Consider the following 144,179-nt stretch of genomic DNA (forward strand, 5'->3'; position numbering starts at 1 on the left):
ATATGCCCCAAATCAAAAAAATAATAGGATAAGACAAATAAAATAAATATATATATATATAGTGATATTTCAGTTTTGTAGTGTTAGGTGCATTTCCCTTTTTGTATTTTAAGGTTAGTATTTTAAACTTAAAGTCACCTGCAGATTGAAAGTGAGGGGCTGGAGAACAATCTACCATGCTAATTGTTGTCAAAAGTAAGCTGGCGTAGCCATATTTATATCAGACAAACTAGATTTTAAAAAAAGACTCTAACAAGAAATGAAGAAGGGCATAATATCAAAACTATGGCATCTATCCATCAAGAAGAATCTAACAATTATAAACATTTATGCCCCCAAATTGGACACACCCAAATATATAAATCAATTTATAACAAACATAAAGAGACTCATTGAGATAATACAATACTAGTAGGGGGACTTTACTACCCCACTTACAACAATGGAAAAATCATCTAGGCAGAAAATTAACAAGGAAACAATGGCTTTGAATGACACACTGGACCAGATGGACTTAACAGATATATTCAGAACATTTCATCCTAAAGCATCAGAAAAAACATTCTTCTTGAGTGCACATAGAACATTCTCCAGAATAGATCACATACTGGGTCAAAAATCAGTCAACAGTTACAAAAAGATTGAGATCCTATCATGCATATTTTTAGATCACAACGTTATGAAACTTGAAGTCAATCACAAGAAAAATTTTGGAGACACCTCAAATACATGGAGGTTAAAGAACATCCTACTAAAGAATGAATGGGTTAATCAGGAAATTAAAGAAGAAATTTAAAAAAATAGAAGCAAAAGAAATGAAAACACAACAGTCTAAACCCTTTGGGATGCAACAAAGACAGTTCTAAGAGGAAAGTGTATTTTAATTCAGGAGTATTTCAAGAAACAAGAAAGGTCCCAAATACACAATCTAACCTTACCCCTAAAAGAGCTAGAAACAGAACAACAAATTAAGCATAAAGCCAGCAGAAGGGGAATAATAAAGATTAGAGCAGAAATAAATGATATAGAAACAACAACAATGACAAAACAAAACAAAACAAAACAACAACAAAACAGTAGAACAGATAAATGAAACCAGGAACTGGTTCTTTGAAAGAATAAACAAAATTGATAAACAGCCAGATTTATGAAAAAGAAGAGAGAAAGGACCGAAGTAACTAAAATCAAGATTGAAAAACGAGGGATCACAACCAACACGACAGAATTACAAACAAATATAAGAGAATACTATGGGGGCACCTGAGCGGCTCAGTTCATTGAGTGCTGAACTTCGGCTCAGTCATGATCTCGCAGTTTGTGAGTTCAAGCCCCGCGTCGGGCTCTGTGCTGACAACTTGGACCTGGAGCCTGCTTTGGATTCTTTGTCTCCCTCTCTCTCTCCCTGCACCCCCCCCCCCCACTCACACTCTGTGTCTCTCTATCTGTCAAAAATAAACATTAAAGAAATTTAAAAAAAGAGAATACCATGAAAAATTATATGCCAACAAACTGGGCAATCTGGAAGAAATGGACAAATTCCTAGAAACTCAGAAACTACCAAAACTGAAACAGAAAGAAATAGAAAATTTGAACAGACTCATAACCAAAAAAGAATTGAATCAGTTACCAAAAATCTCCCAAGAAACAAGAGTCCTAGACCAGATGGCTTCCCAAGGGAATTCTACCAGATATTTAAAGAAGAGTTAATACCTATTCTTCCTAAATGGTTCCACAAAAATAGAAATGGAAGGAAAGTTTCCAAAAGCATTCTATGAAGCCAGCATTACCTTGATTCCCAAACCAGACAAAGACCCCACTAAAAAGGAGAATTATAGGCAATATCCCTGATGAACCTGGTTACAAAAATTCTGAACAAGATACTAGTAAATCAAATTCAACAGTACATTAGAAGAATTATTCACTACGATCAAGTGGAATTTATTCCTGGGGTTCAGGATTGTTATTCACAAATCAATCAAGGTGGTATACTCCACCAAAAAATTGCTAGAACTAATATATGAATTCAGCAAATTCACAGAATAAAAAATCAACATACAGAAATCTGTTGCATTTCTATACACCAATAATGAAGCAGCAGAAAAAGAAATCAAGGAATCGATCCTGTTTACAATTGCACCAAAAACAATGAGATACCTAGGAATAAAGTTAGTGAAAGAGATAAAAGATCTGTACTCTAAAAACTATAGAAGATTTGCAAAAGATATTGAAGAAGACACAAAAAAATGGAAAAACATTCCAAGATCATAGATTGGAAGAAAAAAAAAAAACATTGTTAAAATGTCTATGCTACCCAAAGCAATCTACACATTTAATGCAATCCCTATCAAAATACCACCAGCATTCTTCACAGAGCTGTATCAAACAATCTGAAAATTGTATGGAAACACCAAAGACCCTGAATAGCCAAAGCAATCCTGAAAAAGAAAAACAAAACTGGAGGCATCACAATTCCAGATTTCAAGCTATATTATAAAACTGTATACATCAAGACAATATGGTACTGGCACGCACACACACACACACACACACACACACACACAAAGACACAGAGATCAGTGGAACAGAATAGAAAACCAAGAAACGGACCCACAACTATATGGTCAACTAATCTTCAACAAAACAGGAAAGAATATCCAATGGAAAAAAGTCTCTTTAACAAATGGTTTCGGGAAACTGGACAAGTTTCTTATACCATACACAAAAACAAATTCAAAATGGATGAAAGACCTAAATGTGAGAAACCACCAAAATCCTAGAGGACAACACAGGCAGCCCCCTCTTCATTGTCAGTGGTAGCAACTTCTAACTTGACATGTCTCTGAAGGCAAGGGCAATGAAAGAAAACATGAAATATTGGGACTTCACCAAGATAAAAAGGTTCTGCACAGCAAAGGGAAAAAAAATCAACAAAACTAAAAGGCAGCCTAGGGAATGGGAGATTTGCAAATGACATATCTGCTAAAGCGTTACTATCCAAAAATAAAAAGAACTTATCAAACTCAACACCCAAAAAACAATCCAATTAAGAAATGGGCAGAAAACACAAATAGACATTTTCCAAAGAAGACATCCAGGTGGCTAACAGACACATGAAAATATGCTCAAAATCACTAATTATTAGGGAAATATAAATCAAAACCACCATGAGATACCACCTCACACCTGTCAGAATGGCTAATATTAACCTAGCACAGGAAACAGCAGGTGTTGGTGAGGATGCGAAGAAAGGGGAACCCTCTTGCACTGCTGGTGGGAATGCAGACTGGTGCAGCCACTCTGGAGAACAGTATGGACTTTACTCAAAATCTAAAAATAGAACTACTCCATGATCCAGCAATTGCTCTATTAAGTATTTACCAAAAAGATACAAAAATATAGATTCATAAGGGTATGTGAACCCCAAGGTTTATAGCAGCATTATCCACAATAGCCAAACTATGGAGAGAGCCCACATGTCTATCTACTGATGAATGGATAAAAAGATATTGTATAAATATTCAATGGAATATTACTCAGCCATCAAAACAAATGAAATCTTGCCATTTACAATGCTATGGATTGAGCTAGAACGTATTATGCTAAGCAGAATAAGTCAATCAGAGAAAGGCAAATATCATAGGATATTGTGGATATGTGGAATTTAAGAAACAAAACATATGAACATATGGGAAGGGGGGAAGAGAAGAAAGGGAAACAAACCACAAGAGACTCTTAATGATAGAGAACAGGGCTGATTGATGGAGGTGAGTGGGAGATGGGCTAGATGGGTATTAAGGAAAGCACATGTGATGTGTACTAGGTGTTGTATGTAAGTAATAAATCACTGAAGTTACTTCTGAAACCAATATTGTACTAAATATATAACCAATATAACTAAATATATAAGCAATACAAACTAAAATATATAAAAAATAAATTTAAAAAATAAAGTTATTATTAAGTCAGTAGATATATACTCTGACTTCCACATACTATGTTCCACGTACTAAATTGATTAAGTTTTGTTTCTTGCCCTCATTTGTTCATAACTTCAGGGAGAACAATCATGACACAGAGGATAATGCAGGTTTTATATGAATTATGTAGGTCAAAAAACAATTAAGGGTTCTACTCCTTGATGTGAAGAAAGGGTCACATACCAAATTACGTTTAATGAAGGCTTGAGGGAGAAGAGGACTCTTTAGGTAGGAGGGCCACATAGGTCATTTGAAGAAGTGCTGGAAGGAAGTTGTTACAGTGTAACCCACACACAATGGATAAGAAGTAAAAGTAAAAGAAAGCACAAACATCTTTTCTAATTTTTATCTAAACCCTCCCCTAGGAACATGTTTGAAGTGATATTTAAGTCTACTAGGGACAACATTATTTTTAATTTAGAAAGTCAGAAATTATAGTTGACTAAAGGATTTGTTATTATCTTTGATACCACATGCCATTTGCTGAGAAAATTGCCTTTCTCCTCAAAGCCATGGATTCTAAGGTATACTTTCCAGGCATTAGGGGAAGGATTCCAGTCTCAACCAAAACATCAGGGTGCTCCTTTCAGTGAAGATCCTAAGAATAGCATGAAGGGAAGTGCAGCTCTAGAAAGTGTGGGCACAGCAGGATTGCAATGCAGGAGCAGAAGTAGTACTGGGGTTAGCAGCACAGGAAGAAAGCACGGTGTAAAGGGGATTCAACAAGAGGCCTTAGAGGAAATAACAAGGCAGCAGGAAAAAGCAAACAGCAGGGCAGCAAAGAGAATATGCTCCCACACATAAAAGAGAACAGTATACATAAGAAAGAATGCAGGAAAACAACTGAAAGAGTTGGAGAGACTTTTTAGAGGGGGTGTGCAAGGTCAAAATATATTGTGATTGCTGAAGACTGAGAAACTGAAAAATAATAATAGAAGATAGGACACAGAACATGAGATCATGAGTTCTTGTCGGAGTTGAATTTTGTGCTATCCTGACTATGGGATTTGTTCTAAGAAGACAATACACCAAAACTTCATGGAAATCAAATATATATAATGTCTGCCCACACTAAATTTTCCTCATCTACTTTATATATTCAGAAAATAATGCAGTAATACTTAAGTAAACCTTTTCTTTAAAATAAACTTTAGTTAAAAACAAAATCCTGACAACCAGATAGATCAATATTACTTAGCCATTTTGGCTTCTTGAGCACTTTTGAGAATATATTGAAAGGTGCAAACCCTTTCTCCAGAGAAAAAAGAAAAAAAATTCACATGTACAAATATTTTGTTTTACTTCAATGTCTTGGGATTTATGTATTTCAGAGAGAAAGACTATAAAAATGATTGTATGTCTTTAATTCTAGTTTTATGTAAAAACCAATGGCTACACTTCTGAAAAGAAGGCAATATGAATCCAAATGTTGCAATTGGTGTTTGTTTTTAATATGAAATTTACTGTCAAATTGGTGTCCATACAACACCCAGTGCTCATCCCAACAGGTGACCTCCTCAATACCCATCAACCACCTTCCCCTCCCTCCCACCCCACATCAACCCTCAGTTTATTCTCAGTTTTTAAGAGTCTCTTATGCTTTGGCTGTCTCCCTCTCTAACTTTTTTTTTCTTCCCCTCCCCCATGGTCTTCTGTTAAGTTTCTTAGCATCCACATAAGAGTAAAAACATATGGTGTCTGTCTTTCCCTGCATGACTTTTTTCAATTAGCATAACACTTTCCAGTTCCATCCACGTTGCTACAAAAGGCCATATTTCATTCTCTCTCATTGCCAAGTAGTATTCCATCGTGCATATAAACCACAATTTCTTTATCCATTCGTCAGTTGATGGACATTTAGGCTCTTTCCATAATTTGGCTATTGTTGAGGGTGCTGCTATAAACATTGAGGTACAAGTGCCCCTATGCATCAGTACTCCTGTATCCCTTGGGTAAATTCCTAGCAGTGCTATTGCTGGGTCATAGGGTAGATCTATTTTTAATTTTTTGAGGAACCTCCACACTGTTTTCCAGAGTGGCTGCACCAGTTTGCATTTCCACCAACAGTGCAAGAGGGTTCCCGTTTCTCCACATCCTCACGAGCATCTATAGTCTCCTGACTTGTTCATTTTAGCCACACTGACTGGCATGAGGTGGTATCTCAGTGTGGTTTTGATTTGTATTTCCCTGATGAGGAGTGATGTTGAGCACCTTTTCATGTGCCTGTTGGTGGTGTTTTCCTTTTTTAAGATGTTGTAAGTTTACTCAAAATTTCAACATCAAAACTGTGATTGGTTTTGATAATAACTTGAAATTTGAAGTGATTTTTGGCTTAGTACCTTACTTGTAATCTGGGCTCTTAATCAATTTTTATAATTTATTTTGATGATAGAAAACGTCCACATCTTGGAATGGATGTATAGTGCTGTACAAAATTGGATATTGCATGATCAATACATTGTATCAAGCAAAAGGAGTCTTGTGTCAACCAAGGCTGGACTTCACCAAGATCCTTTACATTTTCCTCAGGACATTTAAACCACCTGCCAAGTTGAGCACCATCAGTTTGCCAGCGTGAAAATGACTGTGCATGAACATTCAAATTTTAAGATTACCCAAGCATGTTATTTGCTACATTTCATCTGTATTCTGTTATTTATTATTAGCCTTTTTTTACTCTTTTCAAAATACTTTAAAAGCACTGTGAATTATTTCTAGAGGTCTGCAGATGTTTGCTTAGTACAAATATGGCCAAGCTTTCTAATACTCTTTTTGAAATCTATGTAAAATCCATCTCTGACAATAAAAAGTTTTCTTAGTATTCTTCAGTTCTATTCTATCCTTAGAAATTGCCTACCACATTGTAATTTCTCTTCTTCCTGGATAGAATTAGTATTTCCCAGGCTTTGTTGTTGTTAAATAAAGCCATGAAGCTCAGTGCCAGTCAGTGGGTTATGAGGATTGAAATAATGTGAATTCTTCTCAGTTTTGGCTCATAACAACTCCCACACACCCTCCATCATGTTATTCTTCCATCAGATGCAGATTATTTTAGGGATAACATGGAAGCCATGTGTTGAACCCAGTGGCACAGCCTTGGTCAGCCTCTAATCCTGAATGATTCAGCAGAGAAAGGCTGTTCCCCCCACCCCCCACCACACACACACCCTCTTTACCTGCCCAGTGTTGTTGCAGGAGAAAGAATCCATTTTTATTATATAGAGAGCCTGTAATTATCTCAACACTTTCTTATTTAGAATTAGACAATCTATATGATGTAAAAATATGTACCTTGAAATGGCCTTAAGAGAATTTAAAATATGTGTCAGTGACCTTGTAGACTGTGAGAAAAATGTGATGAGAAGATGGAAAATGGATGTTGGAAAGCTAGTTATCCACTGACAAACATTTGGCAATATTAACACATGTGGCAAGTGAAAAGTGGAGTAGGTTTCTACAGAACCCCTTAGCTTCAGGTATTGTTTGTGATGATCCAAATTAGTAATGTGTAACATAAGATATAAGCTTGTGGGAAGTAGGAGCAGGGGAGGGAGTCTTGTTTATAATCAGGAATGAAAGGCAGTAAAAGAAGCCCAGTAATGGGACTTTGTAGAGATAGCACTGGTTTTAGATGCCATATCATAAGAAACAAGACTATAAAGTGTGTTATGCAACAATGCCCTTAAGACTTCTGAGTTTCACTTGGCTTCTGTGTGGCTGCCACTAATTTGAGAGAATATTGCATGGGTGCAGGAAACAAAGTAAAGGACTTATAAGACTTCTGTCTAGTAAATTAGTGTATTTACTCTAGTAAAATTGAGTATAATTAGTGGCACATGAAACTAAATGGAAGAAAATTGGTCAAATACCTTCTAATATTTTGAAGGACATGTAGTTACAAAGAAAATCAGAGCCTGTATGAAGAAAGATTGGATTCTAGGGTTGCCTGGGTGGCTCAATCGGTTAAGCGTCTGACTTTGGCTCAGGTCATGATCTCACGGTTCGTGGGTTCGAGCCCCTCATGGGGCTCTGTGCTGACAGCTCAGAGCCTGGAGCCTGCTTCTGATTCTGTCTCTGTCTCTCTCTCTTTGCCCCTCCCTTGCTCATGCTCTGTCTCTCAAAAATAAATAAATGTAAAAAAAAAAAAAAAGAATAGAAATATTGGATTCTAATACAACCCTGAGTGGTCTGAATTTGTAGCAGCTAAAAGTATGCTGTGAAATGTATATAATACACTGTGGAGCTGTTCTTAAATTTTGTGACCACAAAGAATCATATCTAGATTGATGGAGAAAATGATTTATCCTTTGAATTTTATGGCTTCACAGTCCTATGGGCACAAAGATTATGATCCATAACAAAAAACTAAAATTAAAATTAAACAGATAAGTTTTCAAAACGGAAAAGGAAAATAAATAATTTTATTTACTGTGAAATATCTAATGTAAAGTAAGGTCATAATGAGGATTAATAGTTAAGTTTTATTTAATCACTATCAATATTAATAATCCTTGATGTTAAAGAATTTTCACAGATGTACATTTATCATCATGCAGGATAATATACCTAATAATTTTCAGACATAATTATTCAAAAAATTTGAAGACGATTATTAAAGCATAATTAAGGAGGGGCGCCTGGGTGGCGCAGTCGGTTAAGCGTCCGACTTCAGCCAGGTCACGATCTCACGGTCCGTGAGCTCGAGCCCCGCGTCAGGCTCTGGGCTGATGGCTCAGAGCCTGGAGCCTGTTTCCGATTCTGTGTCTCCCTCTCTCTCTGCCCCTCCCCCGTTCATGCTCTGTCTCTCTCTGTCCCAAAAATAAATAAACGTTGATAAAGCATAATTAAGGAAACAGATAAATATATTAACATAAAACTTGTAAAATTTATAATAAGTGTCAAAATTGGGAGGAAATAAAAATGTATTTATGCAGATACACATTCATATTAACAATATAGATTTGTATCTCTAACATTTATCAGGATATGTAATATTAAATGTATCACATATTCTCTAATATATAATATACTTTATACAAACATGCGTATCTATATAACAATATCTGTTTGCCCTTACATTTGTATCCTCTTCCTCCAAAAATTTATTTGAAACTTCTTATAAATTATGCTAATACATTGTTTTATTTTGCATTAATTTTTGTTCTGATTTATAAATTTTTTAATAGTATCCATGGACTTTTAGTGCAGTTGTATGCAATTGAAATTTTAATTAATAATAACTTAGAAAGCATAATTATTCATTATAAAGTGAAGAACAAGACAAAAATTTTCACACTTTTCACTTCCCACTACACTGTATTAGAATTCCATTTCTCTGTGTAATTCATAATTCAAAGTGTTTGTATTGCCAGTTGTAGTTGTTTTCATTTTAATAGTAATAGAGGTAAAATTATGTCTTATTGTGGTTTTAACTTGCTTTCCCTGATGACTAATAACCTAGAATCTTTGATAATTTTGTTTGCTATCCACATATATGTTTATAGTATAGTACGTAAACATGTGTGATATATGTGTGTAATGTTTTTAACTATCTGTTTAGATCTTTGAGAAATAGAAAAACTGAGAGTTATGATCATTGTTTTAAAACACAAAAAGGAAACATAAAGCTATTTCAGTGTTTGAAAGGTGATACAGACATACTCATAAAGTTAGTCAAGTGTTTTTTGTGAAGAAATTCCTTCATATACTTCTGATACTTATGTAACTGAAAATTACATTTTTTAAAATTACTACTCATAAAATGGAGCAAAACATGAAATAGTTTATTGTCTATTAAATATACATTTTTTGAAAGTGATTAAAAAACAAAACTCAGTGAAATCAAAATGTCAGGTTATATTATTAAAAGTGACCTTATTTCACTTAGCATAATACTCTCTAACTCCATCCATGTCATTGCAAATGGCAAAGATTTCATTCTTTTAATGGCTGAGTAATATTCCAATATGACATATATGTATATGTGTGTATATATATATACACACACATACATATACACATATATACACATATATACACACATATATATACACATACATACACACACACACATATATATATATATATATATATATATGCATATATATATATGACATCTTCTTTATCCATTCATCAGTCAGAGGACATTTGGGCTGTTTCCACCATTTGGCTGTTGGAGATAATGTTGCTGTAAGCATTGGGGTGCATGTATCCCTTTGAATTAGTAGTTTTGTTTTCTTTGGATTCTTTGGGTAAACACCTAGTAGTGCAATTGCTGGGGCATAGGGTAGTTCTATTTTAACAAGTCTATTGAAAAAAAGTATATTTAAGGGGAGGGTGGGTGATGGGTATTGAGGAGGGCACCTTTTGGGATGAGAACTGGGTGTTGTATGGAAACCAATTTGACAATAAATTTCATATATTGAAAAAAAAAAGAAAAAAGTATATTTAGTTCAAAATAGACTAATTCATAGTCAAATTATGAATTACAAACTAAGCTTGTAAATGTATTGTTTAATTTTATTTAATACATCTTAAACTACATATTTTAACAAGGGAGTACTACTAAGGCATTTATAAATATCATTATTTTATGCAATTTAGTGCATAATTTATTGCTGTGCAACAATTTATTGCAAATTTAATAATAGTTTAAAACAACACAAACGTATTATCGCCTAGTGTCCATAGGTCACCAGTCTGGGTACCGTTACCTGGATCCTGCTCAGTGTCTCACCAGGCTGAAATCAAAGGCATACCTGGGGCTGCCATATTATCTAAAGTTCAGAGTCTTCATACAAGTTCAGTGATCACTGAAAGGATTCAGTTCCTTGCAGTTCTCAGACTGAGGTGCCCACTTTCTTGCTTGCTATCATCCGGGGGCCATTTTTAATTCCTAGAAGCCACCTACAATTACCTGCCATATGGCATTCTCTAAAACATGGCAGTTTGCTTCTTCATGGCCAGAGGGAGATAGTTGCTTCAGGTTCCCATTTCTATGAGGCCACTTGTTTCTCTGGCCTCTGGGCATACTTACTTATTTAGGCTAGAGCCACCTAGGAAATCTTTAACTTAAAAGTCAACTAATTTGAGACTTTTTCATCTTCAAAATTCATTCACAGCAACACCTTGATTAGTGTTTAATTGAATAACTGGGAAAAGATGTGGATACCAGGGCTGAAGAATCTTAAGGGAGTATCTAAGAGTTTTGTCTACTATACATACATTGAGAAACAAAATGATTGTTTTATTGAGCATCCCCTGAACTAATTAGATACAGGGATATATCCTGGCTCTCAAAAAGTACCTCAACATTTTATGAATAACTATACTCTGAATAAAAAAAACTTACCTATCTTGAAAATAAGTTGGGGTATTTTGTAGGATACAAAAATATATCTTACACTCTAAAATTATGTTCACAAATTTTAATTCTGTATTTTAAGAAGGGAAGTTTGATTTTAGCGTCTTTATTACTTATTTTTTTCTTTTTCTTTGCCTCTTTATTACTTATAATACTAAAAGATATTTAACAATATATTTAACTATTTGAAATCATGTTACCAATTAGGCTGCTCATTTCAGGAATTCCCATCATATATTGTAATAAAACAAATGTTCAAGATGTGCATTTTAAAAAATAACCAATGAATTTTAAGTGTATTTTGGGCTATTTATTCCTGAATTATATTTTCAGGATTAATAAATAGCTTATGCTATTGTCACATACATGTGACATGATATATGGATGATCCCACTGCAGAGTATAGAGTTTTGTTTTAGACGTCTGCAAGTCTGAACATGAACTTTACAGATTGGGCCCTGGTATGTAGTGATCAACCTATAGATATTAGAAGCTCAGTTTCTATACTTTATAAATTATATACTTTATACTAATTCTATACTTGATAAATTTGTATATAGTTCTGGCATTTTTAGAAATTTATATTAAAGCTTCCTCACTGCTAGTCTAATTTCAAGTCAAATTAATATCAAATTTCAGAGTTTATAAGAGTATAACATTAAAACTTTTTATTTACATGTAATTGTACTTTTACCACAAACTGCATAAAATTATTTATTCTTACCCATTTTTACTAATGCAGAGAAAATAATTATCATATTTTTGGAAATAAGGTCAAAGACAGATTCTAGATGGTCATGTTACAGCACTTAGAAGTTTATGAACATCCTAGTGCATATGCCACTTCCAAAAAAAAAGTCCAATCATTAGTTGTGTGACATTGGGCAAAAAAAAATGAATGTATTGTTTTTTTTTTAATAGTTTCATCATCTATAAAATAAGTTCTCTCTTTGCAGTCTTCAAATTCCTTGCAATCTATGACATGCAGGAATGACCAGAGATTTTCTCCAGAATCACTTCTCTGTCCTGTTACTCTTAGCATTAGCTATGGAGGATATAAGACCATCTTTCTCTCTCCCTCTCCCTCTCTCTGCCCCTCGCTCACTTGAGCCCACTCTGTCTCAAAAAAAAAAAAAAGTTCATGCCTGAAACATCGTATATAGGGTTTTGGCCAGGGTCCAGACTCTTCAAGGTAATGTATCATTTTCATTGCATCATATCAAATGTGCATTCTATCAACATGACTTACGACATTGATATTGATGGTGATCACCTGCCAGAGGTAATGTTTGTCAAGTTTCTGCACTGCAAAGTTACCCTTCCTTGCCCCACTGCTTCTATGCTGTCCTCTTTGGAAGGAAGTCACTATGGGTTCCCCATACGTAAGGAGTGAGAAGTAATCTTTTACTTCCTTGAGGGAAGACCATCTACTTAATTTATTTGGGATTTTTTACTTTTAGTTTATTTATTTATTTTGAGAGAGAGGGAGAGAGAGATCAAGTGCACATGGGAAAAGGGCAGAGTCAGAAGGAGAGAGAGAATCCCAAACAGGTTTGTGTACCATCAGCGTGGGGCCAGATGTGGGTCTTGAATTCATGAGCCATGAGATCATGACCTGAGCTGAAGTCAGTCGCTTAACCGATGAGCCACGCAGGCACCCCTTTCTTTCAGATTCTTTTGCACAGGAGATTTATCCCTTCATTCTCATTTATTTATTCAATCATGCATTCATATAAATGAGTATTTACTTTATATTCTGTGTTATATTCTAATACTACTTTATTTAGTTTGTTGCTCAAATTCTTCCAGCTATGGCCATTGATCAAGGAATTTAAGTACAATTTTAGAAATGAGAAGGGTATATATTTGGACCACTGAGCCAATGCTGGGAACTGCTATATAGCCAGTCACCACATATTTGAGTAGTGGTATAGTGCACAACTTTGAGAACACTATTAACCTTGTCATGTATCTAAATGGGACCCCACAGAGTTCACAGTACAAAGCTTTTGAAGTCAAACTGAGCATCCTAGTATATAGTCATGCATCTTAGGAACTGGACAACAATTCAGATACTTCACAATTCAATGCAGCTTTTAACTTGGATATCTTATCATCCCTGGCAATATATGTGTTCTTTCAAATTGATTGCTGTGTTCCATATTAGGTTTATTCTGCTTCTTTTTATATCTTCTTTCACTGACTCTGCCCTTTTGAACTAACTGCTTCCTGCTTCACTGTTCTCTGCAAGTCAGAGGTAAATCTGGGGCTAAAAGTAACATGTAATGTATAAATGAACTTCTTAGGATGTAAAAACAAAATTGATTTTTATATTTTGGAATTTTGTTACATTTGTATTTTTATACAAGTTTAATTCTCAGATTTCAAACATTTTCATTATGATTCAGGTTAATCATTTTTAGCTTTCTCTGTGGTTCAATGACTCCTATGGTTCCTAAACATCACAGTCAAAACACTAAGTAGATACATACTTTCTACTGATGTAACTAAAGGAGAAAGATATTTTTAGCTAGCTTTTCCAATACAGAATCATACTCAGGAAAATGCTGATAGTAAGTGACTAACTTTTCTTTATGATAACAGCCCAAGACTCATCTCAGCTACTCGTGTATCTGAAGTTTGATTGTCAGAGGTGATGCAGGTTATACCAGCTCTCAAAGAGAAGGTATGTGCCCAGTTTTGTGAAGTAAACTTAATATTTTTATTCTCATCATGCTGCTGTTTCTTCCTTAAAAATATTTTACTTGTTTGTTAAATGAGTTGGCAAATATTGCTTCTTAAAACTTAGATCTAGAAATCTGGCAATTGGTGATGTACTTGGCTTTAAAGTGAGGAAAATCTTTTGCTCAATTTCCACTTGCTTTATATTTTTTTCTGCGTATAATTCTAGCATCTTCCCTAGAGTAGAATGACTGTAAACCTTTGCGATTGACATCATGTAAGAAATCCTTGTGTTGTCAAGGTACCTCGGTTTGGTTAACTTATGTAGCAGATTCCAGGAAAAGAACTATTTTCCCTGCAAGCGACCATCAGTAAGTGCTCCCATGTTAGTATTGTCTGAAAAATACGAGTATTCTCTGCAGAGTAAAAGAGTAAAAAAGTATTCTTCTACAGACTTTAAAATATGTCATTGTGGGCTATTCTATCATGTAACTGCAGTTACATCTTAAATGCTTACCAGCATTTGAAAGTGAATATATTTATGTTTAAAATAAATCCAAATAAAATATCTTGTTTGTACCATTCTTATATGATAATTATATGTGATCATAAATGACTTGATTACAGAAATATTTTAGGCTACTGAAAATGATATCAAAGTAGAAATTTTGTTAATTATTTATTCTTCTAAAAAATAAGGCTGAAATTGAAGAAGAGGCTGAAGACTAAATTTTGGCTGAATACTGAGGTCAAAGCTTCCTTATTTAATACAATTCCTTTTTACTTTTAATCTCATGTTTTTCTTTCCTTAATACTTTCTTTATTATTTTTTCCTTACCTATTTTCATTATTATTTTTTAATAAATCTCTTTTGGTTTTTGCATATTTTACCATGTAACTGATGAGTTATAAATAATATTTTTTTGGATAGGCCACTCCATATGTACCTCTAGTCAGCATGAAATAATGTGGCATATATACATGGACAGATTTTTACTGTTAAACTGGTGGGCATGGCAAGTAGTTTTTTTTTGTTTTTGTTTTTTTTGTACTTTTCAATGAAAGAACATAATGAATGAAACCATAAATATAAGTCAATTCACCATATAGACATTTATTAGAAAGTTTAAAGTTTCTTATAAGTTTTGTGGGTTTGTTTGTTTGTTTTTCAATTTGCTTGTGCTTTTAATTATCTTCTTGAAAATTGCGTGGTATAGTTAAGGTAGTGCATTTGTTGAATGAGGAAACCTTTTCCTTTCCGTGATGTGTGCAATGCGACGTATTTCTAGTTGGTCATACCTGGAATGTTTATAAAAACCCACCTCAGTGAAAAGGAATATGAATATTATTACTAAATAGAGAATATATAATCATAAAGGAAATTAAAAATAGCATTATGAAATTAGAAACTGCAACAGAGTACTCATCATGTGGGATCTAAACAGGAAAAGAAGTTGTGTCAAAAGTGGGATTGGGATAGAGGAAGGACAAAATTACCTTTATTGTGAACTTCCTGTGTGTCTGGCATTAGGTTTTTCACATATGTTACTTTTACCAGCTGCTCATTTTTTAACTAATCCTCAGAGTTCTTTGCATACATTTGCCCATTAATAGCCAAGTAAAGATAGCTGTTCAGAGTGAAAGAGATGTTAAAGGAATAAGAAGCTTCTTCGTAGGACTTTTCCACAAATTAATATAAATCAAGTAAAAAATATGGAAATACTATATTATCAAACAATATACTTTCATTTGCTTGAGTAAAAAGGTAAATGCTTTTGTCTTGCACATTAACATTATGACTTAACTTCCCTTCCCTGTGTTCCCTTCCTAAATTTCCCAGTTCTTCATTTTGTTTTATTTATCTGTATAATAATATCGAATCCAGAAATTTATTCTCTCATCAGTCTATTCCCTATGTAATATTTTTTAAGATATGAAATTATTTTACTTTCAACATTTTGACATTGCTCATTATTTATTTGCTCATTATTTATTATTCATACCTCATACATTACCTAAACATGACTGACTTTCAACAAAAATATATTAAATAAATCAGTGTAATGCCATCAAATATTTACAACTAAACATAATGAAGCAGTATTCTAAAATAATACCCCAAGAACAGAGTTGTGTATAAATCAAGAAACTTACTGTTTTTAAACATTTTTAAGTTTATTCAAGAATTAGCTAAGATAATTTTATTATTTGAATGGAAATTTGCTCTTTAACACCAAATAATTCATAGCAAGATGATACTTCACCCTGTAGATTCTAAACTTCTATATTAAAAAAAAAATAAAGCCAGAATCATATTTCATGACAGTAGAAACCTAACCAAATAGAAGCAGTGCGTTAAATGAATCAATATCATGGAAGGGGAGGAGAAAGAGGAAACATTATTTTTCATCCCAAAAGATGTAGACATGTCATTTTACATCAAAAGCACTCCATCAGGTATATGAGTATCTTACAAAAAAATGTTAAACAGAAAGAAAATACATATGGGGCACCTGGGTGGCTCAGTGGGTTAAGCATCTGACTCCTGGTTTCGACTCAGGTCACAATCTCACAGTTGTTGAGTTAAAGCCCCACGTCGGGCTCTGCGCTCACAGCATGGAGCCTGCTTGATATTCTGTCTCCCTCTCTCTGTTTTCCTCCCCTGTTTGTTCATTCTCCCTCCCTCCCCCCTCCTCTCAAAAATAAATAAATAAACATTAAAACAAAAATACAGAAATGCATATTTAGTTACTTAATAACTCAAATAGGGAAACCTACAGGAAGTAAAGGAGGTGGTCAAGCAATGAGGGTATTTAAATCTGAACAGCTGGGAAGACCCGAGAAAGTTCTAATCTTTATATCCTGCTTGTGGCTAAATTGCAGTGTGAAACAGATTTATTTGGAATGTCTTAAACTATAAAGTTGGGCAACCTTTGTTAAACTCTGGAGAGGACAATATTTTATTTTGAGCCTAACAAATTAAAGATCAACCTGGGCCATCTGGGTCTGTAATAAGAACAAATAGCAAAAGCATGGTTAGCAAATATCATAGCATGGTTAAAGGGACGTTGCAAACATAGCTGTCTATAGATGCTGTAATTTACAGACATTTTCTATTTCCTCTGATAATAAATTTAATTTATTCCTTTGGCCCTTCATTTTGAATAAATTTTCTGTCACTTTATCAATACATTCCCAAGGATTTCAGAATGGTTCAAGTTGCATAGAATAAAATTCATGGGCCTGACACATTATAAATAGCACAAATTCTTATAAATTTGCTACATATAATTTTCTCTCCTAGATTTATCATTTAACAAATAAAAGGTATTCAGGTGAATTATAAATTTGATATTTCTAGTTTATTCATGGTCTATTAGAGTAGCTTGGAAGAATTTTTCAAAAATGATCACAGGCATTTTCATTAGATAAAACTAACCATTTGAAATATTTCCAGAAAAACTACCTATTTTAAATAGCACCTTGGAGTCACATTGTTTAACTGTCTCTTTTTACACTAGCAATATTTTATTTTTCACCTTTATGTCAAATATTTCTTTGTCATTGGCCATTCAATCAAATATGTATGTGTAAAGATGAAAATAAGATGCAAAGGAAATGTATTTTAACAAAAGCAAGATGATAATGAGTAGCTAAACGATTTATGGAAAACTATCTCTGAATTCTAATTTTTGCATTTGGTTCCTACTCACTTTAATCATTCCATATTGCTTTAGAAAATAAAATTATTTTATATTTTTCATTTTTATCTAAGAATCACAGCTACTAATTGACCATAATGAAATGAAAATATTTTAAAGCGTTAATAAACTAATTTTAAAGTTGTTACTACAATGATTGATTATAATAGATGAACTGAAATAAAAGTTTATGATTTAAGGGCACCTGCATGGCCCAATTGGTGAAACAGCAGAATCGGACTCTTTTTTTTTAAGTTTATTTATTAATTTTCAGAGAGAGAGAAAGCATGAGCAGGGAAGAGGTAGAGAGAGAATTCAAAGAAGGCTCTGCATAGTCAGCACAGAGCCCAGTGCAGGACTCTAACTCACCAACTGTGAGATCATGACCTGAGCCAAAGTCAGACTCTTAACCCACTGAGCCACTCAGGCACCCCAAGCATCAGACTCTAAATTTCAGGCCAGGTCATGATCTCATGGTCATGAGATCAAACAGCGCACTGAAGGCAGGGAGACTGATTGGGATTTTCTTTCTTCCTTTTCTCTCTGCCTTTCCCCCCATTCACGTGCTCACTCTCTCTTTCTCTCAAAATAAATAAATAAAAACTTAAAAAGAAATTTATAATTTAATCATGGGGAGGGTTTTTTAAAAGCTGGACACACATGTCTTCATGTAAAAATTTATTAACATCATTTATAGAACTCTAGTAAATTCGTAATCATTCAAATTACCCTATATTTAAGACTTCTCATGTTTGAATTATCTTATTGGCCACATACTTCTCTCCACCTACTTTTTCATACATTTACTGCACATAAACATACCTTTATTCCTTCTCAGTAGCTGAGAAATTTCTTTCTCACCTAAAAGTATTCCTATACTAAATTTTGTCTTTTTCTTTTACTTCCCAATTCTTTCCCTTACTTGAACTTTATTAAAAAACAAAACAAAACAAAACAAAACACTTCAACCTGTCCTTTATTTACTACACTAAGCCCTAATGAATTATTTCCTTTGTTCTTCTTATTCACCTTACCAGTTATTATCCTTACCTTTGCCTCTGTATTTCCAAATGGAAATGATTTGCCACAACTTCTACCCATTTGTGACATAATTTTATATGGGTCTTAAAAAAAATCTCTCTCTTGATATAGGTTATCTAACAATATATATGATAAGAAACACTAGTATGATTGAAAGAAAACTCTAGTAAAATGACTTTGAACTATATGATGCTTATATAGCAAAAAAGGAAGGTGTAATCAATGAAGGCTGCTGCTGATATTCACAGTTATAAATCAGGGGACCAGATTCTTCCTGTCTTTATATTTCTTATGTCCAGCAGGTTAGTGTTATGCGTATGATCCCATCAGATGGCTGCTGTACTTTGACTTTTTTATAACCATGCCAGGTAGCTGAAAATATCCTTTGCCTTATGAGGTTTGTTTGTTTGTCTGTCTGTTTGTTTGTTTGTTTAATGGAAGAAAGTCCCCAGCACACCTGCATATTTCCTTTTGGTAGAATTGGGTCACATGATCACCCTTAACTGAAAGTAAATTTCAATATGTTTGGATTCCTTTCCTTTATAATCAAGAAAGTAAAGGATACAGTGGTCTAGTAATGAGCCCTGGGTCTACAACGTCAACCACAGTATTTAGCTACATATGACGTCATAATCCAACTTCCAACCTATTTTGTCATCTTCTGTCTCAGATATTTTCAACTGGGGCTGGTATCACCTCCTTTAATGCTATTTGGAAATTGGTCGGATGTTTTCTGATTGTTATGGACTGAAAATTGATACCAGCATGGAGCATATGAATGTCAGAGATGTTAAAATCTTGTATTGTGTGGAGTAATGTCTAATGTCAAGCAATGATATCCCTATCAAAATTGTCGGTGGTATCCACTTTGTTAAAAAAAAAAAAGAATATTTTGTTTAACCTTACCAGACAAATCAACTTAATATTTCTTTTGCTGTCAAATCCTTATTATATATTTATTTTTGTCAAATACATAAAAATATAATATATAATATATAATATATATATTATTATAAATGTAGCTATGGAGAGAGAGAGAGAGAGGGAGAGAGGGACACACACACACACACACACACACACACACACCACAGGGGAAGACACATTACACAAATGTATCCAGATATAGTGCATGTTAGAAAATGAGTCACTGACATTGTGGGACTGGTAACAAAGATACTGCATATGAAAAACTGCACCATTGCTTTACTTCTTATTGTCTAGTTTTCAGCTTTAGTTTCTACTTGGCTTAACTACTAATCACATTTTCTAAGGAAATCAGCATCCATTGAACTTCATTTTGTAAGCACTGTAATTGAAGCATTAGTATTCTAAACTTTATAAAATTTTAGGGAGGTAGAGGTTATAAATGATACATTCGAGAAACATTCCTTCAGTACTCAGTGCCTACCATCTAATAAGCCATTATTAAATGTTGCATCTTCTTTGTACAATACCTCCAAAGTTCCCTTGATGTTATATGATGCATATCTGTTACTTCCACAATGTGAGAACTTGAATATTATCCTCTTTGCACCAAAGTTTCCTCATTTTTAAAACAATAACATCCTCATGTATTTGTTATAAAGAAAAATATATATTTGTTATCAGTAATTTACTTAAAGTACTTAGTACAGTGCCTAGCAGGGGGTGGCATTCAATGTTAACTATAACTTTAAATATATTATTAGAGGCTAAACATATTATTAGTTTAGGTCTAAGAATATGAAAACAAACTTAAATATTCCTTAGGAATATTATTATAGGATAATAATTATATGTCAATATATTATGTTTTAATAAGGCCAAAGAGATATAATTAAAAAAAAAAACTAGGTATGCTCTCTGTATTCCAAAAATATTAATGACTAATCCTTGTGGGTGTTATATTAGTTTCCTCAGGGCTGTTCTGACAAAGTAACATAAACCATGTGGCCTAAAGCTACAGAAATATATTCTCTTCCAGTTTTGGAAGCCAGAAGTGTGCAATCAAGGGACCTATAGCGCTATGTGCTCTGAAGATCTGGAGAGGGTGTGGAGTCCTTCCTTGACTCTTCGTAGCTTCTAGTCATTGCCAACAATCTCTGGGGTCCTTTGCTTGCACATTCATCATTTTGCATCCATTGTCACATGGCCTTCTCTGTCTCTTCATATAGCATTCTCTTCTTGTGAGTCTCTGCATTTCTGTGTCCAAATTTCCTCTTCTAACAAGAACACTAGTCATTAGATTAAGACCCAGCCTAACTCATAGTGACATCATCTTAACTTGATATATCTGCAAAGACTCTACTTCCAAATAAGATCACATTCCCACTTCCTGTGGATTAGGACTTCAAATTGTCTTTTTGGGGGACACAATTCACCAAAACAGTTACTTGCTATTGCTATTTGAAAGCAGTGATTTGAGTCCTTCACATGTACTTTTTGAATTTTCTCACTTCTATTGCTATGTGTTAGAATCCTTTTTATAATTATGCTATTACACATAGGTAAAATGAGGCACAGATTAATTAAGTGGATTACCAAAATTCACACAGAAGGTAGGCATTGGAGCCATGTTGTAAACATAGGTAATCTGACTTCAGATATATGTAAAAGTAGACCTTAAAGGACTTAGGCTGGAAACTCATGTAGTATGAAACTGTAGACAAATAATTTATTGACACAGGTGAACTAACTCATTGTTAGTGACTCCCAGCTCTGGCAAGGGTACTAGAAACAGTCCTAAAAGTTTGCTGAGGTGGTTTATTAAAACTTGGACAGGGTAATAGCCTTCAGTACTTGAAATGGCAATGAAAGGACATTCTGTTACAACACTAAGGAAAGGTTAAAAGCTTAAGGAAGTAAGATGTTAGAATTAATTTAATTTGCAAGATGTAAATATGCACCACTTAATTGTCTTCCCCAGCAGGTCCTCAAGGACATTTCCTTCACTTAGTCAATTACTAATGCCCTGATGGAGACCACACTGGCATCTCAGTGGCTCAGTGGTGGCTGACCTCTATAAACTACACTTAATGGGAAAAATGCTTCTATGGAGCCAGGCTCTTTAATATGAATGGCATCAATGAAATTCTAGGATAGCAGAAGCTAGGTGGAAGCACTTAAATATCAGACATATAATGAACAAAATCAACATCAAGTGCAGCAATGGGAGACTGAAATTCAGGATATCCCGATCTAAGGGGATCTGCAGCAATGTCTACTGTATCATAATTATTTTAGGACTTAGATAGTGGGACAGACACTAGAATGTTGCTGAACTTTGTATGATCACAAAAATAAAGATAAGAGCTAGTGAGCAGTAAAATGATGCTAGTTACCACCCTTTCTGAATGTAAGCCATTCAAAATCCAATAGTCTACTGATTGAAGAGGCCACTACTTTCCTTACAGGAAGGACCCTGTAATGCCACTGTAAAAGTATACAACAGGCATCATTTTGACTCTTTCTAAAAGGGCTCTGTGACTATATAGGTTTACAGTATATGGGAGAAAGAAGAGTATATAACATTTTGAAGAATTTTAAACCTAGGCGCTAAGTTGACCCTAGTACCAAGAAACCCAAAAGGTTCTTCAGTTACAGTGGTGCTTATGGACATTAGATTGTAATTAAAACTTTGCTCTAAGTACAGTTCACAGTGGGTCCTGTGCTTATTTTTCCAGTCTTCAAATGTGTAATTAGGATAAACACTGTTAGCACCTGACCTGTGGAATAGAACCGCTAAAACTACTGATCTCTATTCCTTATCCTCTAGGGGTAAATAAAGCAACAGGTATTTCATTGTATATCATACTTTTGTGGTTCAGGAAATTGTGCTGAACTTGGCTGAGAGAGTCTTCTGCTCAGTGTGCTATCATTGGGGTCACAGGTTCACACCTGACATCTGGTCAAGTGTGAAAATAAATGGTTTCCATTTACATCCATGATGTTGTTGTGGAGATAGCTGAGAGGTTGCACACACATAAGCCCCTTTCTCTATGTAATCGCAGCATTTTTTCAGATAGTCTCTTACGTAATATGGTAGAATATTTTACAAAGTGCTATGGACCTCCATGAGACTTAAGTTGGAATTTGTAGTCTTTTTAAAGACTCGGCCTGGAACAGGCATAGTGACACATCTGTTGTACTCTGTTGGCCCAAGCAATCACAGACCAGCCAGGATTCAAGGAAAGTAAACGTGGGCGCCATCTATCAACTGAAAGGTGCCAAAAGTATGCAGCCAAAAAATGTGATCTCTTAGTTTATCATTACTATGAGAAAAATCTACTGCTAGTTCACAGTCCAAGAAGCATAGGAAGACAAATTAGACCCAATCTGCAACTTGAACTCAAAGTTAAACCCCATGTAGATCTTCTGACCTTCAACTACTCACAGATTCATGGGTAACAATAAGTGGTTGTTCTTTTAAATCGCCAAGTTTTGGGGGTAATTAGGCGATAACTGATGAATCATGATAGAGGTAGATCCAAGAACAGGTTTAAGAGTGTCCAGAAGACACAAGTAAATCACATGACCTGATGATCTCACAGTTTTGTGAGTTTGAGCCCCACATCAGGCTCCACACTGGTAGTGTGGAGCCCACTTAGGATTCTCTGTCTCCCTCTGTCTCTGCCCCTGCCCCATTCGTGCTGTTTCTGTCTCTGTCAAAATAAATAAATAAACCTTAAAAAAATCATATGTCCTGATGATGCAGGATCCCTTTGCATCTACCTCTTTTATAGACCAATGCCTCTTCTTCAGGTCATACCAGTGGCTTCAAAGAGGCTTTTCTGTGAACAACTAAAAAAGATTTGGGTCAGTTTCCCAGATGACTGGAAATAGACTACTGTACATTATATCTGGTATATTCTCACTTTCAGATGACTCTGAAGGATAGTTATGAAAAAAAGTCTCCCTAGTAACAGAGCTAAAAGGAAATACTTAAATAACCAACTTGCATATATGGGAAAGTAATAGGAGGTATGGGTATATGGTGACTCTTGATCAATGAGAAACATTTTGGGTAGTTTTGTAGAACTTGGCATGAACAAGACTGAAAAAAATTGAATGTAGAATTTTGAGGGAGATGTATGTGAAGGAGCCTATGGGATGGAGGGTATATGTATCTTTGTGTCTCGTGTTCGTGAGCTGAAATGAGTAGCTGATGATTCTAAATAATCCAGTAGACAGAATGACTGATTTTATGGCTATAAACCAGACTCTCCCCTTAGCTAGGCAATGATTTTGTTTTTATTATGTATAAAGTGTCCTTGAACACAATGGGCATGACAGAAACCCTCTATTGATGTTAACACCAACATATTTTAATTTGTATAAATTGGCATCTGCATGAAATTGGAAAACATGCTCTCCCTTGACAAAATTTTCAGTACACTCCAGTATGATGGACAAAGCAAGAATTCATCACAGTAACACCATCTTCTACAACTTCTTGACAGCTAGTTGGTTTCTCATATAAGGAACATGATTTTATAATTCTGAAGTTTCATAGGTAATTGTTCAGTATATTTTCCTGATTTTTATCCTTTCTTAAATATAAATTGGAGAAAGAAAATATGTCATTTATGGTTTTTTTAATAGTAAGTAATTTGTCTGGATGACCTTGCTATTTTATATCTATCCTTTAACATTTTTATTGAGCAAAATATTTGGTTGAAGAAGCATAACATTAATGATGAATTAAAATTGCAAGAATTTTCACTGACAAATAAAAATTTTCCCTGCTTCTTCTTATTCTACTATACCAGTAAATAATTTGTCATTTCATTATAAAAATAATTTTTGACATAAATACTTGCATTTAATGCCTGTGTGGAAACATGAGAATAGAATAGATTATTGTGCCCGAGTGACCTAGAAATCCAGAAAGATCATTTTGTTTGTACTTCTTGTATCTAGTTCTATCAAATACCAGATGGTCTGGAAAGGTAAGATAATGCTAATGAGTCTCAAGATATTGCACAGCAATTAGTGCAGCCACCAAGGTCAAACTGCTGTTGTTTGACTCAATGAACTCCTTAATTTATAAATAAGTTTATTTCCCAGAAAAAGAGAAAAGGAAATATCACTAAGAAAATATTTTAGTTTTTAAATTTTAACTGTTAGACTCTCTTACACTTTCTGAATACCAGTTCATACTATTTTGGGTTTTCTGTTGTGCACAGATTAATCAGCAGGTTTGGGTTGTCTCCACTCTTCACCTTCCAAAGAAAGATTTGGTCTTTGCTCAACACCTAGAATATAATCTTTAAGCCTTTGATTCCTGCCTATTAACAGCCTTTGTTTACCTAAGGCCATAGGCTATACCAGATACTTTGTGCTAACAAATGTGATTTTGGAGGGAGTTCTTTGGCTATATGAGATAGTTTAGCTAGCAGTTGGTCTGTGTTTGGGGCCTTGGGTCACGTGGTATCAGTCTGACCTTGAGAGAGACTGTAGGCTGAAAGTTACATGGGTAGACAAGTGAAATAGCCTATGCTTCTAATGACCTTTTTGCATTGCCTTGTCAAATGCCTTGTGTATAATTTTCAGTAGTTATGTTGCTCATTTTGTTACTCATGTTTATTATGTAAAATAAAAAAGAGGACGTACAATGCAGCTTCAAAAATTATGGACACTGTTCAATAGACATATGGATAAAAAGATGTGATGGAATTACATGTAATGGAACATTACACAGCCATAAAAAGGGTGTCTTCCTATTTGTAACAACATGGATAGACCAGAGGGTGTTATGCTAAGTGAAGTAAGGCAGAATGAGAAAGCCAAATGCCATATTATTTCATTCATATGTGGAATCAAACAACAAAACGAATGAATAAGCAAACAGCAGAGTCAGAACCATAAATACAGAGGACAAATTGATGGTTGGCAGAAGGAAGAGGGGTGGGGGAATGGACAAAATGGGTGAAGGGCAGTGGCTTCCAGTTTAACATACAGGTTTCCAGTCATGGAATGAATAAGTCACAGGAATAAAGGGCACTATATAGGGAGTATAGTCAACAATAGTGCAATAGCAGTACATGGTGACAGGTGGTAGCTACACTTGTGGTGAGCAGAGCATAACATAAAAAAAATTGAATAACCAAGTTATGTACCTGAAACTAATATGACATTATATGTCAACTATACTCAAATAAAAAATAAATAAAAATTCATTTGCAAATTCTCATTCATCCCCCCCAAAACCAATTATGGACATTTTAAAAATTAATATATACCATTTACTTTACTCAATCTCAATATGATTTTACGAGTTGCATAATAAATTGTGGATTTAAGCATTTGCTTATTAAAATACAAGCTTTAATGTTAACATCACAAGCCACCGTTGAATGATCAATTTTTAAATCATCCATATACTTACTAACAGTAAGTGGTTAAAAAAAGCAAATACACTTTCATGTTACAATCTATATACAAATTTGAAATCATGTTATTTAACAGTATTTGAGAAAAAATAATCAAAACTTTTTTCTGGGGTGCCTGGGTGGCTCAGTTGTTCGAGCATCTGACTCTTAATTTTGGATCAGGTCATGATCCCAGAGACATGGGATTGAGCCCCGTGATGGGTTCTGCATTGACTGATCATAGTGCCTGCTTAAGATTCTCTCTCCTTTTGCCCCTCTCCCCCACTGTGCGCTCTCTCTCTCTCTCTCTCTAAAAAAAAAAAAAAAAAAAAAAAACAAATAAAAAATTCAAGCAAAACAAAATAACTTTTTTTCTAACCAGTTGAAGACATTAAATGTTTTAGTTTTATCTTTCTGTTGTCTCTGATTTACCAGCAAAATGCAACTATGCAATTGTTTTCAAGTCCCAATCTATTGAGATGTAAATTAACATCCTTTGGTAATTCACTTATTTGACAATGAAAATAATCAAATGATAATAACATTTGATTGAATAGTATTTTAATTTTACTTTAAAGAAATTATATCTTTGCCTCTAATGGCTGAAGTGAAATTTCCTTTTTACATAATTTGACATTATGAATTATTTGTGGTCACCTGAGATTTAAATTCTCATAGTTTATTTTTTTCAATATGTTAATACTGTATCCATGCAGTTCAATTGCATTCTTGACTCATAATAATCTTCAGACATTCAATAAATGAAAATAAGTGTTATACAAGATATTTGATAATGTGCCCAGAGTACAATTTCATTAACATTTGCTTTGTAATATATACATTTCCACTTTTGTAAAAAGAGTTGCAATGAATATAAAGAAATTTCCAGGGGGCACCTGGGTGGCTTAATCAGTTGAACCTCTGACTTCTGTTCAGGTCATGATCTCATGGTTCCTGAGTTCAAGCCCCATATTGGCTTGCTGCTGTCAGCAGGGAGCCTACTTTGGTCCTCTGCACCCTCACTTTCTGTCCCTCCCTTGCTTGTACTCTCTTTCTCAAAAATAAATAAACTTTTAAAAAAAGAAGAAAAAGAAATTTCCAGCAATATTTTGAGTGAGCATTTTATTATCAATTAGAATGCACTAAATGATTTTTCATAAATATTTTTAGAAATCAGGTTTGTAGTTTTTTAGATTTATGGCAAAAGGTAATAGATTAAGTTGAATGTGTAAATGTTACCTGCAATTTGTATTTGATCTATAAATAAGACCATGATTTTTTTAATCTCCTCATTGGTGCATGTACAACTTTGTTTCATCTATTTTTTTTCCTTTAATATTACCCCAAAGAAAGTGGATGAGGAAAATGAGAACTAATGCTTATTGTTTATTGAACCGTGCACCAATGTTTCTGCTAGCCACAGAAGTAAATTAATTTGTCTAAGTTCACAGAACTAGTAGTTAATATGATTGACCAGAAGCACAGGTGTATGAACTAAGTTCTGTTTCACTGTAATAATTCTTTTCTTTAAAAAAAATTAATAAGTTTATTTGTCTTGAGAGAGAGAGACAGAGTGTGAGTGGGAGAAGAGGCAGAGAGGGAGGGAGACCCAGAATACGAAGCAGGTTCCAGGCTCTGGGCTGTCAGCGCTGACATGGGGCTCGAATTTACAAGCCGTGAGATCATGACCTGAGTCGAAGTCAGATGCTTAAACAACTGAGCCACCCAGGCTCCCCAATTATGTTCTTTTTATGATCTCAGGTCATTAGCAACTTGATTAAATCCAAACTGTACTGTTTGAAGATTCTTTTGAAAATAATGACAGCTTAATCCAAATTTGTTTTTCGTAACTCATGTAGAGCTCAGTAATTTTGTTAAGACTTTTCTAGTCACTCTTTCATAAACATTTGAATAATGCTAATTTGTCACTTAATCTTTCACCTTTGTCTTTCACAACTTAGATAATTTCTTACCACTATCCACCCAAATATTCTTACTTCAAGTTCCAATTCAGCATCAACTGTTTGTATTAATTTTTCCTTGAATATTCTATCCATTGTTGATTTACATATTTATGAACTCTGCTATTTTAAATTGCATTTTGTTTTAATGCTTACTATTTAATCTTGGCTTTATTACATTGCTAAGTTTTATAAGTGTTCTCTGACAGTTCATTTTCTGATGTCCATTGATTACCAATATTATATTAAAAAGAGCAAATATATGATGACATTTGTATAAATAATAATAGTTAAGATGGCTTCTGTTTAAGTTAAACATTAATAGATTAGTTTATATATTAATGCATTTTTAATAATTAAAAAAATCACAGATATTTGAAGCTTAGTAAAATCTTACTCTGAATCACTGGTGTGTAAATGAGCTTCATCCAAGAGAAATAAAAATATAGTAAGTGCTCCCTTCTGGTTAGAAGCATTTTATATGCTAACTAAGGGTTAGTATCCAAAATAAATAAAGAACTTCTAAAACTGAACACCCCAAAAAACAAATAATCCAGGTAAAAAATGGGCAGAAGACATGAAGAGACATTTGTCCAAAAAAGACAGATGGCTAACAGACAAAATATGTGCAATGTTATTCCTTTTGAGGGAAGTACAAACCAAAACTACACTGAGATATCACCTCACACCAGCCAGAGTGGCCAAAATTAATAATACAGGAAACAACTGGTGTTGGTGAGGATGTAGAGAAAGGGGATTCCCCTTACACTGTTGGTGGAAATACAAATTAGTGCAGCCACTCTGGAAAACAGTATGGAGGTTCCTCAAAAAGTTAAAAATAGAATTATCCTATGATCCATTAATTGCACTACTGGGTATTTATCCAAAGGATACAAAATACTGATCCAAAGGCATACTTGCACCCCAATGTATATAGCAGCATTATCAATAATAGCAAAATTGTGTAAAGGGCCCAAATGTCCATCAACTGATGAATGGATAAAGAAAATGTGGTACACACACACACACACACACACACACACACACACTGGGATATTACTCAGCCATAAAAAAGAATGAAATCTTGCCTTTTGCAATGACATGGATGGAACTAGACTGTATTATGCCAAGTGAAATAAATCAGGGAAAGACAAATACTATATGATTTTATTCATATGTGGAATTTAAGAATCAAAACAAATAAACATGGTGGGGGGAAGAGAGGTAAACCAAGGAACAGACTCTTTAACTATAGAGAACAAACTGAGAGTTACTAGATGGGAGGTGGGTGGGGGGAAGGGTTAAATAGGTGATGGATACTAAGGAGGGCACTTATTGTAAGCACCAGGTATTATATGTAAATGATGAGTCGCTGAATTCTACACATGGAACTAATATTGTACTGTATGTTAACTAGTTGGAACTCAAATAAAAACTTGGAAGAAAAAGTATTTTATATGAAAATATATCATTAAGATTTTATATACATCTGTTAACTATATTATTGGCACATAAGGACTACATATTAATTAGAAAAATTATATGCTGTCGTTTATACGGAGAAATGATTCTCATACGTAAAAAGACGTAGTAGTACAGTAATAATTACAAAAGTCACAATGGGTAAACCATACAGAGAAATTAGAATTAAAAAATGCATGAGAAAGAAATGAGTATACATTTGTTGTATCCCCTGGTCAAAATTTCAAACAGAAGATAGACCCTCGTTTTAGAGGCCACAGAAGGGGCCTGGAGCTTTTGCCAATAATGCAGGATACATCATGTCAGCCTTCTTCATAATTCATGTTTTGATGAATCCCTCATAAATATGTTAAGTCTTGTAGGAGCAGATACAATTTTAGAGAGTTCATAATTTGAGCTAACCATTTTCTTCTGAGAACATTTTTTTCTACAGTTTTCACTGAAAGCAAGTTAATGCTTTCTAATGATTTCTAATTATAGAAAGATTAAAGAGTCTCATGTTATTATCTATGTATGTATCCATATATGTATATACATAGATAAACACCAATTAATTATATTATGTGAAATCTTTTTCATGTCCTTCAGATATGCAGGTTTTAGAAGACCAGCCTTGTTTTACATTTTAGGAATTCCTGTGGTTTCCCTAACATGTAACAACTATCTTCATTCAAGTACTCCCTTTACATTTTCTTTCTAAACAGAACAGTCAATATTAAACTACTCTGTGTATCATTTTTGGAGCATATTTGTCTTAGGATAATGTAAAGCCTAGAGTAACAGGTAGCATTCATTGAATTTAGAAAATGTGGACAATACTAGACTAATTTCAGTGGGTTTAGAATTAGGCCACTTACATTTTTATTTACTAAGAAAATTATTTCATTGTATTAAAGTTATTCAATTTTATCTTTATAAAACTTCTTCCAGACTGAGAGCCTAAAATGGTCTTAAATTATCCAAAATCTAATACAGAACCTGGCACAGAAAAAAACTTAATTTTTTTTTGAGCAAGTTAATGATATACTTTTTCTAATATCAAATTATTACAAAGGTCTTGTCTGAACTTCTAGGCATAAGGCATTTATCAATAGATTTGGACAAGGAGGACATTTGACCGAGAACTGGCCAACTAGACTAATTTAAACCCAGGAGGCAGAGATTGGCTCAGAGGTGGCCAGCATAGAGATAGAAGAAATAACCTTGCAGAATATATATATATACATATATATATATATATATACACACACACACACACACACACACACACACACACACACATATATGTTTTATACAAAGGACAATAATTGTTCATTCTTTTGTGTTAATCACATTTTAAAGGAAAAATCATCCTGTAATTGGCAGTAAGCCATTTATAACAATTATTTTCATTTTAAATAACTTCAAAATGAGTAATCAATATGGAGTTGCATGTTGATAGTAGAATAAGACCAGGAGAGTGTATATAAGAGTTTCAAATACAATGGCATTTAACTACTAGAGTCTGATATATCTGCATCAATTATAGAAATAAGGCAATTAAAGAATAAACCTAAACTGTATTCAAAAACCCAGAAGCATTCACAATTGTTTGGGGTCTTTTCTTATTTTGTAAACATATTATATGCATAATATCTATTGTATCAATCAGTGTTCAAGAGAAACTGAACAGGTGAGATGATATACCGAAGGATATATGGTAGGGAGTTGGCTTACACAGTGGTAGAGACTAGCTAAGCAATTCAAATTCTGAAAAAATAGACTATCAGGAAGGAAAGATCACAAGTAAACTGGAACCTAACAGGGTGGTAGAAGCTGGTTTCCACAGGCGGTAAAGAAGGGAAGATCCAGCACAGGCTGGAACTACATGAACGGGGCCAAAGCTGTTGTCCACAGGTGGCATCTTCAGATCTGCTTTAAAAGCCTTCCAACAGGGGTGCCTGAGTGCCTCAGTTAGTTAAGCATCCGAGTCTTGATTTTGGCTCAGGTCATGATCCCAGGGTCCTGGGATCCAGTCCCTGTTGAGCCCCACGTTGGGTGCCACGTTAAGCCCCACATCCAGCGAGGAGCCTGCTTGGTATTCTCTATCTCCCGCTGCCCCTCTCCCCTGCTCATGCTCTCTTTCTGTGCCTCAAATAAAAAATAAATAAGTAAATGTTAGACATACAATACACATACTGATTATGTTAGACATACAGTAATATCCCTAAAACTCCAGTAAGTAGGGAATCAAATTGCAGCTATAAAATTCCTTCACAGGAGCACCTAGATTAGTGTTATTAAATAACTGGGGACAGTAATGTAGCCAGTGACATATCAAAAAGCCATCACATCTATTACTTTCTTTATATTATTGCATTCCTAAAATATAAAACCCTGCTTTATTTAGCTTATCAATGCAAGTATTTTTTAAAGTAAAATCATTTATAATGCTGCAATAATACATATGGATACACCATTATTTTCCTAAGCATTTTAATATTGGACATAAGAGTTTTCAATTTCTTATTAGCATAATTAATACTATTCTGAATATATTTGCATGTAAAACTTTAACTCTCTTATTCTTTAATAAAATATGTATCTAGAACAATATTTTTATACATGGATTATAGGCATTCAGGTTTAGTATTCAGTTTTGTTTTTACTAGCTTTAAATTGTATACTAAATGTTCTGTGAAAATCCAAGACTTTATCTTCCCCACCTCTCTCTGTACTTAATCGAGACCTACAGTCAAGGTCACAGTTATTTGCTCTGTTGGTCTATGGTATCAATAAGTACAATATTCTCTGAGAAGATCTAAATGAATAAAATTCTCTCCTGTATGTAGACAATGCACTTTTAGTGGATTTGTTCTTCTTCTGTGGTCTCTATAATTTAAGGGCTCTTACTGCTTTATTTTTCCCTTTTTTTCTTTGCAACTACCTACAACCAAGGTAACTATTATAGAAATAGAGGGAGGCACGATTTGGGAGAACATCTGGGCCGATAGCTATGCTCTCACAAGTTCCTTAGAAAGCCAAGAAGGGTCAGCATGATTTCCATGGTACAAATGGTTAAGATAGTTCTGCTTTTCAGAGAAACTATTTTTCTCCTAGTTAACCCTCACATATTTTCTCCTAAACATCAGAATGTAAAGAACTCAAGGGCCAAGATTTAACCAAGTTCTCTAAATTTAAAAGGGCAAGAGAGCCACGTACAGTAGAGGACTAGTCCTCATGATTCATACAACACCCACACATCTTCCAAGTATGGAGTCTACACAAAAACAAGAGCTAAAGCATTTGGATAAAACATTTGTATAACAACAGTATGCTGTGCACACATCTAATATGATTCTAAGGACTCATGGTAGTCAAATGTCTGAATGCTCAGGAATATAGAATCTTGACTGCACTTATCATGAGAAATATCAGTGTGGTTTGGATTCTTGACTGTTTATATGCACTGAAGTCCTAACAGGATCACTCAGAACTTCAGATTAAAGGAAATGTTAAAATGTTTTAAAATAAAACCTCATATAAAGGTTTATGTACATCAGAAGAGAGCTCCAAGAAAAGTATCCATTCTGTGGAAAACTTCAAGTGTATTCATCTTATTTATAGTTCAATTAGTTTATTTATAATTATTAGGAAAATAATTAATATATTAATATATATTACTGCATGAACACCATATTGGTACATATGTGTGGATGAATATTTTGATGGCTAATAGGTGGATGGATACAAATTTGGAGATATAGAGGCATATAGCTATAGAAAATACATTCTATAACTATTTATTGTATGCTTTGTGTTTTCCACTATTCTGTATTATTGCACAATATACACTGTTGTGTACATACAATTACATACAGTAACATCATTCCTGTCCTCATGGGTCTAATGTTCTCAAGAGGAAGAAATAGTTTAAAAACAAATGCAATTATTTATAATATCACATGTGATCCTGACTTCTTTCTTTTTTTAAGTTTATTTATTTATTTTGCGCGCACGCGCACGAGAGAGAGAGAGAGAGAGAGAGAGAGAGAGAGAGAGAGGGAGAGAGGGAGAGAGGGAGAGGGAGTGGGCAGGGCAGGAGCAGAGAGAGAAAGGGAGAACATGCTCAGCACAGAGCCCTACCTCTGGGATCGTGACTGGAGCTGAAATCAGGAGTCGGATGCTTAAACGACTGAGACACCCAGGCATGCCCTGATTTCTGATTAATATCTCTTTAATAGGGAAAAATATCACTAGCCATTATTAAACAACAGATAAAAATGATCTTATTAAATAACTCACTGTTGATGAGTAAATAGTATTAGGAAAAACAAATAGGCAAGCCAAAAATGAGAAGGGTGTATTAACAAAATGTACAACCAGCAAAGAACTTAGGCTGAAAATATGTAACAAATCACCATGTAAATAAATTAAAGACAGACGACTAGAAGAGTGGCAAGATAATCAAATAGCTGATTTATTAAAAAGGAAACCTAAATGGTAAATAAGCATGTAAAAGTGTTTGACTTCATTAGTAATGAGAGAAATTTAAAAATATAAGACACAAAAACACCCTTACTGGTGTGACTAAAATTTTAAGATTGACAATGTAGCATATGAGAGCTTAGGGTCATGAAAGTTATGTACATTGCCAGTGAGAGTTAACATTGATACAACCATTGCAGAAAATGTTTAACATCACTAATACCAACTACATATCTGTGATCCATAATTTCATTCGTAGGTGTATATGCAGTTGAAATCTATGCGTATATACATGCATACTTACATACAGAGGACACATACAAGAATATACATAACCCCATTTTTAAAAAGAGCTATGGATGGAAAAACTACATAACAAAGGAATAAATAAATTGGATTGATTCATACAGTGATATGCAACACATCCTTGAAGATAAATGAACTATACCTGTACACCGTAACCTGTGTGAAACACAATCATAATGCAAAGTTTAAGAGATACAATACAAAAGTAACATGTGCTGCCTAATTCCATTTATACTAAGTATAAAAACAGGTGAAGCTAAACTTTAATATTTAGGGATGTATGTTTGAGTGACTAAACTCTAAAATTAAAAATGTACGGGGGCGCCTGGGTGGCGCAGTCGGTTAAGCGTCCGACTGCAGCCAGGTCACGATCTCGCTGTCCGTGAGTTCGAGCCCCGCGTCAGGCTCTGGGCTGATGGCTCAGAGCCTGGAGCCTGTTTCCGATTCTGTGTCTCCCTCTCTCTCTCTCTGCCCCTCCCCCGTTCATGCTCTGTCTCTCTCTGTCCCAAAAATAAATAAACGTTGAAAAAAAATTTTAAATTAAAAATGTACAAACATAGTCAATGTAAATTAGAATAGTGGTTAGTGAGGGGAGAATTTGCTAACAAACATAGAGGGAATCATTGAGTACTGACTGACCGCGTTTTATGTATTAGGGTCAGAGTTTTATCAGTGTTCACATTATAAAAATTATAAGTGTACAATTATTTTTACATACTTTTCTGTGTGTTATATTTCATAATTAAAAAGTTGTGTAAGAGTTGAAGTTCCATATATATTTTAAAATTTACCTGTGTTAAGTATGTTATCCAATTCACTCAACTCTCATTTACTTTCCACGCAATTATTGGTTGTGAAGGGTTGCCTTGTGACAGAAAATTTGTTCAGCATCCCTTTACTCAATAAGTATTTTTGAGGATTTGCTATATTTGCCAAGTACTGTTTTAGATAATCAAATTTCCTGGGTGAAGTAGATAGAGTCTCTTTCCTCAGAGAGTTTATAAATATCCTTTCAAAGTGTGTGTTCTTTGAATATATTCTTATGAAATGACATTTTACTCAGGAGGCCATTGCTAATTTAACTTAATTGAAATTGTACAGATAAACGTAATGCAATGATTCTTCTTGACCAATTAATCGTGATTTTCCTGCATTCAACACTGTGTAAGCAAAAAGGGTATCACTATAATCTATATATTAATTTATCCATCTCTAATCCAGTGATTTGAAGAAGTTCCTTTTCCCCACAAAGGGTCTGAAGAATCCTGTATCTATTTTCCTTATGAAATGCTTATTTCCTCTGAAATCAAAGGGATCTGTATATAGGAAATGATCTTTTCTATATGTTACACTTTTCTAAAGTGTTATTATTTACAAAATGTTTCTGAATGTTATATAAATTAGGACAGTGTGAGGTACAGTAGGAAATAAAGTTGCTTATAAAATATATTTCAAGTGCTTTACTGCCATTTTTACCTTATTTCCTTTATTCTTGCAAAAACAGTGTGGATATTTAAGAATGACATTTTCTGTTAGATGTGAGTGATGTATGTTTTCTGGCAATATAGACAGTTTGCTGTATTCTTTTGAAGAAATTCCAAAAAGTTGAATTATTTTTGAGCTCCAATATAGAGAATGGAATCTTGATCTCTAAATTGTAGTAATGACATGATTTTTAAATAAAAATATTTTCTTCATATAAATTCATTGAAAAGGACCATTTGTTTAAACAAGTTTAATAAGTTGTTGATTCTCTTTCACTTTTCTACTTAAAAGCAGACATCAGAAAATATAAGCTTGGTTCCTAACTCAATTCACAATAGGTTTGTTATTAAAATTGTCTTATTCATTTTTGATTAGCAATAAAACTCACAAAGACAAACCAAACACCTAAGGATTTCTTTTTTTAAATATTTATTTATTTATTTTGAGAGACAGAGAGAGAGAGAGACCGAGTGGGGGAGGAGCAAAGAGAGAGAGAAAGAATGTCAAGTGGGCTCCACAGCAGTGTCAGTGCGGAGCCCAATGAGACTCAAACCCAGGAACCTTGAGATCACAAGCTGAGGCAAAATCAAGAGTAGAACGCTTAAGCTTAACCGGTTGAGCCACCCAGGCGCCCCTGAACATGTTAGGATTCCTAAGTGAGACAGCTCAAGTACTCCTTTTTAAATATTTCTTTCCATAATTTCTGGTGAAATATGCTCGGAGGTGATGGAAAGGATTCTAATGTTGCCAAAAATTATTCAAGGAGTTAACTACAAGCCAAAAACCTCAAGATAATACATTTTAGATAAAACAGATAAGACCATTTAATAGAGTACATTTTCAGGATTAAATTTATAGACAACTTCATTCTCATACAAGCCACTGTGGAGTCACACACTAACATTCACAAACTAATGTTCCACCTTGCTGGACTCAGGTCTGGAGAAGACAAAGCATCGGCTATGTCCTGTGTACTGAGATGAGCCCGTGATTTGGAAGCCTTCCTTCTCAGTGAATATGTGGTCCAATTATACCCACAGAGACTTGGGATGGGTCTCCTGGGGACATTAAAGAAGAATGTTGCTTATCCCTAAGAAAAACATAACATACCCAAGGGTCCTTTCTCTGCCTCTGGATATTGTGTTTCAATATGTAGATACAACATGCGGGACTATCTTGAAATTGTAAGAGAGAATTATCTTTCAGTGAAAACCTGTCAGTAGCGTGAGATCATCTTCACCAAGTTTGTTCAATTATCTTAACTCTTTAAACCTATACGTTCTGTATTACAAGTGCCACTTATATTCTCTTTAGTGTGCCATTGAATGTCAATTGTTTCATCTGAAATACTAATTTATTTTGTAAGTTCTACAAGAGGAGTGGAGGCTCGTTCATTAATTTTCTACTCACTTTTTAAATGTATTTATTGAATGCTAGCAGCTCTTCTAGAAATAAAGAAAATAGAAAAGAACAAAATATACATAAATGCCAGTGAGTGACTCAATCCAGGCAACAAAATATAATACATTTTGTGCACAAGGTGTGAGAATCTCAAGTTCCTAAATGATAAAGTTTTGTCATTTAAAACATTATACTTCAGAGTGAAGCACCATGGCAATAAAGGAACATTTATACTTCTAATATACATTAATTTCTCTCTCTTGTGGGTCAAGTAAAATTATTGAACAAAATATGTTACATGATGATTCCAGCTGAAATTCAATTTAGGAATTAGAATACAGATTTTGAAATTTAAATTAATATTAAGTTGAAATATTTCAATAGGAAACAAAGTACAGTATTTTAAAATCACTGAACCAAAACTAGAACATCTGAGTTTTACTCTTGACTTACTAGATAGATTTTATTTCAGCAAGTTGCTTAATATCTTCATGATTTAATTACATACTATAAACTATTCTAGTATATTAGGAGAAGCAAATAAGAGTACAGAATATGTGGAATTGTGTGAGTATACTCTATCATCAAGAAAAGCATCAGGAGGACAAGAATAACTGTGTAATCCAGAGTTAGCTATAAGTGAATAAATAAGAAAAGATTGTAAATACGTTCATCTTTAAAGGTGACAATTTTCAAGCCTCATTAAAATCACTTATATCCTGTGAGGGAAATATGCCATCTGTGCTGCTGTTTTCCATTGTCTAAGATTTGTGTGCTCCAGTCATGGAGTCAAAGAGAAGCTTCTGTCAGCTGCTGGTCGTCTTGCTGATGAAACACGTGTTCCTCGTTTCATCTATGAGGTGTGTGTGTGTGAAAATATAGTCACAATTATATAATTTTTTCCCACTGTAAATAAGTTCATTTATACATTTCCAAGCTATCTCTCATCTCATTTGTTTCTGATATTATTTTTCTCACAGTGGTGCAAAATGTAATAACATAATCAAGCAAACCAAAAATCTTTCAAATGATATCAGTAATGGAATTAGAGGTGGAAACATGATATATAGTACCAGTGACAAAGGCTAGAATAGAGGGAAGAAAGCCAAGGTCAGTTATAAGGAATCCGAATGAAATTACCATAAGGTAAATAAGAAAGCCCAAGTGACAGGCAGAAGAGGCAGCAGGACAGAGGAGTTGAGTGGGGAATAAGAAAATATTGTCCTAGCCTAATTAATTTTAGGAAAGTGAATTTGTTCAGGCTTGGGACTAATTTTAAATGTTCTGGAATGCATTTTGCATTCTTGGTAGTTCATATTTTGTATGTTTCTCTAAATGTATACATCCCATGTAGACACACATCTGTAAATATACAAAATCTTGACACTACAGTTCTTTTTTTTTTAAATTTTTTAAAAATTTTTTTAAATTTATTTTTGAGACAGGGAGAGACATAGCATGAACAGGGGAGGGTCAGAGAGAGGGAGACACAGAATCCGAAACAGGCTCCAGGCTCTGAGCTGTCAGCACAGAGCCCGATGCGGGGCTCGAACTCACGGACAATGAGATCATGACCTGAGCCGAAGTCGGCCACTTAACCGACTGAGCCACCCAGGCGCCCCTGACACTACAGTTCTTATAGTATATTTATATAGTCAGTAAAATATCATTTTTCATATTCATTTAATGTTAAATGTTTATAAAACAACACTAAGCATGATGGCAATATATTAGAAAAAAAGGTACTGAATTATCTAAATTCAATTATTATATGGCTCAAAATCCAGTCTGTGTATTCTCAAATCAATTAAAATATTTTGAACACCCTTAATATGTCAAGATATATTTGGAAGTTATACAAAATAAAGCCTGAACATACAATATTTAGAGCTAAGGTAAAGAAAAAAATAGACAGTAGGATGATAGATACATTATTTACTTTAAAGAAAGAATTGAAAGAAAAGTATAAGTAATTGATTATAGGAATGGAAGAAAATGATATACCAACCATTTATTTAAAATTAAAGCCATTTCACTGAAGAATCTTGTCATTAGCACAATCCAAAAAAAGTATGCTACATGGTGACATGGAGAAAATGAGTCTGGATTAGAAGAATGATGATTGATGCATAAAATGCCCAGAACTACTGACAAAAAGGCTTCGGGCTAAATACATATTTGGAAGTTATTTGGTCCATAAGTGTTGATTTCATAGTTCTTTCTCACTTTGCATTTGTGTATTAATGTGAGATGATAGGAGAGAAATAACAGGGGAAACAGATATAATTAAGTTGAAGACATGGAAATCTAAAATGGTATGTCAGGATTTTCTGTGAATTTATTTTACAATATTCTCTCTAGCTTTAATTTCCGTGGATTAAAAACGTTGACTGGGCTATCTGTATACAGGTTTTCATTTCCTCTTGTTTGCTCTAATGAGTCGCAAGGGCATCCTGGGTTATTAGTTTTCCCAGCTATTAGGGACTTGATTACTTCCTTTTCCATTTATTTTATTTTCCTCCCTAGTCCTACTAGAATACAGCTTTCTAAATAATCTTCCATTTACGTGATGCCTGTTCCCTCTGGATTTGATTATTTTTAGACTAGTCAGAAATATGTCTGGCAAATGTGTGTTACCTGAATTTTTATTTATTATTTATTTTTTCATTTTGATTTTTTTGTTTTGTCATAAATATGTGTTAACTACAAAATCTCAGAGGTCTGGCCTCATGGTAATTTACTGAATTACTTTATGGTGTATAGTTAATGCTGCTATTTAGAAAGTTTTAAAATAAATTCAATACTATCTATAATGTCTGCATCACTTATGCTATTCAAATCTACTATTTCTACCTCCCATATCTACAAACTGATTTTAAGGAGTTTTGTTAGTTTTCAACTATTCTTTGCTTGCTAAATATATATCTATATATGTGTCATATCTATTCCAATTTCAAGTATTAAAAACAAAGACATGAATTTTAATACTCAATATAAAGAGTCCATAAAGACAGAACACTAGAACTAGAAACAAAATATCTAGGAGCTCTGATTATTCTGAGCTTACTTCTTTGGCTTGTTTTTAGGATGACTGAGTTACAGAATTTTAAAATCCTTTGCAATCTCACACTATTTGTATGTCACATACTATTTAATAAGAAATTTAATGCATTACCCTAAAAAAAAAACCTGTGTTTCCCTGCAGCAAAATTAATGCAGTCTTTATTTTGGGCCCTAATTTAGTTTTGAATACATATGATATCTTCAGGAGAGCATTTATGAATTACATCCATAAGCATTCTGATAGGCACAAATAAAAATGAGAAACAGAGCAAAAGTATCTGGGAAAAAAGGCATATGTTTTTTTTTTTCTTACATGGAAGTGGCCATGTAGGACTTAAACACATTGAAAAAAAAATTAATAATCTAACAGTTTTCTCTAGGTATTTTGAGATATCTGTTTAGTTTATTTTTCTCTTTCTTCCATTCTAAAGCTAGAATTCCAAAGTCTTTGGATTTCTAGAATTATTTTTATCAAATCTAAATGGTGTAGTAATAATCAGCAGAAGTTATAGCCTCTAGGATCCTTCTTCACATAATAACAATACAAACAAAAACATATACAAGGACTCATCTTCAACACTAAGCATGATGTTAGGAATTGTTTGCTACTTATTTCATACCCATAAATTTCTTTGAGAAAGGGTTTGTTCTTTGTATAGCATAATTTCCAATATTGTATGGGATAATGTATATATACTGTCAAATAAATAATGCTAAAACAATAACTCTAAATGGTGTTGCTTAAACGAACAGTCTATAAATGAATCTGTGAATGTATATGTATAGGAATTGCAAAGGGATGGTAAACAAGATTATTTCCTTGGACTCTAGCACACTGCCCATTTTTCCTGAAATATAACCAAGACTTTACTGAAGGTAAGTCGTGTTGTAATTATTTTTTTATTGTCTGTATAGATCCTGTCCATATTCCTATTATAGGATTCTTCAGACTAAGAGCACTTCAAGGTCAGGACCATGATCTATTTGTCTTTGTGCCAGCAGCAAACAGAATGTCATGCACACCTCAAACATTTATTCCATATATGTCCATGTAATTGAAACTTTTAGTTATTTGTTTATTTTTTTACTTACAAGACAGATTGCATTTGTTGTTACAGAATCCAGAGGAAGCTTTAGTTTAATGAAGTCAACCATCAACTGTGTTAATAACTTAGGAACTTAACAATCAATTACTTTGTCTCTGTTGGGCATTCACAGTTGAATCAGAGCAGCACTGTGAAATGCTTTGGATCTGACTTCACTTATAATCTGTGAACTTACAAAAGGAGGTGAAAAGAGGACAAATGACAAAACCAATGGGAAAAATCTGTGGGGCAACAGATTGGAAAAAGATGTGCCAGCAATAGTGAAATTAACACCCAAAGATACCAGCTGAGGGCTCCTCCCGATGGCTTTAATCAACAATCATTAACCACAGGAAAACTCCTAAGGCAGAATGAATTGTGTTAACTGTTTCCTTGGAGGAACTGTAAAGTCAACTCACCTGCTTTTTAAAATTAGGAGGAGGAAACTACAATATAGTTTACTTACACATTCAAGAAAGGTAAAGGATTTTTTTAAGGAGCAAAGATGTGATACAGTCACCTGTAGAAAAAGCAAAAAAAAAAAAAAAGATATGCTGGCTTAACAGGATTTCAAAAAAGTAGAAATAAAGAAATTAGAAAGAAAGAAAGAGAGGAAGGAAGGAAGAAGGAAAGAAAGAAAAGGAAGGACGGAAGGAAGGAGGAAAGGAAGGAAGAAATAAGAAAACAAAAAAGAAAGAAAAAGAGAAGAGGAGGTACAGAAAGAGGAGGAAAGGAAGGAGTGACAGACTGAAGAAAATAAGAGAAGAAATAAGAGTTTGGGGTGGGGATGATGGAGGAGAAGGTAATGAGAAATAGAAAAAGAGACTTACCTCTCCAACACTTTCACGAAAACCATTAACACCACGGCATTGCCAAGCATAGCAGACAGCAGATAAACAGCCCAAAAGGCTGCACTCGTGCATGTCAGCTGCCTACCAGCCTGCATGAATCACAGACTTACATCTTAACACAATTCCACCTCTAACTCCAAGTCTATATATTTAACTGCCTAGTTGACACTGTCTCTTGCATTCCATGTAGGTACCTTAAAAGTAGAATGTCCAAACTCGTCCTCACCACCTAGTTTTCTTATCTGGAGAGTTGACATCAACATCATCCATGCTGGCTAACCATCTTTCTTTTCACATTATGTATTTTAATAGTTCCTTTTGGTATGTAGATGAGAGATAAATATAAATACAAGCAAGAGATACAAATATAAAATAAAACTTTTGTGTGACTTAACACAAATATATAAATGTGCATATACGTATTATCTATGTATGATATATGCAAGATGATCCAGTGTTAATGCAAGCGGAGGCAAGCAAGGATTTGTTCTTGAATATTAGAGCAAGATAAAACTAGACATGTTTCTTCTTTTTTTTATTGTTGTCATTTTATTGTTTTCAACTGAATGCATTTCTTAGCCGCGAGGAGTTCAAGTGGCAGAAGTTAAAGCTTTCTAGGCTTGATGCATCAGAGGAAAGAATATTTGAGGCTCATAAAGCAGCTGTCAATTGGGGCGGAATCTACAGATTTAGGAAAATCACAGAGTGAGCCACGTCGCTTAAAAAATCCTTGTCTGAAAGCCAAATTATGCATAAACATTGGAGAACCCCTGGAGTCCTAGATAAAAGACAGCAGTAGGAAATAATATTGATAGGAAAGAGACATCAGCTGCTGCATACCAAGGAGACAGCATTTGCAGTTTGAGTCCATGTGAGTTTACTGCCTGCCGCTGCAACAACAAAATATTCTTAAAAGAACACAACAGTATATAGAACAACTGCAATCTAATCTCAGCACTATTTCCTAACCAGCTAAACATGCAAAGAAAACGTAAAAAGGCACATAAACATACAAAACAAAATGATGACCTAGTCAATAAAAAAATAAATCTAAGTGTGCATAGACAGTGATAAGCAAAAGTCTTAAAGCATCTGTTTTATACACACACACACACACACACACACACAACTTTAAACAAAAATGTGTTATCAGTGAATGCACAACTAGACCCCTATCTTACAAATTACTCAAATATCAACTGAAGTGGATTAAACAATTGACCATAAGACCTAAAACCATGAAGTTCCTAGAAGAAAACATACGAGTAACCTCCTTGATGTCAGTCTTGGCAATGGTTTTTGGGATTTGACACCGGAAATAAAGGCAACACAAACAAAAACAAACAAGTGAGACTCTATCAAACTAAAAAGCTTCTGCCAGCAAAGGAAGTTAACAAAATGAAAAGTTAACCTATGAAATGGGAGAGAATATTAGCAAATCTTATACCTGAGAAGGGGTTAATAACCAAAATATATTAAAAGGATTATACAATTCAAGAAATCTGGTTAAAAAATGGGCAGAGTAACTAAATAGAAATTTTTCCAAAGAGCATATATAGATGGCCAACAGAAACTTGAAAAGGTGGTCAACATCACTAATCACCAGGGAAAAGCAAATCAACAAAACAAAACAAAACAAAAGTGTCAGATATTACCTCACACTTGATAGAATGGCTGTCATCCAAAAGGCAAGAAGTAACAAGTGTTGGCAAAGATGTTCAGAGAGCATTTGTGCACTGTTATGGGGATGCAAATTGGTACAACCACTACAGAGAACAATATGAAGTTTCCTCAAAAATTTGGAAATAGAACTTTCATATGATCTAGCAATCCCACTTCTGGGTAAATATCCAATGGAAATGTAAACAGGATTTCAAAGAGATATCTACATGTCCTTGTTTACTGCAACATTATTCACAATAGCTAAAATATGGAAACATACAAGTTTCCTTCAATAAATGAAGGGATAAAGAATATCTGATACACACACACACACACACACACACACACACACACACACAGTGGTGTATTACTCAGCCATGAGAAAGAAGGAAATCCTGTGATTGCAACAGTTGAATGGAACTTGAAGGCATTATGCTAAGATAAATAATCTAGGCAGAGAAAGACAAATACCATATGATATCACTTATATGTGAAAACAATTTTAAAAAATGTAAAAGTTATAAAAACTAGAATACTGGTTGCCAGGGGTTGTGAAGTGGGGAAAATAGAGGGAGGTTGGTAAATGTACAAATTTTCAGCTATAAGATAAATAAGATCTGAGGACCTAATGTTAATCATAGTGACTATAGTTGTTCATGCTCTCTTATATAATTGAAATTTGCTAATAATATTCTCACATGCACAAGATAAATAAGTGACAGGTGTTAATTAGATAGTGGGGCTCCTTTCATTGTGTATATAGTTATTTTAAAAATGTATGTGACGTGCACTTTATTTTTTTAATTTTTTAAAGTTTATTTATTTTTGAGAGAGAGAGACAAAGCATGAGTGGGGGTGGGGCAAGAGGGAGGGAGACACAGAATCCAAAGCAGGCTCCAGGCTCTGTGCTGATAGCTCAGAGTCCGACATGGGGCTCGAACCCACAAATTGTGAGATCATGACCTGAGCCGATGTTGGACACTTAACTGACTGAGCCACCCAGGCGCCCATGACATTCACTTTATATATTTTACAATTTTGTCAATTCTACCTCAAAGCTAAAAAAAATTACTAGATTCAAATTCCTCAAAACATCTAGAATTTTCTGTAGAAACTGAAATTTTGTTCTCTACTATGCTGGAACAAGCCAGCATATTCCCTTAGGGCAAAACTGTTCCTGTTTTCTGGAAAAAAAATCACATCCGTTTAGCAAACAGACCAGCAAAGTTCACTCCGAATGGCCACACATAATTTTGTACATTATTAAAGAGGCAAGAATCAACATATTTAATGCCATGATTTAAAATTATAGAAGAATCACTGAATTTAAAGATAGATCACTATAAATTAAATAAATCTAAACAGAGGGAAAAAAAGCAAAGTAATTGGACATAAGGCCTAATGCCAACAGAAGAAGGGAATAATAAAGATTAGAACAGAAATAAATGATACAGAAACAAACAAAACAGTAGAATAGATTAATGAAACCAGGAGCTGATTCTTTGAAAGAATTAATAAAATTGGTAAACCCCTAGCCAGACTTATCAAAAAGAAAAGAAAAAAGACCCAAAAATGAAATAACAAATGAGGAGAGATCACAACCAACACCACAGAAATACAAATAATTATGACAATATTGTGAAAAATTATATGCCAACAAACTGGACAGTCTGGAAGAAATGATAAATTCGTAGAAATATATAAACTACCAAAACTGAAACAGGAAGAAATAGGAAATTTTAACAGGCCCATAACCAGGAAAGAAACTGCAACAGTAATCAAAAATCTACCAACGAACAAAAGTCCAGGGCAAGATGGCTTCCCAGGGGAATTCTACCAAACAGTTGAAGAAGAGGTAATACCTACTTTTCTCAAACTCTTCCAAAAAATATAAATGGAAAGAGAACATCCAAATTCATTCTCCAAAGCCATCATTACCCTAATTCCAAAACCTAACATAGAATCCCACTAAAAAAGAAAATTACAGGCCAATATCCCTGATGAACACAGATGCAAAAATTCTTAACAAGATACTGGCAAATCAAATCCAACAGTGCATTAAAATTATTCACCATGATCAGGTAGGATTTATTCCTGGGCTGCTGATTTGTATTTACAAATCAATCAGTGTGATGCACCACATTAATAAAAGAAGGGATAGGAACAAAAGAAAGGATAGGAACAATAGACACAGATAAAGCATTTGACAAAATATAGCCTCTGTTCTTGATAAAATTCTTCAACAAAGCTGGGATAGAGGGAACATACTGCAACATCATAGTGGCCATATATGAAAGACTCATAACTTCAATGGGGGAAAAACAAAGCTTTTCCTCTATTGTCAGGAACAGACAGATATGTCCATTCTCACCATTGCTATATAACATAGTACTGGAAGTCCTGGACTCAGCAATCAGACAACAAAAAGAAATAAAAGGCATCCAAGCTGGCAAGGAAGAAGTCAAACTTTAATTATTTGCAGGGGACATGCTACTCTATGTAGAAAACCTAAAAGATTCCACCAAAAAATTGCTAGAACTGATACACGAATTCAGTAAATTTGCAGTATACAAAATCAATGTATGGAAATCTGTTGCATTTATATGCACTAATAATGAAGCAGTGGAAAGAGAAAGCAAGGAATTGATCTCATTTGTAATTGCACCAAAAACCATAAGATACTTAAGAATAAATACCTAACCAAGGAGGTGAAAGATATATACTCTGAAAACTGTAGAACACTGGTGAAAGAAATTGAAGATGACACAAAGAAATGGAAAAAACATTCAATTGATCATGGATTGGAAGAACAAACACTGTTCAAATGTCTATACTACCCAAAGTAATCTACACATTGAATCAAGCCCTATCAAAATACCACCAGCATTCACAGAACTAGAACAAACAGTCCTAAAATTTGTATGGAAACACAAAAGGCCACAAATAGCCAAAGCAACCTTGAAAAAGACAAAGCAAAGCTGGAGGCATCACAATCCTGAACTTCAAGTTATATTACAAAGCTGTCATCATCAACAGTATGGTATTTGCACAAAAACAGACACATAGATCAATGGTATCAGATGGAAAGCCCATAAATGGACCCACAAACTATATCATCAACCAATCTTTTACAAAGCAGGAAAGACATCCGATTGAAAAAAGTCTCTTTAACAAATGGTGTTGGGAAAACTGGACAGCAACATGCAGAAGAATGAATCTGGACCACTTTCTTGCACCATATACAAAAATAAATTCAAAATGGATGAATGACCTAAGTGTGAGAAAATCCTAAGGGGTTACACAGGCAGCAACCTCTTTGACTTTGGCCATAGCAATTTCTTACTAGATATGTCTCCTAAGGCAAGGGAAACAAAAGCAAAAATGAACTACTGGGAGTTCATCAAGATAAAATGTTTCTACACAGTGAAAGAAACAATCAACAAAACTAAAAGGCAACTTTTGGAATAGGAGATGATACTTGCAAATGACATATCTGATAAAGGGTTAGTATACAAAATCTATAAAGAACTTACCAAATCAACACCCAAAATACAAATAATCCAGTTTTAAAATGGGCAGAATACATGAATAGACACTTCTCCAAAGAAGATATACAGATGGCTAACAAACACATGAACAGATGTTCAATATCATTCATCATTATGGAAATACAAATCAAAACCATGATGAGATATCACCCCACACTTTCCAGAATGGCTACAATTAACAACACAGGATTCAACATGTGTTGGTGAAGATGTGGAGAAAGAGGAACACTCTTACACTGTTGATTGGAATGCAAACTGGTGCAGCCACTCTGGATAACAGTCTGGAGTTTCCTCAAAAAGTTAAAAATAGGCTACCTTATAATCTAGCAATTGCACTAGTAGGTACTTACTCAAAGGATACAAAAATATTGATTCAAAGAGGCAGATGGACCCCAATGTTTATAGCAGCATTATCAACAATAGCCAGATTATGGAAAGAACCCAAATGTCCATCGACTAATGAATGGACAAAGAAGAGTTGGTATATAAATACCATGAAATATTACTCAGCCATGAAAAAGAATGAAAACTTTCCATTTGCAATGATGTGGGTTCAGCTAGGGTGTATTATGCTAAGTGAAATAAGTCAAAGAAAGACAAATATCATATGATGTCACCAATATGTGGTATAAGAAATAAAACAGATGAACATAAGGGGGAAAAAGAGAGGAGCAAACCATAAAACAGTGTGAACAATAGAGTACAAACTCTGAGGGTTGCTGGTAGGCAGGTGGGTAGGGGATAGGTTAAGTGGGTGATGAGTTTTAAGGAGGGCATTTGTTGTGATAAGCAGTGGGTGTTATATGTAAGTGATGAGTTACTAAATTCTACTCCTGAAACTAATATTACACTGTATGTTAACTAACTAGAATTTAAATAAAAGCTTGAAACAAAAAAGTTAAAAAAAGATAAAACAAAGTGGCTAATAAACATATGACAAGTTACTCTATGTCTATAATCACTGGGAAAATGGAAAATAAATAAAACCACTGTGATGTAACTGCATCTTCTCTAAGACATCTGTAATCAAGGCTGATAATACTAGTATAAGTGAAGATATCTGGGGTTGAGATGCCCCAAACACTGTCAGTGAGAATATAAAATGTTATAACCACTTCAGCATTTTTCAAATAAAGTTCTACATATACCTACCTCTCAATTCAGTTATTCCAATCCTGGGTATTAGCCCTAAGAGGTGAAATCTATTTTCCTACAAAGATCTGTATATAAAAGTTCATAGGAACTGTATTCATAAAAACAAAACACTTTATACAAAACAAATACCTGTCAGCAGGTAAATGGTCACGCTAAAAATTGTATATCCGGTCAATGGACTACTATTAGCAATCAGTAATGAACGACCATGGGGGACAAATCTTAAAATCATTATTTAGAGTAAAAGATGTTATATGCAAAAGGAAATACATGATCCATTAATATTAATTTCTAGAGGAAGAAAACTAAGCTATAGTGATATAAAACAGATTAGTGTTTGTGTGGTACCAAGAAAAAGGGAAGAAAGAATTAACAGAAGACTGAGGACATTTTTAGACATTGATTGTGGTGGTTGTTTCATGGTTGTATACATCTTTCAAAAGTCATTGCATTGCTCACTCCACATGGATGCAGCTTAATTGTTTGTGTTGTAAATTACACTTCACCAAGATTGCTAAACACTGCATCAAGAGAAAGAAGACTCTATAGTAGCCTATTGCCAGTTAACAAATATCTAGGAACATCTATCAAGGTATTATTCATTTATAAGTTAGACCTTTAATTTGGTATACTAGACTCATTATTTATTATTTGATGAAGTTGAAAATTATATAATATTTTGGTTTAAAACTATAATTCAGGGTGCCTGGGTGGATCATTTGGTTAAGCGGCCAACTTCAGCTCAGGTCATGATCTCGCGATCTGTGGGTTTGAGCTCCGCGTCAGGCTCTGTGCTGACAGATCAGAGCCTGGAGCCTTCTTCCAATTCTGTCTCTCTCTCTCTCTGCCCTTCCTCTGCTTGCTGTCTCCCAAAAATAATAAACATTTAAAAAAGCTATAATTCAAAAATTTTCACCAGTTATACCAACCCTATTTTCAGTAAAGTTCCAGTCTTGCTGAAATAAAGAGATTTTTATTAGAAAGCTACTTAAGAAAGCTACATATTAGAAAGAAGAAAGCAAATACTATAATTTACAAATATGCATATATGCTATATATATGTTAGATGATATATAGACATAAATATATAGATGATATATGCCTCAGAGCATCAGTAGTCTTTGCTTCTTATGATCCTGGCATACACTAATAAACATTTGTTGATTAATGTTTTATAAGACTTAATAATTCTTTTGATAGTGTGACATAAAACACTGACCCTTGGGTAAATAAAAGGCAGAATACTTTGTTACAGCTGGAAAGGAGTTAAGTCTGACAACAGAGACACAGGAGGTATGGCCTTAGGACACAGGGTAACAATAAGTTGGAGCTGTTGGGGGGGCGCAGTATGTGTATGGCAAGCAGGGATGGGTTAAGTAGATTTTGCTCCCTGTCAATTGGCTAATTTGACTAGTTTAGGGACACAGGGGTTGTCCTAGGTGCCTGGTTCCTGGCCCTGGTACAATTAGGATGGCACATAATGGCCCAGAATATGGAAGCTCTATAAGGGAAATGGTTGGTGCATGACCTTAATCACTTGCTCAAAAAGGAGAACTGACTCACTAGCCTCTAGTCAGGGACTAAAAAACTGGGTCATGGTAACTTTAAAAAAAAAAAAAAAAGCTGTATTATAAGTAATTACACGTCAATTTTAAGAAGTCTAAATTTTGAGGGTGATGTTTAAGAAGCAGAAAATTTTAATAATCTGAACCAATATAAACAAAATTTAAGCTAAAATTCTATTTAGTAAAGAAAGACATTTCTACAAACTACCATCCAATGTAGATTCATAAAGCTGAAACATCACTTAATATTTACATACACCTCTAAAAGAATTATTTATAGCATTGTTTTCAGAGAGTACAGCAAATAATGCTAAAACGTTTTGCAGGTCGTTTTCATGACCATTTAGTAGCATTCTGAAATGCAAACCCAGCAGTTGTCTGCATCACCTGTGGCTAAGCTATTCAGTTCCAACTGTCCCAACACAGATCACATCAGAGTCCACTGCATTTATCTCTGCTCTAAAGAGATGCTTCCTATTCAAAAATTTTTGACTATTTCATTGGATCTTTTATCTTGGATTCCTATTTTGAAAAAAAAAAAAGTATCAATCACCATTTCAACCAAGTCTAAAAAAGAAAATCAACATCTTCCACTTTGGAAAAAAAAAAGCATATAACTCTAAAATGTGTATTTCCAATTTTGAAAACAATCTAATGTACCTAACTCTAAATTCCTGGTGTCATAATACCTTAATAGATAAAATGTATACTCTGACCCTTGCCAGCACAAAATCCCTATCTCCCTTAACACATTATATTTTGCTTTTTATTTCAGTGATTCTAACATAATGAGCATTTTTTTGTTATTTTAACCTGAAATCTTACAATGCACTACCCTAAGAAAATAGCAAAAGCTTTTGAGTAAATCATAAACTTTAATTGTAATTAATGAAAGCCTCCTCCCAACAGTGATCTTCAAATATGTTTATTTTCCCAAAAGTAATTTTGAAAAATTATGTGCCATAGGAAGTTTAAAGGTACAAAGGATGTAATGTTTTATATATATATAATGTACATAATGTATGTAATGTTACATATATTGTTATATATGTTATGTTATATATATGTAATGTTTTATATACATATATATATATAGCATATAATGACATTTGAAAATGAATCTGGTATTATCCATTTTTAAGATGCATTCAATGGAATACAAATCTCATATGGATTTATAACCTGTATTTATTTAAAATCAATATTTATTTAAAAGGTTACATAAAACTTTTTCACATTTAGAAATTTACATTGTTTCTTTATCTTAATGATTTTTGTTCTTTTTTTTTTAATGGCTTCTGATTTCTGATACTTTATCTCTTTATTTTTTTTTCAATATATGAAGTTTATTGTCAAATTGGTTTCCATACAACACCCAGTGCTCATCCCAAAAGGTGCCCTCCTCAATACCCATCACCCACCCTCCCCTCCCTCCCACCCCCACATCAACCCTCAGTTTGTTCTCAGTTTTTAAGAGTCTCTTATGCTTTGGCTCTCTCCCACTCTAATCTCCTTTTTTTCTTTTTTTTCCCTTCCCCTCCCCCATGGGTTTCTGTTAAGTTTCTCAGGATCCACATAAGAGTGAAAACATATGGTATCTGTCTTTCTCTGTATGGCTTATTTCACTTAGCATCACGCTCTCCAGTTCCATCCACGTTGCTACAAAGGGCCATATTTCATTCTTTCTCATTGCCACGTAGTAATCCATTGTGTATATAAACCACAATCACTTCATCCATTCATCAGTTGATGGACATTTAGGCTCTTTCCATAGCTTGGCTATTGTTGAAAGTGCTGCTATAAACATTGGGGTACAAGTGCCCCTATGCATCAGTACTCCTGTATTCCTTGGGTAAATTCCTAGCAGTGCTATTGCTGGGTCATAGGGTAGGTCTATTTTTAATTTTCTGAGGACCCTCCACACTGTTTTCCAGAGCGGCTGCACCAGTTTGCATTCCCACCAACAGTGCAAGAGGGTTCCCGTTTCTCCACATCCTCTCCAGCATCTATAGTCTCCTGATTTGTTCATTTTGGCCACTCTGACTGGTGTGAGGTGATATCTTAGTGTGGTTTTGATTTGTATTTCCCTGATGAGGAGCGACGTTGAGCATCTTTTCATGTGCCTGTTGGCCATCTGGATGTCTTCTTTAGAGAAGTGTCTATTCATGTTTTCTGCCCATTTCTTCACTGGGTTATTTGTTTTTCGGGTGTAGAGTTTGGTGAGCTCTTTATAGATTTTGGATACTAGCCCTTTGTCCGATATGTCATTTGCAAATATCTTTTCCCATTCTGTTGGTTGCCTTTTAGTTTTGTTAATTGTTTTCTTTGCTGTGCAGAAGCTTTTTATCTTCATGAGGTCACAGTAGTTCATTTTTGCTTTTAATTCCCTTGCCTTTGGGGATGTGTCAAGTAAGAAATTGCTACGGCTGAGGTCAGAGAGGTCTTTTCCTGCTTTCTCCTCTAAGGTTTTGATGGTTTCCTGTCTCACATTTAGGTCCTTTATCCATTTTGAGTTTATTTTTGTGAATGGTGTGATAAAGTGGTCTAGTTTCAACCTTCTGCATGTTGCTGTCCAGTTCTCCCAGCACCATTTGTTAAAGAGGCTGTCTTTTTTCCATTGGATGTTCTTTCCTGCTTTGTCAAAGATGAGTTGGCCATACGTTTGTGGGTCTAGTTCTGGGGTTTCTATTCTATTCCATTGGTCTATGTGTCTGTTTTTGTGCCATATCTTAATGATTTTTGAATTTCCATTCCACTTCTTGCAAATAATTTTATGCAGATGCACACATATAAGACATATGAAAGATATCTTTACCCCCAGCTTTTGATCTTTATAATACATATTTATGCTATAAAAGATATGTATTAGCATAATTATTTTAATTTCCTGAGACAATTAAGATGAGTATTAAGCTATTTATAAGCTGCTTATAAACTATTGACATATATTAGTATTAGTTGTAGTAGTATACAATCATCAAAATAAAAATAAATACTAATAATTTGGTAAGTAGTTTTTAAGTGTAAAAATATTTATATAAAAAAGACATGTCTTAATGGAATAGGTGAGATTAATTATCCTGAATTAGTTCATATACCTGCAAATGACCATTACTTATTGGTAAAATGAGATTATTATCAATTTTAGCCTTATTTCCTTATTAATTTAGTTGATGTAAATGATGTATATTATATGTAAATATAAATATAGTTTTATTATATTATAGAATGCCAGTTCTTTGCATATTTTCTGAGTTTGCCAAAGTTTGCATAATTTTTATTCATCATAATTAGCAATGAGCTGAGAGCACAAGTTGATTTCCTCTTTAGTTTTTTTGATATCGTAAAATTCAGTGACAACCTATATCAAGGTTCCTTACCATTCTCCATTTTTCTCACTCCTTATATCTGTGGCATCAACAAATCCTGATAGTCATTGTCTTCAAAGTATCTACAGAAGCCAAATGTTTCCCTTTTAATCTGCTGCTAAAACTCAGATTCAGTCAGGATAACTTTTCTTTTAATTTATTTTTTTTTTCAACGTTTATTTATTTTTGGGACAGAGAGAGACAGAGCATGAACGGGCGAGGGGCAGAGAGAGAGGGAGACACAGAATCGGAAACAGGCTCCAGGCTCTGAGCCATCAGCCCAGAGCCTGACGCGGGGCTCGAACTCACAGACCGCGAGATAGTGACCTGGCTGAAGTCGGACGCTTAACCGACTGCGCCACCCAGGCGCCCCAGGATAACTTTTCATCTAGTTCACAACAAAGGTAAACTAACTAGTCCTTCCGCTTCTGTCTTTGTACCTCTTTGTTTTATGAAGAACACAGGAGTCGGAATTAATACTGCTTAATTCAAAACAAGTCACTCCTCTGCTTGATGTCCTCCAATGATTACCTTTCTCATTTAGAGCAAAATCTCAATCACGTGTCACTCTGGACCCTTGTCTTACTTCTCTTCCCCATTCTCTTTTCAGTGACTCTTTTCAGTGACTCTTTTCAGTGATTCTGATCTCTGTCTCAAACACTAACATACACTCCAATATCATGAAGTGAGATGTTGTGGAATTTTTATTGTTTGGTGAAATATTTATTTCAGATATTGGTATCAGATATAATGTAATTATTTACTACTGTAATGTTGTTCTTTGTCCCTTGGATATTCCTTGAAAATGAATACTTTCTTTTTCTTTCTCTGCATTTTGACAGTTTAGTGCTGATATGCCTAGATCAGATTATCTTTGCGTTTACCTTTTTTTGGAGTTTTTAGAAATTCTTAAATATCTCTTTTGATGTCTTTCATCCGTGCTGGGAAATTCTTACTCATTATTTCTTCAACATTTCTACTTTCATTTTCCCTTTGTGTTATTCCATTGGGACTCCAATTACATTTACGGTAGATCTCATCACAGTATCCCATAAATGTCTTATACTCTTTTCTACATTTTCCACTATTTTCTCTCTTTGTGTTTCATTCTGTATATTTTTACTTACCTCACTCCTCATTTGCTGTTCTCAGTTCTTCTATACTTACCCTTTTCACTTATATTTTGAACAATTATAGTTAAAAATATATTAGCTCTAATATTTGTTTCATTCTTTTATATCCACTTGTTCCTCAGAAATTCTCCATCTTTTTTTTCAGTACTTTCTTATACATCTTAATCTTATGTATTCTATAGTACATGCCTGTGGATGTCTTTCTATTGTCTGTTTTATTCTTGTCTTTGACAGTTTGGTTCTAATTTTAGCAGTTAAAATTTTTTTGACTGGATGCCAGATACTTTTCTTTGAAATTTATAGATTTTTTTTACAGCATAAAGGAAAAATTATTCACAGAATATGGGCTCACTTACTGAGATTTCCTCTCTTCTGGGACTTTGGTTCTCAAGTCCCTCCTGCTTTATCAGTAAAGCATAAATTCTGCCCCTCAGTGTTCATCTATGTCCTCTAAGGCGAGCCAGTAATGAATAAAGTGCTTCCAGTATCTCAGCCTCTCATAGATCATAGCTGCTCAAATGTTGCTTACTATAGTTGCTCTTCATGCTGTCTGTCATAGGTTTGTTTTTTTTGTGTTTGTGTGTTTTCATACATATCTCACTTTTATAGGGTTTTTTATTATTTGGTTGCTGTTTGTTTTGTTTTCCTTTTTGGTGGAAAGTTAAGATAAAACATCTTGGCCAGAACGTGAAAACTCCCTATTTTTATTTATAAGGAATTGAAGAAAAAATATTGAGGAATATACAGAAGTAGAAATTTTTATAGAATTTCCTTGGAACAAGACTTCCTGAAAAGGGACAGTTGGGAAGCATTGAGCCCTCGCACACTGGTTTAAAAAAATGTGTACATGCACTTAAAAAATTACTTTTAGAAGGTCCATAACTTTCATAGTTCAATAGGGTGAACTCTGGTCTTGATTTTCACATTTCAGCAAAATTAGGTTTTAGATGCTGAATATTTAATGCTTTGCTTATATAGCACTGAATAATATCTGTAAGAGTTGGGTATAAAGGGATTAGACAAAACACATCAATACAAATAGAATAAATATATTGTAGATAGGCAAAAAGAATGCTGACATATCAGATAGACAAAGTCTACTTTAAAATGTATTTAACACTCTTTTTCAAGCTTGAGGAAGAGCGGTAAAAACATTTCTACATCAGAATTGTTCTGTGAAAGTATATATTATTATGGGGATAGATCATTTAAAAATAAAGATGTAATAAATCAGTTATAGAGAGTGCTATTTAGTTACTTAAACCATAGAACTTATTATTATTTTCTGATCTAGAGGATACATGTTATAATTTAACATCTTATGGCATCTATATAACACCCAAGGACTATATTGCACTGAAAATTAATAATAATGTCTTCTATTTTGAGGCCAATTCAGTTACATTTACAATTATTTTAACTTTCATTAAAGTGAAGAGAGTAAAAAAAGAAAAAAATATTTCTGTAGTAACTTTGGAAAAAGCTTGCAAAAAGCAAGAAAATTATATTCCTATTTACTAACTTTTTCCAAAGGAGTCTAGGAAGTTACATAATTGTGATTTTATTTTAAAGAGGCATATACCTCATCCTACCTAGCCTGTGTTTGCTCAGAAGCTATAATAATAGAGCCTCAATTAAATATCGTTCCTCAAAAAAAAAAAAAAAATATCGTTCCTCAGTTTCTCTGATTAAATTATCTTAGTCTTCTCACGTGTTATTAATATTTTGTATTTTCTAACAATACTCTATTTGGAAACGTTTACAGTTTAGAATTCACTGTGTTAAACATTTTGAATGTTTATGCAGATAGGCCAAAAATTGCAGTGAATATTTATAGTAAACTGAAGTTTTATTGTGTTGGTTAACAATATGATTATAATTAAAATAAGTGTTCATTAGAGAAAAGAGCTCCATGCATGGTGTAACATATAGAGTTGTTGAATTACTTTGCTGTACCCTTGGAACTAATGTTACATCTGTGTCAATTATATTCAAATACAAAATTAAATTAAAAAAAGCTTCAGAGACTGTCCCTGGCCACGGGTCTCTCTTCTACCTCAAATCCTGTAATATAGAAAAAATTCATGAACAGTTATGAGATATCAGAAGAATGTCTAAATTAAGAGAAATCACAGGAAGACAAAAGACAGATTTAATTGGAATTAAGAAGGAATTCATAGCCCAAGGTTAGGTAAGCAATGACAGCTACAAATGTCCATGGAACAGGAGGATTCCTGGGATCTCTTTTAGGTGAATGTTTATTCCATAGGGATTATTCCATAGGGAAAAATAGGTGGATTTGTCATTTACTGATCCTCTTATGAGAAAACCTAGTCAACAGAGACGATTGTTCTCAATCGAGACCTGAGTATAGGTATGCCTGTGTTAGGAAGACAGGACAGTGAGGTGAATGGCTGGTTGAAGCCCAGAAGAATAGAGACAGTCCACAAATCTAGCTACTGGTAAAATCTTGTCAGCAACACATTCCCAAAGTGGCCCCACAATAACTAGGAGCAAGTGTGAGTAATGGGACAAGATATTTATTCCATAGAATGGCTAACAGGAATTCACAAATTCTTAAAAAAGACTCCATTCCCCTTCACGGGTATAATTTATATAGCAATTTTTGGAATTGAATAAATTGTAGTTGGAAAAATAGTGAAGATAAAAATATCAGAATAACAACTTTAAAATTGATAATTTTAGACTTTTATATTATAATTCAAGTTGCTAGCTACTCGGTTGCTAGTTTGAACATATATCTAGGTATCATGCCCCTTATTGGTGCAAAAAATATGCTAAACACAATTTCAGACCAAACTGAACTCACTAAATGCTTTTATCATTTTTTGTTTTTTCTTTCCTGATTCTCACTTTCTCAATACTCTGTGTTCTGATTTGGTTTTGTGAATACTGCAGTAATGGCCTATGATATAATAACATAATTTCAGTTTTGTTGGATAACTGAACATTTATGCAATGACAGCAATCCATGAACATATTTATATTTTTTAATTAACCAATATTGCAGCTTTTGTTCAAAAACTGCAATCAATTAATTCAAAAAAATCAATCAATTAAGTTGATGGAGAAATGTCACAAATCTTCAGTCACACAGGCAGGTGAAATCTGGAGTATTTATCATAGTATACAGCTTCAACCTCAGGCTTTCAAGGCAAAAATGAAAGAAGAATCAAGTAAAAGACAAGAAACTGATATCATGCACTGAGCAATATTAGCTTCAATATTGATGAGATGTCAGGGAAATGGACATGGTCACAGAGACTTGGATAATACTACTTTATTGTTTGATTCTGTACTGGAAGTGTTCTGAGACTCACATAGGGATTGTTCTGTCAATCTTTTAGCAATTTCCATTATTGCGATGATAGAAGAGCCTCACTCTAGTGGCAGAGGAAATAAAATAGTGAGCTACTGTGTCTCAGTGCAATCTAATAATCATACACAACACTCTGTGCATCTCACTCAAAATTAGTAACAAGTTCTGCTGATGCTGCCTCCATATGTGCTGAACAAAATGTTTCTTCAAACTCCAAAGGGAAAATAAGTTTTCTACTTAAATGCATTTTATGTTCTTTTCTCATATTATGCATGGATAAATTAGAGGGAAAGGGAATGAGCAGGGGGAAAATGTGTGTATGTAACTTTAAATAAATAAATATAGACATAAAATGTATATGTGCATGGCACACATGCATATGTATGTTTATTTAATGTACAGATACATATTACACATACATACAATGCATGTATGTATAATATGTATGTATATGTATATGTGTGTGTATGTATCTCACAAAACTTGTTACTGGGACATCAGTACACATTTAATGAATGTCTTCTCTGAGCTAGAGCATAACGTGAATCCTAGCAAGGACTGTGGTCTCAAGCACTTTATGTGCTAATGAAGGGAATCATCAATAAACACATGTGAAGTCCAGATGTCACTGGGTGTTTGGAAGAAAATAATGTAAAATGTAGTAGGACTGTGTGAAGAGGTAGGGTTCAAGCAGATACCTAGACTCTGAGGCTCTGTCCCTGAGTCAATGTTTTCCACAGTCAACAAGGACCTGATTTTGGTTTTGGCTATCCTCTGAAAAGGATAGAATGGCTTAACGATAAATACAGCTAAAAGCTAACTGGTGTCTGTGGGAGGTGTAGAAAATAAGAATGTGCTCATATAGTCTAAAAAGTTAAGAAAATATAACTGAGTGTTCTCAAAATGGTTATTGGAAGCTCTTTCTGATTCCTAGAAGTGGACACTGGCATAACAGCCTCCCTGTCCTCTCAGCTCCATCTGCCTTACTCACTCTCTTTGTCAGCTTCCTCCCACCATACAATTTCCTTCCATGTCTTCGCTTCTGATACTCCCTCCATTGCTGCCCTTTACCATCATTGCTTTATCTCATGCTGGCCACTCCTGGTTCTTTCCATGTACAATTCTATCTTCTGTATCTCCTCTGCCTTGTATATAATGCTAAGCTGGGAAAATCCGTTTTCAGAAAAAAACCTGCAGGAAGCAACAGTAGGTTTCTCCTTTTTCTTTCTTAAAATATGGAAATATATCTGGGGAGGCTCTTGACCCTCAACTTCCTGGTTCTAAATCAGCTTGGATTTTTAAACAAAAATGTGAGAGACAGAGAGGGACAGAGAGACAGAGATAGACAGAGACAGAGCTACAGAGAGAGGGAGGGAAGGAGGATGATTTGGTGCATAGAATGACAATGGGTAAGCTAGAGATGCAAGAGAGATTGGGAATCCTCCCTCTAATTCCAGAACAAAAATCCCATGGCTAAGAGATCAAGTATATGTATGCAGTCTGCCACTTGCAAACTGATATTCATCTACCTGATGTTCAGTGATGAGAATTCTGTTCGAGGATGATGTTGATTACCTGTTACCTTTCCCACTTCTATAAAACTTGAAATCCATTTTGAAACCACATAACATGTTTCTAATGAGAGCATCCTGACACATTGCCTCCCAGGAAAGAATGACTTGGACAGACACAGGGATTCACAAAGATGCAAATATGGGGCAGATATTCCAAAGCCAGCTCAATGAATGGGAAATACTGATTACAACTCATGAGGTAGTTATGATAATGACCATGTTACAGATCAGAAAAATGAAGCTTTAAGAGGTAAAATATCATTTACAGCTACTTATGTCCAAGATCTAAAATTCTAAATTCAGATCCTGTGAATAAAAACCCCATGCTTTCTTTACAGAAATACCATATGAATATTTGAGTCAAATTGATATAGCTTAAGTCCCAGCTTTATAGGGCACCTGGATGACTCAGTCACTTAAGCGTCTCACTCTTGATTTCAGCTCAGATCATGATCTCACAGTTCATAAATTCAAGCCCCACAATTCCACATTTTTTAATAAATTAAACAGGAAAAGAGAACAACTGCCCCTTTGTAGTACAAAATTGGTAAAATAAAACATACATATATATATATATATATAGATTTATTAGAATCAAATTTTAAAAATGTTAGATAAATGTGTTGCCTTTCAGCAAAGAAAACAGTAAGAGAAAAATAATTTAGAAGCAGCCCTATAAAATAATAAACACCTGTGATGTTTGAGTTAAAAATATAACTTGACTGTTAACGATGATAATGTAATTGAAACTGAAATAATGTAAAGATAGTAGGTAGTGAAACCAATTTATTCTACTGCATTGATTAGAAACACCAAATGAATTCTGTTTAAGTTTAGATTCTTATTTTAAGAAATCCATAGATGAGTCATATTGTTTTCATAAGAGTTTCATTTGGATGAAGAGAAAGCTAGAATATGAATCATATCATATAAGGAATTTTAGAAGGAAGTGTGAGTTTTGCCTGAATAAGAGATAAGTATTTGAAGGTCTGCCCTGCAGAACAGGGGTTTGGGCTTATTATACTAAAGATACTGACAAGGTTGTCTAAAAATGGAATTATTTATCTGCTACTAAAGTTGTTCAAGAAGAAGCTAAAGTAACTTTAGAAGGAATTTTAAAGAGATTCAAGTATCTGATGAGATATTCAAATAGAAACCTAGGTAAACCTTAAGGTTCCTTCCAATCAACAGATTCTCTGACTTTATGAAAACAAACTAGCAAATTAACTTTTGCCTTCATAAATCTATACCTGTTCCTTTTTCTTCTATGCTCAGTGTCATTTTTATTTATTATACCTCTTATATTTGCATATCCCTTAAATAATTTTTCATGTCTAATAAAAGTTTAATTTATGACACAGATTTTTGCTTACAGTGTGAATAGATCTCTTCTTCGTGGCTTTATGTTAAGAATCTTTTTTTTTCCCCAAAACTGGTCCTTTGAAACTTCTCCCAGCTAAGTACTCCCCTTCTTAACATTTTAAGTTGCTACCTGTATTAGTTTCTTAGTTATGCCATAACAAAATATCACAAAGTTGATTCCTGAAAGCAACACAAATTTATTATTTCATAGTTCCAAAGGCTAAAAGTCTGAAATCACGGTGTCATGCTCCCTCAGAAAACTTTATGGGGGGGCGCCTGGGTGGCGCAGTCGGTTAAGCGGCCGACTTCAGCCAGGTCACGATCTCGCGGTCCGTGAGTTCGAGCCCCGCGTCAGGCTCTGGGCGGATGGCTCGGAGCCTGGAGCCTGTTTCCGATTCTGTGTCTCCCTCTCTCTCTCTGCCCCTCCCCCGTTCATGCTCTGTCTCTCTCTGTCCCCCCCAAAAATAAATAAACGTTAAAAAAATTAAAAAAAAAAAAGAAAACTTTATGGGGAGATCACTACTTGACTTTTCCAGCCTCTGGTGACCCCAGGCATGCCTTTGCTTGTGGTAACATCATACCAATCTCTGCCTGTGTCTTTACAAAACTCTCTTCTCCCTGTGTGCATCTGTTTCCTTTTCTTTTATAAACACTCTCATTTAGGACCCATCTTAAACCCTTGTGATTTTATCTCAATTCTTACCTTAATTATATCTGCAAAGGCCCTGTTGGCAACTAAGGTCCCATTCTGAGGTGTTATGTGAATAAATTTTGCAGGATGCTACTCAGCCTATAGTCACTGTCCAACTATTATTACTCTACTAGCAGAAGGAACACCTATGTTTTACATTTCAGTGGAGGTTTCATTTATATTTATAAAATTTATTTATTTATTTATTTATTTATTTATTTATTATTTATTTATTTATTTAATTTAGCTCTCACTTGATGTTTATTAAGCATCTTTACTGAAAAACAATATATGTTCTGTATGAAACAGAAGCAGATCTTTCCACTATTTCAACATGGTTAAGTTTCTTTTAGTGATTTGCTTGCAATAACATGATAAAATTAATTTCAGAATATATAAAAATTACCAAAACAACTTTCATGTATGTGCATTGAAAGGTAAACCATTTAAAGCATTAAAAATTAAGGAATCATTATAACTCACTTAGTACTTTTGCATGCAATGTTTCCACAGTCTGTTTCCAGAATACTGATTTTCTTTCCATACTAGATGATCTAATTTTTACCTTATCGATCCCAGAAGTTAAAAAATAATATCATTAAATTTCACAGAGATCATATAGATATATGCTATCAGAACAGTTACAGAAAGAAGATGCTTTAAACAAATGACAAAAAATCAATGGGTTTTAGGACTTTTTCTTAGCACTGCTAAAACCATATATCACCTTAAATTATTTTTGGTTTAGTTTAGGAGAAATATTGATATCATTAATTTTCAGAACACTAGTTATTGGGGACTAATATAATATTTTTTATCTTTAATAATTTTATCAATACTTTATAGAACATTAAGCAATTGTATTTTAGAGTTCTTTACCTTAGACATTCTCCAACTGGGTAAAATCTTTATGGATTACTTATGCATTCAAAATGTCTTTGGGGATTTTTAACTGTAGTCTTCTGTTGTATTCTTTTATAGAAAATATTCCAGTAATTTTAATAATAATATAAATATAATTTATTATATTATTAATTATATATAAATTATAAATAACATAAATAACAATAATATCTCAAAAAGTTGATTTAGGAAATATGCAATTAACACAGCCTACATCTCAACTGTGAATCAAATAGTAAACCAGAAGCTTAAATAAAGCAACAGTAATTGTGACTTCAGAAAAAATAGGACATCATAAGGTCCAATTTTGTGCTGATTGTGCTTTTGAAGAATATAGAAGCTCTGGGGTCTATGATGAGAAGTGGCTGAGGGCTTAACTATGGGCATTTTTAGAGATTAGCTAGTGGTCTCCTCTAAATATGGTTTGGTTTATCTACTCTTCCAAATGAGAACTTCTTCCCAAACTTGAGGCTTTTAGGCCATGTTGGGATATATTATCTTTCATATGCAGCCTTATTTGCCTTTTTTTTTAACAAGTAAAAACTAAAGCATGAGGATGGTTTCTTTTTCTTCCTATGGGTTTGCACATAAGATAAAGATGATGATTGCTATTATGATTTTTTGCCGCACTCTTACAATCAAGTTTTGGTCTAAAAATCGGGACCATATAAATTTTAACCCCTTAGGAAATCAAAGATATGTAGCTATTTTAGAGACAGAATATCAAGTGCTAGTGAGGGAGCTTAGGGACTGCACATTTAGTCTTTGATTTATGTAGTTTAAACTTAAATAAGACTAAAAAATTCTTTTATAACTATTTTTTTAATTTCTTTATCTCTTGAGAAATGAAAAATGGTAGCACATTAACTGCCTTTTAATTACTTTTTGAAACCCTGATGAAGCATGATACTTTAAAACTCTTATTTAACATCAGCTTGCAGACTAAGATCATTAAATATTGTGTCATGAGATTGTAGTACTATTATTTTCTGTCCCTGGTTTATCACGTTAAAGTTTTTCTTTCTTTTTTTTTTTTTTTAAGTTTTTCTTAATGAGCACCTAATAACCTTCAGGCTGCCCTGCCCTTCTGGAACTAATGAGAAGAGAGCAAGGTGGAATATTAATAGGCTTAGCCCTCACATATAATACAATTTTGAAATGTTTATTTCTGCTTAACACCTGTGATTGGGTAGATCAGGTGACAGTCACTCTTCAGAATAGATCTACAGAGTAGTCAGGTCCCGCAAGGCTCACCCTTATCCAGGGCTTTGGATCCCTAACGTGTCTCTCCTCCCATTAATAAGTGTGAAGTAGGGGCAATTGCTCTGTACTCAGGCCTTTTGGCAATGTCCTATTTTTCTGTCTTACTTAATTACAACAAAGTAAACATTTTTCTTCAGTAAAGAAGATTCTGTAGCTGGAAACCACTGGTGGATAAAATAGCTTTTTGTTTCTATTTGTTGGAAAGAATGAAAATTTCATGCAGATGCAATGAGAAAGAACCTAGATAGTATAGATTTTTAACTAATCTGGAAGTTTGTTATATCCATGAAATTAGTTTGGAGTATAACTAAAACACATTATTTTGTTATAACAGGTATTTAGAAAGGCAGATAGAGCATTAAATGATGCCAAAAACAAAATAAAAGCATCTACAAAAGAAATCTGAAGGTTACACTTTGCAAATTGTCTAACACAGTAATCAAATGCAGTACAGCTTTGATATTTCATAAAAATATAATGGATGAGAAATGAATAGATTACCTGAAAAGAAGATGCTTTGCTAAGATAATTCTTATATTATTACTATATTGAGGAATTGGGATTTCCTAATGAATATTTTCTAAAGTTATTTCAATTTATTTAATTAAATAAAATATCTCAGAGGCTGAGTTTAGCTGATACTACTTTTTTCCCATCTCTGATAAAATTTATATCAAAAATTCTGTGGCACTTGGTTATATTAATTGCAAAGTTAGCAATGATTGTGCAAATTATAAAGTGTTTCCAAACTCATTCTTTATAAAAAACAATAATTAGTATGTATTATTATGTAAAATAATTATATAAAACATTTGGAAAAAAAAAGAACCTGTGTCACAAGTGCTAAATTTCCCTAATATGTGAGGTTGATATATGTCGGAATAATATGGCAAAGAGTCATTGACTAAAATAGACAGATAGACATCACAATGCAGACAGCAGTGTTTGTATCTCTTCTGTTCCTCTGATCCTCTTTCCCTATATTTTCTTTACCCCAGTCTGGATCTCAATATCTAAATATATATTCTTATCATGTTATTGTGCGTTTATTTTGTAAGGGCAAACATCCTTTCAGGGCTCAATTCCAATGCAGACATAGTTTATAATATACAGTACAGTAGAACTCTACTGAGTACAGATAAAAATACTAAGAAAACACAAATATGCAATTAAATGGTTGTAAAATCTCTGCTTTTCTAATATTTTTGTTCCTTCTTTCTCTGGAATCCTTTTTATTTTCTAATTCAAAGCTTCACATGACTCTTAAATGCACATCATAATCAAAATGATTAGATGTATAACTTCACATTAAGGGAGTCACAATTAAAGCATTATATAAAATTAAAGTAGGAAAGAGGTAAAAGCAAATAATGCACAAAAACAAAAAAGACATTGGTCCATAAATATTTTTTTTGTGTCAGAGTCCTAATATAGTGCTATTGTTTTATAAGTGAAACAAGGTGGATATTGGGTTTTAGCAAATGCACTGAAAAATAACTAATTTATAATATTTCCAATAGCCTAAAACTGAAGTTGTGTACAGGTTAAAATTTTTGATAGTATCTGCGGAGTCTTTAGCACTGCTTTTTACGACAGGTGAAATATCCAACTAGACCAAGTGAATTAAGGGTACTAATATTGTAGTGTCATCATGTATAGATTAAATTAAAATGATAAAGGTTTACAGTGTACTAATAAGCCCCTTCCTCTTTAGATGTTTATTGTTGTTACTGTTTATCTTTAATGCTTATGATAAATTTTTAAAGATTTTTCTCCCTACTGATTAAGTGATATTTGAGATTATTTTACGTCCTTTTATTTTCACAAACTATATCTGACATCTGACATAATCAAGTGTTTAAAGTTGATAAATTTTAGGGTACATTCTTTTTCCTTCAAGCTATAACACATACAGCAATATTTTTGTTTTCTCATTTGGATATTATTTTTCAATTTACTTTCAACTTAAAAAGTTTACTCAAACTCTTGATTTATTCTATGTTAAGCTATGTTGACTTATTAAAAGGTGTATGCAGCATAAATAATTATGTTACCTGAAAAAAAAAGAAAAAAGGTTGAATCACATTTTAAAATGTGACAGCCAGCCAGCACTAGCCAGGAGGGTTTAACATTTTCCTGGCCCTGGGTTATATGACCATAAATTTTCTTTGCCTTTCAGCCTCACAACAATGCTGACCATTATGCTTTTTTTTTTTTTTTTTCATTTGTGGCTCTCTTATGAATCCACAAATGCAGTCACTTTTCCACCTCTTCCATAGCTTTATCAAACTCTGTAGATGTTATGTTAGCACGTTCCAGAGCATCCTCATATACAGATCAGCAAATTTCCTCCCCCCCCCCTTTTTCTGGATGTACGGTGTTGATGATCCATTAACTAACATCACGCTACCTCATGCCTGAAGGAAATTTACCTAACCCACATCATTTTCTCCTTAAGGTATATAAACTGCTTTCTTCCTCTTCAGAACACTAGATAGCACTTCAGCACTACATTTGGGGTCCATTTTAAACATAGAATCATAAAAACACACACATGCACAAGTGTGAAAAATACGGCACTAAATAAATGGCAAATAGGACACTACTTTACAATTTGAAGCTGAAACATTAAGACAGAGTGTTGCTGTGTTTGACTTTAGCTGGAAAAATGTGACTTGCATGACTCAAATATTTTGCCACTCTGCAAATGTCTGCAAATGACCACAAATGCCCATGAGTATTTGTTTTGAGGTAACAAACTTTGGTAAGCAGGTGGATCCATGAATAATGAGGATCTACCGTAGTTTGATTAGACTGGAAGCCTAGACCAAATAATAATGTTTAAAAAGTGTGTCAAGTTGATTTGCTCTCCATAAACAGTGACATGAATTCAAGCCTCATTTTATAGTGTTTTATATAAGACAATTTTTCTTTTCAGTCTTTAAAATTAATGAAAATATTACATAAATGAAATAGTCCAGAATTTTAGATATTTTTATACAGAATTATAACCATATATGAATACTAAGGTTAACAACAGCAAGAAAAAATAGTGGTATCTTCTTTTCATGTTTTATGAATGTAGGTACTTTACATTTAGCAACATTTGCCTTTTTCAGTTAACATTTCTGAGGTTTTGACAAAGTTATACAGTTATGTGACCATATTCACAATCAATATATAGAAGGGTTCCATCACCAGAAAAATTTCCCTGTGCCATATTTTAGTGAACTCTGTCCTCCACAGCCCCATCATAGATCTGTTTTATGACTGTATAAATTTATCTTTTCTAGAATTTCAAACAAATGAAATCATAACCACATAACCTCTTCAGTCTATCTTCACTTAGTATTATTTATCTCGGATCCATATATGTTCTAACATCTATCAATCATTCATTCTTTTCATTTGCAGAGTAGTATATTATACCACATCCCACATCATCTTTATCCATTCATCAGTCAGTGGACACTTGGGCTGTTTCTATCATTTGTCTACTGTAGATAATGGTGCCGTAAACATCAGGGTGCAGGTATTCCTCTGAATTACTACTTGTGTATACTTTGGGTAAATACCTAGTAGTGCAATTGCTGGACCATAAGATAGTTCTAATTTTAACTTTTTTTTTTAAATTTTTTTTTTCCAACGTTTTTATTTATTTTTGGGACAGAGAGAGACAGAGCATGAACGGGGGAGGGGCAGAGAGAGAGGCAGACACAGAATCGGAAACAGGCTCCAGGCTCCGAGCCATCAGCCCAGAGCCTGACGCGGGGCTCAAACTCAGGGACCGCGAGATCGTGACCTGGCTGAAGTCGGACGCTTAACCGACTGCGCCACCCAGGCGCCCCTTTTTTTTTTTTTTTTAATTTTTTTTTTTTAATTTTAACTTTTTGAGGAACCTCCACACTATTTTCCAGAGTCACTGAACCAGTTTGCATTCCCACCAATACTGCAAGAGAGTTCCCCTTTCTCCACATCTTCACCAACACCTGTTGTTTTAAAAAAGAATGAAGCCTTACCATTTGCAATGACATGCATGGAAACAGAGATTATTATTCTAAGTGAAATAAATCAGTCAGAGAAAAATAAATACCATATGATTTCACTCATGTGGAATTTAAAGAACAAAACATGAGGGGTGCCTGGGTGGCTCAGTCAGTTGAATGTCTGACTTGATTTCAGCTCAGTTCATGAATTCACGGTTCAGTTCACGAGTTTGAGCCCCACATCAGGCTCAGCCTTGACAGTGTGGAGCCTGCTTGGGATTCTGTCTGTCTGTCTCTGCCCCTTCCCTGTTCATGCTCGCTCGCTCTCTCTCTCTCTCTCTCTCTCTCTCTCTCAAAATAAATAACTTAAAAAAAGAGACAGCACATGAACATATGGGAAAGAGAGAGAGAGAGAGAGAGAGAGAGAGAGAGAGAGAGAGAGAGAGAGAGAGAGAGAGAGAGAGAGAAGCAAACCTGGAAACTGACTCTTAAGTCTAAGGAAGAAACTTGGAGGAGAGATGGGCAGAGGGAATGCATTAAACAGGTGATGGGTGTTAAAGAGGGCAGTAGTAGTGATGAGCACTGGGTGTTGTATGTAATTGATGAATCACTAAATTCTACACCTGAAACTAATATTACACTGTATGTTAACCAGCTTGAACCAATTGCTAATATTTTGTTGAGCATTTTTGCATTTATGTTTATGACAGATAATGGTCTCTATTTTTCTTTTCTTATATGATAATGCTGGCTTCATAGAATGAGTTAGGAACTATTCTCCCTAATCTAAAGATATAGTAAAGAATTGTATAATTTCCTCTGCAAATATTCGGTAGAACTCACCAGCAAGCGCATCTGGGTCTGGTGCTTTCTGTTTCAGAAGGTTATTAATTATTGATTCAATTTTTTAGCATATATAGGTATATTAATATGGACTATTTTTTTCTTGTGTGAGTGTTGGCAGATTTTATCTTTCAAGTAATTGGTACACTTCACCTAGGTTATCAAATTTATGGGCATAGAATTGTTCATGGTATTTCTTTATCTTTTCAATGTCCATGGCATCTGAACTTTCCTTCTCTCTAAATAACTTCTTGTAACATGTATATGTTCTATAAATATTTGTGGCAACAAATTCTTTCAGCTGTGTTTGTTTGAAAACTCTTTGTTTTACCTTTACCTTTGAAGGATAATTTCACACAGTACAGAATTCTAGGTTTGTGGGATTTTTTCCCCTCTCAATACATTAAATATTTCATTTCCCTTCTTGCTTGCATTATTCCTGAGAAGTCAGTGTAATTATTATCTTTGTTCTTCTATAGGTAACGTGTTTTTTGACTCTGTCTTCTTTCAGGATTTCCTCTTTATCTTTTATATTTTATAATTTGAAATTATAGGTCCAGTTTTTGTCTTTTTTTTGGTTTTTGTTTGTTTTTTCTGCTTAGCATTCTGTGAGCTCATTAGAACTATGACTTGAGATCTGACATTGATTTGGGGACATTCTTAGTTATTATTGTTTTAAGTATTTCTTGTGTACTGTTCCCTCTTCCTTCTCCTGGGATTTCCAGTATGTGTATATTACAACTTTTGTAGTTGCCCCACACTTCTTGGATTATTCCATTATTTCCATCATTGTTTTATCTGTTTTTTTTAGCTTTGGAGGTTTCTTTTGATATATCAAACTTACAGATTCTATCCTCAGTTGTGTTCAGTTTACTAACAAGCCCATCAAAGATTTTTCTTCAGTGTTCATGTTTCTGATCTCTAACATTTCATTTTGGTTCTTTCTTAGGACCCCCCTTCCACCTTTCTGCTTACATTGCCATCTGTTCTTGCGTGATGTCTACTTTATCCATTTGAGCCCTGAGAATATTAATCATAGTTGCTTTAAATTCCAGTTAGATAATTCCAACACCCTTTCCAGTTCTGATGCTTCTGTCTCTTCAAATTGTGTTTTTTGCCTTTTGGTCTTCCTTGTAAAATAAAAAAAAATTTTCATAGCCAGATATAATGTAAAAGGAGCTGCTGTAAATAGACCTTTCATAACGTGGTGGTGAAGTCAGGGGAAGGGAAGCTTTCTATAATTCTGTGATTAGATCATGTCTTTTTGTGAGCTTATACCTCTGGACTGTGAAATTCACAGGTGCTTCTCAGTTTCCTTTCACCAACCACCCCAGCCACACTTTAGGAGGGATGGAATGACTAGTGTACTTTGGAGTTGAGTATTTCCCTTCTCTGACATAGAAGACTTGGGCTGGCTGGCCTTGGAAACCCCCTTCCCTCAAGTCAGTTAAAGTGATAAAGCCCCAGCAGGTTAGAGTCTAGTTGAATAGTTTTTCTTGAGGGCAGGACTGTTAAGAATAGAGTGTTCAAATATTGTGGTGTATTTCAGAATGGTTCCTTTCCCTTTTCCCAGTGTGAAGCACAAGAAAATTTTTCTCCAGTATTTACTGTGAGAATCTAATCAAGGTCTTGGAAGCACAATGCACAAAAGGGTGGGAACTACTGATGACTGGGTCCCTATGTTGTTTTGAACTCTCAGAATTATCTGCGCTGAGCCTCCAGAAGTACACCAATTATGGTTTGGTTTTTCTTACCCTGGTACTGGTTCCCATGCAGTTACTGTCCATAAGTCTTTGCTCAAGTAAGCTGTCACTCCCTGTATTCGTCTATCTAGCTAATCTTACAGGCTGCTATTTACCTTGGGTCCTTACTTGTTTTACAGCTGCAAGAAGAGTTTTTAATTTATCAGACTGCTCAGTTTTTTGTTTATTTGTTTGTTTGTTTTTACTTATTGTTAGGAAGAGTGGTAACTTCCAATGCTCCTTACATGTAAAACAAGAAACTGCCCTTCAAATATTTTCAAACTTTATTTTATGGTGTGTGTGTGTGTGTGTGTGTGTGTGTGTGTGTGTATTTGTCTTACTAAGCATAGATTTTGTTTTCTTTCTATGTCTGATGTCTGATTATTCCAGTTTGTGAATATTCATAGGTTTATTTCTATACTCTGTAGATGATGGCATGTACTATGTTGTTGCCTTGTAATTTTTTTTTTCTTTGAGCTGTTTACTCTCTTGGGAAATTATTTCGGAGAATTTTTAAGTTCTAGTTTTAAGATGATTTCCTCTAAAGGATAACCCTTTGCAATGTTAGGCACCAGGGAGCCTTACCTGTCAGGTATTTTATACTTAATTCTGGATTTTATTTTTAACACCTAGATAACATATATTTGGTCTGCAAATGCAGGTAAAGATGAGCTTTTTGCTTTAACTTCTCTGATATTAATTTTACCCTCCAGCTTTGCTTATTGCCATGGTAACTTTTATATCAGTTCTCTTGGGGTAGCAGCTCAAGAAAATATATTTCAGTTTCAGAATGCATGGAGGGTGTTTCCTTTTGATGTTTCTGCCTTATTTACAAGGGTCATCCACATTGTGGTGGTACTGGAATTTGTCTATGTCTCCCATTTTAGACAAAGCCAGGGAAACTAAAGTTCAATTTTTATAAGACTTGGCAAATACCATCAAAACAAAATCTGCTTCTGAGTTCCCATTTCACTGAGATCTTAACTTGATATTTTCCTAATGTCTTTCAAGAACTTTGATATTTTTATGGATATTTTTGGCATCTCATTCTGTATTTTTTTTTTTAGTTTTTTTTATTTTTGGTTAGAGTGTCAGAGAGGATACCTGAACAACTATGTTGCTAGAAATAGACTCCTTTCCAAAAATTTTAATTCTTCTTTAGCTTGTACACTAAGAGTCACATGCATTCACTATGTCACTAATGTTTTCCAGATTCATAAATACTTTTTCTTAAAGTGTTTTAAGACACTTTTTCCTCTAATTTTTCAGATTTACTATTCTGTAATATCCTGATATTTCTTATTATGACATTCTGTGTATCTCAGTTTCTTAAATCCCATTTTTGTCTTTCATGCAGTCCTTTATGTGAAATCAAAGTGTTAGTTTCTTCACCAATATATTTTTTTTTTCTTTAGAAAGGGCAGAAGTGACATACACATTTTGAGTTCTTAACTTTCTTAGATATATTTAGTATGTTCTCAAATTTGAGAATATTACTCCATATAAATTCTAGAATAATATTTTCTCATTTTGATGGGATTAGCCCATCATAATTTTGTGAATATACTTTCCGATATTGCTGATAGGAATCTGATGCCAATTTGTTACTTACACCTTTGCCAGTAGCTTTTATTCTTCAAGGAGGAGAATTCTGTTCTTTTCAGCATTAGGACTCATTTGCTATGCATGATGCAGCTATATGTGAACATTTTTCATTTATTTTACCTATTAACCTGTAAAATCAGTTTTTACAGATCAGATAATAAAAATACTGTATTAAGTGCCCATGTCCCTTACCCTTCTCCTATCCTGTATTTTTCATTTTGTTTTCTAGAAACTTACCTCGCAGTTGGCAAGGGGGACAAGCAGTTATTTGCCATTACTTTTCTGACTTGTGGAGTTAGAAGTTTGGATTAATGACTTTTACTTATCTTCTTTTTTAATATACCCATTAAAAGCTATTAAGCTCTATTTTAGCTGCATCACAAAATTTGATACAGTACATCTCCATTTTCATATCATTTAACTATTTTCATTTCAAAATATTTTCTGAGTTATTTTCTCATCTATGGGTCATCTAGAGGTATTTTCACTTAATTTCCCTTTTTTTCTGGCAAATTTTCTGTCCTATTTACTATATTCTGTATCATTATAATTTTTAAAACATGTTATGACTTATTTTATCATTCAGTTTACGATCTCTTTTTGAAAAAATTCCATGTGCATTTGAGCATAATATATTCAGTATCTGTTGCAAAATGTCAAATAGGTAAGTCATATTGATCAGATCACATTTCCCTTGTGGTAGATGTACAGAATAACTGAATCGACTGAATTTTCTGAAAGGTTGTGTTGTGACTTTCCTTTATTTCAGTTTTGCCCTTCCACCTAGGGATAGTTCTTACTCCTGGTGCGTGTGCCCTGATGCCTGAAGGATGTGCTTCAATCTCATCTTTTATGGATTTCGAAATGAAATGGATAGATCAAAGTGATTGTAGCTTGGCTGGATTTTGAACTCAAATTTTATCGTCTTTACTCCCAAAGAGCTACTCATATTTCTACTGTTGCCACACAGCTACTGTTTTCTTTGGGGGTTCTGGAAATTTACACCATGAGCGTGTGCAATTTAGGATTAAGTCAATGATGTGAAGATTTTTGTGTCCACTTTTTGTGGTTCTCTCATTTCCAGCCCTGGACTCTGACTTTTGTCATCATAGTCCTGTAAGCCTATAGCTTTCTGCCAATACTCTGTTTTCTATTTATTGGTATTAGAAATTTTCCCTTGGGCAAAAATTAAAATCAGGTTGAAAGTAATAATCATCTCATGATTTTCCTTATTCTAGAGGATAATGGAACCTCAAGTGCTGGCTGAGCTGATAGCACTTCAAGCCTTTCGAGTGAAAGGTTTAATCTTCTAGAAGTGACATCTATCATGGGTAGCATTAGGAGTCCCTGGCATCCTTTTAATATTTTATTTTTCTTTTATAGTTCTATTTTGAGTATCTTCCCCTTTCTATATAATAATACTAGCTGATACTTATGGAAAGTTTTTTTTTCTTACTATAGGTTAAGCCCTCTTATAAGCCCTTTAAGGATGAACTTATTTTACCTTTGTAAAGACCTTATAAATTTAATACTATGATTATACCTTATTGTAAGAATATGGAAACTGAAGTACAAACAGAGTAAGTAATCTGTTCAACATCCGAGAGCTAGAACTCAAGGGGTCTGAATTTGAACCTATAAGTATGTCTCCAGAGTGCTCATTTTTAACCACAGCATTTGTATGTCTACCATATACCCTTGATAAGTATTAATAAATGAATGTATGCATGGATAGATAAAGTGTCAAAATAATCTCCCCTGCATTTAAAATAAGTAAAATGGAGACTCTGACAAACACACGGAAAATACCCTGTGATGATGAATACAGAGATTGGAGGTATGCAGTCGCAATTCAAGGAATGCCAAAAATTGCCATCAGATGCCCAGAATCTGCTAAGAGGTACAAAGGATATCTTTGCAAGGTCTAATGGTTTGCCTCCAGCTTTGTTTTGGAGTTTCAGCTTCTAAGACTGTGGCAAAATGAACTTCTGCTGTTTTAAGCTAGTCAATTTATGATATTTTGGTAGGTCAGTCCCAATAAGCTAATACACTAATAACGAATTTATTAAATCTTACTACAAAAATGCATAACTGAACACTTACAACTATACTTTGAATCTACTACTTCATGAATCATTGTAATATTTAGAAAGATATATTAGAAATAGGAAGAAGTCCTAAATAATTACGGGAGTCTTTGTAATTGAAACTATGTATTTATGGGGCGCCTGGGTGGCTCAGTCGGTTAAGCGTCTGACTTTGGCTCAGGTCATGATCTCACCATTAGTGAGTTTTAACCCCTCATCATGCTCTGTGCTGACAGCTCAGAGACCGGAGCCTGCTTCAGATTCTGTGTCTCCCTCTGTCTCTCTGCTCCTCCCTTGCTTACATTCTGTCTCTCTCTCTTAAAAATAAATAAATATTAAAAAAGAAGAAACTATGTATTTAACCACAGCTACTACACTGAGATGCATCATTCCCAGAGTATATATATTTTAATGGATACTTTTATTTCTAAATATATATATATATATATATATATATATACACATATATATGTATATATATATATAAACATATACATTGTTTTCTATAGAAAAAGAAACAGAATTTTTCTATTTCTAATAAGTAACATTATTTTCCTCAGAATTCGTGATTTGGATAAATCGTGATTAGAAAACCAAAACAAGGTAATTGCATTTTTTGTACAAAATAATGTGTTCATCACAGAATTTAACATCTTCTAAGAATTTGTAAGAGAAGGAAATACAAAATGAGAGATTTAGAGCTACCATACAGAGATCAGATACAGTATTTGACTTATATCTGGCTTGTGAAATTATTTTTGAGTAATAATTTACTAACCTTCACACACACACACACACACACACACACACACACACACACACAATTAATAGCATCATTGTCTTTCATGGGAAAAGTAAGCAGTGCTAAATTTATTTGAACATTGGCAGTACTAAATTTATTTATTTGAACTTGGGGCACATTCAGACCTGGTAAGGATGCTTTTCTTATTTAAAAAAAATCATGTGGGGCGCCTGGGTGGCTTAATCGGTTAAGCATCCAAGTTTGGCTCAGGTGTGGTTCATAAGTTCATCACCATGTCCGGCTCTGTTCTGACAGCTCAGAGCCTAGAGCCTGCTTCAGATTCTGGGTCTCCCTCTCTCTCTGCCTTTCTGTCTCTCTCTCTCTCTCTCTCTCTCTCTCTCTCTCTCTCTCTCTCTCTTTAACACACACATACACACACAAAAATAAACATTAAATTTTTTTAAAAAAGGAAAAAAATCTTGTTTCAACTTACGATACTGAAGAAGCCATTGTTCATCTGAAATCCAAATATAATATGCCAACCTGTATTTCTGCTTGCTCAATCTGACAACTGTAGGTTGAAGCAGAATGAAATCCATGCATTTGAGGTCAGCACGGTGAGATTGAGACTGAATGAGAAGGGTAAGAAAGGGAATAGACAAAACTGGAGAAAGTTACAGTGATTGGAACAGAGTTCTGAGGGCAATTTTAAGGCATTTAACTCTAGTCTAAACATGAAGAAATCATTGAAAATTTGTGAGAGTGGCATAATCCCACTAATGTTTGAAAAATAATTATAGCTGCTAGATTAAATGAATAATTGTGATTATTTGAAATGATAAATTTAAGAGAAGTGTATTAGGAAAAAAATATCCTAAAGGAGTAGACAATTGGAGTTTTGAGAAAAAGTTACATGCAAGTAAATGATGTCCTAAATATTAATTGTGTCCTAATAATCAAGTTGTAAGGAAGACAACTTTGTAGTAGAGGTCAGAGAATGTTATTTATACCCAAATATTTACAGAGATAAGGTAAACAAAAAAAGTTAAGAAATTAATCACAATAGTAAATTAAATTGGCAGAGGATGGATTAGAAAACTTTAGCAATTTATATAGAGATTTCAAATAAGACAACTCAACACTACAGAAGACCAGGAACTGGCAATAGACGTTGTTTTAGTTTGCTAAGGCTGTCATAACAAAGTACCACCAACTGGGTACGGAAATTTATTGTCTCTCAGCTCTGGAGGCAAGATTTCTAAGATCAACCAGTCATTTTGAGGTTAATTAGCAAGCTTAGTTCATTGTGAGGACTCTGAGAGAACCTCTTCTTGTTTGAGTTATTTTAACACACAGTAAATTTTAATCTACTTGTCTCTCTTTTTTAAGTTTTTATTTAAATTCCAGTTAGTTAACATACAGTGTAATTAGTTTCAAGTGTACAGGATTCAGCACTTCCATACATCACCCAGTGCTAATCAGGACAAGTGCCCTCCTTGATCCTCATCACCTATTTAACCCATACCCCACCCTCTCCCCTCTGGTAGCCATCAGTTTGTTCTCTACAGTGAAGAGACAGTTTGCCTCCATCTCTCTTTTTTTCCTTTTGTTCATTTGTTTTGTTTTGTTTTGTTTTGTTTTAAATTCCACATAGGAGTGAGGTCATATGGTATTTGTCTTTTCTGATTGACCTAATTTGCTTAGCATTATACTCTCTAGCTCTATCCATGTCATTGTAAATGGCAAGATTTCATTCTTTAATGCCTTTCTCCTAGGTTCTGGTGGTTTGACAGCAATTGTTGACATTCCTTTTAAAACCTCACCCAGATCTTTGCCCTTCACCTTCACATAGTGTTCTCCCTGACTGTGTTTCTGTGCCCAATTTCATTATATAAGGACACCAGTCATATTGGAGTAGAATAGATGAAACCTCAACTAAATGTTGCTACAGCAACCCTATTCCCAAATGAGGTCACATTCTGAGGTACTGGGGGTAGAACTTAACATATGAATCTTGGGAGGACACACTTTAACCCATAAAAGGCACTTATACAAAATAACAGGCAAGACATTTTATAACTGGCTATTTTTAAAACAATCTTATATGAAAATTGTGTAGTACTAATTCTATCATATTCCTTTTTTCCTAACTCTATAATTTTAATATTTTAAACATTTTCGTGTAAAATACCATGTAATCTACCCATCACTTCTATATGGGAAGTGTCATTTCCTAATTTTACACATAAAATTGAGGGGGTACCTGGGTGGCTCAGTTAGTTAAGTGTCTGACTCTTCTTTTCAGCTCAGGTCATGATCTCACGGTTCAAGGGTTCGAGCCCCACATCAGGCTCTGTGCTGACAGCATGGAGCCTGTTTGGGATTCTCCCTCTGTCTCTCTTTCTCCCCACCTCTCTCTGCTCCTCATGCTTCTCATGCATGCTCTCTCTCTCTCTCTCTCTCTCAAAATAAATCAGTAAACTTAAAAAATACACGTAAAACTGAGACTTTGAATGGGGAAATAACTTGGTTAAGCTTTTTCAGCTAGTGAGTGACAGAATCCTCATTTCAACCCTAAATTGCTAGTGTCCAAAATCTGTTTGGATCATTAAGTGAACATTTTATGGAGAGTGAAGGGAATTTCAGGAAGCTTAAGGCACATGATGGTTTTCATTGTGAAAATATAAAAACGACAACAATTTGTAACATCAAAAATAGTCTTTAAAAATAATATTTCTATAATCTCAGTAATTCACTTTAATAGTATTATATTTATGTAAAACTTCACATGCCTGGCTCTTTTCCTTGTCTAGTTGTCATAACTTTTATTCAGAATATTTAAGTAGTATTTTCCTTTTACTTCAGTTTTCAGTTTCTACTAGTGATGGTTATCAATGAACTCATTTCTTCCCCATTTTAAGACTAATTACCAGTTTCCTTCAGTGCTGTCTTGAAATTGTGTACTTTATTTTCTATTCCAGCAGCTCTGAAATTTAAGGGCACTGAAGGAATCTGTCAAATACTCACACCTAGTGACAGACAATGAACTGGTTATCATCAATTCTTCCTGGTTTTTCAAGAAGACATAAAAAGGGGAGAAAAGAAGATTTATTTTCTGTTACCCTTTCCTGATGAGAATGGATCCTCTCCGTATTAATTCTATACTTAGAATCTAAGTTCAATTGGATGTCACTGGAAAACACCGTCAGTTTAATTGACTATAGAACATTTCCTTAAATCTGGCAAGTAATAGAGACTCAGATGTGACAGACAGGCTTCCTGTACAGAGCTGTTCCCAATGCAGCAAGTAAGCCTCAATGAGACAGGTTTTTGTTTGTTTACTTGTTTGTTTGTTTTTACTTTTTTTTTTCATTGCAACAGAACAGGAAAATAAGAAACATTACATTATTGACTGGAAGAAAGGTGGTGAATGTTTAGGACATTTAATTAAAGAGATAAAATGGATTTTAAGTAAATGATTAGACTGGACTGTTATGTATCTTTTAAGGTAATGATTTAATGTAATTTTCTGTATGGATTTAAAAATTATCTTAACACTGTTTAATCTGTTTTATATGCAGATATAGGTATTCTTCATAAAATACTGTTTGATAATTACTGTTTTCAAACTTTAAATATGATTCTAGAATATTTTTAAATGGAAAGAAACTCTAATGCACTTCAATAAAAATAAATATACTTACAAATAAAAACATACTTACAAATAAAAGGGATTCTACTACCATAGCATAGATGAAATATAATACTATTTTATTAAAATATAATAAAATTCTAGAAAAAAGAATTCAGGGATAAAAGTAAAATTCATACTAAAAGAAGACATATATATAGGATGGCAATACATTTGTTTTTCCAGAATTATGATTTATATCAGTTCTTCCATCATGCCTTCTGCTTTTATAATTGTCCGGGTTATTGTATTCTTAGTGCAGTATTATGTATATTATAATGAATTATTGTAGTAAAATAAACTGTGATAGTATGGAGAGACTGCCATTCTGTACATTTTCCTTCTGTTGTCTGCTCTAATTGCATATGAAACGCATTTGCAGTGAGTAATATATACTCAGAATAATAGTTGACTACCTCTGATAGAGAACTCCAGGCTCAATGTTATTACACCTACCTTTCAAGCATAATATGCAGGGCATTTGCGAAAATATCAAAGTGTTCTTGGGTTTGGAGTGGCCAGGGAGAGACAATTAATTTTGGTTTCAGAGGGTGGTGGAGATGTATTTGATCCTGTCATATCTGCCAGCCTTGTGGTGAAACAGCCGGTTGTGCCAACTTGACTAGATATCTGGGAAATGACATTGTGTTGTAAATATAATATATATTTGAAATAAAGGATGAGCAATCTTGCTGCAGAGTTTGTTGAGCATAATATGAACTCCTTTACGGCAATAGTTATACCATTTATTGTAAGCTGTATATTTAAACGTATTTCCTTATGTTATTTGCTATTTTTTTTTACCTTCCACAATTATCCACTTACGTGGCACAATTATAACAACAACAACAAAATAGAACTGTATATTTAATAAACAAATCAGGTGCTGAAATTTTATTTTATAAGAATGTTGATGGGGTGCTTGGGTGGTTCATTCAGTTAAGCACCTGACCTTGACTCAGGTCATGATCTCACAGTTCATGAACTCTGTGCATCCAGCTCTGTGCTGACAGCTCAGAGCCTGGAGCCTATTTCAGATTCTGCGTCTCCCTCTCTTTCTGCCCCTTCCCCACTCCGACTGTCTGTCTGTCTGTCTGTCTCTCTCAAAAGTAAATAAACATTAAAAACATTAAAAAAGAGAGTGTTGATAAACTGGAAATTGTGGAAATTGTGGATATTTCTGCACCATTAAATAGAGAGAGGATTGTAGTGATATCACTGATTACACTAAATTCAGATGATTCAAACCTAAGGCACCTAAATCTAATCTTAGTAATTTTAAGAAGGATTTCCAGAAGAGAGTGATTTAGCCATATATGGCTTTGAAGGAACAGCTACATGAATTATCTGGAATTCTGCACAGGAGAGTTGTCTTTATTCATTTATTTAATAATTTATTTGCATCAGTGTGGAAACCTGGGTATGCATTATGATTTGGCTATAATCCAATACTACTTTATTTTGTTGCTCAGATTGCTCCAAGTTTGGTCACTGGGATCTCTTTTACTTGGCTTCTGTGTCCCTTTGACATACCCCATTATTACAGTTTCTTTTGCTATTTGTTTGTTTTGTTTATATTTTTAGACTCCCTAATTTCTGTCACTACAAAATATTCCAGGCTCATCTTACTTGTTTTTTGCCTCAGTTCTAGAATCAGCTACTTCTCTAAGATGCACCCTGATTTGTTTTATTGGAGAATGCTTTAAAAACAAGTATCTCGGGGCAGCCCATAAACTGTTGCTACCACAGTGTTGTTTCTTTTAGGACTCTAAACTGATACGGCAAGGAAATGTATGAATGTATACTGACCTGTATATACACACATCTATAAATATTTCTTGATGTTAACATCTGGGTCTATATTGAGCTAAAAATAAGTTTACACTGATCTCTCCAACTGTAATCCATAATCATATGATGATTATTATTATCATAATATGATTATTATTATTAACTCATACCTCATGGGATACAACTTTATCTAGCAGAGTGCAATCTTTATGTGCATTTGATTTTGTTTTACTTCTGGAAGGCTCCTCTAATATCTAAAATTACTCAGGTGAACCCCTTTAGTGAAGTTGTTTTATTTATAATACTGGTGGATTCCTTTCTAACGGTCCACCTTTCTTCCTGGGATTCCGTGACCTCCTAATTAAAAACGTTTATAATTGTATACATTAAAGCTGTCTGGCACTGTAAGGTTCTATGAGTTTTAATATATTTATAGTACCATGTATCCACCATTACTGTATTGTACTGAGTAGTCTAACCACCTTAAAAATCTCCTGTACTTGGACAGCTTGGTGGTTCAGTTGGTTCAGTATCTGACTCTTGATTTTGGCTCAGGTCATGATCCCAGGGTCATGGGATCGAGCCTTGCATTGTGCTTCCTGCTGAGCATGGACCCTGCTTAAGATTTTCTCTTTCTCTTTCTCTCTCTCTGTCTCTCTGTCTCTCTCCCTTTATCTCTTCCTGTTCCCCTCTCTCCCACTCATGCTCTCTCTCTCTAAAATAAAATAATAAAATAATAAAATAAAATAAAATAAAATAAAATAAAATAAAATAAATCCCCCATACTTCACCTATTCAGTCCTTGCACCTCACACCAAACCCACGGCAACCACAATTTTTTACCAGCCTATTACCTTCTGCCCTCCAAAATTTCTGATGAGAAAGCTACTAATAATATTTGAGAGAGGATCTCTTTTATTTGTGAATTGTTTATCTGTTGTTGCTTTCAAGATTCTCTTTGTCTTTAGCTATTGGCAAATTTATCATAACATCCCTCAGTGTACGTCTCTGAGACGTACACATATATGTGTATGTATTCACATACATCCTGCTGAGAGGTTCTTGAGTTTCTTGGATGTTCATGTTCTTGTCTTTCATCCGGTTTGGGAATGTTTCAACTTTCATTTCTTCAAATAAACTCTTGGCCCCTTTCTCTCTCTTTTCTTCTCTATTCTTAGGACTCCCAGAATACATAAGTTAGTCCACTTGTTGCTGTTATAAGGTTCCTTATGTTATGTTCATTCTTCTTTTATTGCTTTTTGTTTCTCACTAACATGTTTGTAATTGTTTCCTATTTGTTGCACTCATTCTTTTTTTTTCTTGTTTTTCTGCTTTCTCTAGTATTAGTTGACTTCATATGAGTCCATACTGTCCTGTTCTAGCTTATCAATCACGTTTTTTTTTATTTTTTAATTAGCACTTACTCTAGAGTTTGCAGTATACATTTACAGCTAATCTACATGCACTTTCAAATAGCATTGTATCACTTTACTGAGAGTAGAGGTACCTTAAAACTTAGTAGTCACAATTTCTTTCTTCATCAACCCTTACAAAATTTCTCTCATTTTATTTATACATTTATTTCACTATAATCATCTAGTGTATTATTGCTATTAATGCTTTATTTTTAAAATATTTTTAATTTTATTTTTTTATGAAATTTATTGTCAGATTGGTTTCCATACAACACCCAGTTCTCATCCCAAAAGGTGGCCTCATCAATCCCCATCAACCCTCAGTTTGTTCTCAGTTTTTAAGAGTCTGTCATGCTTTGCCTCTCTCCCACTCTAACCTCTTTTTTTTTCCTTCCCCTCCCCCATGGGTTTCTGTTAAGTTTCCAGGATCCACATAAGAGTGAAAACATATGGTATCTGTCTTTCTCTGTATGGCTTATTTCACTTAGCATCACACTCTCCAGTTCCATCCACGTTGCTACAAAGGGCCATATTTCATTCTTTCTCATTGCCACATAGTACTCCATTGTGTATATAAGCCACAATTTCTTTATCCATTCATCAGTTGATGGACATTCAGGCTCTTTCCATAATTTGGCTATTGTTGAGAGTGCTGCTATAAATATTGGGGTACAAGTGCCCCTATGATTCACCACTCCTGTATCCCTTGGGTAAATTCCTAGCAGTGCTATTGCTGGGTCATAGGGTAGGTCTATTTTTAATTTTTTGAGGAACCTCCACACTGTTTTCCAGAGTGGCTGCACCAGTTTGCATTCCCACCAACAGTGCAAGAGGGTTCCTGTTTCTCCACATCCTCTCCAGCATCTATAGTCTCCTGAATTGTTCATTTGGGCCACTCTGACTGGCGTGAGGTGATATCTGAGTGTGGTTTTGATTTGCATTTCCCTGATGAGGAGTGACATTGAACATCTTTTCATGTGCCTGTTGGCCATCTGGATGTCTTCTTTAGAGAAGTGTCTATTCATGTTTTCTGCCCATTTCTTCACTGGGTTATTTGTTTTTTGGGTGTAGAGTTTGGTGAGCTCTTTATAGATTTTGGATACTAGCCCTTTGTCTGATATGTCATTTGCAAATATCTTTTCCCATTCTGTTGGTTGCCTTTTAGATTTGTTGCTTGTTTCCTTTGCTGTGCAGAAGCTTTTTATCTTCATAAGGTCCCAGTAGTTCATTTTTGCTTTTAATTCCCTTGCCTTTGGGGATGTGTCAAGTAAGAAATTGCTACGGCTGGGGTCAGAGAGGTCTTTTCCTGCTTTCTCCTCTAGGGTTTTGATGGTTTCCTGTCTCACATTCAGGTCCTTTATCCATTTTGAGTTTATTTTTGTGAATGGTGTGAGAAAGAGGTCTAGTTTCAATCTTCTATATGTTGCTATCCAGTTCTCCCAGCACCATTTGTTAAAGAGACTATCTTTTCCATCAGATGTTCTTTCCTGCTTTGTCAAAGATGAGTTGGCCATACATTTGTGGGTCTAGTTCTGGGGTTTGTATTCTATTCCATTGGTCTATGTGTCTGTTTTTGTGCCAATACCATGCTGTCTTGATGATGACAGCTTTGTAGTAGAGGCTAAAGTCTGGGATTGTGATGCCTCCTGCTTTGGTCTGCTTCTTCAAAATTTCTTTGGCTATTCAGGGCCTTTTGTGGTTCCATATGAATTTTAGGATTGCTTCTTCTAGCTTCGAGAAGAATGCTGGCACAATTTTGATTGGGATTGCATTGAATGTGTAGATAGCTTTGGGTAGTATTGACATTTTGACAATATTTATTCCTCAAATCCATGAGCATGGAATGTTTTTCCATGTCTTTATATCTTCTTCAATTTCCTTCATAAGCTTTCTATAGTTGTCAGCATACAGATCTTTTACATCTTTGGTTAGATTTATCCCTAGGTATTTTATGCTTCTTGGTGCAATTGTGAATGGGATCAGTTTCCTTATTTGTCTTTCTGTTGCTTCATTATTAGTGTGTAAGAATGCAACTGCTTTCTGTACATTGATTTTGTATCCTGCAACTTTGCTGAATTCCTGTATCAGTTCTAGCAGACTTTTGGTGGAGTCTATCGGATTTTCCATGTATAATATCATGTCATCTGCAAAAAGTGAAAGCTTGACTTCATCTTTGCCAATTTTGATGCCTTTGATTTCCTTTTGTTGTCTGATTGCTGATGCTAGAAATTCCAACACTATGTTAAACAGCAGCGGTGAGAGTGGGCATCCCTGTCGTGTTCCTGATCTCAGGGGAAAAGCTCTCAGTTTTTCCCCATTGAGGATGATGTTAGCTGTGGGCTTTTCATAAATGGCTTTTATGAACTTTAAGTATGTTCCTTCTATCCTGACTTTCTCAAGGGTTTTTATTAAGAAAGGGTGCTGAATTTTGTCAAATGCCTTTTCTGCATCGATTGACAGGATCATATGGTTCTTATCTTTTCTTTTATTAATGTGATGTATCACGTTGATTGACTTCCGAATGTTGAACCAGCCCTGCATCCCAGGAATGAATCCCACTTGATCATGGTGAATAATTCTTTTTATACGCTGTTGAATTCGATTTGCTAGTATCTTATTGAGAATTTTTGCATCCATATTCATCAGGGATATTGGCCTGTAGTTCTCTTTTTTTACTGGGTCTCTGTCTGGTTTAGGAATCAAAGTAATACTGGCTTCATAGAATGAGTCTGGAAGTTTTCCTTCCCTTTCTATTTTTCGGAATAGCTTGAGAAGGATAGGTATTATCTCTGCTTTAAACGTCTGGTAGAACTCCCCTGGGAAGCCATCTGGTCCTGGACTCTTATTTGTTGGGAAATTTTTGATGACCGATTCAATTTCTTCACTGGTTATGGGTCTGTTCAAGCTTTCTATTTCCTCCTGATTGAGTTTTGGAAGAGTGTGAGTGTTTAGGAATTTGTCCATTTCTTCCAGGTTGTCCAGTTTGTTGGCATATAATTTTTCATAGTATTCCCTGATAATTGTTTGTATCTCTGAGGGATTGATTGTAATAATTCCATTTTCATTCATGATTTTATCTCTTTGGGTCATCTCCCTTTTCTTTTTGAGAAGCCTGGCTAGAGGTTTGTCAATTTTGTTTACTTTTTCAAAAAACCAACTCTTGGTTTCGTTGATCTGCTCTACAGTTTTTTTTAGATTCTATATTGTTTATTTCTGCTCTGATCTTTATTATTTCTCTTCTTCTGCTCGGTTTAGGCTGCCTTTGCTGTTCTGCTTCTATTTCCTTTAGGTGTGCTGTTAGATTTTGTATTTGGGATTTTTCTTGTTTCTGGAGATAGGCCTGGATTGCAATGTATTTTCCTCTCAGGACTGCCTTTGCTGCGTCCCAAAGCGTTTGGATTGTTGTATTTTCATTTTCATTTGTTTCCATATATTTTTTAATTTCTTCTTTAATTGCCTGGTTGACCCACTCATTCGTTAGTAGGGTGTTCTTTAACCTCCATGCTTTTGGAGGTTTTCCAGACTTTTTTCTGTGGTTGATTTCAAGCTTCATAGCATTGTGGTCTGAACGTAAGCATGGTATAATTTCAATTCTTGTAAACTTTTGAAGGGCTGTTTTGTGACCCGGTATGTGATCTCTCTTGGAGAGTGTTCCATGTGCACTCGAGACGAAAGTATATTCTGTTGCTTTGGGATGCAGAGTTGTAAATATATCTGTCAAGTCCATGTGATCCAATGTATCATTCAGGACCCTTGTTTCTTTATTGACCGTGTGTCTAGATGATCTATCCATTTCTGTTAGTGGAGTGTTAAAGTCCCCTGCAATTACCACATTCTTATCAATAAGGTTACTTATGTTTGTGAGTAATTGTTTTATATATTTGGGGGCTCCTGTATTCGGTGCATAGACATTTATAATTGTTAGCTCTTTCTGATGAATAGACCCTCTAACTATTATATAATGCCCTTCTCCATCTCTTGTTACAGCCTTTAATTGAAAGTCTAGTTTGTCTGATATAAGTATGGCTACTCCAGCTTTCTTTTGGCTTCCAGTCACATGATAAATAGTTCTCCATCCCCTCACTCTCAATCTAAAGGTGTCCTCAGGTCTAAAATGAGTCTCTTGTAGACAGCAAATAGATGGGTCTTGTTTTTTTATCCATTCTGATACCCTATGTCTTTTGGTGGTGCATTTAGTCCAATTACATTCAGTGTTATTATAGAAAGATAGGGGTTTAGAGTCATTGTGATGTCTGTAGGTTTCATGCTTGTATCTATGTCTCTGGTACTTTGTCTCACAGGATCCCCCTTAGGATCTCTTGTAGGGCTGGTTTAGTGGTGATGAATTCCTTCAGTTTTTGTTTGTTTAGGAAGACCTTTATCTCTCCTTCTATTCTAAATGACAGACTTACTGGATAAAGGATTCTTGGCTGCATATTTTTTCTGTTCATCACATGGAAGATTTCCTGCCATTCCTTTCTGGCCTGCCAAGTTTCAGTAGAGAGATCGGTCACGAGTCCTATAGGTCTCCCTTTATATTTTAGAGCACATTTGTCTCTATCTGCTTTCAGAATTTTCTCTTTATCCTTGTATTTTGCCAGTTTCACCTTGATATGTCTTGCAGAAGATCGATTCAAGTTACGTCTGAAGGAGTTCTCTGTGCCTCTTGGATTTCAGTGCCTTTTTCCTTCCCCAGATCCAGGAAGTTCTCAGCTATTATTTCTTCAAGTACACCTTCAGCACCTTTCCCTCTCTCTTCCTCCTCTGGAATACCAATTATACGTAGATTATTTCTCTTTGGTGCATCCCTTAGTTCTCTAATTTTCTCCTCATACTCCTCGATTTTTTATCTCTCTTTTTCTCAGCTTCTTCTTTTTCCATAATTTTACCTTCTAGTTCACGTGTTCTCTCCTCTGCCTTTTCAACCTGAGCCGTGGTCGTCTCCATTTTATTTTGCAGCTCATTAATAGCATTTTTTAGCTCCTCCTGGCTGTTCCTGAGTCACTTGATCTCTGTAGCAATAGACTCTCTGCTGTCCTTTATACTGTTTTCAAGCCCAGTGATTAATAAATTCACTTTCTGTTATATTGCTTAAATAGTAGTTGATCAGTTTGTTAGCTATCGTTACTTCCTGGAGTTTCTTTTGAGGAGAGTTCTTCTGTTTCGTCATTTTGGATAGTCCCTGGAGTGGTGCAAGACTGCAGGGCACTTCCCCTGTGCTGTCTTGAATAACTTGCGTTGGTGGGCACAGCCGCAGTCAGACCTGATCTGCCCCCAGCCCATCACTGGGTCCACAGTCAGACTGGTGTGTGCCTTCTCTTCCCCTCTCCTAGGGGCAGGATTTACTGTGGGGTGGCGTGGCCCATCTGGGCTACTTGCACACTGCCAGGCTTGTGGTGCTGGGGATCTGGTGTATTAGCTGGGGTGGATCAGCAGGGTGCACAGGGGTGGGAGGGGCAGGCTCAGCTCACTTTTCCTTTGGTGATCTGCTTCAGGAGGGGCCCTGAGGCACTGGGAGGGAGTCAGACCCGCTGGAGTGATGGATCCGCAGATGCACAGCGTTGGGTGTTTGCAGGGTACAAGCAAGTTCCCTGGCAGGAACTGGTTCCCTTTGGGATTTTGGCTGGGGGATGGGCAAGGGAGATGGCGCTGGTGAGCGCCTTTGTTCCCAGCCAAGTTGAGCTCTGTAGTCCGGGGCTCAGCAACTCTCCCTCCCATTCTCTGAGCAGAGCCATTAGCTTATAACCTTTCAGATGTAAAGTCCCGCTCGCTGTCAGAACACACTCCGTCCGGCCCCTCCGCTTTTGCGAGTCATACTCGGGGGCTCTGCTTGGCTGGCGGGCCACCCCTCTGCCCCGGCTCCCTCCTGCCAGTGCATGTAGCGTGCACCACCTCTCTGCCCTTCCTACCCTCTTCCGTGGGCCTCTTGTCTGCACTTGGCTCTGGAGACTCCATTCTGCTAGTCTTCTGGTGGTTTTCTGGGTTATAGAGGCAGGTGTAGGTGGAATCTAAGTGATCAGCAGGACAAGGTGAGCCCAGCGTTCTCCTATGCCGCCATCTTCCCCAGGTCTCCCGCTATTAATGCTTTAAACAGTTGTCTATTAGATCGGTCAATAGTAAGAATAACAAAATATTTTATTTTACCTATTCTTTTCTCAATGATTTTCCTTTGTTAATGTATTTCTGCATTTCTGAAATATATGTTTTTTTCTTTTACCTCTAGAACTTCTTTTAACAATGATTCTTCCAAGGCAGGTTTGAAAGCAATGAATACTCTATTTTTTTGTTTGTCTGATATGTTTTTATCTCTCCTTTACTTTTGAAGGATCATTTTACTGAATATATAATTCTATGATGGTAGTTTTGTCATTTCAAAACTTTAAATAGTTCACTTTCTTATATTTTGTATGGCTTCTGGAAGTCTGCTGTAATTAATCACTTAAAGCTCTTTACATATTGTAGCTAAAACTGGAGGCCTGTAGGGGTGCCTGGGTGGCTCAGTAGGTTAAGCAGCCAACTTCGGCCTAGGTCATGATTTCACAGTTTGTGGGTTTGAGCCCTGCATCAGGCTCTGTGCTGACAGCTCAGAGCCTGGAGCCTGTTTCAGATTCTGTGTCTCCGTCTCTTTCTACTGGTCCCTGGCTCACACTCTGTCTCTCTCTCAAAAATAAACGAACATTATAAATAAATAAATAAATAAATAAATAAATAAATAAAACTGGAAGCCTCTTAAGAATTTTATTTTTACTTAAAATTTTAATTTATACAGTCTGATTCTAGATAAAAGATAGAAAATAATGATTTAAAAGCTGAGTACTTCTATACTAAAATCTTGTTAAAGTAACAACAGTTAATAATGGTTGGTTAGCAAAAGACAAAATCAAAAAATGTGATTCAAATCAAATTATGCAAGGGGAATAACATTTTTCCTAACTTTGAGGTAATACCCTACAGTGGACAAATTGCATATTAATGACCAAGTCAAACTAGAACCTGTAATTTGAAGCAGAAATGACTACTTAACATCTTTCATATGATTTGTTCTAGCAGTATGACATTGACCATATTTTAGTATATGTATCAGTATTTAGGTCTGACAGAGTGCTTGAGGCCTTCAAATAATAAGGGACAAAGCCTTCAAATATTCCAAATATTCACTGTCAATGTCGATCAGATATGACCCCCTGAAGTTTAGAGAAGTGGGGTATATACAAATTCACACATAAAGTCATTGCTTAATTTTTTTCTAAATAAAAATGTATAATGTAATAAATTAGTTTAGTAAAATTTTAGCTGCTAAGTAACATGTATTTATTATCCCTATTAAAAATATAATGTTTTCATTTAATATCATACATTAACTTCATCTATAGGAAAATATATTGTCTATCCAAAAACAAAAAGTTACTTTCTATCTAATTAACATGTGTAATATATAAAGAGAAGAGTTTTAGATAATTATTTTTTGTAAAAAATTTAAATTAAAAAAATAAATAAAAATTTAATGTAAATTTAATAGTATTCACATTTGACCTTTCTGCAAATATAAGAGCAATCTGCCTATTTAGACCTGTTGTAAGGCTTCTATGTAACTTGTAATTCATTTTGTAAAATCAATGGATTTTGAGATTTCATAGCAGAAAATTATTTAAACAATTAAATTAAAACTACATATGTGTTTAATATATTTATAACATATATACATATAAAGCATATATATTACATGATAATTTATCATTTTTTGCATCATTCTCTTTTTTTCCCAATTGAGTCATTTCTTTACCTATTATGTGTTAGCTAAAATATAAACTGTTCAGGAAACCCTCTGAGTCCTTAGGACTGTTTAGCTCATTCTTCTATGTGTTTTCTTAGTTTTTTAAATATACTCATGGTGTTCTACCACTGATTACATTATATCATGATTAATGTTGTAATCTCTCTCCACTGCTCTGCAACTTTCTTAAGAAAAGTGATTACTCTATGTCAGTATATTCTTGCATTCTGGCATATGTTAAGTAAAAACTGTTGGTTGCAGAAATGATTGAATGAATGAATGGAAATAAAACAGAATATATTATTTTTTTTGTACTTTTTTTTAAAAATATAATTCTTACATGGATAACCAAAACATGGATACTTCTGGCTAAAGGACCATAGAATCAAAGGTTCTGTTTAATGTAATTATCCCCCCTCACCTCTCGAGGAGAGGGAGAGATAACCTGACAGTGAGTGTAGTTCTAAATTTAAAAGTACCACCCAATTGGGGAATTTTTCTATTCCAAATACTGAAAAAATGGGTACAATTATTATTACCTAAATATTAGTCTGTCTTTATTAGGCATATGATCAGGTATTATTCCATTATTCACTGTTAAATGCCATCATTGTAATATTACGAGTAGTTTTAGGATTAAAATTAGAAGCACAGGCTATTTAAATTTGTTTAGATTGAATAGGTGGACTATGGAATGAGGATCAGGTTCATGACTACTCACCTTCAGTCGTGGTTTTGCTTAAAAGCAAGAGTTTGAAAAGGCATCTATCTAGCTTCTCTACACCTCCCATAAAACAGAAGCCTTGAATACGTGTACAAATACTGGAAGCATCCCTTTTCCAAAGAAGGCATGTTGTTGACTAGACTACTGCCTGTGTTGAATTGGAACAAGAATACATTTTAGAATGAGGCAAATATGGGACTAGCCTCCATCCTATACTGGCAGGTATTCGCTACAATGCCTAACTCAGAGGTTTATTTTGAGGATTAAATAAAATGACATATGGAAGGACCCAGCACATGATCTAAAATCTAGTAATTGCTCATTCTGTTCATCACTTGACAATTAAGTATTAAATAATCATCATGCCTAAAGTGACTTAATGGTGGGTTGGGTGTATCAAAGATGTGAACAATGTTTGATTTTTTTTTCTCAAAAATAACTTGACTCAATATCCTAAAGAGTGCTTAAACACATTTCTGAGGGAACCACTGTAAAATCACTGGAAATGTGACAATATATATATTGGAGTATATATACTCCTTGGGTAATTCCGATAAACTTTAAATAAAAAATAAAAAAAAATTAGCTTTAAGGCTGATTTCATCTGTTTTCTAAGGGAAACATACTTATGGCTTACTGCATAATAAACATTCAGAAAATAACTAATACGTATTGATTGAGTCCTGTGTACTATGAACAATGCTAATATTTTCTACATTTTTCTTATTTAATCTCACAGTTGCATTTAATGCCTACCATTATATTATATTAGAACTTTATATTGATTTTTCAGCATAATGCATATGTTTTCAGACTTACTTCTTGACATAAGAGCATATGAATCTGGTTGAATCTCATTTTTCCCATCTATATATCAAGGTTGTGGTAAATTGAATAGTCATGTATGTGAAATTATTTTAAAACCACTAAAACCCTCTATAAATGTTGGTATTCTGATATTACCATTAATAAAATTAAGAAAAGCATGTTCTTTCAAGAATTACTACTATAAATGGTATATATGAGTGCTAATTTTAATTAGTTTAAAGATTTATTTTTTAATTTAAGGATAATGTTACTTGATATTGGTCTTCTTTGGGAAATAATTCCTTTATTCTCTAAAACAGGCTCTATAACAATTAGTATATTTGTAGAATATCATATTTCAGACAGAATAATTTTCTCTCATAAAAAGAATAAGCTGAAGATAAGCCTTCATTCTACCACTTTCTAACATCTTATACTATAAGTATTTCTGAAGCTGTTTACTGAAAAAAATACGTAGATTAAAACAGTTTATTCAAGCACAATATGTCCATCTGTATTACTCTGTTCATTGCTGGGAGCATATCTAAGTAATCTTCTCATCTCAGTTAGCCAATATATTTGCCTCTTCCTGGTCTCTGCCTTCACATTCTTATGTCAGAACACGCTACGCAAAGAACTCTAAGTGATATTTAAAAATATGTAATTCAGAATATTACACTCCTTTGCTTAACAAAATTCTAATTTCTCTAGGATGAAATTCAATTGTTTTTTAATAGGCAGAGGCTCTCGATGGTTTGATCTTTGGTTACCATGTTAGTATCTCTTATGTTCCAATCACACTAGTTAGTTATGTTTTGTAGAATTCTTCCTGCTTTGAATATCTCTCTCCAAATGGCATTTTTTTTTTACTTAATTTCATAAAGACATAACTCATATATGGTTTGTTTCTTTGGTAAACTTTGACAGTGATGTGGTTGACAAGTAAGAGCTTCTCAATAAATATCCCATAAGTGAATAAATAAATTAGTGAATAAAAATCAATGTATTAAATAGGAAATTGCAGTGCATCTATATGAAGATATTTAAATATATTAGTTGATCCATGAGGAATTATATTTTATTCTTCTTTATTTTAGCAACTTGAAATATCTACTTATCTATTTCAAAGACAAGAAGTAAAATTATACCATTTGAGTTAAGTTGACCAAAGAGTTATATTTGCAAGACAAATTTTCTACAGTGTTTTATTGGAAATAGTATGTAGTTGATAATCATCCTCATCTACACTTTCTTTTCAAAAGATTCTATATAAATCCAGTTATTTATAAAATGAATTAAGTGACTTGCATTGGTATTTTAATGGAGAAGCTATGGGGTATCTATAATTGGAATTCCAGTAATGTGTTAACTTTTCCATTGGGCACTTAGAGTATTAGCTATGCACAATATTCCTTCCTCTTGATCTATAACGTATATCAGATTGCAAAATATGCATTACTGGAATAACCTCAAAATATAACTTTTCTTATCCCATTCGGTGTCACAGTGTGGTAGGATAAAGAAGTACAATGATCCCTTTAGATCTATTATATATTTAAATGTCATATTTTAAAAATAAATTTCAGCAAATGTGACTGCAAGAATCCATTTATGTTTTATGTACTATTCGTTCTACTTAGAGTCAAATCTTTAGGAAAAGAAAGGCAGTAAAAACAAATGCAAAATGTTTCATTAGGGTAACCCTTTAAAGAAAATACCCTAACATTATAACCAAATTAAGTTAATCAGCACTGCTGGTCGCCTCTTTTAAAAAATCATTTTCATAGTTAACTGGGAAATCTTGTAACCCCATGCCAACTATGTGTTAGCTAGCTCTATTTGTGTGTGTGTGTGTGTGTGTGTGTGTGTGTGTGTGTGTGTCTGCATTTTGAGCGCACATGTCACATGTGCCCAAGCTATCCAGAGTCTTATTTAGATTCTTTATTTTTAACTGCAAATTCCAGGACTCTAAACAACACTCCACCAGTTCCAACCAGTTTATTTCTGGAGAATCTACCTTTAGCTCCCACATGCTATTAAAGTAGAATGTGTTTAAACTTTTGTTTAAGAGAGGTAGAATGATGTTCTAAGAGACAGAAAATAAATGAAGTAGATATTTTAACTGATAATTGCAAAAGAAAGACTGACGAATTTTATATCTTTTGGGTACCAGGAATCCCCTGAAGAATTATAGAATGACAAAGAAAGTGCCTTTCCTCTAATCCTCCCTTTATTTTATAGCTATCCAAAACTTGGTACCAACACCGCATGCAGGAGACACCCTAGAATATATTTACAAACATTTTTTTATTCATATCAGGAATGTAAGACAGATCCAGAATGAACATAGCATTTCAATCTCAACTCTCATTTAATCTGACCCCATGGGACCTAATCAATTTTAAAATTCTCTGTTTCTTCATCATAGACACATATAAATTGAAATGTATTTCCTAGGTATTGAGGATAGTGCTAACTGTATGCCTTCCTTGGGAAAATTGAGAAGAAAGCCACACACATTTTCTTCTTTAGGGTTTAATTCTCTTGAATAAATCTGAGTGAAAAATTTGTAACTGTGCTATACAACATGCATTTGGGTTGAATCAGCAGCATTTCCATCATCCAAGGATAAGAGATTAGAATCTTAGGTCCCAGCCTGGATCCACTAAATCAGAATCTGAATTTTAGCAAGATAACAGGGAATTTATATGTGTATACAATTTTGAGAAGAACTGATATTTTCATTAAAGCATTAAAAGTTTTCATTCAATTTTTTAAATTAAAATTTCACTCCATAATTTAGATGCTATGGGGCAGAAATTACAAAAAGTTACAGCAAGAATGCCCCCCTCCTTTTTTTCCCCATTTCCATGACATCTGAGAACCCCTCTGGGAAGACTTGATACTCAGGGTAAAATCTTAAATTGTCTTTAATTACATGTCTGGCAGTTGACAATAGGTATCAGTTGAGAAACTAAGAAAAATAAAACTGAGAAAGTTTTATTTTAAACTTACCGTGTTCTCATTCCTTTATATTTAACAGTTCATTCTTCAGCTTTCTCTTCTCAGATTTATCATCAGATTTTATCTCTTTTCAGATTCTTCTCATTGAGAAGAGACAAAATGGTCTTTTTCATATTCTCTGTTAAAATATTTTTAGCTAGATCATTGAGTTATTTCCTTTAATACATTTCCTATTTTCCACATTACTACAGGTAATAGCTTTACCAAAGTCTCTTCTTTTACATAACAAGAAAGATTATAAGAGACATACCCTGGCCCTCAAGGGTATGAAGGTTGTACACAACATGGTAGGTGGGTGCTTCTCACCTACAGTAGTAATTTAGCAAGAGAAAAAACTTGGCTTAAGTTATAGTATAGACAATTTATATTGTATCTAATGTACACTTTACAAAGCATAGGAAAAGTTAAACAATAGGAAGAATTGTTTGAGTAGATGTCATCATGGCTATGATGGTTAATTTTATGTGTCAACTTGACTGAGCCATGGAATGTCCAGGTATCTGGCTAACCATTATTTCTGGGTGTGCCTCAGAGGATATTTCTGGAAGAGATTAGCATTTGAGTCAGTGGATTGGACTGGGTGAAGCAGATAGTTTTCCTCAGTGTGAGTAGTCATCATCCAATCTTTTGACCTGACTAGAACAAAAAGGAGTAAGAAGGGAGAACTTGCCCTCCTGACCTGACTATGGAGTTAGGACATTAGTCTTCTCATGTTCTAGGACTGGGAATTGTACTGTCAACTCCCCCCCCCCCCCCCAACCGATTCTCAGGCCTTTGGATTTGGACTGAACTACACCACTTGTTTTCTGGAACATAGGAGTCAATGTCCTCATCATGTTGCATTATTTAAGTAGCATCAGTGCCACAGCATAAATGTGTTTTGACAATTTGGGTGATATCACACAAAAGTTGGAAGATTAGAGATTATCAGGAATTAATTTGATTTATCTTTCTACTTTAAGGTAGAACTGAACCTGACTTAAAATGCACAGAATTTACGAAATTCTTTATAATGTCCTTTGCAACATTTAAGATCTACTGCCTAACTATATCCTGAGTATAATTGAAATTTATGCCTTTGACTTACTTTCTCTAGAAACTTAGTAGCTGTTCTTTTGTACTGTGCTTTTGTAGCCACTAGTTAGATGAAAATAAAATTCTTTTTTAAGAGAGAGGTTTATTCAGAATGCAACTTTCATGTTTTTTCTTCCAATTATGTGTAAAAGAATTTAGATTTTAATAATTTTGTAGATAACTAATATATATTTGTAACCATCCTCTGACAAGCTATTTAAATACCATTGTATTATAAAATCATAATTGGGGTATTTCTTAATTTTCCCTGAGTAATAACATATTTATACATATAGTACAGTCTTTTAAACACAACACACCTCAACATTTATTGGGATTGGGTGCTTCTGATATATAATTTCATTTAAATTAAGGTCTAAGAAAATGCTGAGAAAAAAAGGACTAGTTAATTTTTTTTTTTGTTTTTATCAACAAATTTCCTTCTTTGCCACCAAATCTACTGAACAACACAAGAGAAAAAAAGCAAAACAAAACAAAAACAAACAAATAACAAAACTGTGGATTGTGCTATAATAAATTCATTGCTTCCATTATCAATTGATCCGTCTTCAAAATACCTGTAGTTGGCACATTTTCATGTCATTCTCCACAAACTATTCTAAATCTTTATCACCCTTCTCAGGCACTTCCATCTCTTTCTTTCTGTGGATGTACTTGTTTCTGGGAAATAGAGATAGATTCAGCTATAATGGATACTCTCTGTGTTCGATGTCCTTCTAAAGGGGGTTCAAGGGATTTGGGGGACAAACATTTTTTAAAAAGAGATGACCAAGAACTTACAGTAGTAGCACACACAAACTTAGTTTGTGAGACTCTGACATGTGAGGATGTAAGGAAGTGTCTCACAGCCAGAGACTTTCCAAAGGCTATAGAGGCATGGGAGACACAATCCAGAAGGGGGTCAAGGGATCACAGAGGGAGTTACATGTCTAGGTAATGTTGAGTGACAGAATGACAGAGAGTTTCTGCGTCATAGAGCTCAGAAAGACTTGAGATCTTTATATTTTCAGATTTTATATTACTTATTTTTTTTTAATTTTTTTTTCAACGTTTATTTATTTTGGGGACAGAGAGAGACAGAGCATGAACGTGGGAGGGGCAGAGAGAGAGGGAGACACAGAATCGGAAACAGGCTCCAGGCTCTGAGCCATCAGCCCAGAGCCTGATGCGGGGCTCGAACTCACGGACCGCGAGATCGTGACCTGGCTGAAGTCGGACGCTTAACCGACTGCGCCACCCAGGCGCCCCAGATTTTATATTACTTATAACTAGCAGATGGTGGGTGTAGGTTTGTGGATTAGGCAAAGCAGGCAGTATGGACATAGCTAAAGATCTTATTTGGGCTATATTTAAAACAATACAATGTATAAAAATTTCGATTTAGTACCAGCACACTTTTGAGCTAAAGGGTCTCAGCAAATGATCAATGTAGGGGCCAATATTAAAGACTATCCTTGTTGACTCATCAGGAAATAAGGTTTATCAGTAGGACCTTTCTTCATCTGGAACATCATTTGTGAAGTATCCCAGGAACAAAAGCATCTGTTGGTCTTAAGAAATTAACACTTCATCAGAACATGGGATAACTCAGTATTTACCTTGAGTCTTTATTAACTATATTGAATTAATAAGGGGAAAAACTACCAAGAATATTAGGAATCTTTTCATGTTTCCCTCCCTAAAACATAAGATTGTGATTACATGCCTTTAGGTTACCCAAGTGTATACCTTAATGTAATAATGGAATAATGGGAACTGAAAGAATATTTTTGATTATCTCTTTGTGCTCTGTGCCCCATAGCAAAAGATAATCATTAAATCCTTTATTTTTCCCAAAGGTGAGTGTTAAACCTATTATTTGTCTTTGACATCTGCTTCAAATACCTCTTTATCATCTATCTATCTATCTATCTATCTATCTATCTATCCATCCATCCATCAATCTATTTATCTATCATCTATTTATCATCTATCTATTGGTCTATCTACCTCTCATGTATCATCTACTTTATTTGTTTTTTCTTTTTAAGTTTTTATTTAAATTCCAGTTAGTCAACATACAGTATAATATTAGTTTCAGGTGTACAATTTAGTGATTCATCACTTACATACAATACCCAGGGATCATTACTACTACTGCCCTTTCTAATACCCATCACCCATTTAACCCATTACCCCCACCCACCTCCCTTCCAGTGACCCCCAGTTTGTTATCTATAGTTAAGAGTCTGTTTTCTGGTTTGCGACTTTTTTTTCCCTTTTATTCCCCTATATTATGTTCATCTGTTTTGTTTCTTAAGTTCCACATATAAGTGAAGTTGTATGGTTTTGTCTTTCTCAGACTGACCTATTTAGCTTAGCATAATCCTCTCTAGATCCATCCATGTCCTTGCAAAGGGCAAGATTTCATTCTCTTTGATGGCTGAGTAATATAATATTCCATTGTATATATATATATGCCACATATTTCTCTATTCATCAGTTGATGGACATTTGGAGTCTTTCCATAATTTGTCAATTTATTATAATGACACTATAAACATTGGGGTACATACATTACTGCACACAGTATTTTTGTATCCTTTGGGATCCACTTGGTAGTGCATTTGCTGGGTTGTAGGGTAGTTCTATTTTTAACATTTTGAGGAATCTCCACATTGTTTTCCAGAGTGGCTGCACCAGTTTGCATTCCCACCAAGAGTGCAAAAGTGTTCCCTTTTCTCCTCATCCTTGACTACACCTATTGTTTCCTGTGTGGTTAATTTTAGCCATTCTGACAGCTGTGATGTGATATTTCATTATGATTTTGATTTGTATTTCCCTGATGATCAGTGATGTTGAGCATCTTTTCATGTGTCTGTTAGTCATTTGTATGTCTTCTTCAGAGAAATATCTCTTCATGTCCTCTGCCCATTTCTTAACTGGATTATTCGTTTTGGGATATTGAGTTTTATAAGTCCTTTATATATACTTGATAATAATTATTTATCAAATATGTCATTTGCAAATATCTCCTCCCATTCTGAAGGTTGCCTTGTAGTTTTTTGTCATGGTACAGAAGATTTTTATCTTGAAAAATCCCAGTAGTACATTTTTGCTTTGATTCCCTTGCCTCAGGAGACATATTTACTAAGAAGTTGCTATGGCTGATGTCAAAGAGGTTACTACCTATGTTCTTCTCCAGGATTTTCAGGATTTTCTATCTCACATTTGGGTCTTTCACCCATTTTGAATTTATTGTGTACGTTGTAAGAAAGTGGTCCAGGTTCATTCTTCTGCATGTTCCTGTCCAGTTTTCCCAACACCGTTTGTTGAAAAGAGACTGACCCCAGCCCCGCCCCCATTGGATATTTTTTCCTGTTTTGTTGAAGATTAGTTTACCATATAGCTATAGTTGTTGGTCCATTTCTGAGTTTTCTAATCTATTCCATTGATCCATGAGTCTGTTTGTGTGCCAGTACCATACTGTCTTGATCATGACAGCTTTGTAACATTAACTTGAAGCCCAGAATTGTGATGCCTCCAGCTTTGCTTTTCTTTTTCAAGATTGATTTGAATTTTCAGGGTCTTTTGTGGTTCCATACAGATTTTAGGATTGTTTGTTCTAGCTCTATGAAAAATGCTGCTGATATGTTGATAGGGATTGTATTATATGTGTCGATTGTTTTGAGTAGTATAGACATTTTAACAATCTTTGTCCTTCCAATCCATGAGCATGAAATGTTTTTCCATTTCTTTGTGTCATCTTCAATTTCTTTCATCAGTGTTCTAGGGTTTTCAGAGTACAGATTTTTTTAGCTCTTTGGTTAGTTTTATTTCTAGGTATCTTATGGTTTTTGATACAATTGTAAATGGGATTGATTCTTTTATTGCTCTTTCTGCTGCTTCTTTATTGGTGGATAGAAATGCAATAGATTTCTGGACATTGAATTTGTATCTTACCACTTTACTGAATTCCTGTACCAGTTCTAGAAATTTCTTGGTAGAGCTTTTTGAGTTTTCTATATAGAGTATCATGTCATCCTTAAACTTTGAAAGTTTGACTTCTCCCTTGCCAATTTGGTTGCCTTTTATTTCCTTTTGTTTTCTGATTGCTGAAGCTAGGACTTCCAGTACTATGATAAGTAACAGTGGTGAAAGTGGACATCCCTATCTTGTTCCTGACCGTAGAGGAAAGGTTCTCAGTTTTTCCCCATTGAGGATATTAGCTGTGGGTTTTCATATATGGCCTTTATTATGATGAAATATGTTCCCTCTATCCCTCCTTTTTAAAGGGTTTTTATCATGAATCAATGTTGTACTTTGTTAGATGTTTTTTCTGCATCTATTGAGAGGATCATATGGTTCTTATTCTTTATTTTATTAATGTGGGGTATAACACTGATTGATTTGAGAATACTGAACCACCCTTACAATCCGGTAATAAATCCTACTTAATTGTGGTGAATGATTCTTTAAATGTAATACTGGATTTGATTTACTAGTATTTTGTTGAGAATTTTTACATTCATGTTCATGAGGGATATCAGCCTGTAATTCTGTTCTTTAGTTGGGTGTTTTGGTTTGAGAATCATGGTAATGCTGGTCTCATGGAATGAGTTTGGAAGTTTTCCTTCCATTTCTATTTTTTGGAAGAGTTTGAGAATAGATATTAGCTCTTCTTTAAATGTTTGGTAGAATACCCCCATGAAGCCATCTGACCCTAGACTTTTGTTGTTGAGAGATTTTTGATTATGGATTCAATTTCTTTGCTGGTTACTGGTCTGTTCAAGTTTTCTATTTCTTTATGTTTCAGTTTTGGTAGTTTATATATTTCTAGGAATTTATCCATTCCTTCTAGCTTGTATGATTTGTTAGCATATAACTTTTCATAATATTATCTTATAATTGTTTGTATTTCTATGGTATTGGTTATGATCTCTCCTCTTTCATTTGTGATTTTATGTATTTGGGTCCTTTCTCCTTTTGTTTGATAAGTATGGGTAGGGGCTTATCAATTTTATTAATTCCTTCAAAGAACCATTTCTTGGTTTCATTGATCCATTCTACTGTTTTTTTGTTTTGTTTGTTTGATTGTTTCTATATCATTTATTTCTGCTCTGATCTTTATTAATATTTTTCTTCTGCTGCTGGTTTTAGCCTTAGTTTGTTATGCTTTTTCTAGCTCCTTTAGGTGTAAGGTTAGGTTGTTTATTTGAGATTGTTCTTGCTTCTTGAGGTAGGCCTGTATCGCTGTATATTTGCCTCTTATGAGTGCTTTTGCTGTACCCCAAAAGTTTTGGACTGTCGTGTTTTCATTTTCATTTGTTACCATATTGAGGCCTGATTTTTTACCTAGTATGTGATCTGTTCTGGAGAATATCCTATGTGCATTCAAGAATGCTTATTCTGCTGCTTTAGAATGAAATGTTCTGAATATATGTGTTAAGTCCATCTGGTCCAGTGTGTCTCAAAGCCGTTGTTTCCTTGTTGATTTTCTGCTTTGATGATCTGTCCATTGTTGTAAGGGGGGTGTTAAAGTCCCCTATTATTTTTGCATTATTAGCAATGAGTTCCTTTATGCTTTTATTAATTCTTTTATATTTTTGGGTGTTTCAGGTTGGGGGCATAAATATTTATAATTGTTAGATCTTTTTGTTGGATAGACCCCTTTATTATGATATAGTGTCCTTCTTCATCTCTTCTTACAGTCTTAGGTTTAAAATAGAGTTTGTGTAACTCCACACCCAAAAAACAAATAACCCAGTGAAGAAATGGGCAGAAAACATGAATAGACACTTCTCTAAAGAAGACATCCAGATGGCCAACAGGCACATGAAAAGATGTTCAGCGTCGCTCCTTATCAGGGAAATACAAATCAAAACCACACTCACGTATCACCTCACACCAGTCAGAGTGGCCAAAATGAACAAATCAGGAGACTATAGATGCTGGAGAGGATGTGGAGAAACGGGAACCCTCTTGCACTGTTGGTGGGAATGCAAATTGGTGCAGCCGCTCTGGAAAGCAGTGTGGAGGTTCCTCAGAAAATTAAAAATAGACCTACCCTATGACCCAGGAATAGCACTTCTAGGAATTCATCCAAGGGATACAGGAGCACTGATGCATAGGGCCACTTGTACCCCAATGTTCATAGCAGCACTCTCAACAATAACCAAATTATGGAAAGAGCCTAAATGTCCATCAACTGATGAATGGATAAAGAAATTGTGGTTTATATACACAATGGAATATTACGTGGCAATGAGAAAAAATGAAATATGGCCTTTTGTAGCAACGTGGATGGAACTGGAGAGTGTGATGCTAAGTGAAATAAGCCATACAGAGAAAGACAGATACCATATGTTTTCACTCTTATGTGGATCCTGAGAAACTTCACAGGAACCCATGGGGGAGGGGAAGGAAAAAAAAAAAAAGAGGTTAGAATGGGAGAGAGCCAAAGCATAAGAGACTTAAAAACTGAGAACAAACTGAGGGTTGATGGGGGGTGGGAGGGAGGAGAGGGTGGGTGATGGGTATTGAGGAGGGCACCTTTTGGGATGAGCACTGGGTGTTGTATGGAAACCAATTTGTCAATAAATTTCAGAAAAAAAAATAAAAATTAAAAAAAATAAATAAAATAAAATAGAGTTTGTGTGATATAAGTATGGCTACTCTGGCTTTCTTTTGAAGCCCATTAGCATAATATATGGTTTTCTATCCCCTCACTTTCAATCTGCAGGTGTCTCTAGGTCTAAAATGAGTGTTTTGTAGGTGGCATATAGATAGGTCTTGTATTTATTTTCCATTCTGACACCCTTTGTATTTTGATTAGAACATTTAGTCCATTTATATTCAGAGTAATTATTGGTAGATATGTATTTAGTGCCTTTTTTTTACTTGTTTTCTTGTTGGGCATTTTCTATTTCTTTCTAGTCTTTGTTGTTTTTGATATTTCCTTCTCACTCAGAGTCCCCTTTAATATTTCTTGCAGGATTCATTTAGTAGTCAGGGACTCCTTTAGTTTTTGTTTGTCTGGGAAGCTCTTTATCTCTCCTTCTATTCTGAATGGTAGCCTTGCTGGATAGAGTATTCTTGACCATAAACTTTTCCCATTCAGCACGTTGAATATATCATGCCATTCCCTTTGGCTTGCCAAGTTTCTACGGAGAGATATGCTCCTAACCTTATTTGTCTTGTTTTGTAAGTTAGGGACTTCTTTTGTCTTGCTACTCTTAATATTTTTCCTTTATCACTATATTTTGCAAATTTAATTATAGTATGTCTTGGTGTTGACCTGCTTTTGTTGATTTTGGTGGGAATTCTCTGTGCCTCCTGGGTTTGGATGTCTGTGTCCTTCTCCAGATTAGGAGAAGTGTTCAGCTATTATTTCCTCAAATAAACCTACTTCCCCCTTTTCCCTTTCTTCTTCTGGGACTCCTATGATACATTTGATGGAGTCACTGAATTTCTTAAGTCTAATTTTGTGATCTAAGATTTTACTTTCCCTCATTTGTTAAGCTTCATTATTTTCCATAATTCTCTCTTGCATATAACTTATTAATTTCTCTGCTTCTTCTTGTGGTCATTACATTCTGTCAGTTTTGAATCTCAGTTATCACATATTTCATTTTGGGCCGATTGGTCTTCAGCTCTTTTATCTCTGTGGTATGGGTATCCCTGATATCTTCTATGTTTTTCTCAAGGCCGGCAAATATCCTTAGATTGTTGCCTTAAATTCTGGATCAGATCTGTTACTTTTATCTTTTTATTAGATCCCTGGCTATCACCTCTTCTTGTTCTCTTGAGACAGCTTCCTCCATCTTGGCATTTTGTCTAGGTTTTTGTCTTCTTTTCTATGATAGGAAAGCCTGTTGCGTTTCCTGTTCCTGAGAAGAATGGCTTCATGAAGAAGAGGTCATATATTGTCCAGGGCTTTGAGCTTCAGGAAGTGTGTCTGGTGTGTGCTGCATGCAGTCTGTTTTGACTGCTCCTTCCCTCAGGTCAGTCCTTTGCAGAGTTTATCCTTGCCTGCAGTGGGGACTGTTTGGACCTATATTCAGGGCTGTAGTAACTATATATTGCTATCAGAGCTATATGAGCTTTTTCTTTACATTTTTTGTCAAATTTTACTCTTCAGTAAATCAAATAATATAATTGCACTCTTAAATTTCATAAACACACTTAATTTATTTTAATGCAATATCTCAGTTATTTATTTTAATGCAGTATCTCAGTTATCTCAGTTATTTGCAACACTTTTTAAATAATCTCTGCTAATAATTTATATTACATTGAAAACGTGCATTGCAGACTAAATGATACCTGTTACCACCTCCAGGAAAAGCATCTACTGTGTGGAAAGATAGCAAAGAGCATACAGTGCCTACCACCAGGAGCAGCAGTTCCAGGATGTATCTCCCACTGTTTGGTTTATAGGGGTTGGAGTCACTAAGGAAGTCAAGAGTCACACATGCTCTGATGGAATGCCTTATTCACCTAGGGAAGGCAGAGAAATAGTCAATTCCCCATGGCCAAATGATCTTTCTAGGAGCCAGTACAAGGAGGTAGTCTTCTTGTGCTGCAGGCAAAGGACCCAATTTTCTTCCCACTAGGAACATATATAGTTGTGGGGTGTGCCAAATGATGTACACACATTAAGCAGAACAAAGAAGTACATATCAAGTCCAGAAAGGGAAAGATGTTTCCAAAGAAGTTGATATGCTCAGTGTGGGGTGTGAGGGCTCTTTATCTCCTTGAAGGTAACTGTCCCAGGCCCAAAGCACATACTTATGCAACCGTACCAGGGTGACTGTCTTTCCCAACATGTATCTAAAATTTATGTTAAAAATGGTTGTTTTACTTGAATTTTGTTGTGTATTAAAAAATTATAAATTTTAAAGATGCTAAATATTTCTTTCTCTAATTTTCTAACTAATTCTGAACATGGATAAATATCAAAAGACTGCATTGATAGTTTGACCTCAGTATTACCATCTTTGTATACTAAGAAGTTGAGTTTTCATAGCCTGGGGAAAAACAGGTTTATCTTAAATTAATAATCTCAGCTTTAGCATGTCCAAACATATATATATATATATATATATATATATATATATGTATATATATCTGTATATATATACATATTTATATATAATACTGTTAGATTTATATAATGTACTCTGCTTATGTGACTCTATCCTTTCCTGATCTGAGATCAGAAGGAATGTTCTTTGGGGCTCAGTTCAATTCAGTTCTTTTGTGTTAAAACAAGTATAATCAATTCTTGATTTACCATACAAAAGGGAACCAAGATTAGGAGAGAAAATTATTTAATATATAATATGGAAAATGTAATATTTCTCTTAGTATTTAATCTTATCTGTATCTAATACATAAAAGCATTTTTATAATTTTTCAGACATCATGCAAAAGTGTAAGGGCAATAGAAGTATAATGGAGTGATTCATTTGAAATATAACAAGAAATCTCCTGAGATTAAAAAGCTAGAGTGTGTTATTTTCTCCCCTCCCAAGAAGATATCCAGGCCATTGCGTCTGAGACATTTTATATGTCAGGCTTTCCTAATAGCCATAAGAAGTAAATAGATCTCCTCTTTTCGATCAGAGGGCTGGCTTGGTGCGTTATGAAGTACTTCCAAAAGTTCTAGTTCCAAGTGAGTGGGTTTGAAATGAGTAAGAAGACTAAATCTGGGGTGGAAGGGGGTGGTATAGAAACTCAAAAGGAAGAACTTAGGAAACAGGACAAAGACATGAACCCACTAGAATGAAACCTTCAAACTCGGTGTAATCACAGAGGAGATATAGCTGTGGGAATATTGGTTCTAGTTGGTCACACAGCTTAAAGACTCTGTAGGCTGTTACCATATTCAGGCTTGTTCAAAGGCCTGCCACACTTCCTGGAAGCAGAGCAGGACAGGAACTATCCTAAATAAAACAGTGCAAAATCACTTACTGGTGTTTTTCTTAGAATCCCATTAAATCTATAGGCCAGTTTAGGGATAACGGAAATCTCTATAATATTGATTCTTCCAATCATTGAAATCTTACATCTTTCTTTTTACAAAGGTTTTCCTCATTTCTCTCATATTTTTGGAGACTTTAGAGATCTTACAAATATTTTATTCACTTTCTAAGTTGTTTTTAAGTTTTCTTTACTTTTTTTCTATTTTGATAAAATATATATAACATAAAATGTACCTTTTTAACCATTTTCAAGTGTACCATTCAGTGGCACTCAATACATTCAGACAGACACTATAATGGCCTCTGACAGTGGTCACCAATGGTAAGTGTGGATATGATACGCGTCTCCAGTAGAAGAACTATAAAAAGAGCTCTGTGCAAATTATTGTGTGTTGTGTATAGTGATAAAAACATGGAAGCCCATTTACCAGTCCTCAAAGGCAAGCTCAACACACATAAGGACACTAATTTCCACTCATAAAGTAAATGTTCAGGCCTTGGGATATATGTTTGTTGTTTGTTTTGGTTTAGTTTGGCGACATTAGGTTAGTTTGGTTTGGTTTTATTTTCTCAAATGGATTTTCAGCCCTGTAACGTGGTTGCTGTTTGCGGGGTTAATTTTGTGACTGTGACTCCCTCTTGTCCTGCCAGTGCCTGCACTCCATTCCTAACAATAGCAGTTAACTTGAGATGCCTCCCACACGAGCAGACTTCTGGCACTTCAAGCCCACACTTCGGTGACTCTCCAGTCATGCCCACCTCTTCCCAGACACATACAGCTCCGGATAAGAACAGGGTTGGTCTTTTGGACCAATTTAGAAGACCAAAAGTTTACTGCCCACAAGCATTTCAATGCCAAGACTACCTTTGGGTATTTTAAATACAAAAGTTAAAATTGCATAATAGGAGGTGCCTTGGCTCAGTCAGTTAAGCATCAGACCTGTTCAGGTCATGATTTTGCAATTTGTGAGTTTGTGAGTTTGAGCCCTACAGTCAGGCTTTTTGCTGACAGCTCCCTCCCCCTGCTTGCACTCTGTCTCTTTCTCTCGCTCAAAAATAAATAAACATTAAAAAAATTGCATAGTGGTATTTGGCATATCAAGACACACATCGGTAGCGATTTTTCGCGTAGATGGCAATAATCATTCAATATTTTAGAAAAATGTGGACAGATTTGCAATTGGAAGTTGCTAAGCTCTTTTTATTAGCAAAGTGAAACTTTGAGATATGATGCCATGATTTATCATAAGATCCGTAAATTAAATCTTTGTTTTCAATTCATGGTATCACAAGAATAAAGTAGGATGATTCAGATATGTAAGCAAAAGACTCAGTATGCTTAAATGGAGAGAGAAGCATTGTTTCACATAATAAGCCACCCTGAAGATATAAACACTACTAGCAAGATATTTTGGCTCTGGATCTGCTTCTCTGCAAAGTAGAACTGTCCTTTACACATGTCTTTATTTTCAGGGAGGTAGCAATAACATTTCCAGGGAGAATAGCCAAACGCTGTTATGTCCAGAATCATAAATTCAAACTTCCTAGTATTTTTTTTTAAAGCAAGGAGGACACATTTCAGAAATGGCCTTCAGCTGACTAAACTTCACATTTTATTGAGATACAAGTGTGTGCCATTTGCTATACTACCCAGACTCTCAATACCACATTTCTGACACCTGGATAATTTGATTTGCTTCACTTTGTCTCACCTCAAGGATTTCTGAAGTGAAGAAATAGAAGGTTATTTACAATAATGCCTTTTATGGGGCTGCCTGGTGGCTCAGTGAGTTAAGCGTCCAACTCTTAATTTCACCTCAGGTCATAATCCCCCATCAGATCGAGCCCCACGTTGAGCTCTGCACTGACAGCACAGAGACTGCTTGCTGTTCTCTCTCTCCTTCTCTCTCTCAGAATAAATAAATAAGTGTTTAAAAGATTGAAAATAATGCCTTTTACATTATTATTAAAAGCATGTACACATTGGTATGATTTTGTTAATTGTTGGAGAGGAAGAGGGTAAAGATCAGAAGAGAAAGGAGAGATTCTAGTTGACTGGGAAAGAGACAAAGGTAATTTTGACTGATGACTAATAATGACCTGTTCTGTTGTACCACGAAGAAGTAAAAATTGCAGAGGACATAACTGTATGATATAAGTAAGAAAGGCCATAAGCACAAGAATGTTCTGCTTTGGCAAAGCTAAGCATGGTACATATGTGGCTTAAGTGCAGAGAACCACCCAATTTCAGAAAATAATCTTGAATTAGGCAATGAGTATTTCAATTTTCACCTTTGAAATGTGTTACGGATCAGCTCTATCATTGTAAGGCATCTGGCATCATCAAAATTTCTTAATCTTATATAGCAATAGGTCACTTGTAAGGGAAGTGATTTATTTGAAGCGATATAGGCACAAATCCCAACTCTGATGCAATGTTTGCCTTCTCTAATATTATTTCTTGTTATGAAAAAATCCACACTACCTTTTGCGTATTCAAGATGGGTAGTCAGTAATAAGGTGTTCATTTATTTATTTACCAATTATTATTTTTTTACATGTTTATTTTTGAGTGAGAGAGAGACAGAGAGAGAGAGCAGGGGAAGAACAGAGAGGGAGGGAGAATGGAAGATGAGGCAGGCTGTAGGGTCTGAGCTGTCAGCACAGAGTCTGATGCCAGGCTCGAACTCACGAACCGCGAGATCATGACCTGAGCCAAAGTCGGTCGCTTAACCTACAAGCCACTTACACAAAGTCGGTCGCTTAAGAGGTCGCTTAACATACTTATTTACCAATTATTATTGAAATATATCCTGTCACAGTAATGTTCTAATGCTGGTGAACAAAACAAGCCTTTGTTCTTGTGACTTTAATTCTAGTGTGTGTGCTGGTGATGAGGTTTGAGGAAATAAATAAATAAAAATTAAATATATATCAAATGGTGAATAGGAGCTATGAAGAAAAAGAAAAGGTGTAAGAAGGCAGAGTGACAGCAGTAAGTGTTCTTTAGTGAAGTGTGATCTGAAAGTTCACTTAAAATTTTTTTTTAATGTTTATTTACTTATTTTGAGAGAGAGAAAGACAGAGAGAGAGGGAGATATGGACTCCAAACCAGGCCCCAGGCTCTGAGCTGTCAGCACGGAGACCAACGCGAGGCTTGAACTCATAAACTGTGTGATCATGACCTGAGCTGAAGTTGGATTCTTGCCCAACTGAGCCACCCAGTTGCCCCTGAAAGATCACTTTAATAAGGTGACATTTATTAGGAGTTTTATGGAAGTTCAAGACAGACTATTAAAGGCAGATTGTTTAAAACGAAGCAGCAACAAGTTCAAAGTTTCTGAGGAGAAGAATTAATGGAATATAGATTTCAATATGCCATTGACAGATACTTCTCAATACAAAAAACAGTAAAACTTTTGTATTACTCCATGTTGAAGGATAAAAGCAAAGTTTTTAAAAATATGTAAGCATTTGATACCATTTTTGGTGACATTTTCTATCTTTTTAAAACCAACATAAACAAGTATGTGTGTGTGTGTGTGTGTGTGTGTGTGTGTGTGTGTTTGTATGTGTGTAATATCATTAAGGTACTTTATGTGAAGAATGTATGTTTTATGCCTATGAAGTAACAAAAATTTTCTGGACATTGGAATATTATAATAATTACATTACATAAAGGAACACTTTATGAGTTGTATCATTAATGGTTTTTGTAAGTAACCAACAGAAATCTACACTAGTTAATTTAAGTAAAATAAACATCTATTAGAAGTGGTCAGAAAGACCCAAACAAAAAGACATCTGCCAACCCACAGTGTTTGATTAGAATTATCATGGATTATGCCCAAGTGTCCTTGTTTGGGAGAAAAAAAAGCACTCAGGAAAACCACAATGAGAAAAAGAAAGTTTTGCAAAAAGAAATGAATGAAAACCCTTTTCATAAGAAGGGAAAAGAAAACGGTGTCCCAACATGAAAATGTTCATTATTATTTCATAATAATCATGTATCATAATATAATTTGGTATGATATTTATATTTTACATATAGACAACTTTTCAATAAAGATGAAATATATTAATACAAAAATACTCTTTCACACTCATTACAGGAACACTTGAGGTAAAGGGCATTGGTGAATAGGCATACAACAAGCTGGGAATATAACAAGCATTGTGGTTGGAATAGTATGGAACTACAATTTAATTTCAGATCAGCCAATTACTATATTTGTGACCTTGAACAATTTACTTAATCCCTTTTTGCCTCACTTTTCTCATCTAGAAGAGTAGGAGTGATATTGGCAGTGCTATAGTGGCATAAGAGGTAAATTAAAGATAAGTGTGCATTACATGCTCAAATACTTAATTTTATTTACACAATAAAATGATATTAAAATATTTTACCATGACAGATAAGATATATAATAAGTATAAATAATGTAATTGTTCCTTTTAAATTGTAGATAGGCTGCTTAATGGGGCTCTCTGTCTGACTTTCTTCATATCTTTATTAATAATAACATGGTACTTTCATGGAACACAGTTTCAAAGAAACACAGTTTCAAAACCACAGACTTCATCCCTTGTTAATTTACAAATAAGTTTCTGGGTTCGAAAGACTATATACCTTAGTCCTATTCAAACAGCTAGTTAGTTAAAGATAAAACTAAAATTGGCTTCTTATTACACAGATTCTGTCCTTTTCCTCCTATTTTCCATATTTTATCTTTTGTCTTTATGAGATGGAAATTTGAAAGTAGTATTGCATAGCATCATATTGCAAAGTCCAAAGTCCAAGGCTTTCATAAATCTTTTCCCTTAGAGAGTTATTTGTTCTATACAAAACCTAGTTTCTTGTACAATTTACTCACTGTTCAAATTTGATGATGGGAACAAAGAACATTTGTGGGGGTCCTACGTACTTGAAGGAAATTTCTTATGTAGGTTGTGTTTCAGTGATCATTCTATTCTTTGGATTTTGATCAAAAGCAAAATTTCACCTTTGAGCTTTGGAAAAGAAATTTGTTGAAATTTAAAATCTTTTTCTAAAGCAGAGAGAGAAAAGTTTAAGGTCCAAAGGATTTTTCAAAACTCCACAGTATTTAAAGCATTTAAAACAACATTTATGGAAATAAAATTTATATTATTCAACAAATATATAATAAATATAATATAATATAATATAATATAATATAATATAATATATAATAATATATATAACTCAGAAAAGTATTGATGATAAACTATAGTAGTCTTTTAAACTGTTTTATAATTGCATCTTCAATTTGGGACACTGAAAGAAATTCTTTGTGTGTGTGTGTGTGTGTGTGTGTGTGTGTGTGTGTGTAGGTGTAATATCACAGGATTTCATTTCACAACCTCCTAAAACTTCTTATTCTGCTATATCCAGAGAGTGACAACTTGCATCAGATATAAAATGCATACATAATCTGAAATAGTGGCTACTCTTTCATTAAATTGACTATTTTGTTCAGGAGTGAAGTGCTAAAGTAGCCATATGTGTTGCCATTGTGGGTAAAATCTATCAGCTACAGTTTTCTTACTGTGAGGATAAAAATAATTAAGCAAAGAATTAAAATAATCCAGGAGCTATTTACTTTATGTATTTGAGGTGTTGTCTATCAAATTAGATTTAGGTCCCATATTACTTTATTTTTGTATATGTTCTTTTTTCTTGCATTCGGAGCATTTCTCTCACCAACACTTATATTAACTTCTCTCATTTTAATCCATTTTATATTTAAATAATATATATTCAGCTCTCTGTTACATCTCCTATTATTATATTTTCTATTCTACTTTATTTAATGGCATTTTTTATTTGTCTATCATGAATCACCATATTTGTTATGGATTTTCATTTAACAATATCTTTAATCAAATTGTTTTATAAGCCATTTAAATTCACATGTCCTATGTTATACCTACTGATATCCAGAAATACAAAATAATTAATCAGTAATATAATCTAATTGAGATTATATCTAAAGCATACAGTGTCAGAAGATGAACACCAGTACCCCTAACAGGAGATCCTTTACCGTCTGGTAAACTATGACTCTTGAAATTTTTATCTAGTTTCCAACAATGTAATTTCTTTAACTCTCATTTTTCTTATTACAAGTGTTTCAATAATTTTTGATGTTGTACATATTTCAGTATGTCCCTTTAAGTCATATTGGAACAAAAAATACATACCTGCCTAGGTACATAAGTTAGTAATAGGATTTTTTCTGGCTTCTAGCTTTATATTATTAGTCACACAAACATGTCAAAATAAGAACAGAATTTCCCAACTAGTCAGAGAAAACAAAGTTAAAGACAAAAATCTAGGTTGTTGACAGAACAATAAATACATCTACTTCATGGTGTGTAGCCAAGGATAACTAAAATGTCTAGATGATGTAAGATATTTTCTGCGACATAGTCTCATATTGATAACTTGAAATTGGAACATATTATTAGTTTTTATGTCATAGCTATTCTGTTCTTGATACTTTTCTGAGATTTATTAATCAGTGTTTATGATACATGATATCACAATCATGACATATTTGGAAGAATGATTTACTCTTTATCTCATTAAGGAATTTTACCAAGAAAAGTAATTTATTTCTGTTTGTTTATGAAACATAATGTATAGTACATGAAGTATCTATATTCTATAGGAATCAGTTAATCTAATTTATTGTCAAAATTCGAAACTCTTATTTCTAATAAACATTATTAGACTATTTTCTCAAAAAATGGTACAACTTCTGTAATGTTATATAAAAACACATTGTAGAAAGTAAAAGTTTCTACTCAAGTGTGTTTTGTCTTCTAGAGGAGAAATTCATTTCATGATTTTGTAACTTAAAGAAATATTTGATTAAAATTACCAAGGATAAAACTTTCTTGACACAATGCTGAAAATATGTAGCACTTGCAATGGTTAATAGTGTTTAAATATATATATATATATATATATATATATATATATACACACACACACACACACTATATATATATATATAATTTTAGCATTTAAATTTATTTATATATATATATTTATACATATATATATATATATATATTTGTTATCTGCAGAAATAGACTACATTTTGGTTGGGTTGGATTCACATACTGATGGCCAGCTATTCCCTATATTCAATTTTAAATATAAAATGCCAGGGCATACGTGGAAGATGTTCATAATAGCAACTGATGGTATTTAAATGTCTTTTAATTTTAGGACTGGAAAACATTTCTGATTGCTTATATATTTTGCTTATTTCACTTTTTACTTGGAAAAAAGAACCCAGAATATTATTGTTTGAACTTGACATTGAGAAGTTCTTGCGGCAGCTGGAAGTATAATTTCTTCATGTGACACCACCAACTAGTTAGATTTGAACGGATAGTTTAGGGCTTTTAAAGAGCAATTAAAATTATGTGGCAGGTGATTATGTCTCAATGCTCCAGTTGCTTATATAAATGCATCAGTATAGTACTTCACAAGCAGAAAAACAATAGAAAATTTCTGCCTATGCCCAATTACACTTGTAAACTATGTGTAGAAAATCAATGCCGTTTCATTTAATTTTACACAAACAGCAATTTGTAACTAACTTTGGAGTCTGAAAAATAATTTATTTCCATATGAATCTGTCTTGAAATTGTAACAATTAGGTTCACTGTTTTCCTTCAGGATTTCTGGCCTGCCAGTATTTGTATATGGAGAGAAATTATGCTGACCAATAAATTTTATACCTCTACAAATTTTGGGAAAGAATAATAGACTAAGGAAATAATGCATATCCATTCAGTATAATTTCATAGACTTAATTGTGAAATTAACATTTTTGCTTCATTTTACATTTGTTACATTTTACACCCAGCAATCTACAATATAATATCCTCTACAGGTTTCAGTTTAACAGGCAGAAGAACTTTTCCTGATGAAACTGTTTGATTCCCTAGTTACTTTTTATAAACTGTTCAACTTTACTATTTTTGGTTGCCTCTTCCAAGAAAAGAGTACCTCTTTGAACGTAACATAATTGTAAATGATTCGGTTCTATGGTTTCAGTGTTTGGGAAACATATATTAAAAATATTACACTATGTAAATATAGGAAAAAAGTGTACTTCTTTAGCATTGCTAGCCAAATAAATGACAACCAATTGAGTGGATTTATTTGACTTACATTTATATGGTGATTCTATGAATTGTTGTTCTTTTCCTTTTGTTCCTGCAATGGAACTTTTGGATTACCAGAAAAGTCAGGCACTTACATGTCTGATGATGACAGTTACAATTGTATCTTTGTACTGTTTTCTCTCTTGGAAGATCATTTCTTTCTCATATGTTCTAGTGTATGTTTCATTATTCTCATTTTTTAAGGAGATGAAGCATTTTTTTTTCTTTTTACATCCACAGAAAGTATTGTATTATCAATGCAGAATGACAGGGACACTATTTAATTTCCTGAATCTCACTCTGTTGAGAAACAAAGAGAATTTATTGACTTATTTTATTAGGAAGAGGTTCAAATGTGAACTTACCAGTAGATTTTGGAAAGATAGGAGACTTGTTTTTTGTTTTTTTCTCAGTAGTTTGTGGAAACAACATCCCCAGCTTCCAAACACACAATGATTACTCCTCTACTCATGTTGTATTTGTGGATAAAGCATCCTACACAAGTATTAATAATCACAGTTCACAGTTCACTGAGTAATAATTGCATCCACTGAGGTGGGATTTGCACAAGCAGAAGTATAAGTAAATTAAACTAAGAGTTTGTTTCTTATTCTTATATATTTTACTCTTTTATCAATTAACTCTTGCATACTTTTTCTAAACTTCAGATGCACAATAGGAATGGTAATTTATGCATTCTCTTTTAGTGTTGTGACAGGGAAAAAATCTCTTACATAGGAAAGACATTCCTATTATTACTATTAATAGGGCACATTGATTATTAAGTGTGTGAATAACTTCATGTAGAATGAAAAGTAAAATAACTCTATAAATGGACAAAATTATTCAGAAGCAATTTTATTTTAGGCATGTGTAACTTAGAAAACATTATTTTTTTAAATTTATTTAATGTTTATTTATTTTTGAAAGAGAGAGAGAGAGAGAGAGAGAGTGAGCAAGCACACAAGTGGGGGAGGGGCAGAGAGGGAGACACAGAATCCAAAGCAGGCTCCAGGTTGCAAGCTGTAAGCTCAGAGCCCAACATGGGGCTTGAACCCATGAACTGTGAGCTCATGACCTGAGTCTAAGTCAGACGCTTAACTGACTGAGCCATCCAGGTGCCCCGGTAAACATTATTCTAATTCTTCCAAGGTTTGGCATGGATATCTCAAATAAGGAGACACAAATGACTTAGTTACATATATACTTAGTTACATATATACTTACATAAAATCACCTAGATTAAGAATTCCATGGAACCAAAATAGTCTATATAGAAATGTTACTCTCCAGGATGTGGAGAAACGGGAACCCTCTTGCACTGTTGGTGGGAATGCAAACTGGTGCAGCCACTCTGGAAAACAGTGTGGAGGTTCCTCAGAAAATTAAAAATAGACCTACCCTATGACCCAGGAATAGCACTGCTAGGAATTTACCCAAGGGATACAGGAGTACTGATGCATAGGGGCACTTGTACCCCAATGTTCATAGCAGCACTCTCAACAATAGCCAAATTATGGAAAGAGCCTAAATGTCCATCAACTGATGAATGGATAAAGAAATTGTGGTTTATATACACAATGGAGTACTACATGGCAATGAGAAAGAATGAAATATGTCCCTTTGTAGCAACGTGGATGGAACTGGAGAGTGTGATGCTAAGTGAAATAAGCCATACAGAGAAAGACAGATACCATATGTTTTCACTCTTATGTGGATCCTGAGAAACTTAACAGAAACCCATGGGGGAGGGGAAGGAAAAAAAAAAATAAGAGGTTAGAGTGGGAGAGAGCCAAAGCATAAGAGACTCTTAAAAACTGAGAACAAACTGAGGGTTGATGGGGGGTGGGAGGGAGGGGAGGGTGGGTGATGGGCAGTGAGGAGGGCACCTTTTGGGATGAGCACTGGGTGTTGTATGGAAACCAATTTGACAATAAATTTCATATATTGAAAAAAAACAATTGCATAAAATAATTATAAACCTAAAAAAAAAAAAAGAAATGTTACTCTCCAACTCCTAAATATCTGTTTCACTATTTGTTCTATTTATGCATTCAAAACTATTTCCATATAAATACCCTATTTACCTTTTTTTTCAAGTTTATTTATTTATTTTTGAGCAAGAGAGAGGAAGAGAGACACACAGAGAAAGAGAGGGAGGGACAGAGAAAGAGGGAGAGAAAGAATCCCAAGCAGGCTCTGCACTGTCAGTGCAGAGCCAGCACAGGGCTTGATCCCATGAACCATGAGATTATGAACGGAGCCAAAATCAAGAGTTGGACGTTTAAATGACTGAGCCACCCAAGTGCACCTCCCCTATTTACCTTTTGTGACATGACACATAGTATATTTGCCTTACTATAGGCTCTTGGAACACATAAAATGTTTTCTAGAGCCTATGTTAATGACGGGGTCATAACAGACAATGAAATGTGTATTTGGATTGGATTGCATAACATATATAGAAGATAACAGATGCAAAGACATACATCTGTATTTTATCTTGTAATCAATTCGTGTACAGAATTTATGTCTTTATTCTCATGACTATGTAGTATTGCTATATAGATAAAGTAGCTTTGAATTTCATTAAATTATTGAAATCTGCATCAGTTTGCTTTACAGTATATTAGTTTTTGTGTTAGCTCGTAGCTTCAGATTTTGTCAATTCCAATGAAGCATTTTAATAGAAGAGTATTCAGTTCCCAAAGATGTTTAATAAATGTCCATTTAATGTGTTTGAACTATGGAGGGTTTCTTGGGTTATAGGATTTTGGCAATGGCATTTATGTTTCCTTTCTTCTTCCTTATTTTCTTTCTGACTGATTCCTTCCAGATTTCCTCTATGAAGCCTTCTCTGATCATCTGAATTAGAAATATTCACGCTCTGGAAATTATATAGCAATTACTGATTATTCTATTCATGTGACAGATGCCACAGAATCCTTACTTTACTAATATTATCATTTTATGCAAGCATAAAAATATCCATTAGGTTTCAAAGTTTAATTTACATCATAAGAAGGAAAGACTAGGTCATTTTTATTTAGCTCCCTGAGTAAATAATGCAAATGTGAAATTATTGCTGAAAATAGTTTGAGAATCAAGAAAATTCCCTAATTTTATAGGTGAAATTAAAGACTCAGGAGGTTGAGGTCACTTGCCCAGCTTCACATAGCTAATTAGTCTTGAGTAAGTTTCTCAGTGTCCCAGGTACCAAGTAGTTATATTGTCATTATACTTCCAATCATGTAAATATTGGCAAAAATTTCCAAATTATAAATTGCAACAGTCTTTCCTTGGCCCTCTTCTTATAAATGTTTTTGTATGTGTCTGTGATTCAAATAGTGATGTCATTGGTGTACATAGTAGATTGAATAATATCCACCCTCATATGTCTGCCCCTTAATCCCAGAACCTGTGAATATCATTGTATATAGTTAAAAAATGAATACTACCTTACATAGCAAAATATATGATTTAAAGATTTGGAGAGGAGGCACTTATTCTGCATTATCCACATGAACATCAAATTCAATAGCAAGTATCCTTATAAGAATGAGACAAAGGAAGATTTGACAAAATAAGAGAAAGCCATGAGGCTGCAGAGGTGTATATAGGAGTGACGAGGTCAAGTCAAACAGTGCCTACAGCCACGCACAGCTGGAAAAGGCAAAGAAGGGATTCTCCCCTAGAGCCTCCGGAGGGAGTCCAGCCATGCCAACATTTTGGTTTGAAAATTTTCTCCTCTAGAACTGTGAGAGAATAAATTTATACTCTTTTAGGCCACCTAGTTTGCAGTAATTTGTTACAGTAGACACAGGAAACTAATAGAGCGTGCAATCCCAAACTGTACGTTACAGTGCTGACTTGGACAAGTAGAGTACTTCATGGCAGAAGTTTGCCCAATGGAAAAATTAAATAGATTCAACAATTTTAAATTAATTTATTTATTTTGAGGAAGAGAGAGAGAGAGAGAGTGTGTGTGTGTGTGTGTGTGCGCGCGCGCGCGCCCAAGAGAGACAGGGTGGGGGGAGGGGCAGAGAGAGAGAGAGAGAGAGAGAGAGAGAGAGAACCCCAAGCAGGCTCTGAGCTATCAGCAGGGAGCCTGATCTGGGACTCAAACCCATAAACCCTAAGATTATGAACTGAGCCCAAATCAAGAGTTGGTCACTTAACTGACTGAGCCACTTGGGTGCCCTAAATAGATATTTTAAAAAGCACATATTTTTGGGGGCGCTTGGGTGTCTCAGTTGATTAAGTGTCTGACTCTTAATTTCAGCTCAGGTCATGATTTCATGGTTCATGGGTTTGAACCCCACATCGGGCTCCCTGCTGATAGCTGAGTGTTCTTGGGATTCTCTCGCTGTCTCTGCACCCCTCCTCTCTGCCCCACTCCCCCATTCTCTATCTCTATCTCTCTCAAACAAAAAACAAAAAACAAACAGAAACCATGTTTTTATACAACAGGAAATATCGCTTCTCGGCCTTTTGGCTAAGATCAAGTGTAGTATCTGTTCTTATCCATTTAATATACAGCAGGAAATGTATATTGGATAATTAAAATATGTTAGGTAATACGGCAAGCGCTGCAATACGGCATTTCTTTCATTCCTGGACAAAAAAACAAATCTTGAAGTGTATAATCCTCAGTGCAAATGAATGAGTTAAGTCAGAGAAGTTTACCAACATCGTGTAACCAGTAAAAGAATGGAGACCCACGGTGATTAATAAATTTGTCCAAGGTCAGTCAATAATTAAAGACTAAAACTTGAACCTATTAAAATTAACCATAACAGAAATAAACATGAAGCCACAATTTGTATTTAAATAGAGATAAGAAAGAAAGGTGAAATTAAGACATAAACTGAGCAATTTTTAATTATACCTTGTGGAGTTGCTTATTTATGAGGAGGGAAGGTTTTTTGTTGTTGTTTTTTTTACATTAAAATTGCCATACCAAGAAGTGGACCAGTGCAAGTATGATGCTCAAAATATGGTCAATAGTCATTTTTTTCATATATAATGAGGCATCATTTCTATTTCCGGCAATGGAAAATCTCTAATGATAATCTTCACAAAATTAATAATAAACAAAGTAACGAACAATATATAAAAATATTCTCTGAAGAAAGGGAATTTAACTGAAATGAGAAGAGCTCTATCCTTGTATATGTTCAAATATGTGGTAGTACCTCAAATGAAAGAGGAAATATATTGTCAGTGGCACAGAATCTGGACTAAGGGTAGAAACTGTAAGAAGATGGATATTAGTCATTAGAAAATTGCTAAGCCATGCACGAAAACCTCTCAGAAACTGTTTAAGACAGAATAATATATTAGAAAAGAGATCAAATCAACTGAGGGCAAGATGAAACTCTATTTTGATGAACTTGGACAGATAATATTAAATGAAGAGAACAATAATTGGAAAGGAGAGAAATTCCGTATGACTAAATCAAATATAAATTCCAGATGTGAGCAATCAAAACAAATATGAAAATCATATTTTAAGAAATCTTTTAAGACTTAAAGCTCTACAGTGCATTTAGGTAGAATTTCATGTTTTTTCCTACTTACTACAGTTCATACAAACTTTATTTTGTAAGCATAAGAATACTGTATCTTACAACTAAAGAAACATGTCAAGGGCACATTTACTGGCATGAATGTAACTCTAAACTCTTGGCAGAGAGTGAGAAAGCAAAACCCTTAAATAGGGAGGGCAATTTTGCTAACCATTGAGGATGAAAATGAAATGGAGGTTAAGATTCTGTTGCTCCATGAAGAAATCAGTTTTCAAGTGCCCTTCATAGTATGAACACTTCTCATGGCTATCATAATTCAACATAGGAATTTTTCCATTAATGTCCTCAAAAAAAATTTCATATGAAACTTAATCAAAACAACAGTGAGGACAATATATGGAGTCAGGTTTATTGAGTTAAGTTAAATTAATTTCCAATAGTTAATATTAATAATTAAGTTAATTAATATTAACTAATGTAAGGGTGGTTGTAATTTCAATTTTGCATTATCAGATACTCCTTATAATCATTCATAAGTCATAGGACAGGCTGTGGAAAGGAATTTGCTTATGTCTTATGAAATCTATATTTAGCTGTGAAGCACTAAGTGTTGTTTTATTTTAATCAGCTTAGGTAACTGGGCAGTACATATACTTAACTGGAGGGCTAGACATCACCTTGGAAAGGAATGACCTATGTAGAGCTCCAGGACTTTCCTTAGCAGAAACTAAAGTCAAGGATCTACTTGAGCAACAATGGTCTAGTCAGGACACTTCCGTTTCTATTCTGAATGCCATGATCATCCTTACTGCTGTGATGTCAAGTCCTCCAAATGTCCCTGCTTCTTGTATCACATGCTCAAGTAAAAATGTCCCAGCTGGAGCATCAGATTGAACTAATTGTAGGTAACTTGCCTGCACACTGGCTGCCAGGGTTTGAATGGAGAGGGATTTTTTTCCTTCCCATAGTAGGAGAGAGCAAAAGGCAGCACAAGATCATATACACAATGGGAAATTCTATCCAAATAGGAAAGATTAATGCTATAGGATCACAAATAAAACCAATAAGTGAACTAACCAGTCAAGTATTAAAATGATACATTAATCTTTTATTGTAAAACAATTAATATAGGAAAAATCACATGGTATCCTGAGTCCAGATGTTGAGAGCTCTTGATAAACAATACTCTGATAATGTAATGGGGTACTCTGGATGAATGAGTGAACCACATAGGTGGGAATTCTAAATTAGTCAATTACTAGATTTATTCTAACATTTTTCTAATATTTTTTAGATTTTTCTCCTATAATTGCAAAGGCATATTAGTATTTAAATTTACTTTCCTTGATCTCAGTACCACTTAATAAAATTACTGATGATTTCCTCTTTACTTTTACTCAGTATACTTGTTGACTTTGCTGGGAAATAGCATAACACATAGAAAGGGAAATTGATTCAGCAGGCACCCAAAATCCATGAAATGTCAACTGAATTTACAAACAGGAAGAGGATGAATTCCATAACCTCTAGTCCTTGGAACAGTCCTTGTAGGAAAGTGTTCAGAGAAGGTCAGGTAGTACAATATTCCTAATTGTATTTATTTAAAACAGTAGCATTTGTTGAGTGTAATAAAAGTTAAGTATGGTGAAACTCTTAATCAGCTGGCTCTAATAACAAATTTATCCAGAATCTAAGCCTCTACCTCCTTTGCCTCTTTATACTTTCTTGGCTTCTGCGTAGGTCTAACAATGTATCTACTGATGGAAACTTTAAAGTGTATATTTCCATTTTCTTCTCTTTTCCGTGGCAGGGGGGATGATAGTAGGAAAGATGTGGTGTCTTACTATAGGGACCTTTAACATTTTTAGTCATATAGTCTTAAAATAATTTTGTAATTTATGTGCCTTTATCACTTCCTTAGTTTGGCATGCACAGTTGTTAAGCTAAGTTTAAATATTCCCAAAGGATGTGATCTCCAATATATTGTAAATATATTTCTCCTAGAAACAAAAGCCTTAAGGCATTCAGTGAAGGGCAGAAAAACTTGTTGCCTTGGGCACAGGTAAAGGTAGACTCCAGCTGGTAGGGTAGGAGTGGGGTGAAGAAGGAGTGGAGAGATCTTCCTACTTACAGGAGAGTGGCAAAACAAATAAACAAACAAAACATTTTTGACCCACTGGAGGAAGGCAGAATCCCTAAATCCTCATTGGACATATAATCAGGGACACCTTGCCTAAGAGGGTAAATGGGAACAACAGAGAACAATCCAACCCCTTCCATACCTTAAACCAGAAAACCTAGTAAGTCTCAAGTAACAGGTAACCAGGGCAGCAGTTTACAGCTAGAGAAGGGTCAAGCCTGTAGGGAATGAATCTCTCGAGGTACGGATGAGAGGAAAGATTTGAAGCCGATGGAGAAGTCACTGAGAAAATGCCTAAGAAAAAAGGAATGAAAACCTCCAGAAAGTCCAAGCCAGGCTAACCACAGAAGAATGTAGACAGCAGCAGAGGTAAATGCTGAGCGTGCTTTAGTAGGTCTGCATCACAGTTCAGGAATCCAGAGCCGAGGAAACGTTAGACCTTAAAAGAGGGCTAATGGTAAGTTTGGCCAAACTTTGCTTCAGAAGTTTTGTTTTTGTTTGGTTGGGTTTTGTGTCGTTGTTGTTGTTTGTTTTTATGATCAGAAAACAAATCTATCTTCCGTCCTGATGGGAGACTCTAAAGCTATCTTTCAAGACTATTTGGTCTGTAGACATCCTTAAAAAATAGTTCAAAACAGAAGATGTTTCCTACTCACAAGTGCAGGAACACAAGAAACCCATGAAGAATCATCTCCCAACATCCTATTGCATTAGGTTATTTCTACCAGCAATTTGTCTGTTAAATCAATCTATGTGGATGAAGGAATCAAGTAGTTACTTTTATTGTGGAGTGGTATTTCGTTGTATCAATATGCCTCAATTTGTTTATTCATTCGCCTTCTGGTTGACCCTTGTGTTGTTTTGCTTTTGGATATGATTTTTTTGTAATAGCTGCTATGAACATTCATGTACATATCTTCCTATAAGCATATGTTTTCATTATACCTCAATAAATACAGGGAGCGGAATTGCTCAGTCATATTATAAGTGTATGGTTAACATTATAAGAAACTTCCAACTTCTTTTCCAAAGAGGTGGCACCATTCTAGGCAGCAGTGCGTGAAATTTCAAATTTACCCGTATCTTCATTATCACTTGGAAATGCCAATGATGTGAATTCTAGCTATGGTAGTGATTGTGAAATGATATTCCATCACGGTTTTAATTGGCTGTTCATATTGGGCAATTTTTCATGTGCTTATTTGCCATTCAGATAACTTCTTTTTTAATGTCTTTTGAAATCTCTTGCCTATTTAATATTGACTTGTCTTACTATTCTTTTGTAAGAGTTCTTTATAAAATTAAGAATACAAGTCATTTGTATGTTGTAAATATTTTCTCATAGACTGTATTTTGCCTTCTTCTTTTCTTTTTTTTTCAACGTTTATTTATTTTTGGGACAGAGAGAGACAGAGCATGAACGGGGGAGGGGCAGAGAGAGAGGGAAACACAGATTCAGAAACAGGCTCCAGGCTCTGAGCCATCAGCCCAGAGCCCGACGCGGGGCTCGAACTCACGGACCGCGAGATCATGACCTGGCTGAAGTCGGACGCTTAACCGACTGCGCCACCCAGGCGCCCCTGCCTTCTTCTTTTCTTGAGATCTCCTTTTGAATAGTGGTATCAGTTTTGAAGAAGTCCAGTTTATCATCATTTAATATTTATTGCTTTCTGAGTCCTGTCTACAAAATTTTCTCTTCTCTAATTGTTTACTTCTAGAAGTTTTTAGTTTCACCTTTTACACGTAAATCTATAATATATTATAAACTAATTGTCATTATAATGGGAGAATGTGTTCTCTTTCTCTATGTATGAATATGTGTCTATTTTTTTTCCCATTCAGATATCTAGCTGTCTTAGAATCAATTGTTGAAAGAGAATCATTTCCATTTTGAATTACTTTGGTGAATCTTTTCGAAATCAATTGACCATCTATATACAAGTCGATTTTTGTACTTTCCATTCTGTCATATTGTTTTATGTCTAACTTTATGGCCAAACCAAACTGTACTATTTACTTTAGTTTAATATTACATTATAAAATGAAGTAGCATATGTTCGTGAACTTTGTTTTTATTTTTAAATAAATTGTTTTGGTTATTTTGGGTCCTCTGTATTTCCATATAAATTCTAGAATTAGTTTCATGATTTTTAAAAAAGTAAAACAATGAAAAATCACTTACTGGTATTTTTATTAGAATCTTGTTAACTCTACAGATCAGTTTAGGTATAATGGAAATTGCTACACTATTGATTTTTCTAATCAATGACATATCTCTTTCTATGACATTTTTCCTCATTTTCTCCAGCAGTTTTGGAGACATTAGAGGTCTTAAAAATATTTCATTCAATTACTTTCTTAGTTGTTTTTAATTTTTCTTCATTTTTTACTTAGGTAAGATATATGTAAAACATAAAATTTACCATTTTAACTATCTTCAGGTGTACAATTCTGTGGCACTAAGTACATTCACACTGTTGTGCAACCATCATCGCCATCCATTTCCAGAATATTTTAAACATCCAAAGCTGAGACTCCATGCCCATTAACAATAATTCCCCATTTCCTCCTTTCCTCAGTCCATGCTAACCACGATTCTCCTTTGTGTTTCTCCTCTTTTCTATACTAAGTAATCCACATAAGTGGAATCATCCACTAATCCATATAAGTGGAATCATCCACAATTTCAATATTTGTTCTAAGTCTGTATTATTTCACTTAGCATAATACTTTCAGAGTCCATCCATATTGTAGCATGTATTGGAATTTCCTTTTATTTAAGGCTGAATAATATCCCATTGTACACATATGCCACCTTTTCTTTATCCATTCATCTGGCCATTTGTGTGGTTTACATCTTTTGGCTATTGTGAATAATGCTATGAACATTGGTGTAAAAATGTATAACTAGTTCTTATTTACTTTTTTTTCTTTCCCTTTCTTTTCTTTCCTTTCCTTTTCCGTTTCTTTTTATTTATTTTTTAAAATAATTTATTGTCGAGTTAGATAACATACAGTGTAGTCTTGGCTTCAGCAGTAGATTACCATGAATCATCACTTACACATGACACCCAGTGCTCATCCCAATAAATGCCCTCTTCAATGCCCATCATTAATTTTACTCCATCAACCCTCAGTTTGTTCTTTGTATTTAAGAGTCTCTTATAGTTTGTCTCTCTCTCTGTTTGTAACTTACTTTTCCTTCCCTTCTCCTATCGTCTCCTATGTAAGTTTCTCAAATTCCTCATATGAGTGAAAACATATGATACCTGTCTTTCTCTGACTGACTTACTTCACTTAGCATAATACCCTCCAGTTCTATCCATGTTGTGGCAAATGGCAAGATTTCATCCTTTTAATCCCTGAGTAGTATTCCATTGTGTGTGTTTCTGTGTGTGTGTGTGTATATATATATATACATATATATATATATATATATATATATATACATATATATATATATATACCACATCTTCTTTATCCATTCATCAGTTGATGGACACCTGAGGACCTAAATGTGAGACAGAAAACCATCAAAATCCTAGAGGAGGAAACAGGAAACAACCTTTTTGACTTAATTCTCAGCAACTTCTTACTTGACATGTCTCTGAAGGCAAGGGAAATAAAAGCAATAATGAACTATTGGGACCTCATCAAGATAAAAACTTCTACACAGCAAAGGAAGCAATCAACAAAACTAAATGGCAACCAACAAAATGGGAGAAAATTTTTGCAAATGACCTAGTGGATAAAGGGTTAGTATCAAAAATCTATAAAGAACTTACCAAACTCAACACCCAAAAAACAATAGTCCAGTGAAGAAATGGGCAGAAGACATGAATAGACACTTTTCCAAAGAAGACATCCAGATGGTAAACAGACACATGAAAAGATGCTCAACATCACTCATTATCAGGGAAATACAAATCAAAACCACATTAAGCTGTCACCTCACAATTGTCAGAATGGCTAAAATTAACAACTCAGGAAACAACAGATGTTGATGAGGATGTGGAGAAAGGGGAACCCTCTTGCACTGTTGGTGAGATTGCAATCTGGTGCAGCCACTCTGGAAAACAGTATGGAGGTTCTTCAAAAAATTAAAAATAGAATTACCTTATAACCCAGCAATGGTACTACTAGGAATTTGTCCAAAGGATACAGGAGTGCTGATTCATAGGAGTACATGTACCCCAATTTTTATAGCAGTGCTATCAACAATACCACATTATGGACAGTTCCTGTTTTCATTTCTTCTGTGGAATTGCAGTATCATTTGATAATTCTATGTGTAATATTTTGTGGAAATGTTACATTATTTTCCACAGCAGTGGTTCCATTTTACCTTCTCACTCTCAATGCATATGGGTTTCAATTTCTCCACATCTTTGCCAACACTATATATTTATGCGTTTGTTTATTCATTTATAGCCATTCTAATGGGTGTGGTGTGAAGCATTATCTCATTGTGTATTCTTTTTAAGTGTTTATTTATTTATTTTTGAGAGAGATCAATAAAGAGAGAGGGAGAGCCCTTGTGCATGCAAGCAGCAGTGGAGCAGAGAGAGAGGGAGACAGAGAATCCCAAGCAACCTCTTCCATTCTGTCAGTGCAGAGCTAGATGCGGGGCTGGAATAGGCTGGAACTCATGAACCCGTCAGATCATGACCTGAGTCTAAATTAAAATTGGATGCTTAACCAACTAAGTCACGCAGGTGCCCCTCATTGTGGTTTTGATTTGAATTTCCCTAATTACTATAATATTGCACGGTTATTTTTGCCTATTATCCATTTGTATATCTTCCTAAGAGAAACATCTTCTTGCATTCTTGTTCATTTTATAATTTGATTGTCTTTTTTTTTGTTATTGAATAGTATGAGTTTTCTTTTAATGCGTTCTGGATAATAATCCCTTATCAGGTATATAATTTGCAAATATCGTGTCTCTTTCTATAGATTTCCCTTTCACCCTTTGATATCATCCTTAATGTTTTTAAAACCCTATCATAAGTGACAGTTTTAATTTTCACAATGTTTATGGTCACAGTCTTGTGCTGCCTTTTGCCCACTGCCTACCTAATGTGTTATTCAGATTTCTAGTTGCGTGGTTTTTTGTTTGTTTGTTTGTTTGTTTGTTGTTTTTAGAGTGAGAAGACTCACTCTTTATTCCTGATGACCAGAGGTGGAAGTTCAGAACTATGATATGGTTTTTAATTTTGTTGTCTTTCTTTATAATATATCTGAATTTAGAACATGGGCCAAATTACCTGTTTATGTCTATATACTTTAATCTTAGCATAAACTTTTAAGGCAAGGAAAGAGTCACAGCAGTCTCATGGGCTTATGTTGACTTCATTGAGTACAGAAAGCTTTACTGCCATTCACATTTCGAATTTTGTCTTTGGAGGCCTGGAAGCAGAACAAGACAGCCTTGAAAATAATGAACTTCAAATTTCAGACCCTCTCCCTTGGACAGATTCCTGTTGTTGCTTGGAGTTACTGTTAGTTGTAGACTGTTCTAGGAGATAAAATGAAGACATATTATAAGCAAGAAGCATTTCTGTGTAAGAAGTCTGGTAAATTGCCTAAAGCGGTTTCACAAGAAATGGACCTTGAACTCCAATGGTCCAGTAATTATGTATGATCTCTTTTCTTATTCTAAATAAATAGTTACTTTCATACCTAATTTGTATTTGCCATTTTGTATTTTCTCTTATGGAAGTCTCCTTATCTTTTATAAGCTTCAATCTCAAAATCATGATTTGCCTGCATATAGAACATTTTAAAACCTGGAACAGTACCTGACTGTGAAATCTTGTATGATGAGAAGTATGCCTTTCTTTTTTGAATGTGAGAGAAGAATAATTCACATAAGGAAAGCAAGCTAGAAGACTTGACATAATCCCTCAACAGAAAGTACTCTCCCAGGCAGTACACATTTAGTATTTACATAAAAGATAGTTCCCTTTGACAGCCTTGCTTATTTATCCTTGCAAAATCTTTGGATGGCTCCAATGTGTGTGCATCCCAGTATGAGAACTGCTTTTCTGGGCAACCTTGTTTGGTGCTGAGCCGTTCTTTTAATATGATTATCCTAATGGCTTAATCATTTAATGGTACTATAATATACCTGTATATAATCTAGATATCAGTTTTCAATTTGTCATATAGAGTCAAATATGTATTCTTCACTTATAAATAATTTTCACTGACCTAAACATTTTGTTCTTGTGGGGAGAAGAGTCCAGACACTTCCTGTTCTGTCTTTATATTTATTTATATCTCCTTTATTTCTTGACAAATCCCTAACAGGATCTAGATGGCAAGTCACTCAACATAAAGTGAAGCTAACACGGGTTTGTTATTTAAATCTATCCACTACTGCATGACATTAGAATGAATAAATTTCCTGAGCCTCTATTTTTCACTAGAAAGTTATCAATATTATTTTGAGAAAGCCACTATTCACTCATTTGTATATGCATTGTTGTGCATTTACTGTATGCTGAACACTCTGTGAAGGGTAGCGATACTACTTTGAACTAAGAAGACAAGCTGTCTTTTCTCGTGTTTGTTTATTTGACTTTCTTATATATTTTTATATGTACTACATAAATATCATTTTACAGTGTAAATAATACCTCAAAGTTTATGCAGTTGCCTGTGCTGCCTATTCCCAGCCTCAAATGGTATTCTAGAGACACAATTATTTTCAAATCTTGTATTTGTGTAGACTACTAGCTCTTGAATATTGAACTTTACATTTTTGGGGGAGGGGTGGGGGGCAACTTTCAACATTTTCTAACACATTACTCTGGCAATAATTAACTTGCTTCTTACATTTACCAACCCCCCCCCCACTATTGCACACACATTGGTTTTAGCCACTCTGCTTAATCAGCTGCAACAAATTTATCTGCATTTATTCTTCCAAAAGTTTTTACTAATACTCATTTGTAGTTGTCCACTCTCAAATTTTGAATTTGTAGTTTTGTATGTCTCTGCCATTCTTTTTACTACCATTTGATTTGAGTTTCAGTAGAGAATTGATGTTTATGTTTAACACATTATTTTCAATGGGGACTTTTCAATTACACAGGGTCACTCAGTTCATTCTATTGTACTTCAATATAAAAGCATTAAGTGCAAAAGCTGACATTAAAAGACATTTGACAAATGCAGGTTTCCCTTTTTCCTTTCTTCCTTGTAGAGATGTGAGTACTATATTAGGTTTTATGAAGCATCTAGTAATGGATATTACATTTGTGCATAGTCTCCTTTCCTGATATGAGCAATGTAATGAGTTAACATAAAGCACAAACCATTCTCTCTGGATTTTAGGTGATTACTGGAAAAATATACACAGCTGATTTGTGCTTTGTTTGGTTTAGATCACCTGTAATAAAGCCCTTGCATCAGTTCAGATACAAAATTTCAAATATAGTGTCTCATTTTTGGACTGAAATCATAATATCTTATAAATTTTCTGACAAAATTGTTTCTTTGCATGACATAAATGTGTAACGTTTCCCTACTAGAATGATAACATGTCAACAAGAGCCTAACATTGACATTTGAAAATTTCTGGAAAGCCTCGTAAATATTATGGTTCAAAAGTACTCTTAAAGGCTCATAAAGCTTTCATAATTCTAAATACCAGTATTGAATGTTAATTTTTTCCTATAACAAGGAGTGAATTTTTAAAAATGTATAATATATAAAGGATTAAAATTCTATCCCCAAATCTCCACAAAGACATGAATTGCTATACATTTTGTTTCTCCATTTGTTCAAAAGAGCAACCCAATTAAAATTATTTATTACAGTACTTCAGAAATAATAAAACTAATGTGAGCCATCAAATAGCATTGTTTGAGGTTATTAAATGCTACACAATACTCATAGCTGAAACTGTGAGCTTGAAATTTACTTTATAATCCAATTTCTATGAATGGAATATAGAAACTAGAAAAAAATAGGCCTAGATGTGAAAATCTTATGAGGTAAAAGGAATGATTTTTATACAATGATGACCTCTAAGAAAGGATATAGTAGAGGACTATTGCCAATTTTTAGTGGTTTAAAGTTATTTATTGTGTTATGCATTTTAATTTTGACTCAGGAATCATTTCTAGGCCATAGGTTTTAACAGATGTCCATGATTCAAAGAATTTCAGGAGGTGAGTAAATCCATTGACCTTGTATATGAAAAGTATTATGCATGATAGAGTTTCTATGTTTTTTTTAAAATTCCCAAGAAACTCTATAAAGTAGAATATTTGAGAATTACTGCAATGAGTACACTTAAAGTGATCATTTGATGCTTCTATATCATTGACATAGCATTATTAATAGTAGTCAATGAGGATATTACCCTACTTTCTATTTTTTTTAAAAAAGGACTGTCTTCCAAATCAAAAGTTAAGTATTTTTGCCTTTTGCAAAATTCCTACCTATTTGAACATTGCAAACAGGTTTATGTCTATAACATTTAGATTTTAAAAAGTTAAAACAAGTATGTAAATAAAAGCAGACAAGCAATGTAACAGAATTTGAGCTGACCCTTTCACGTTGTCACAAAGTACAGCTAAAGCCCTAAAAGAGGAAAATAGATGAAAAGAATCACATTTTGAAAACAAACCCCAATAAGCCATTATGATTTCCCCAGGCCTTACTTGGAAATGACACCAGTTAACCAATTACTACCCATCCTCCACCACCAACCTGTACCTCTAGTTTATAAAAGAAAAAGACTTGAGTGAACCAGAAGGCATATTTATTTGACTTCCAAACTACAGTGCTCATGGGGAAAAGTGATTCCCTTGCCTCATGTGAGAACAAGGCAAGTGCACAAAGTGGCAAGGGCTCTACACCAATGGTATCAGTAGAAATTGAGAATGTTAATAGAAAGAAGAGACAGACATCTCCCTCCCTGAATAGTTCCTGAGCAGTGGAATCCCCAAGATCATCATTGTGAAGCCAGAAACATGGAGCAGAACATGATAGAATTCTTGGAGGAATTTGACATGGGTCCCTTAGAATTTGAGGGTGAATGATACGGGAAGATTGGTTTTGTTTTGGATATGACGACTTCTGAGGAGTCATTGGAGTATTCTGAGCCGGAAAGGATTAAAGAGACAATGGTACAGATGCCTGTGAAGAATAATGAACATTGTGTCAATCATTCCAGTTCTCTAAAAATCATAGAACATGAAGTAGAGAGACCCATCAGATTCTGTTTTGAAAAACAAAATGGAATGTAGAAAATGGAAAGGAGCCAAGGTGCTGCCTTAGACTCCATATGCCAAAGTGATGGGGCACTGAATACAGGGAAGGTTTTTGGTGTACAAACTTCTGCTGATATCAAAAGGACTTATGGTTGTATGTCTCTAAGAGGGTCCTCCATGACAGAGACTGAGGAGAAGCTCAGCAAGACTTCAAGGCTAAAAATAAATGATGTCACATTGTCGCATCATCAGAGGTTACCATCAACAGGCAAGATTAGACCCAAACTTAGTGAGGTCAAGAACATTTTTGTTCCCCTCAGTAAAACTAATTATTTATTTCTTTTCCCTGACCTAACTTTAATCTTAAAGAGCCTTGAAAATGAAGTGTAAATGGGAAGGAACTATTTTAGATCCATGTCTACACATACACCTTTATAAGTCCAACAGCTTACTTTGAACTATGTCTGGTGGGATGGAAGTTAAGAGATTTGTGATTAAACTATTAAACCTTACTGCATGAAATCATTTAGAAATAAACTTTCTGAAGTATATTGAAATACATTGAAACACATCTATTCTAAGTTTACCTGTAGATGAGTTGTGATGAATGTACGCATTCCTGTCACTGCGATTACAATGAGGACTGCTGTTACATGTCACACGCAACACAGGACATGTCAAAAATGCAAAAAGTTTCTATTGTCAGTGTTGCAGTCAATATCGCCTCATACACATCTCCACGTAAAGTTTCAGGCAACTAATGTTCATTCTGGGACCAGAGATAATTTGTGCTTTTTGTAGAACTACACAAAAATGAAATCATATGGTAGGTATTCTTTTATATCAGGTTATTTTCACTTAACTTAATTTGTGTTTCCTTTATTTTGTTTCATGTATCAGTAGCTGCCCTTCCCCTTCCATGGCTAAGTAGTATTCCTTGAACAGTTATACTATAATTGTTTATGCAGTCACTTGTTGATGTTGTTTCAGATAGGTTGTTTCCAGATTTGGGGTGAGGTTAATAAAGCTCTTGTATATAAATTATCATGGGGATTTATCTTTTAATTTCCCTTAAATGAGATTGGTGGGTCATGGGATAAATAGATAAGAAACCTTTTCAAAATGTTTTTGTCGTTCGATACTCTGACAAGCAGGACAAATGTATTCCAGAAGCGACGTGTCCTCACTAAGCCTGATATTGTTAGTCTTTTTAATTACACCATTTTATTGTGTGTGTCTTAATATTGCAGTGCTAGTTTCTGGTTTCCTGATGAGTAACAATAAAGAGAAATTTCTTACATACCTACTGAACACTCATATATTTTCTCTTATGTAATGTATCCTCAAATCTTTTGTCTGAGTGGCTTGTATTCTTACTGATTTTTAAGAGTTCATTGTAGTTTCTGTTAAGAAACCTTTTATGTGGCATAGGTATAGTGAAAAGTTTCTCAGTTTTTGGAATGTCTTTTTATTTTCTATTTATTTCTTTTCTATTTCTATTTATTTTCTATTTCTATTTATTTTTATTTTGCTCATTTTATTTCTCTTTTTAAAGTTTTTATTTAAATTCCAGTTAGTTAACATACAGTGTAGTATTAATTTCGGATGTAGAATTTAGTGATTCAACAGTTCCACACAACGCCTGGTGCTCATTACAAGAAGCACCGGGTGTTGTATGGAAATGTTGAATCAATATATTGCACACCAGAATCTAATAGTACCCTGTTTGCTAACTAACTGGAATTAAATGAAACCATTAAATAAAAAAACTTGGTGGGGTGGAGGTGCCTGAGTGACTCAGTTGGTTGAGCATCTGACTCTTGATTTTGGCTGAGGTCAGGATCTCACTGTTCATGGGTTAAAGCCCCATGTCAGGCTCTGTAAACTGACAGCATGGAGCCTGCGTGAAATTCTCTGTCTTCCTCTCTCTCTGTTCCTCCTTTGCTCATGCTCTCTCTTTCTCAAAATAAATTAAATAAACATTAAAAAAAAGTTTGATGTGGTTCATTTTGTTATTTATTCTCCTTTATAATTGTGTGTTTTGGGTACTCTTAAATTTTCTTTTTGCCTAATTTGAGGTCACAAAGATTTCTTCTCTGTTTTCTTCTAGAAATGTTATATGTTAAGGACTGTAATACAACTCTGGTTATTTGTGTGTGTGTGTGTGTGTGTGTGTGTGTGTGTGTGTGTGTGTGAATAGTAAGTGGTTATAATTGAGAATCATGTGCTTTTCCCTTTGGATATATAACAGTTCATCACCATTTATTGAAAAGATTATCTTGCACCATTGAATTATATTAATAAAGCTGTTGAAAAACAGTTGGACATATATACATGGTTCTACTTTTCTATTCTCTACTCTCTTCTGTTGATCCGATAAACATAGGTTTATCATTATACCAATCCCACCAGACCTATTTATTGTAGCTTTACAGTAAATCTAGAAACTAAGCTTTTAAGTCTTCCAAATTTGTTTTTCTTCTTCCACATTATCTTGAATATATTAAATAATTTGAGTGCCATATGAATTTTTGAAAAACTTTGTATTTTTAAAAATTATGTAATATTGGGATTACATTAAACTATATATCAATTTTCAGAAAATTGGTATCTTAACAATATTGAATGTTCCAATTCATGAAATATATCTAATAATCTTTATGTTTTCTCTAACATTTCTTACAATATTTTTAGTTTTCAGTGGATCTTTTGTTAAGTTGTATATATTGATGCAAAATAAATTGAATTATTTATTTAATTTTTCTATTGTTTACTCCTACTGTATAAAATACCCTTGACAGTGTGTGTTAACCTTCTCTTGAATGTCCTTGATAAATTTGCTTATTAGTTCTCACAGTTAATATTTAGATGTCTCCAGATTTTCTCAGCAAGGAGTAACCTGCAGTAAAGTAAACTTTTCTTACTATTCTCAACTTTTTTTTTTATTTTGTTGTTGTTGTTGTTGTTGTTGTTGTTGTTTGCCTACTGAAATGTATGAGAAATCAATGACATTGCAATCCTGAATACAAATGAGGAGAGTGGACATATTGCCTTGTGCTTCAATTTAGTCATTTCTCTATTAGCTAAAATCTGAAACCAATTTAGAGGGAAACAGTTTTAAAGAAAAGTCACATTATGTAAAAATTTTCTTTGACACACTGGATATAATTGTTTTTCTTTTACTGTATTCCTCTTTAGATTCAAGTTCAAAATCTACTGTGTGGTTAATGATTATACTTGCTTTGTGTCTGTTTTTGTGACTGAGAAACTGTTTTCCACCATGCCTATATGAGACTCTCAGTTCCTCCAAGTCATTGCAAATATATGGTAATATCAAACTGTTAAGTTTGAACCATTCTAATAGATGTTTATGTCATTGTTTATTAATTTCAGCACATTTGCATTCTGTATATCTTATTGGTGAAGTGTTTCTACAAATATTTTGGTGATTTTTACTGATTTTTTTTATTGTTGAGTTTTAAGAGTTCTGTGCATATTCTGGGTAAAATTCTTTATCAGATGTATGGTTTGCAAATATTTTCTTCTAGTTTGTGGTTTGTCTTTTTTTATAGACTTTTTTAAGAACAGTTTTAATTTTACAGGAAAATTGAGCAGAAGGTAGAGCAATTTCCCATTTAACTCCCTACCCCCACATATGCCTACCTCATTATCAACAATTCCCACCAGAATAGTACTCATATTGCAACAGATGAAACTATAGTGACACATAATTATAACCCAAAGTCTATAATTTACATCAGTGTCTGCGCTTGGTGTTGCAAAGATCCATGTTGACATGTATATCTATTATAGTTTCATACTACTCTATAGTAGTATACAGTATAGTAGGATAGTATCCCTGCCCTAATAATCATCTGTGCTCCACCTATTCATCCCTCTTTCTTCCCCAACCTGGCAACCACTGATCTTTTCATTGTCTCCATAGTTTCATCTTTTCACTGAATATATTAAACATATAGTTGGATCATATAGTATGTAGCCTTTTTAAATTGGCTTCTTTTACTTAGTAATTATATACATTTAACTCTCTGTGTCTTTTTATGGCTTGCTAGCTCATTTCTTTTTAGCACTGAATAATATTCTATTGTTTGGATTCATCACAGTTGATTTACTATTCACCTACTGAAGAACACTTTGGTTGATTTAAAGCTTTGACAATGATCAATAGAGCTGCAAATATCCATATGCAAGTTTTTGTGTGAACATAGGTTTTCAGTTGCTTTGGGTAAATATTAGGCTATGTGACTGTTTATCAAATGATAAGAACATATTTGGTTTCATAAGAAACTACAAAGTTATCTTCCAAAATAGCTGTCCCATTTTGCATTCCCACAAGCAATAGATGAGAGTTCCTGTTGCCTACTTCTTGGCCAGCATTTTGTGTGTCAGTGTTGTGGCTTTTGGCCATTCTAATAAGTGTGTCATGGTGTCCCATTGGTTGACTTTGCATTTTCCTGATAAATTATGATGAGGAAGATGTTTTCATATGCTAATTTCCATCTACATATCTTCTTTGGTAAAGTTCCATTAGGGTGGCCCATTTTAATTGCCTTTTTCTCAAGTTTTAAGAATGCTTTACATATTTGATAACAGTTCTTGGTAATGTATGTATTTTGCAAATATTTTCTCCCTGTGTAACTTGCCTTTTCCCTTTGTTGACAATGTCTTTCATGTAGTGGAAATTTTTAACATTAGTGAAGTTAAGCATATCAATTTTTCTTTTATGGATTTTGTCTTTGGTATTGTATCTAAAAAGTCATCATAAAACCAAAGACCATGTAGAATTTCCCTTAAGTTATCTTCTAGGAATTTTATACTTTTGAGTTGTGCATTTAGGTCTTTAATCCATTTTGAGTTAATTATTGTAAATGGTATAAGGTCTGTGTTGTTTTGTCTTTTTTAGTCCCTTAACAGGGTCTTTCAAAGAGCAGACATTCTTATTTTGATGGAGTCAAATTTGTGGTCTTTTTTCATATATATATATATATATATATATATATATATATATATGAAACATTGGGGGGTTATAAGCTCAGATAGATTTTCTTACAAGTTTCATCTTGGGGGGCGCCTGGGTGGCGCAGTCGGTTAAGCGTCCGACTTCAGCCAGGTCACGATCTCGCGGTCCATGAGTTCGAGCCCTGCGTCAGGCTCTGGACTGATGGCTCAGAGCCTGGAGCCTGTTTCCGATTCTGTGTCTCCCTCTCTCTCTGCCCCGCCCCCATTCATGCTCTGTCTCTCTCTGTCCCAAAAAAAAATAAATAAAACGTTGAAAAAAAAATTAAAAAAAAAACAAGTTTCATCTTGGAATTTCTGTAGTCTGATGTATTATATAAGGCTATAGTCAATTTTTAGTAATTTTTAGTACATGGTTCCAGGTGTGGATTGAATCTTAAAATAATTTAAATTACCTTCAAAACTCAATTCCTTTGTAGTATAAATGTCAAGAAATAAAAGACAAATAATCTATCCTAAATAATAATTGTTCTAAGTTTCATAAATTTCTGAATTATGGAATTTTGGAATATCTGTGATTAATAATAGATTTGTTATACAGTTATGTGCTGTATAGCAATGATATTATTTTTTCAATCATCATTTTCTATTAAGAAATTGGCAACTGGATGTAAAATGCTGCGGATCAACCACACCAATTCTCTTGCCAAGCCTGACCCTTAACCTGACCTCTGACTTTGAAATAAGACAAATTTTTATTAACTATGACTTACTTTTCTATTATCCCTTTGCACGTCTTAATTTGGGATTTGAAAAATTATTGTTGCATGATAGAAAAAGCAGTTGGAATCTGGAGTCGCAAAATCTAATCTTGATATTACCCATCCTTAACTTCATTTATAACTTCAAACATATCACCAACCTCTGCTCGTTTCAGTGCTTTCATATCTAAAATTACACACCTAGATAAGATTTAAGATCTTTTCAGAATAAAAGTTTCATGATCTATGTAAATGGGGTTATTTTTTTTCTCAGCAATAATTTCCCTTAAAATTCCTAAGCATGGTACAATTAAGAGTAATATCAAAATAAACATTACGTAAAAATAGTTTCAGGTGTTGTTAGAGACCCAAATGAATGTCAAAAAGTTTATCCACCATTTGATTGGAAGGTTATAACCAGTTTTCTGCATTAAAAATAAAATCTTACTCAAAACTATGAATCATTTTTTATTTTATAAAGAAAGGCGGTACTTTTATTATCATTTCTGTTCTTGTAAAATGGCCCTTCATTCCAAATCCAATTACCCTAGATATTATACATACATTGCAAAGTCCATTAAGATTACCATTCATTCAGCTTCCCTGTTCATTAATAATGAGCTATTCTTTATTTATATCCTGATATGACAGGACAGTCTACAACAGTTATTGCTTTACAATTGTCACTTCTCAAGAGGATTGTGATAATTGCTTTACTATGAACCCAGCTTCCACTTTGCAAAGACAGTGTGGTTGTACTGATAACTGCAGTTGAAAAACAAACTGGGTGGCTCAGTCAGTTGCATGTCGGACTCTTGATTTCAGCTCAGGTCATGATGCCAGGGTCAGTGAGATAGAGCCCTGTGTCCAGCTCTGTGCTGACAGCTCAGAGCCTGTTTAGGATTCTTGTTCTCCCTCTCTGTCTGCCCCTCCCCTGTTTGCACACGTGCTCGCTCTCTCTCTCTCTCTCTCTCTCTCTCAAAATAAACATTAAAAAAAGAAAATTACAGGGAAATAGACACATGTGTTATAGAATATTATGTGAATTCTTTCAATTTAGTTTTCTGATAATATTCAGATTTTTTTAAAGTATCTTTTTCCAACCAATATATTCATAAAAGTTAAGTTTTTTCAAAGAAATATTTTATAATGGAAATTTTATGAACTGATTAAAAAGTGCAAATTGAAAATATTAAAGCTGATTGAACTTTGTGGCATCCTGAGAATATACACTGTGTCATCATCTCTTTCATAGAGCAGCCTCTGCTGAGACTTAACTCACAGGAGATTTTAACAGTTTTTTTTTTTTTTCAACGTTTATTTATTTTTTGGGACAGAGAGAGACAGAGCATGAACGGGGGAGGGGCAGAGAGAGAGGGAGACACAGAATCGGAAACAGGCTCCAGGCTCTGAGCCATCAGCCCGGAGCCTGACGCGGGGCTCGAACTCACGGACCGCGAGATCGTGACCTGGCTGAAGTCGGACGCTTAACTGACTGCGCCACCCAGGCGCCCCTACAGTTTAAAAGCAAGGATTCAGAGACCTAGCAAAGTGAATGTTTCAGTGTATACCAATAAAGAGAATTTTGTCTCATCTCAGTTACAAAAGAGACCTGAAAATTCTTATGCTGTCACATAAGAAATTTTATCATTTGACAGTTTTAAAAGGTATAAAAGTATAAAGTTTCCTCTTCAAATTTTGTCTTATAAAAAATTTTAATTTTTTTTTTTTTTTGCATGACAGGTCTCTGTTCTGTCATGGGAGTTCTGCCAATTTTAATGTGACTATGGTAAAAACAGTAAAATTATTTTAAAAAATTTATAGCAAACATAAAAGTGAGAATGTAAATATGTTAAAGGCCTGAATTTAATCATAAACAGCAGTAAAATCGAACATGAGATAATGTAGCTGTCTGTAAGAATTATTACATTTTAATGGAGTGAATGTTTACATGAAATTATAAAAAGTTAACTAAAAATCTATAACTAAGATATCCAAGATATTTGCTTTATTATCTATAAAACAAAAGCAAAGAAACTTTCTTGCTAAACAATTAAAATGAAGCTTTGTGAAAGTACTAAAGCTTTCATGTATACTTCTCAATGTCATTTACTTATGTAATAGTTATAATAGAAGTCAAATTCAAACTGCAAATTGAATTATTTGAATTCCATAATGCATAAAATATCAGTAATTGATTTTGCAACAGTGTGTTGTAATATTTAACTTACACACAAATTTTCTAAATTACCCAAGATATTTAAAGATGTGAAATCATATATACTGAAAGAGTTACCAAGTACAAAAATCAAAACACTCTTTGAACCATCTAAATTTTCCTAAATCTCAAAAACAGATACTTTTATTTCCTTAAATCTTGCCCAAATAGTGTAAGTATCAAGAAAAAGTATTAGGTTCCTGGGGTTCTCTTTTTGTGAAATTAAGCTTTTCTTTCTTATCACTAATAAATGCTTCACAGAATCTTTCCTGTGTTTTTTAACATGAAAAAGTGTTTAAAGATAACTTGGAATAAATTACTGTTCATATAGAAGATGGATATTTAAAACCTCTGGCTGTTTTTAAAGATTTTGACACTCTTCTAAAAGGGAAGAGATGGATTTTTATAATTACTGAGGTTAATAAATAATAAATATAAAATATATTCTTCCTCTCAATATATACTCATTTAAGCCTATAGATATTCTTAACAACTTAGTAGTTTGACAGTAAAAATTATTTTTGAGAGTATTATTTTTATTTTAAATTTATGCTAATATTTTTTTATTAAAAGGACAAAAATTTCAAGATGGCTTATTTTCAGTGCAGATTCATAAGTCAAAGTGCTACATAATTCCACTAAAACAACCAATGTCAGAAAATATACTTTTATATATTTGTTTCATTTGAAATTTAGAGTCACTATACTTTTGAGTAGTAAGTATTTATAATCTGTCATAAATTATTGAAATTCCTGTAACAAAGACTAGTTAAAAATGCACAACATACTACATACTATATATGTCTTATACATAACAAGGGGATTTTTTAAAGTCTAAAAAATCAATAACTAAATTTTGAAATAATAAATACATTTATTAATGAGAATGATAGTAGACACTTTTCACTTTACCTTTTTATTAAGTTCTTTAAAAGTCAGATTTATTTGTAAGTTATTAAATTACATGGTGGTTGTTTTCTAAAGCAATCTTTGAACAGTTTTAATTGCTCCTTTTTAAAATACTTACAAGAGTGATTCTAAATTAGAAAGTCCAGGAAAGGTAGCTGAGTTCCTGTTTCACTTGTGATTTCAAGGTTCACTAATCATTCAAGCTTGGGCAAGTCTCTGCTTTAATGGGATTTTGAGGTACTTTATTGGTAGAAAATACATGTTCAAGTGGCCACATTATTCTGTATTGAACACTAAAAACGACATCCAGAACTTTTCCTTATTATAACTTAGCTAGTACTCTGAACTAGTGGTGTACATGTATCAGAGTTTCTCTTTAGTTTATAGCTAGAAGAGAAATCTCTACACTGTATGGAAGGAGTGTATTCAATATTGTAAGAAAATGCCAAAGTGTTTTCTAAGGTATGTTTAACAGTTTTTACTCCCATTAGTAATGTTTAATAGACACTGTGGATCTACTTTCTGAGTAAAAGTTGTTGTTGTCAGACTTTAAATTTTTCCCATTGGATGAATACAAAATGATATCTATTTTTAGTCTCAATTGCATTTTCCAGGTCACCAGTAGGATTGTGATTTCATGTGATTTTAGGCCATGTTAATATTATCACAACTAAATATTCCTACTTAATAAACTACCATGCTATTTTCTAAGAAAATGTAAAACAAGGGAAGAAAAAGGTACTCTGTGTGTCACTATGAAGTTGACTGTGAATGTTAAGTTTGACTAAACTGTTTGCAAATACGAAACACTTCAGTACTTTGTCTGATAACAAAGTTAGTGAATATCTCATGGATGAGTCTATTTTACCTGAATGATTTAGATTCTTTGGCTTTATCTATTCAATTATTTCTTCAATCTATCTAGAATTCTTTTTTTTTTTAAGTTTATTTGTTTATTTTTGAGACAGAGAGAGGGAAGGGCAGACTGAGAGACAGTGAAAGAATCCCAAGCAAGCTCTGTGCTGTCAGCACAAAGCTCTATGTAGGACTTAAACTCATGTACCACGAGATCATTACATTAAATTGTTAGAGTCAGATACTTAACCAACTGAGCCACCCAGACACCCCTATCTAGAATTGTTTTTATATTTATTATTTACACAGTACACTTATCTTTATCTGATTTTTATTCTGTGGAAAACATAATGCATCTCCTCAACCATAATTTGTAATGCAGTTCATCAGTTCTTATTTGTAAATATTATTTCTGTTTTAACTTGTTTTATTATTGAAATTACTTTCTTCCTGGCCCAATGTGCCAATATTTATGGACTCCTTAGCATTTGTCAAATTCATAATAAAAATGATTGTCTGAACTCACTATTTTTATTTTATCATTCATCTTCACAAACTTACTAACGACTTTTTTATTCTGCACCACATCAATCTAAATGTCCTACATTTATATTTTATATGATACTTCCATAGAAAAAGTAACCTAGTGTGTGTTTGTTTGTTTTTAATCCATCAACCTTTTGTGGAATTTGAGCACCAGCGTGGTATTGAGAGTGTATCCTTTAAATGGAAGGAGATGTTGTCAATTTTTTAATTAAAATCTTGCTCTTCTTGTGTCACTTGCCAGGGCGGTAACTATAGCACCAATGTCATAGGTGAATTCTCAAATGCATACATTAGCAAAAACAAAAACAAAAACAAAAAACAAAACTATAATTCCATACAATATTATAATAATTCCTTTTTTTAACTCTCCTATACATTTTAAAGAAAAAAATTAGGACAGAATAGTCTGTTATATTTATCTACATATTTGCTATTTCTTTTCCTTTTCTTTCATTTCTAAGTTCCAATCCCTCTCTTTATCAGTCGCCCTTTTCCTAAAGAATTTCCTTTAGCATTTCTTTTAGAGCAGGGCCACTGACAAAGAATTCTCAGTTTACTTTCACCTGAGAACGTTTTCATTTTACTTTCATTCCAGTGCATATTTTTGGTGGATGTAGAATTTTGGGTTAAAAGATTTGTTTAGGACATTAGCACTGCTGTGCCACTGCCTTCAGCTCTCTGTGTTTTCTGAGGAGAAATCTGCATTTATTCGTCCCTGTATAGATAGGGTATGTTTTTTGCTGGATTTCAAGTTTACTCTGTCTTTGATTTTCAAAAGTTGATTCTCTTATGATGTTTGAGGTGTGGAATTCTTAAAGTTAACCTTTTTAGAGTTCACAGAGGCTCTCAGATATGTAAGTTTATGTATTTTGCCAAATTTGGCAATGAAATGATGCAGACATCATTATTTCTTCTTCTTCTTCTTCTTCTTCTTCTTCTTCTTCTTCTTCTTCTTCTTTCTTGTTCTTCTTCCTCTTCCTCTTCCTCTTCCTCTTCCTCTTCCTCTTCTTCTTCTTCCTTCTCCTCCTCTTCTTCTTCTTCTTCTTCTTCTTCTTCTTCTTTTTCTACACATTTTTTCCCACTACTTCTGGGACGTTGATTACAAAAATCATCTCTTATTGCCCCAAGGGTCCAGAGGCCCTATTTCTTTGAATAATTTTATGACTTTTCTTCAGATTGAATAATTGATATTGAGCTATCTTTAAGTTCATTGACTCTTTTCTTTATCATCTCCTTTCTGTTACTATGCTCATGAAAGAATTTCTAATTTTGGTATTTTTCAGTTCTAAATTTCCAACTTTATAACTGCTATGTCTCTCCCAAGACTTTCTGGCTTTCCTTTCATTTCACCAGAGATGCACAAAAGGTAATTTCTGCCTTACCTCTTCACATTTCTACCTATGGAGAGGTGATATTTTTTATCTTGTCTCCACGCATATCCAGATACATATATAAACACCTAGTCACTTTAACTTACATACACAGATACAAATATAAGCTCATTGCTTTTTAACCCACACCTCCCAAGTAGTTTTTTTAAAGTATTCTCTACCCCCAGCATCAGGCTCGAACTCACAACCCCCTGAGTAATTTTTTAGAACCTTTATTTTAATTCATTTTTTCCTCAGTTCTCTTTTCATTTAAGTTATTTTGATTTTACTTGAAAAACCACAACATATATTACACCCAAACATTTTTATATGCCATAATCTGCCTGCTAAATATTTGATATTTGTATATACAACTTGCAGTGGGTTGAAAATTAGTAGACTTGGGGCGCCTGGGTGGCACAGTTGGTTAAGCTGCCGACTTCAGCCAGGTCACGATCTCGCGGTCCGTGAGTTCGAGCCCCGCGTCGGGCTCTGGGCTGATGGCTCAGATCCTGGAGCCTGTTTCCGATTCTGTGTCTCCCTCTCTCTCTGCCCCTCCCCCGTTCATGCTCTGTCTCTCTCTGTCTCAAAAATAAAAAACGTTAAAAAAAAAAAAAAGAAAATTAGTAGACTTAAGTTAATCAAAGTTGTTATGGGAATAAATGTGAAAGCTATAGTATCAGATGAACATATAATTCACTATTTGTTTTATTACACTTTGCTTTTTATATGGCAGATTCATATATAATCAAACTTAATCTAAGGTGACTATTCTTATATTGGTGAGAAGTAAACAGAGCACTCAAACACACACACAAATTTAAAATGGAAAATACTTAGACTAACTAAAATAAACTATTTTCTATTCTTGGAAAGTGGACAGATAAGACACTGAGTGGCAATGTACAAGGCATTATTTCAAGGATGGTAGCAAATAAATAATAAATGAAACATTCTAAATATTTAATAAAATAAGTAATAGAATAAATAAAAGCATAATTGAAAAATAGTAAAAATAAATCATAGCATAAAATATCACAAGTCTATCATGTTATTTTCAAATATTGTACTAATTTTTTCCCCTTTTGGTCAGCCTATCTCTTCTGCATAGTTAAGGAAATGGAAACAGTTTGACCTCATTCAAATGAAACATAGGAATGTAAATTTGTTTAGTTTCAGACACACTTGACTTTTATACTTACATATGAATACAAAAAAATATGTACAAATTCCACAAGAACTGTGTCACAAATGTATTGTCTAAGAATATCAAGTGAGTAGCTTCCTATATCTGTGTCATAACAATCCTTAATAATACCAGTAGACAATTTCTCATGTCCCAAAAGGCTAAGAGCATCATCTAAAAGAATTCCTCATTTATTTAAAAATGCCTACTTATTTTGGAAACGAATATTTATCTGACAAATTTTTCATGATTTATAATCCTAACTTTTTTTATTTGAGGGGGTTGGTGGTTAGGCTCAACCTATAGTTTTCACTTCAATGTTGACATAATCAGAAAAAAAAATTTTGCTGACAATATATGTTAAATGCCATTCAAAACCAAAAGGATTTTTGTGCCAATTATTTTTGTCTCTCCTCTACTTCTAACTCTAACTCATCTAATTTGAGACAAGCAACTGCCAGATTTGGGCTTCAGAAAACAGGTTCATCCCCAGTTTCCAAGAAAAAGTGAGAAAATACAATTTGCGGTGAATGTTTTATGTTCTTTTTTTTTAAAAAAAATTTTAATGTTTATTTTTGAGACAGAGAAAGACAAAGCATGAGTGGGGGAGGGGCAGAGAGAGAGGAAGACACAGAATCAGAAGCAGGCTCCAGGCTCTGAGTTGTCAGCACAAAGCCCGATGTGGGGCTCAAACTCACAAACCATGAGATCATGACCTGAGCCGAAGTCGGTCGCTCAACTGACTGAGCCACCAGGCGCCCCTGAATGTTTTATGTTCTTAATGAAAAGGAAATTCCAGACACAGATTCATGCACCCTCGAAAAAGCTTGGTTCTAAAGAGACACAAAGATCACTTGAAGAAGAAAGTACACATTGGCTATGTGAGAAAAACCATTTCCCTGACATCCATGGGGAGGACAATTAGACAAAGAGGTATCAGAGGCTCCTCCACTCCTGAGGCTCAGAGAAGCTTAGAAAACATGGGACCAGAGAATTTTCCTCCTTGTGCTTCAAGAGGAAATAGCAATATCATCAGGAATACATCCCAGTCTATCAAAATAATGAACATCACATCTAAGGGGCCCCAACAATCAGAGGTGCAAATATCAGATAAAATTCTAAAGATAAAAAAGGACTCTTATGAAACATATATGTGAATAGATATATATGTCCCTGTGTCTTTATGTA

The 144,179-nt window shown here is 34.2% G+C and overlaps 1 pseudogene; it reads left to right on the forward strand.

Annotated features, from left to right (window-relative positions):
- Window positions 1-117,749: 117,749 nt before the first annotated feature.
- Window positions 117,750-117,882, forward strand: LOC122476652 (annotated as a pseudogene).
- Window positions 117,883-144,179: the final 26,297 nt, after the last annotated feature.

The sequence above is a fragment of the Prionailurus bengalensis genome, chromosome E4 (assembly GCF_016509475.1).
Source record: "Prionailurus bengalensis isolate Pbe53 chromosome E4, Fcat_Pben_1.1_paternal_pri, whole genome shotgun sequence".
In the NCBI taxonomy this organism is placed as follows: Eukaryota; Metazoa; Chordata; class Mammalia; order Carnivora; family Felidae; genus Prionailurus; species Prionailurus bengalensis.